Here is a 120,074-nt window from a genome sequence, read left to right as displayed (position 1 = left end):
ATTTATTATTTTACCTTTCTTTATTTTGCTAAATTACCCAATTAAAATAGATTGTCAAGTGATTGTTTGAGGTGTTAAAAAGATTATTTTTCGTCAAAAAATAATTACTACAAACATTAATAAAACAAACTCTAATTAACATTTAATAGAAAAAGTCTTGTAAGGATTGTCTACAAACCTTTATTAACACTGATTAAGAAAACTCGAGTGATCTAAAAACATTATCGATATCATTATTGGAGGTTTCAACACTAAAAACATGGTTAATGTCGACAATGACAACTCTTACCAACTTTAATTAAAAATAATAATTCTGGCAATGTCTACTAAAAAATAATCATAATGTAGTTTAGTCTAAAAGAAACCTATCAATAGAGAAAATGATATTGAGTCAATCATATTCCAACCTCAATCATATCGAGAATGAATATAATAAAAGGAAGAGTAGCAACAATTTCAAATTTTTACAGTATGGATAACATTAAAATTCTTTAATTAAGTAATCAAATTACAGGCATTAATTTTAGATATCAAATTCTTTTGAAATTCTCTAAAGTAGACATAAACTACTTTCTAAAGAAAATCTCCATCAAACACACTATATATGTTGTGCTTTTATTCTTCTTTATGGCCACCAAACATTCAAAAGACTAGTTACATCGACATCTTTCTATTCACTTTCACAAATTTGTAGCATAAAAATAAATTTTGGTCAAAGTTGAGTCAATAAGAATTTGGCAGAAAAGAAGCAAGTGATTTTGAAAGCATACACTGAAATAAGTTTTGGCAGAAGATGGAATCTGATATGCTATTCTCCCTGCTTACTAAAATAAATGAACTTGAGCAGAGATTCAAATGTTTTTTTATGTTTTGTAATGAATCATATACAGCCCAAAAACATGTCTTACAACCTAATATATTGTAAAGAAAGGAAATGGGAAAAGGGAAATGGCACAGGCTGAGAGTGAAACAACATTTACAATATCTTTTCACTATTGATTCATGATTGTAAAGCAATGACCTCATTCTATAGCCACCAAAATCAACAATTCAACTCAGGCTTGAAGAACCTGACAATGAACGATGTGACTCTTCAAACTACCACGCCCTGCTATAGTAGACCATAAATTTCTAACTAAAGATCTCACATGACCTTTTCCAGCAATGTTTTCCCAAAGCTGAGGATTGTTTTCCACGCCTCCGTTCCGACTCGAAACATCAACAAGACTAATGCTCATGTTGTTGCGTATAATGCACAGCTTTCCATTAAGAGGAACAAGAGCAGCAGCATCAAGAGCCCGAGAACTACCCAGATGGAGCCTGCTATCCATGAACTTCTTCCATGAATCAGTTGCTCTGTCATACACTTTCAGCTTGCACCCATCCTGGCAATCAAGTGCATACAGTTGTCCATTCAGGGATATGCTAGGATTACGCCAACCGTCCACCATGCCATTACTCACTGGGGTCCAGGTATCAGTTTCCTGTGCATACGATTCGCATACGACGTTGCGGTTTGATCCAAGTCCCTTCAAAAACCATGTGCCGTTATGAACAACGCCGATAAAGGGCACCATTGCTGTGGTCATCTCTGTGATAAAGCTCCACCTGTTCCTGTTGGGGTCGTAAACTTCAGCAGATCGAAGAGTTCTTTGGATTCCTTCACATTCCCCACCGGCAACATAGAGACAGTTATTTATTACACAAGAACCAAACAAATGGCGTTTTCGCAGCATATCTGGCGCTCTGTGCCATTTATTAGTACGAGCATTGTAGAAAATAACACGTCTCATAGATCCTTTCAGAGGATCTTTTCCACCAAATAAGTACAGGTGACAACCACTGAGGACTGCACAGCCAAATCCCAATGCTTCAGAATATTCCCCAGGAACAGGTGGAAGGGACTGCCACAGCTGGTAGATGGGATCAAAAGCATGCAATGAAATTCTTTTATCGCGATCTCTTTTGATGACATAAACCCATTCTTCTGCCATTCCAAGACTTCTCCTGAGTGAATAAAAGAAATTTCCAGACAGGAGACGATTCCATCTCTTGCAAACTGAACGCAGTTTACCGTGCTCAACCCGAGGTACTCGAATCAAACATGCAATAGCAAGATCATCAGGAAGACCAGGAAGAAGAGGAGGCTGAACTCTTGTCCTTTCTCTGCGTGAATTTTTGCTCCTATGAGCATTTGGGTTTATGTCAGGTTGGATGCATAATTTCGATCCAGGAACAAATTTTCTTGCCCCAGCAACTGTTTTCAAGCCTGAATCTACTTTACAGTAGCAAGAAACAGAGTCAACCTGTGAAATTCTCCATGTTAGTACGTTCAAAATATGAAAAAGATTCCACTAAAAATATGTATATGCCTAATGTCAAAGAGAACATTCGCAAGAACACAGCAAGCTTTACATATTTTCTACATCCCCTAGTTCAAGGTTCCATAGAACTGAACCGTTCTTGTACAGTTTTCTTCAGTAAAATCATAAGTTCAGACCACTAACTTAGCAATCTGCTGATTTGTCAAACATTAAATTATTATTTATTTATAGCTAGAAAAAAAAATTTCCTAGAAAGGTCAGATTAAGTATTAAAAATATTATATATGAATGCAGCCAAGGAATTTTCGATGCTGTAAGTGGGATGGTGAGATGGAAACCAGTAAGGCATTCCATCACATGCATCATACAATCATAAGACCAAGCATGGTTACATTAGCTTTTGTTAATGATTGATATAGGATTAGAAAAAAAGGAGCAGTTATGTATACATGTACTGGAATTTGACTTCACAAACTCATATTTGTGAAGAAGTAACAGTTGGAGTTCATAATCATGATTTTAGACAAATTTTAATGCAAGTTAGGGTACAATAAGTTGTAACACTGCATACAAACAGATACACCCAATCACCATTTACATGATGACATCTCAGAGTAAAGAACAATACAAATCCCATGAGTGCTGCAATTTATGTGACGAGGAGCAGGCTTGTCCAAGAGTCAAAGGAAATATCAGAAAAAGGCAGGCGCAAGAGAGGAAAACTACACACCTTAGTAACATATATTTTTCATCTGTAAGCAAGATCTCCTATTGAGATCAGAAAGATAGGAAGGCACTGTAGTCAACAATGATATTTCTAAAACGGCACAAATATAGTACCTAGTTGCAAATGTATGCATACCCCTTAAATATGGTTTGGAAGATATCACTTTTGTAAAGACATGGAAAGCTGAGTTCCATTACATTCTACCAAATCACAACATTATTGAAATAAAAAAGCTCTCTCTATGTTACATTCAGACTAATCCTCTCAACCCACATGCTCTCCTCTGTTCACTGATTCTTTTTGATGGAATGGTCTGTTCTCTGATTGCAACAACTTACAAGAAACAAAAAATCAGATCCTTGTTTACACATTGACAGTCCAGGACACACCATCGGCAATGAAAAATTCAAACAGTGTTTGTCTTTGGACAAATACTGTCATTCCTTAGGTCCAATAAACAAATGTCATAACACTTCATCTTCTACTAAACTAAAATGTTTCAATTCAAACCCTCAGGTCCAACAATCCTAAAATTTTAAAAAAGAAATAATAAAGGATATATGTGCAATACATTGGAATTGAAATACATGCAATTAACGTGCAAAAAGAAAACAAGATCAAATAAATCACTTGATTTCTGTTTTTGAAGCTTAAATAAAGGTGTTACATGTACCATTATGATCTACATATAGAATACAAATAAGAGAATATGTCAAGAGAAAACAGGAGCATCAGGATATGATCAGAGAGATATATAACACGTGTCTGAATGTGAAAATAAAGAAATAATCATTGATAAATTAACTGCAACCTGCACTTGTTACACATACATATCAAGTAAGTTATACTTCCAGAATGAGTGAGGGTACTGACAAGCAGTAATTTTCCAGGATCATAAAGGATCTGGCAAAGTGAAATAATTGATTAAACAGGATTTGAGGAAGATACTGCCCTCAGCTGAATTTTTTAATTGAAAAACAGAAAAGGGAATACCACGACCAGTGCTTTAATTTAGATACAAAGAAAGTACTAATACTATATAATTTTACAGGGAAGAGATGAGAGAACCAAAATAAAATGGAAATATTAAACAGTTCAGAAAACTAAAGAGGAGAGAGAGAAAAAGTAGATAAGCAGAACTATATACAAGATTTGTGATAACTGATAATTTTCAAAAGTAGAGAATGACAAGGACCCCCGATTGTGATATTGATGAGCAGAAGAACTTTAAAGGATAGTATGATCAGGAAAAAGGTTGAATTATGAAACATGAATTTAATTTGTCCTCTACATGTAACCTGACAGTGTTTAATGGATAATCAAGAGGAACAAAGAAAAAGAGAAAATGAAAAAATTCATTCTACCCCACCTCCCCCCAATAAAAAAAGGGAATGTGTCCTAAATTCTCATGTTGGTTCCTCGTTCCAACAAATGTTTAAGCTTCAAACCGAATACACCTGAGAAGGCATACAAAGAAAATCCTCCTTGTTACTAATTTAGCACAATAAAAAAATTGTAACAATTTCTGTCAAGGGCATGGAGTAAGGAAGCTAACATTTCCCATTCGTAAAAACACTAGCTAAGAACAACTTGCAATTAGCAAGACCGAAAAGCTTCGACAAAAAGGTTTTGGGTTCATTCCTGCTGTGATAAACTAGTGATATTAGATCTTGGAATGGAACAACCCCATTTCCCTCCTAAACATTTAGCCTCGTATACGTGAAAAGAAATGGTAGCATTCTCAGTCAAAGGTGCCGAAAATGAATGATGGAGGTTGGCAACTCTATAAATGTTAAGCTGCGTAGAACTTCTTAGTCTAGTATATCATGCTAAGGTGGAATTAGAATCTAGGAAGCCAACACACAATGTATGTTGAGGTAGCAAGAGACTTGTAAAATCTAATTTTGACTTGGTCAGACACAAGAGCCCTAGAAATAACAGAGAGCTTTTTGACCAATTAGGTCTTTGCCTCTCTTCCAAACACGATCAGAGAATGATAGAAAGTCCGGTTAACCAAAACCTCAAACACAAAGCGGGTAAACCTTTTTATCAACACAAACATAAAAAAGCTTAAACTAAAAGAATGGAGAAAAAAGTTATCCGATTCAAAACAAGAGAACTAATTCCATAATAAAAAAGATAACAGTCAATAGGACTCACCAGCGGAGCTTGAACTCTAGAGACCCTTTGAGAATTCGTTGAGCTTTCAACTAACTGGTTCATCTCCGAAACCGAGACTTGCGTATGAATGGGTTTTTCAGCGCAAATTAAGCATCTTGGTGCAGATCAACACAGCCCCTTTTGAACCTAACCTTCAATTCCCAGAACCCGATCCAGTGCGCAGAAGAGAGAAGTTCGTGCCTTTTCCTCAGGAACTGCAACAGAATGAAAAACAAAGAAATGGGTCATTTGAGTTTGGAAGGAAGAAGCAAGAGTGATGATGTGACGAGCACCTTCTCTCACTCTCCTCTTTCACCTTTGGTTGAGAATGAGAAACCACAGGCTTAGCTTCTCAGAAATTGTGTGTTTTTTTCTTTCTTGGGTATTTGGGAAAAATTAAGTTGTTTTTTTTTGTTTATTTTAATGGTAAACTGAGTGAGTTGTGTGAATTTGTGGAATTTAATATAAATTGCATAACTGTCCCAAGAGGACACATCGCTTGTGACGATGGTCCTCTTTAATTAATGTGTTGCAGTTCATGGGTCAAACCAACCCAACTTTGAAGCCAAAGATGAGAGAGAAAGAGAGAGAGAAAGAGAGAGAGATGTTCTTTTTTTCGATTTGTTGATCGCAGAAATATCATCCTTTTATGGGACTCTGAAGATTGGTCATCACATGATTCCTTAGAACACCTTTTTTGTCTTTTTCTTTAACACATTTGGGCTTTTAAGATTTTCTTTTCTTTAACTCTCCCTGTTTCGTGTTTGCATTCTGTGCTATTGCTATTTCCGATGGTTGAGTTTTTGGAGGAAAAACATTTGAATTAATTCAAATTCACCACTTTAATTTTCAAAATAAAATTTAAAAAATAGTTTTCATGCCTCATCAATAACATTATTTTGTTATTCAATTTCATCGTTTCAAAATTAGTGTAGCCATTTGTCAAAAGAAATATACTGAAACTGAATAATGCTTTAATTGAAACATTACTTTTTTTTTCTTCCTGATATATCTTATCATTAAATTCATCCTTTTTATTACTCAAAATACATTTATAAATGTAATAAATATCATTTCAGAAATATGTTTTTAAAAGCTTATATATTTATTGGTGTTATTAATGTGTTGAATAACTTTAAAAGTAAAAAGGAAGAAGTAGTTTAAGTATGAAATTTAGAATAACTATTATAAAAGTTAATAAATTTATCGCATGTGATCATTTATGATTAGATAATAGTGCAAGCCTGTTTTTTGTAATCAATGTAGTGCAATTATACTTTTAAAATTAATTAATTTCGTCCAGTATGAATTTAGAAAAAAAAATCAAACAAATTAACGAGAGAAAAATAGATTTCTCAATTTGGATTATCAAATTATTAACCTATATATTTTTAAAATAATGAATAAAAATCTAACTGATACTGATTAAGAATATATTGTTTCAGTTTAGCTTAATACAAGGAATTTTGATTCAGGAGAGATTTGATTTAAAATTTCATTTCAAATATTTATTCACAAGCTATCTCTACTCAATTTTATAAACAGGTAAAATAATTATGTTAACAGTAAATAGGGTATTGCTTCCTTCATCATCACTGTATATTTTCTCCACCTCCCCATATTATTTTAACTCAAATTATATCTTTAAGTTAAAAGATTTTTACTTTTACTCAATTTTAAATAATTTGAAACCCTAATTTTACTTTCCCAACACCCACCCACAGAATTCTTTTCCTCTTTCTTCATTTCCATTTCACCTCCCCACCTTCCCGCTTCCATTCCTTTCTTTGTTAAAGATACAAAAATTGTTAAAGCATTAAACATACAAAAATCATATATAAAAAATATATATTTTACAAAATCATTACATCTAAAAACTAATTATATACGTCCAAAATAAAAAAATATATAAACTAATATAAATATACATTATTAAAATACATCAAAAATATATTCAAAAATAATAAATCAAAACATTTAAATTTCATTATTAAAATATATCCAAAATTAATATAAAAGAATAAACTAATAAAACAAAACCTAAAATTAAAAAAAAAAGTAAACTTTAAACGGATGTGAACATCCTTCAGCGGATGTCAACATCCGTTTAAAATTTACCTTTTTTTAATTTTAGGGTTTATTCACACCTGGAGGACGCGACGCACACCAATGAGACTCGACACAACCAACACAAGTTGATCAATTCTTTCCACCACCACCAACCTTTGCAACTTTTCACGTATAACACCGAAGGAAGTATATTTTCACAGTGAAAGAAATAGAGGAAGAGAGAAAGAAGTCTAACGTTAGAATGAAAGAAAAGTTTGTTATTGGAACTAATAATAGGTCATTAGTGGGATGGGTTGGGAGTGGGTAAAAATTCAAAAATAATAACCCTAAAAATAAAATTTTACTGAAGGGCAAAATAGTAAAAGGGGGTGGAGGGAGCAAGGGTTGGTGGTGGAGGGAGCAACACCCTAGTAAATAAATTAATATTTCGATTTGTGTATAGAAAATTATTGTAAAAAACTAAAAATAGAGTATTATAGTTGATAGGTATTTTAAAATAACAAGACAAAGTGTTTTAAAGTTAAAAATAATTGAATAATATAAATAAAATTTCTAAAACTCGTCTCATTATTTAAACATAAACCATCTCTCTAAAATTCTTTCCCTTGTTCTCTCTCACTTCTCTCTAAGATATCTAACCCCTCAATTATCTGTTTGACAATCAGGAAGTTTCAACTCCTTTTTCTTTTCGTTCTTAGTTTGAGATCATGCTTAATGATCTCTTGACGCATGTGTTTTTTGATCTCATTTCCTAGTTCTTTGTTGGTCAAAGGTTCTACGGACTCTCTTTGATCATAATTTGATTTCTTGTAGGTGTTTCTAGAGTTTCTTGAGCTCTAAGGTAAGGAAAACTAGTTTTATATTTTGATAATTTAGTGTTTGAGTATGAAAAGATGTTTGGTAGTTTATGAAATTAATGCATGTTGTTGAATTTTGTTAAAAAGGTTGTTATTAGTTTTGAAGTGTTTTGGAATTTTGATTCTTGATTTAATGATGTTGGTATGCATTGCGAGTTTAGTTTGGAATTGATTCTGGTTTTGATTGTTGTTGTTGAGATGTTGAATGATGTCAAATCTGTTATAGTATTGAGGAGAAGTGGATGGGCTAATTTATAAGTCATTTCTAGGCATAAAATGGAGTGTTGATGGGTGAAAATTTGAAGTATAGGTTGTACGAGTAAAATTGAGTTTTTGGTGTTTTTCTAAGATTGTTTTAGACTGGTTGAGACCTTGAGATGGGAGAAATATGGTGTAGAAGGAAGTGGTTAATTATTGGGGTGTTTTTGCATTGTTTTTGGCTCATTTAAGGAGTTTTGAATAGTGAAATCTTAATTTAGTAGGTCTGTCCTATTATGGACAGTTTGGGGTTAGTGGTTATGTTCTTTATAACTGGTTTAGATCCTTACATGGCTAAATTATGGATTGGAAGAAGGAGAAAGGAGATTAGGTAGTTTAGAGTAGTCAAATTGGTTTGGAGAAGCTACTTTAAGTTATAAACTCGTTTTTAAATGCTACATAGTGCCTAGGAGGTCATAAGAATTAGTTAAATATGTATGAGAAGTAGTTAAGGTCAAATTAGAAGTAGAAAATTTTCTGGTATGGCACCTAAGTGCCCCTCTATGGGCGCCTGAGCGCCACGTTTCTAGTGGCATTTTTGGCACTGAGCGCCACCATTCCAGGGGCTCTGGCGCTAAGCGCTACTTTGCAGGTTTTAGTCTAAGTTGTTTCAAGATGTCTTCTGATCTTTTGTTATATTATTTCTTGTGCTTTGATGGATACTTAGTGATTCATTTGATTGCTTCTAATGTTTACATGAGATTATATATATGGATGCAAAGTTGTGAAAAAGAGTTCCAAGGAGGAATTTCTTACTGATGGTTACTAAGTGATGTAAGTATGAATGTATGGAGCTAAGTATTGGGGTTTATCTTGACACTCTAATGGTCATTCATTCTCAAGTAGAGAGGGGTGAGGCATCTGGTGAGAGTAGCAAGAGGTCCTTGTCTAGGGATTTTACCTTGGCCAAAGACATTTTACAGACTAACCTTGTATAATAGCTTGGGGTAGGCCAATAGTATTATAATTACAAATGCAAAAATCGTCACAGTTCAACATTCATAGTATATCCATACGAGTCAAGTCTATGTTTACCATGTCTTTCCAGAATGTTTGATTACTTGGCTTGGAATTGTGATTATTATTAAAGTCTTAATTATTTTATTATAATTCTCTTTATACTAGCTTATCCTGATTTTTTATTTTTGTGTTTGTACTTTATTGTTTGTTTGTGCATCGACTATGATTGTCTGGTGGTTGTGAGCAAAGGGCGATGATATTTCTGTTGGGCAAGCTTTGGAGGGAGGATCAACAAATGCTTAATTTTCTTTAGATTAGTTGCAAAGTACATAGTTTAGCTTTAAATGGCTTATGGATATAAAGTTTTAAATTATGGTTATAGTAGATGATTGTAATGAAACTCTTATTCCTTGTCTTGTTGATTGTTCTATATTATTAAAATTGTGATAGCTCCTCTATAGTATTTATACTATATTTTTGGGATATTACAAATATTACTGTTAAAATGAGAAACTAAACTGATTCACAATTAAGAATAAATAAATTGGTTAATTTTCAGGAAACCAAATTCATTACCTAAAAGGACAATTTTCTTGAATCAACAAATACAAGAAGAGGATAAAGAATAACAAGAATTTTTATACTGATTCAATTCCTTAAGAATATGCATCTATTTTATCTAGTAACCTTAGTTATAATCATTAAAACAATCAATGTTAGTTTACAAGAGCTCATATGCAAACTACTCAAAGATATAAGACGCTCTTTAACAAAACATTTCAAGATACAAAAGAAAATTTACAAAATAACGACTACAATCACAAAGCACATCAACCTTTGGTGCAAATACAAACTTATAGAAGATCAAAAGACAATAAGAAAAATGTATCACCTATTTGACTGATATTGCATGATAAAAGTTTTCAAGAAAGATTTTGATCTTAGCTTTCTCAAAAATACCCTCCCTACTCGTTTTTCATGAAATCTTACATTTAGAAAGATTTTATGTTATATAATCAAATGCAACATTTGTTGTAACTACGAGGATTAATCAATTATATTAAAGATCTAATCGATTAATTAGTTCAAAATCATTTTCAAAATTGTGTGTGTTACCACATTCATCAATTAATTAATTACCCTAATTGTGAAAAGATGGTTTTAAAAAAACATAACCACAATAGAATAGATACTAGGCTTAATCAATTAAATGTGAAAGGCTTATTCTATATGGTTGAGATAATCGATTAGATACTTACCTTAATTGATTAAATGCAAAAGTTGACATATTTTAAGTTTTGATTGATTTTATGAAGATGTGATTATTCAATTAAAAACTAGGTTGTTGAAAGGCTTTATCTAATTTAGTTTGAGTTATGAAAAACATATTTATCTTTTTATGCCAATAAAAAAAGAGTTTTTTTACAAGGCTTTACTACTATGACTAAGAAATGCCTAGAACATCACCAAAAACAAATATATACTCCTTCAAATCTTCCTTTGTCCTTAATTGATCTAACAATTATAAAAATAAATATAGGGTTAAATATGTTTTTAGTCCTTAAATTATAACACAAAATTAAATTTTGTCATTGTTTCAAACTTTAAAAGTGAATAAATATAGTCTTTGTCACTAACTGACGTTAAGGATTTGTTAATGTGGCTAACGATGTTGCCATTTGTATGTCCACATGTTTTTCCATGTCAACAAACAGTGTTTGCCACATCGACAAATTCTTAACGTCATTTAGTGATGAAGATTATATTCATTCATTTCTAAAGTTTGGGAACCAAAATCTACATCAACAAGATTTTTTGTATAGAGTCGGACACAAAGATTCTACCTTATCATCATAATAATAATAGCATTTTGGGCTTATTAAGTCAATGCTCTACCAACCTTTCTAATAATAAGGTTAGTTCACCTATGTCGGCCAAAAAAGGTTTATTCCTTTCCATTTTTTGTCAGAGGAACCTCAATTGAATCTCACTAACTAGATATCTTACTTTATATGAGTTGGAATACCAAGTAGAGTTTGGATAATCTCTTTTCGAGCCCTTATTCATTGTCCCTTGAAAGTTATTCCACCTTCAACTCATTCTAGTTACATATCATCACATTGATAGATTTTCGTGAGCACCCCAAACCTTCGCTCAGTTCCACTCAAATAGGAAAGTCCCTAGAAGATTCACGCCCAGAATAGGTCATGTGGCACCTAGTGCTAGCCTTCCACGTCCAACGGGCAAAGAGAGCACAAGTAGAGCTCCTAGGAGTTTAGTCCAATAGTAACTCCCGACGGCCCCCGAGTGGCACCTGACACTTACAAGTCAATGAGCCCATTGACTTTGTTGCTCTCAGCGATACAAAAGATTCACCTAACACCAATTAAGTTAGAGGTCATTGCCCAAGTAGTGCCCAGTGGCACTACAAAGGCATTCAACGGTATATCAGAAGCTAAACTTCCTCTTTAAGTTTTAATTGAGCAAATTTGACTCTACCTGAGTTATTCCCTACTTAAATGACTTTTAAAAATTATAGTACAACCATATATTAGCACAAGAAGTACCAAATTTAATCAATCAAAGGTCTCATAAAGGGGATCCCATCAATAAACAAATCAAGGTTCTACAAGGACATCATGCACTCTCTAATATCAATTAACCCAAATTCATTTATCTTTAAATAATCCTACAACACTAAGCAGATTGTACATTTACCATTATAATTTCAATACCAAATCGTTTCACCAAGTTCAAAATTCAACTTCAATAAAACAAGTTCACATCAAACATGATTTCATATCCAATCACATTACAATTTTTAAATAACTAACTTTCGTTACTAGTTTAAAAAGTACAACAAAGGGTCCGTTGACCCTATGCACCCCAAATTGCAAGGAAAGGAAGTATTTGTACAAAGGTGACTCTAATCAAATATTTGATCATACCATAATGACCATAATTGAACACAGACTCGTCAACAAAGTAATTGGATAGAAAGGCAAACATCAACTCCAAGAGTCTTATAGCACTCTTCGATCTTTAAATAGATAGGTAGAAGATTAAAACTCTTGGAGAGAAGGTCAAGGTAAGAAGAGTTCTTTGTTTTTAGTAGTGTTGTCAAAACGGGTCACTTGGCCCAACTCACCACGGGTTGGCTACTTAGTGAGCCAACCCAACCCGGCTAATTTATTAACGAGCCGAAAAATTTCGAACACGGCCCAACCTACCACGGGTGGGTAGGTTAAATGAGTTGGTTCACTAGCTCACTTAATTATATTTTTTTAAAAATAAAAAGTACAACTTTTTTGTAATTCAAATTTAAATAAAGTTCACTCTAAAATGATGTTAAACTCTAAAGACAGTTCAAAATAAACAAAAAAATGTAATATACAAATCAAATGTAATCCAAAAACAAACTCAAAAAGCAAATAAATAAGTTTATAATATTGATAATTTTATTGTCACTTATCCATTTATAAGATTAGAGTCTTGAATAGATAACTTTATAATACTTTGCTCTCTTGAAATATCTTCTTCTTTATTCTCATTCACAATATAAAAAAATGTTAACAAATAATATTGAAACATAAAATAATTAATAATTAAATTAAACTAGATGGTGGACTAAGTTGGCATGCAGATTCTAACCTATTTTGACAAGACTACTTTTTATAGTAGTATTTATACAATTGAACTTTATTTAGTTGTTTTTTATTTATACTAAAAAATTTAAATAAAAAAATCTAAAATATCTAAAGATAACTATATCCAACTTAAAAGATTTTCTTCTAAAGTTTTACACGTTACATGTGCTAATCATGCATTAGAATAAGTATTTCAAGTATTTGTATGAGTTTCAAAAGTTTAATTGATAAATGATTCAAGCATCTTTCGAAAATACTTAAAATTAATTAAGTCTAAAATATATTATTAATTTAGTATTTATAGAATGGTATAACCTACTTTCTCATATATCTAAATATATCTAAACTTAATGAAAAGTGATTAATTAAAAATATCATTGTAAAGAGTTAATAGATCGTTGCGAAGAGTTAATAACATACATAAGTAATTAATTATCTTAAGATATTAATGGTTAATTTAAGCATGTATGATTTTTAATGTGTAAAACATGGTTATTAAACTTCTGAATTAACTTGTTAACTCATGAGTTTACGATTCTAGACCTGACTTTCAAGTTAATTCAGAAGCAAACTCATTTTCAAGTAAAATAGATGGAATTAACTGTAAAATCGGTACGATCGTGTAGAATCGTAAATTTGCAACAATTTAACAACCTTGAAAGAAAGAAAATGAAGAAATATAAAGTTGTTGAGTTTAAAGTTTAATGACCTGATTTATGATTCGTTTTGTTGTATTCCACCACTATTCTTTTTCGTTTTGTTGTACTGATTTCATCACAGCCTTGTATGTGGTCATCTCGTTCGCCATTGTTTTAAAATTTACCATCCCAACATCTTTAACAAACTTTAGAATTTTTATGCTTACAAAATAAAGAGGTCGATATGTTTTTAAGTTCCTAAAATTCTAAAAGTCTGTTTTTAGTAAGAAAGTGAAACTCAAGGATTGTTTAAAGCATAAGCAGAAGTCTTTATTTTGTGCACAAGTTATTCATATATTTCACCGTTCATGTGATATCTTTTCACATTCTTTGTTATGAGAATATTATGAGCATGTAATGGACTTTTCCACGTGTTGGTAAAACTTTTGGTTTTTCAAGAAAAGTTTTACATAACCATGTGAGTTGTACTAGTAAAATTGTATTTTATATATTAAAATAATCTAATTTGAATTAATTAGATTCAACTTTATATAAAATCAATATTTATATTGTCTATCCCCTGCCTCTTATATTTTGATAATGTTTGATGATATTACAAGGAGATTCTTTGTGTTGAAAATTAACTGCACTAAAATTCTCACATCAAAGTGGTTTAAGAACCAATCTTTTTCAAAATTTAAAATAACATTTTGTTCTTCTACCAATTCACCATCCATTGTGTAATTTTCTGACCATTTCTTTTAACCAAATATGTAACTTGTTACCACATTAAATAATTTAATAAGAATGTCATGGTAATTTCTTTGGTAAATTTAATATTTTCATGAGGAAAAGTTAAATCTCACCTTCCCATGAAAATATTTGTGGCATTGATTAAAAGTCATTCCCGAAAACATTGTTTCCTATAAATATTTTTTTTCTTAAAACTAAAAAGGGTTCTTTTACTGAAGCTCTTGTAATTTGATCTTGATCTTTCCATATGTGTTTTAATTCCTTCTTATGTGTGTCCTATCCTAGCCTTTCAATTTATATAATCTAGTAGGTCTTAAAATAACTCACCTTTAATTATAAATTTAAAAAGAAGAAAAAAATTGTATTTCACATCTTCATCTTTACGTTTCCCTAATTTAATGAGTCTAGAAGAGAGCTAATCGTTGATGGCTGAATTAAAAGAAAGAAAAATTGAGATATATATATATATATACACACACATATATAGGCAAATCTTTTAAAGTCAATTTTTTTAGGTAATTTGAGCATTCATTATATGTATATGTTTGACATTTCCTCCTAGGATAGACACTGGCTTTTATAATTCAACGTAACTAATTTTAGGTAAATGCTAAGATTTGTCCTTTGTTAAGGAATTAGAAACTAAGAGTGTATAAAAAGCACTCCTTCATAACTTTTTATTTAGAACTACATATATGTTTATAATGAAAACTTTCTCTTCAATTTCTTGACCAGTCCAAACCCTTACTTTAACTCCAATTTAAACCTAAGAAAGTAGAAAAGGAGAGTTTCACTCACTAAATTAGGATTCCAAGTTATAATAAAAGTTCAAATACATTATCATAAAATTACTTGCACGTGATGGATATTGAAAAGAAATAGAATTCTTTGTATACCTTTTTGCCACAAGTCTAAGGTTCAAGGAGATTGAAAAGACCTACATCAGTCGACTTAGATTAGAATAGAAGTATATGTTTATGAAGAATTATTGACTATTATAGGTCTCCTATACTAATCACACCCACACATCATAAATAAGGGTCCCCTTCTATACGTAATTTTTCTCCACTCAAGTATCTTTCTATATTAATCGGAATTATTGACTTGATCATCAACTTGGGATACATGGTCGGTCCACTTCTTTAACCACCTCAAGCTATCTTGAATAGACAAGACTAAACGAATGCGACTTCATCATAAATGTTGTCCTTCAAATACAACAAATATGAATATTATAATAAGTGACAATATCAAATTAGAGGACAAAGAATCACTACTTATCATTTCTTCCATTGCCCTTAGACAGATGAAATACGAACATCACCAAAGACGAATGATCAGACTGGGAGTGGGAATGTATTAGAAACAAACTTTTTTTCATTAGAGACGGTAAGAGTAAAAATTGGCCAAGTATATATTCAAACTGCCACCTCTCTTCAAAACAAAATGCGAAGGAACCGTGTTACTGCTATTGACTCGTTCTAACCTTGCTCTTTGTCTAAGTTATATATATATATATATATATATATATATATATATATATATATATATATATATATATATATGATATAAAGATAAAGAACATGCAAAAAAACACCAGATGCACATTGTGTTCAATCGAAAGCATGAGGTAATTTTCGTTCATTTCAGCCACCACTATAATATTACAAAAACCTTTGCCCATCAAAGTGGGGAAATATTGAATTTAAACATAAAATGGGTTGAAACTGGAAAGAGTATGCTTGAGAGATGAGTCAGATAACCATGATAGCCAAAACAAAAGGCTCAAATTTCTCCCCAGGCATAATCTACAACCAGTCTCCCACCAAAATCACCACCCAAAATGAAGGGGTCAAAAAAGTTGTCGACCAGAAACTCCTAATATGTTAGTAAATCTCCAATTCCTACCAACATTACACAATCTTTATTGATGTGCCAACTCGACCACATACACAAACCCATATCCCTCACAATGATTAGCACTGTAAAATAGTACAAAATGACGGCTTGAAACACAAGTGAATTGAAGACCATTAAAACAAGAGGGGAGAAAAATCATCCTGTAGGTGTGTGTATTCGCACCTATACCTAAGATGGTGTAATGATATGAAAAGAAGGAAGTCAGTCCCAGGCACTAGTGACGCCGGGACCATACCCTCCAGCATATCCCCCAGAACCTCCATATCCACCACTGCTGTTTCCAGCACTGTAGTAATCTGAAGAACCCCTTGTAAACGAGCCCTCTCTCCGAAAGTCTCGACTACCAAACCGACCACCTGATCGGCGGTTTCTGCCTCCACTATAAGACCGAGCAGCATACCGAGAGAGCCAAGCAGGTACTTCTTGATTTGCTTCTTGCATCAGATCGGCTAAAGCTCTAGCTAGTGATGAATTGTTATCATTAAAGAATGCAGTTGCAAGGCCTTTCTTTCCAGCTCGCCCTGTTCTTCCAATCCGGTGTACATAATCATCAATATCATTTGGCAGGTCAAAGTTGACTACATGAGCAACATGGGGGATATCAAGACCACGTGCAGCAACATCGGTAGCAACCAATATGGGGGTGTTGCCACTTTTAAAAGACCTCAATGCTAATTCTCTTTCCTGCAGGTATTTCAAAATTGATAAGCACAATAAGACAAACAAGCATATGTATAAACAATAATTCGATGTACAGTTAATTAGCTAGGGGTGGCAAAGCAATCCATTTGCCCATCATCAATCCGGTTCACCCACCAGTAAATCCATTACATAAAAAAAAAAAAAAAAACTCGACCAAATCATCCAATTTAATGGATGGTTAATGATCCATCCATTATTTCTCAAAATCCAATGGATTATCCTATCAATTCTCAACAGATAAAAAAATACTCCCATTTTTTCATAACTAAATCTTTCTTAAATTTCTTTTTCTAATTTTTTTTCAAAAAATATAACTTTAAATTTGAGTTTAAAGAAAGTACTTTTGAATTTTTTTCAAAATATAACTTACAAATATATATATAACTTTTACGGATGGATATATCCATCAATGAAAAAACTAATGGATGAGCCAACTTGGATTTCTGTTAAATAGATTGAACTGGATAATATCAAAGTTTAAATTAATTTTTTTAATTAATGGATTTTTTTATTCAAACTGCTATAATCCAAAATAAGCCATCCAGTTTTCCACCCGTACAAACAATAGATAAATTAGCAAATGCTATAAAGTTAAAGCATTTGATATTGAGGGTAACAGTTGAATAGCATTAAAACCGAACCATGACCCTATTCATGAACAAACTGGGACAAATAAATAAGCATACAGATACTTGTAAGATCCAAGTCCTAATAAACAAACTAATCATAACATTAGAGAAAAAGCGCAAAAGATAATCAAATAAAGGTTGCCCAAGAAAGCATAATAATTTGATACTTCACAACATTGCCTGTAGAAAAAATAATACAGGAATAACCACTTCATGACTGTTCTTGAAATGTTTGGCCAGTGTATCTTGCAAGGTTAGAGATTCTGTGTTTTGTATTTTGAGTTGAAAGAAGTTTCATAGGCATGCACTAGACAGAACATTGGAATTCAATAAGTTGCAGGAGAACCATGACAAATTAGTTTCTTGTAATTCTAGAGGAAAAATTATGCAACCATCTATTTGGTGTTTCAAGTCATCCGAGTATAAACCCCCCAAAAAATAAGTTCAAACCAACTTCATTGACCATGGAAGCCTTCTTGCCCTCTGTTCAGGCGAAAGTATTTTCACACATTCCCGATCTTCTCTTCTCCAAACTTATTTATCTCGCTTTTGACGTGCTTCTTTGTTAAGGTCCATTTGTTTCAAAAGGAAATGGTAAAGCGGGAAATGTCTGGTGTAGAGAAATGAGCAGAGAAAGCATTCCTTGTACGGTACAAAAGAAGGTGGTGAAGAAAGAAGCCACTTCCCATTAGTTCTCACGTGTTTTATTTTACACTTAGACTTGAGGAGAAAAGAGTGAAAAGTGGAACAGATATTGGCATTTTCCAAAATTACACCTCTCATCTCTCTTAATAACTTATATGTATGGGTAACTCTGTAGTTGTACAATTACTTAACTTTAATCTATCTTATTTTTTAAAATGATCATTTTCTTGTCACTCTCTCTTCAAACGAACGAATACGGTTTTTCACTCTAGTTCATCTCACTTTCTTTCATTTTCCTTCCCTGCAACCAAACATAGGACTGACAAGACAGCCAGGTTGGTAATTCTTCCTAAATTTTATACAATTTATAGTTTTCCTTCACTATTATGCTAGGGTTGCCTGTATTGCTGTTGCTTAAAAATTTAAGAACTGGTTGCTAAAATAAATAATTAATATGCAACAGGTCCCTGAGTGAGAGGCAGGATACCATGGAGAGCACAAGTACAACTGCTCTAAGAAGTCCGAGACAAGTTCATTTTCTGGGCAACAACTGCCCATAAATTACATTTTGAATGTGAATTTTGTTTGTCGGATATAATCTTTTTTCAGTAAGGGATGAAAAATCTTAATCTGTGCAGAATATTTTCAACCAGCAGGCATTGGTTTGAGAGATAACAGTTGCAAGAGTGAAAAATAAACAATTAAAAGAAAAGAGAAAAAAGGAATGTGGAATGTCATTCAGCTTTCCATATAGCAGTGTTTAAACTCATAAATATAGGAGCTTCTGCTACAAACTAACCTGCTGCGATCTGTCACCATGAATAGTAGTTGCAGGAAAACCATTAAGACACAACCAGTGTTCCAGTGAATCAGCTCCCTTCTTTGTCTCCACAAAAACTAAAGTCAAAGCTTGCTGCAAAGTCATGCATGAAATAATCTTATAAATGATAATTAAGAAAGAGTTTACTCTTAAAGAAACAATCTAGGTAACACCGACACTGACATGAACACAGACACCAAAACACAGTTAATGTCCCAAATATATGGCACAAATAATTGGCTAATATATATGATTTACATGACAAAAATCTTAACTGAGAATAAAAATTAATATAATTCACACTGTAGTTAATGTCCATAATATAGGGCACAACGAATTGACTAATATACATGATTAACATGACAAAAATATCAACAGAGAATTAAAATTTATATAATTCAAACTGTATAAGCAAATTTGAAAAATGCAACTGTTTTTCTATTAAAAAAAAGTCCTCAGTACTTAATAGCTAAAATAACTAGTTATGTCTAATGAAAACAAAAAATTGTTATTAGCCTCTTAAAAGCTTATAATATAAGTTTTTTCTTTTAATTTCTTAAATTTTAAAAGCATTTAGCCACCGATAGGTGTTAGCTCATTCTCTTTACTCGTGTTCAAGTTGTAACAAAATGATGTCCACAATCTGAACTTAAGAAAACATATTTTGACAGGGTCCAGGAGAATTTGGACGCAATACAAAGGCACAAGAGTGTCAGATATGACAACATTATTCTCCACTGGTGTTGTTGCTTCCTAGAACACAATAAATAAACTATACAATGAGAAAACAAAAATAGATTATCCACACTGTCCATACAAACTGAAACATAGATGTAACATTGCAAAGGCATAACTTCAGTTCAAAAATAACAAAACAGCATAATCCACGCAATGACCAGCATGTTGCTTAGAATCAGTAAGGCTGTTCTGCATACGTTTCTCAAAAACATTATTTGTTTCACATTTTTTGAGAGTTAGGTATACCCTAAAGTCCTCCATGCAGTTCTACGGTTTGTTGCTTTTGGTAGAAGTTAAGATGCCAAATTGTGGCAACAAGTCATATGTGCTGTGCTATAATTAAAGGTGTATAGTCAGAGAGTAGAGTGTTTGTATCTTCATGGAGAATCATATTGACAATCAAATTCTTTGGAAGAAGATTAGATGTTAGTCTCCTTCTTGGGTACAATGTAAAGCTCATGGTCATTTTAGGAGGGCTCACCAAATAATGTTTAGGAGGACTTTGAATAATTTTCTGTATTCTTACGTTTCCTCAAGGAGCATCTCTAATTTTTTTCATATGTTAGCATGTCTAATAATTTTCTTAATTCTTTTAAAGAAAAATATATACAAGAATAAATGAGTATATGCATCTCAGTAACAGAAACATCCCAGGGTCAGAATGGGTTCATGAGAAAATAGCCATTGTGAAAAGCTCTGGTGTTTCTTATGGAAAGCTGACACTGGAATCCATTGTCAGTGACTGGACAACTGAAAAAAGTTCCAAATTCACTGGTGGCAAAGGTAAAATATCTTAGATTTTCCGGGCTACTTCTCCCAACTCAATTGTTTTATGCATTTACACAACTTGGATCAATTATTGATATTCATTTAGTTTCTAAAATCACTTGTATTAGTTTTATGTAAGTGAAGTACCTTTCCCTGTACACCATTTGCCCTCTGTGCATGAAGAAGGTCCATTAGGTGACTTCTCTTGTCAGACTCTTGAACGTACTCAACTCTTTGGACAATTAAATCAGTACTTGAACCCACTCTTCCAACAGCCAGGAAAATATAATTTGAAAGAAAATCAGAAGCCAGTCTCTGCATTTCAACCAGAAATCGTTATAATAAAGGGGACTTGAATTTATAATATACACAATAAATAGGTATTCATGCAGTGTTTATAACTCACAAGCCACTTATCATATCAAATCAAATTAAAAACAACCTCAATATATTATTCTAAAGACATTCTTTCTGCAATAAGAGGAACATTGACAGCAAGACCTATCGATGCAAGAATGTGATTCACAAATACAAAAGGAAAATGCATATTAGAGTACTGAAAGCCTACACTGAAAGGTGAAACTTGCTGCCCTAACACAGACGGGTGTATAGCCAGCATTAAAAGGAGCCTGTATGCAGGCCCTAAAGACAAGGGGGAAACAAAGGAAGTGGGGAAGAAATCCTAACAGACCCATGAAGTACGAATGGTAGCAAAATTAAGAATGTGTTTTTTTAAATCACATGCCAGATAAAAGCATGCTTAATAAAAAAACATATTTACTGATTATATCAGACCTGTATCTCTTTCGGAAATGTTGCACTAAACAACATAGTCTGTCTAGCACCTGGTGGAGGCATGTCCATTTGTTCTACAATCTTCCTTATTTGTGGCTCAAAACCCATATCTAGCATCCGATCTGCCTCATCTAAGGCCAGATATCGAATCATCTGCAGTGAAACTCTAGCTCTCTCCAGCAAATCTACCAGTCTTCCAGGAGTTGCAACAAGAATGTCCACCCCTCTCTCAAGATCCCGCAGCTACAGAGAAAATAACATGTTAGGGTACATAACAGCCACAAAGTCCTTACCATAGTTCAAAGGTAAACTTTTATAGGTCAAAGGATTCCATATTGGATCCATCAAGGAGAATTCGAAACAAGACAGAATCTACAAAAAGAACACATCTAGAGGGATCATTTTCAGGCTCCTTATACAAGGTGCTTGACCTCCAGCGAAGATACAACAATATATAACCACAAAGTTCTTAACCAACCAATACATACACATGCAAAAACTTCTGAAGCACAAAACTGCAATATTATTGGAAGAATGAATACATTCATATCCAATAAAGCTCTAAAAGGATGTAACAAAATTCCACTGCTCAACCGACCTAAAATGTGTTTCCAATACTAATAAGATAAGAAGATTCACCTTGTACATAACTATATATTATGAAATGTAATGAGTGTAGATGATGATACAGTAACTTAAAATTGACAATTTAATTTTAATACAAAACATATCAAAGTCTGTCAATTTTAAAGTTAATAGATAAAAACATACCTAGAAATACAATTACATGCACAATAGAAGATGTCATACCACCATAAAAGGAAAAAAAATCCGAGACTATCTACATGCAAATGTATACCCCAAAACAGTTCAGTAAAATATCCAAACACAATTAAATTAGCATGATGAAAATAATAAAACGTAATGTTTATGCGAAGTGAATCACACAACTAAAGCCCCATAAGTATGAAAATGTTCTGTGGCTCTGACAGAAGAATAAAGCCAACCCCAGTGATAGTCATCAAACAGTCAACATTAACTTCTTCCAAAAGCAAAGAATATGCCAAAAACTGCAAGCTAATACTCGACTGTGGATAGGCACATAATTAGCCGTGTATGCCACCGCATACAAGAACAGTAAATTTTTAGTATAGAACAATATACACGGATGGACAAAATTAAAAGCAATCAAAAGTAAATAAAATCAATCTTCACCATCCATGTATGCTTGTAAGTCAATATTTGTTGATTCCACCATGGCAGTACAAATAACAGTAGTATGTGAAGGAATTTTCAATTTCAAAACCTTGATTACCATGAGCTATCCCTATCTCAACATGAAACCACAATAGGTGAGATCATTTTATACCACAGTGCAAACTAGATATATGGCTGGGATCATAAAATCCCGCCTAAACTCACTTGAGATATATGACTTGCAACTCATTTTGCAAACCAAACACCCAGGTCATTCTACACTGAACTCACTCGAGATTCAGGAGAACTTTTGCACACCCGAATATATTATAAGCCCAACAGCATCCAGCAAGGACCAACTTAACTAACAGCTGCAAAAGTTGTGCTGTCCCAAGAGCATCCTTGTGGCCTCTAAACACTGCTTTACCGCAATCCAGTAAGGTTAGAGCCCTTTTCGGGGAGAAAATCTCAGTACAAGTTGTAGACAAGTTCTAGGATTTTGGGTATTTCAATCATTAGATAAGATCACCATTATCCATAACCCCCTTTCATAACCAGATCAAAAGGGAAGAGGGCACCGAGCAAGTACTGATTATGGAAAGACAGACTTGAAATCACCTCATAGCAGAGCACGTTGAGGATTGTTATGGACAGAATCACAGCTTATCAACAGAAAGAATAAACTTTGCTAGTCTTTTATGCTTTTATGGCAACTAGATCAACACATTATTTTGTAAAGAGAAATTCCTATCCAAGTTCACTGCAAATACTTATCTCTTATCTTTTAGTGAACTATCTCTCCGAGGATTGTGAAAGATATTCCAATAGAAATACTCTTGTAATTGCTTTGACTCATTCCTCAAAAAGTAGATCAAGCTCCGAGATTATCATACATAGGATTGCACCGAGGATCGTTAGATCCAACCAAAAGTATAAGAGATAGTATAAATAATGTATGCAACACCACTGAAATTCAGTTAAGAAATTCAATATTTATTTTATACTTATTTTATCATTTTATAAATTAACTTTTACTACAGTTATGAAAATATACAGAGCAGTTACAATTAAAACATAAAAGTCAAAGAATATAATAATACACACAGTAAAGAATGTGTCTTAAGTAAAGGCCAAAGCCAAACTAACCCAACTAATGAGCTTTATGGGGGTAAAAGAAGCGGAAAAATTGTCATTGGAATCCTTACAAGAATTGGGCAACCCTCAACACCTTAATTTTAGTTATTTATCATGACTCAAATCTCTATTTGACAACAACACTTGTTATACTTGGTTCTCAAATTTGAGCTTTGCTAGGTAATAACAAGGTGTCTACAGAGCTGAGTGAAAAAAACTAATATAGATTGAAGTTTATGCCAAAATATCATGTCTGGGAGTCATGACTAGTTCTGAAAAACAAAGAGAAAAATAAAGAGAAACAAAGATAAACCTGCTGATTTATTGGTGCTCCACCATAAGCAACAACCACCTTAACACCAGTTTGGAATGAAAACTTCCTAGCCTCTTCATGTATCTGACACCAAATACAACATTTAAAATACATTTTCATAGCAGAACAGTGTTCAACAAAAACCATACCAGAAAACCAGGTTAATATAGCTAACTCACTTGCATTGATAGCTCCCTCGTTGGAGAGAGAACAAGCGCAAGTGGATACACAGTACGCACCCCACGAGGTGGCCTCTGGACAGGTTGGCCCCTCATAATTCCACTGATGATCGGGAAACAGAATGCAGCTGTCTTTCCAGAACCAGTCTGTGCACAAGCCATCAAATCCCGTCCACCTAGGGATATTGGTATGGCATGCCGCTGAACAGGTGTTGGCTTCACATATTTGCACCTTCTTATATTCTGATTAAGTGCATCACCCAAGTCAATCTCTGCAAATGTATTCACAGGTGGGGGCACATTTTCACCACTGGTCTCCACCGGAATGTCCTCATATGCATCAAAATTTATTCCTGTATTCTCCTGCTCATCAAATGCGTCTTCAGCATTATCCTCTTCTTCAAAGGGGTTGACCTCCCTGCCACGATCCCACCCACCACTTCTATTTCCCCATCCACCTGGGCGTCCACCACCACCACCATACCCAGAACGATGATCGTTTCTGGGTGCAGGCCAACGGGATCCAGAATTACCAGCAGCACTAGAGCCAACAGAACCAGAAGAAGGACCACTGTATGCTGGGGCTGGGGCTGGGACTGGGGCTTCCGCTGATGGCTGGCGGTTCCTAAGATGAGGAGGAACATAAACTGGTCGTGAAGGAGCTACAGTGCTACCAGTTCCCACATTGTTAGCAGAAAAAGCGGGACCCGAATTTTCAGCTGCAGAATTTGCAGCCAAATCAGCCCATGAAGTTCGCATAGTCAATCACAAATTCTTGTTGTCAACAGCCGCCTTCAAAATTCAAAGGGAAGCCCCCTCTTTTCCAGATTCGAGATAACACCTTTACAAGTAGCCCCAATTAAATAAATAAAAACAGTTGAAACGGATAAATACTCTTCAAAACGAACAAAATTGCTCAAAACCAACCCTGAAACACAGCAGAATCTCAATCAGTAACCCTGCAACATCTTTGCATCATGATATCATACAAAGAAGGAGCCTACTAGCAGAACAAGTAAAACACAATCAACAAAGGGGCAAACTATGCAAAGTAAAAACTAAACAAAAGATTACAAGGCAATGAATACATGCAAAGAAGTTTACCCCCCTCAAAATCTCAGATATACTATAGCAGAAGCACACTTGGCCTAGAATACCGAACCAATCACAATGTCTTCAAATAACAAGTACGACAGCGACCAAACAAACAAAAGGAGCAGAATACCGCCGCAACCGAAGCAACGACGAACTAATGATATGCAGATTGCAGAGAGAGAAGACGTACCTGCGTCTGCGTTAGGAAGGTAAAACCCTGAAATGGTGAGAGGAGTGAGAAATANTTACTTGTTTGGTCCTCGTTGCAAACTTTCCTTATGACACATGATAATGTCAACTCCATGTGGTAACATAGTGTCATTATTAAGTATCATGGTTTTGAACTTAGTTTAGTCTTTATATATATATATATATATATGTTCAATTTAGTTTTATTTTATTACAAAATAGTCTCTTTACTATAAATTGAGAACAAATTTATTATTTGTATAAATGTTACATTAATATTTTTATTAAAATTTATTTTTTGTATTAATGTTATTAATTAGTTTTAATCTTATAAAACACATGAATTAATAATTTATTAGTTTTAAATACTTTCTTTTTTTAAAAAAACATTTATACTTAATTAGTTTTAATCTTAAAAAAATTATGGATTAATAATATACAATAATGTAATATGTTAAAAACTCATTTTTAATAAAAATATTAGTATATATTTATACAAATAATAAATTTGGTCTAAATTTATAGAGGACAATATTGCTCCGTTTTAAAAAAGATGGACTAAATTGAATAAAAATGACATATATAGAGGAGCAAATTAAATATAAAACAATGACATCTGACACTAAATAGCAATGTCCTGCCACATAGCACTAGTGGTGCCACATGTCACACCATAAGACTTGACATGTGAACAACAATTTTTTTTTACATATATAAAAATAATTAAAAAAATTAAAAATTACGAATTGACATGTGACATACAGTTAACGTTGCCGGTAATTATTTTTGGAAGATGAACTAATTTAGCCAATTTTTTTAAAATTATGACAATTGAAATAAAAAACTAAGAGGTGACCAACTTGAAAATTTTCAACCAAATTGAAAACCAAATAATTAAGTCAAACTTAGAATATTGCATTGAATAAACCACATAAACTAAAATACTAATTAAGTATATAATATAATTAGAAAACAAAAATAGGATGGAAATAGAGAAGTTTTTGCTTAACGGTTATAACATCGAAAATTCTAAATATTACAAAATTTAAATATGTTAAGACAAGATCATCTATGAGATTGGACCGTCTAACGTCTTCATGTTTTGAAGTTTAACAAATAGTGATAAATGAAATAAGCATTTGACAAAGCATTATCTTGTGAAAAAATAATATTGTTGAAAGACAAGTGTTTTTTGAAAAAACTTTATGAAATATAAATGTCTAAAGAAAAGCTTTAGTGAATGCATTGATATCTAAGCAAACATACTAACAAATAGTACTTCAATAAACGTGTCAATATATCATAAGAGAGTCTTGCTAAACACGCTCTTGATATACATTGCTAAACAATGTTAAAATAAGCTATCACTATATCTTGCAAAATAATGTGCAAAATGATGTTTTTGGTAAACGCGCTACAACTATAGACATTACTCCAAAAACACGTGTTGAACGACATCTTGCTGAACTCGCTTTTGAACCAAACAGAGATCACTAAACAAAGCGTTATTGATAAACGTCTTGTATAGGCTAAACGATACCTTGTTGCAAAATGACATCTTCATCCAATGATGAACTACTTAGTATCCTTTCAGAAATGCTTAAACGATCAAATCTTGTTTGGACGATGGAAAAATTTGAAAAGCACATAATTGTTCAGAACACGTATTAAAGAGCATTAAATGCATAACATTTCAAAACAACAAAATTAATAAGATAAAGGACATATTTTTCTGCATGCATATCTACTTTACTCTATGCAATTGCCGTTGTCAAGTATCCACCTACTCTATAATATACAAGTCAAAAGTGAACGTTAGAGACATAGAAGACATTCACGGAATGTTCTCAACATCAAAAGTCATGCTGAAAAGTTCGTATAACCTACTTTGATAAAGTACTGAAAAAGCATGTTTGCTTTGAAAAGTTGACTTAAACCTACGATTTTTATCTACGAAAAGGCCATGAAGATCTAAAGATTTAAAACAAGCACTATCAAAACAGATATTTGTTCATGAAGCCTATAAATTCAAGATCCATGAAGAGAAGATCAAGAGAATAGGAGCACAAACACGAAAGAAATCATCTGAGAAGAAAAACAAATACAAAAGAAATAAAATACTCTCAAGCTTCATAGAATCATAAGCTTACATTTGTAAGAAGAGAGAAAATCCTACAAATTGTATTAGATTGAAGTATTATAAACACATTCTCTCTATGAGAGCAATCATCTAAAGACTTGCAAGCAATCTAATTGATTGCACATTTTAAAGAGAATTCAAACACTTGTTATTTAACTTGGTGGAGTTAAACGTTAGTTAGGCAGTGTCTCGGGTTGATACCGAAATTGTCTAGTGAAAACCAAGAGCAGGTAAAACTCAACTAAACAGCGTATTAGGAAGATATCGGATCTAGGAATACTAAGAGTGGTAAAGAATACTGCACAATCAGGGGTAGGTGATACTCATCTCTAGTCAGAGTAACGAAGGATACTAGGATTAACTAAGTGAAATCAGGAGTGGTGCGAATACTTAGTTGTAATTGTGTGTTTATTACTAAACGTAGCTCAGAGGTCTTAGAGAAGAACTAAACGTAGCTAAGAGGTCTTAGAGAAGAACTAAACGTAGCTCAGAGAGTGAACCAGTATCAAATAATTGTGTGTTTATTACTTCAGTTTTGCAAAACATTCTACTTATAAACTCTATAGTTGTTTATTAACATAATAGTTTATAAATTGTCACTAAACACTATCTTTATTAAGAGTTGTCTTTCTCAAAACATTGTAGTTTTACTAAAACGCTTGAAAAATATTTTATCTCTGAACTTAGAGTTTAAACAATACTTTACAAATCAAGTGTCTAACAACTTATTTAGATTGTTTAATAGTTAATAAAGGTAAGTTATTAAACTACCTTTTGGCAAAAAGTTTTCCACAACACTATTCAACCCCTTCTTATGTTTTTCAATTATTTCAAAATAAAGTTAAGTCTCATGATGTGTGTGCTTCTTTTCCGACCGAAGTGAAGAATAATATTAAATAAATAAAATATTTTTATTATAAATATGATTATAGTATATCATAAAATATTATATCATAATAAATTGTAAATATAATTATGAGCACAATATGTCTTGAATCTTATTAAATCTTATGATTGATATACAAAAATAAAAATAATAAATTAAATAAAGTATAATTTGCCGATTAATCATATTATTAAAGTATAACTTTTCAATCAATGATATTATCCATGAATTACTTTAACAATTCATACATGTTTATAAATGTGACACATTATAAAAGGAGTACTTATTTTCAATATGATATATTATTTTATACTCATATTTTTTTTATTCTCTCACTGAACGTCAAAAGAATATTCTACAAGTGAATCTTCCTCCAATTTTATTCATAGATTAACTATCAAGTCTCTTCATGTCAACGTAATAGATTTACGCTCTTTTCCTATAAGAACAATAAATAATATATTTGATTTAAATAATTTTAAAAAATTTATCATTATCCATTTCATTTCATGTAGTCCGCCACTTAACATTTCTTGAATACCAAATTGAACTACACATATATAAAATACTGTAAAAAAGAGAGTAAAAAGTGGTTGCATTTTATGTAACATATGGTGTTAAAGTTTTAATACAATATAGTTTCTTTGTCAAATCATGACCAAGATTCTAACACGTTTACACGTTTAGATCTATGGTAGCTATCGTGATTAACAATGTTCCCATTGAAATATTTTATTTGAAAAAAAAAAGCTGACTTTAGTATACAATTATAAACCATGATGCCTAGGCAAGTTGAGTAATATTAAAATGGTGCCAACTATTGTATTTACGTAAAGACAAACACAAAAACACTCACTTCAAGTGTTCCCACTTTCGATGTTTTTTATTAGATTTCTGGGCATGCTAAACACATGCTGAGATTGTAAGTATAAATGTTAGATCGTTGAGGAACCAAGAAGTCATTCCACACCAAAACCACTTTCTCTTTGTGCTTAGAGTTTTGCGTTGTCTTGTCTTCTACCATGGATTATGGAAAGAGCTTCACCAACGAGAGTAGCAACAGTGATAGTTCAGAAAGGAAGAAGCTATCGATGAGCAGACAAATAGCGTTGGAGAAGGAGAAAGAAGACATCAACAAAATGGCTGATGCATTCATCAACAATTTCCGCAAACAGTTAAAGATTGAGAGAGAAAATTCCTTCAGACGTTTTCAGGATATGATGAACAGAGGAGCTCAATAATTGCTTCACTGCCTAATAATACTCTCATTTCCTAGTTACAAAAATGTGTAGTTTGATCAGAAAATTCAAACTTTCACTTTAATTTGTTTTCTATATAAAGTACTTTAAATTTCCTGAATTTGAATTTTGCTGTGTGAACATAATATTTGGAAAATAGCCGACTATAAAAATTTATCTTAATATTCAAGAACTTTAGTAATTAAAAAATATTAATGGGTGATGTAATTTCGTTAATTTAAGTTAAGGTTATTGTTAGATTAAAGTCTATGATTTTTTTTCGATGTGTTTTTTTATCTATTTTTAAATCAATGTCACCTAAAAGATTGTCCAAACAAACATGAATCAAAAGTTTTCTCAATTTGAACAAAAGTAAAATTGTAAGACCAAAATAGCGTTGGTGGCATCAATAAAAAAATTATATGACGACACTCTAACAAATTTATATACAACTATTTGATATTTATTATTTTACCTTTCTTTATTTTGCTAAATTACCCAATTAAAATAGATTGTCAAGTGATTGTTTGAGGTGTTAAAAAGATTATTTTTCGTCAAAAAATAATTACTACAAACATTAATAAAACAAACTCTAATTAACATTTAATAGAAAAAGTCTTGTAAGGATTGTCTACAAACCTTTATTAACACTGATTAAGAAAACTCGAGTGATCTAAAAACATTATCGATATCATTATTGGAGGTTTCAACACTAAAAACATGGTTAATGTCGACAATGACAACTCTTACCAACTTTAATTAAAAATAATAATTCTGGCAATGTCTACTAAAAAATAATCATAATGTAGTTTAGTCTAAAAGAAACCTATCAATAGAGAAAATGATATTGAGTCAATCATATTCCAACCTCAATCATATCGAGAATGAATATAATAAAAGGAAGAGTAGCAACAATTTCAAATTTTTACAGTATGGATAACATTAAAATTCTTTAATTAAGTAATCAAATTACAGGCATTAATTTTAGATATCAAATTCTTTTGAAATTCTCTAAAGTAGACATAAACTACTTTCTAAAGAAAATCTCCATCAAACACACTATATATGTTGTGCTTTTATTCTTCTTTATGGCCACCAAACATTCAAAAGACTAGTTACATCGACATCTTTCTATTCACTTTCACAAATTTGTAGCATAAAAATAAATTTTGGTCAAAGTTGAGTCAATAAGAATTTGGCAGAAAAGAAGCAAGTGATTTTGAAAGCATACACTGAAATAAGTTTTGGCAGAAGATGGAATCTGATATGCTATTCTCCCTGCTTACTAAAATAAATGAACTTGAGCAGAGATTCAAATGTTTTTTTATGTTTTGTAATGAATCATATACAGCCCAAAAACATGTCTTACAACCTAATATATTGTAAAGAAAGGAAATGGGAAAAGGGAAATGGCACAGGCTGAGAGTGAAACAACATTTACAATATCTTTTCACTATTGATTCATGATTGTAAAGCAATGACCTCATTCTATAGCCACCAAAATCAACAATTCAACTCAGGCTTGAAGAACCTGACAATGAACGATGTGACTCTTCAAACTACCACGCCCTGCTATAGTAGACCATAAATTTCTAACTAAAGATCTCACATGACCTTTTCCAGCAATGTTTTCCCAAAGCTGAGGATTGTTTTCCACGCCTCCGTTCCGACTCGAAACATCAACAAGACTAATGCTCATGTTGTTGCGTATAATGCACAGCTTTCCATTAAGAGGAACAAGAGCAGCAGCATCAAGAGCCCGAGAACTACCCAGATGGAGCCTGCTATCCATGAACTTCTTCCATGAATCAGTTGCTCTGTCATACACTTTCAGCTTGCACCCATCCTGGCAATCAAGTGCATACAGTTGTCCATTCAGGGATATGCTAGGATTACGCCAACCGTCCACCATGCCATTACTCACTGGGGTCCAGGTATCAGTTTCCTGTGCATACGATTCGCATACGACGTTGCGGTTTGATCCAAGTCCCTTCAAAAACCATGTGCCGTTATGAACAACGCCGATAAAGGGCACCATTGCTGTGGTCATCTCTGTGATAAAGCTCCACCTGTTCCTGTTGGGGTCGTAAACTTCAGCAGATCGAAGAGTTCTTTGGATTCCTTCACATTCCCCACCGGCAACATAGAGACAGTTATTTATTACACAAGAACCAAACAAATGGCGTTTTCGCAGCATATCTGGCGCTCTGTGCCATTTATTAGTACGAGCATTGTAGAAAATAACACGTCTCATAGATCCTTTCAGAGGATCTTTTCCACCAAATAAGTACAGGTGACAACCACTGAGGACTGCACAGCCAAATCCCAATGCTTCAGAATATTCCCCAGGAACAGGTGGAAGGGACTGCCACAGCTGGTAGATGGGATCAAAAGCATGCAATGAAATTCTTTTATCGCGATCTCTTTTGATGACATAAACCCATTCTTCTGCCATTCCAAGACTTCTCCTGAGTGAATAAAAGAAATTTCCAGACAGGAGACGATTCCATCTCTTGCAAACTGAACGCAGTTTACCGTGCTCAACCCGAGGTACTCGAATCAAACATGCAATAGCAAGATCATCAGGAAGACCAGGAAGAAGAGGAGGCTGAACTCTTGTCCTTTCTCTGCGTGAATTTTTGCTCCTATGAGCATTTGGGTTTATGTCAGGTTGGATGCATAATTTCGATCCAGGAACAAATTTTCTTGCCCCAGCAACTGTTTTCAAGCCTGAATCTACTTTACAGTAGCAAGAAACAGAGTCAACCTGTGAAATTCTCCATGTTAGTACGTTCAAAATATGAAAAAGATTCCACTAAAAATATGTATATGCCTAATGTCAAAGAGAACATTCGCAAGAACACAGCAAGCTTTACATATTTTCTACATCCCCTAGTTCAAGGTTCCATAGAACTGAACCGTTCTTGTACAGTTTTCTTCAGTAAAATCATAAGTTCAGACCACTAACTTAGCAATCTGCTGATTTGTCAAACATTAAATTATTATTTATTTATAGCTAGAAAAAAAAATTTCCTAGAAAGGTCAGATTAAGTATTAAAAATATTATATATGAATGCAGCCAAGGAATTTTCGATGCTGTAAGTGGGATGGTGAGATGGAAACCAGTAAGGCATTCCATCACATGCATCATACAATCATAAGACCAAGCATGGTTACATTAGCTTTTGTTAATGATTGATATAGGATTAGAAAAAAAGGAGCAGTTATGTATACATGTACTGGAATTTGACTTCACAAACTCATATTTGTGAAGAAGTAACAGTTGGAGTTCATAATCATGATTTTAGACAAATTTTAATGCAAGTTAGGGTACAATAAGTTGTAACACTGCATACAAACAGATACACCCAATCACCATTTACATGATGACATCTCAGAGTAAAGAACAATACAAATCCCATGAGTGCTGCAATTTATGTGACGAGGAGCAGGCTTGTCCAAGAGTCAAAGGAAATATCAGAAAAAGGCAGGCGCAAGAGAGGAAAACTACACACCTTAGTAACATATATTTTTCATCTGTAAGCAAGATCTCCTATTGAGATCAGAAAGATAGGAAGGCACTGTAGTCAACAATGATATTTCTAAAACGGCACAAATATAGTACCTAGTTGCAAATGTATGCATACCCCTTAAATATGGTTTGGAAGATATCACTTTTGTAAAGACATGGAAAGCTGAGTTCCATTACATTCTACCAAATCACAACATTATTGAAATAAAAAAGCTCTCTCTATGTTACATTCAGACTAATCCTCTCAACCCACATGCTCTCCTCTGTTCACTGATTCTTTTTGATGGAATGGTCTGTTCTCTGATTGCAACAACTTACAAGAAACAAAAAATCAGATCCTTGTTTACACATTGACAGTCCAGGACACACCATCGGCAATGAAAAATTCAAACAGTGTTTGTCTTTGGACAAATACTGTCATTCCTTAGGTCCAATAAACAAATGTCATAACACTTCATCTTCTACTAAACTAAAATGTTTCAATTCAAACCCTCAGGTCCAACAATCCTAAAATTTTAAAAAAGAAATAATAAAGGATATATGTGCAATACATTGGAATTGAAATACATGCAATTAACGTGCAAAAAGAAAACAAGATCAAATAAATCACTTGATTTCTGTTTTTGAAGCTTAAATAAAGGTGTTACATGTACCATTATGATCTACATATAGAATACAAATAAGAGAATATGTCAAGAGAAAACAGGAGCATCAGGATATGATCAGAGAGATATATAACACGTGTCTGAATGTGAAAATAAAGAAATAATCATTGATAAATTAACTGCAACCTGCACTTGTTACACATACATATCAAGTAAGTTATACTTCCAGAATGAGTGAGGGTACTGACAAGCAGTAATTTTCCAGGATCATAAAGGATCTGGCAAAGTGAAATAATTGATTAAACAGGATTTGAGGAAGATACTGCCCTCAGCTGAATTTTTTAATTGAAAAACAGAAAAGGGAATACCACGACCAGTGCTTTAATTTAGATACAAAGAAAGTACTAATACTATATAATTTTACAGGGAAGAGATGAGAGAACCAAAATAAAATGGAAATATTAAACAGTTCAGAAAACTAAAGAGGAGAGAGAGAAAAAGTAGATAAGCAGAACTATATACAAGATTTGTGATAACTGATAATTTTCAAAAGTAGAGAATGACAAGGACCCCCGATTGTGATATTGATGAGCAGAAGAACTTTAAAGGATAGTATGATCAGGAAAAAGGTTGAATTATGAAACATGAATTTAATTTGTCCTCTACATGTAACCTGACAGTGTTTAATGGATAATCAAGAGGAACAAAGAAAAAGAGAAAATGAAAAAATTCATTCTACCCCACCTCCCCCCAATAAAAAAAGGGAATGTGTCCTAAATTCTCATGTTGGTTCCTCGTTCCAACAAATGTTTAAGCTTCAAACCGAATACACCTGAGAAGGCATACAAAGAAAATCCTCCTTGTTACTAATTTAGCACAATAAAAAAATTGTAACAATTTCTGTCAAGGGCATGGAGTAAGGAAGCTAACATTTCCCATTCGTAAAAACACTAGCTAAGAACAACTTGCAATTAGCAAGACCGAAAAGCTTCGACAAAAAGGTTTTGGGTTCATTCCTGCTGTGATAAACTAGTGATATTAGATCTTGGAATGGAACAACCCCATTTCCCTCCTAAACATTTAGCCTCGTATACGTGAAAAGAAATGGTAGCATTCTCAGTCAAAGGTGCCGAAAATGAATGATGGAGGTTGGCAACTCTATAAATGTTAAGCTGCGTAGAACTTCTTAGTCTAGTATATCATGCTAAGGTGGAATTAGAATCTAGGAAGCCAACACACAATGTATGTTGAGGTAGCAAGAGACTTGTAAAATCTAATTTTGACTTGGTCAGACACAAGAGCCCTAGAAATAACAGAGAGCTTTTTGACCAATTAGGTCTTTGCCTCTCTTCCAAACACGATCAGAGAATGATAGAAAGTCCGGTTAACCAAAACCTCAAACACAAAGCGGGTAAACCTTTTTATCAACACAAACATAAAAAAGCTTAAACTAAAAGAATGGAGAAAAAAGTTATCCGATTCAAAACAAGAGAACTAATTCCATAATAAAAAAGATAACAGTCAATAGGACTCACCAGCGGAGCTTGAACTCTAGAGACCCTTTGAGAATTCGTTGAGCTTTCAACTAACTGGTTCATCTCCGAAACCGAGACTTGCGTATGAATGGGTTTTTCAGCGCAAATTAAGCATCTTGGTGCAGATCAACACAGCCCCTTTTGAACCTAACCTTCAATTCCCAGAACCCGATCCAGTGCGCAGAAGAGAGAAGTTCGTGCCTTTTCCTCAGGAACTGCAACAGAATGAAAAACAAAGAAATGGGTCATTTGAGTTTGGAAGGAAGAAGCAAGAGTGATGATGTGACGAGCACCTTCTCTCACTCTCCTCTTTCACCTTTGGTTGAGAATGAGAAACCACAGGCTTAGCTTCTCAGAAATTGTGTGTTTTTTTCTTTCTTGGGTATTTGGGAAAAATTAAGTTGTTTTTTTTGTTTATTTTAATGGTAAACTGAGTGAGTTGTGTGAATTTGTGGAATTTAATATAAATTGCATAACTGTCCCAAGAGGACACATCGCTTGTGACGATGGTCCTCTTTAATTAATGTGTTGCAGTTCATGGGTCAAACCAACCCAACTTTGAAGCCAAAGATGAGAGAGAAAGAGAGAGAGAAAGAGAGAGAGATGTTCTTTTTTTCGATTTGTTGATCGCAGAAATATCATCCTTTTATGGGACTCTGAAGATTGGTCATCACATGATTCCTTAGAACACCTTTTTTGTCTTTTTCTTTAACACATTTGGGCTTTTAAGATTTTCTTTTCTTTAACTCTCCCTGTTTCGTGTTTGCATTCTGTGCTATTGCTATTTCCGATGGTTGAGTTTTTGGAGGAAAAACATTTGAATTAATTCAAATTCACCACTTTAATTTTCAAAATAAAATTTAAAAAATAGTTTTCATGCCTCATCAATAACATTATTTTGTTATTCAATTTCATCGTTTCAAAATTAGTGTAGCCATTTGTCAAAAGAAATATACTGAAACTGAATAATGCTTTAATTGAAACATTACTTTTTTTTTCTTCCTGATATATCTTATCATTAAATTCATCCTTTTTATTACTCAAAATACATTTATAAATGTAATAAATATCATTTCAGAAATATGTTTTTAAAAGCTTATATATTTATTGGTGTTATTAATGTGTTGAATAACTTTAAAAGTAAAAAGGAAGAAGTAGTTTAAGTATGAAATTTAGAATAACTATTATAAAAGTTAATAAATTTATCGCATGTGATCATTTATGATTAGATAATAGTGCAAGCCTGTTTTTTGTAATCAATGTAGTGCAATTATACTTTTAAAATTAATTAATTTCGTCCAGTATGAATTTAGAAAAAAAAATCAAACAAATTAACGAGAGAAAAATAGATTTCTCAATTTGGATTATCAAATTATTAACCTATATATTTTTAAAATAATGAATAAAAATCTAACTGATACTGATTAAGAATATATTGTTTCAGTTTAGCTTAATACAAGGAATTTTGATTCAGGAGAGATTTGATTTAAAATTTCATTTCAAATATTTATTCACAAGCTATCTCTACTCAATTTTATAAACAGGTAAAATAATTATGTTAACAGTAAATAGGGTATTGCTTCCTTCATCATCACTGTATATTTTCTCCACCTCCCCATATTATTTTAACTCAAATTATATCTTTAAGTTAAAAGATTTTTACTTTTACTCAATTTTAAATAATTTGAAACCCTAATTTTACTTTCCCAACACCCACCCACAGAATTCTTTTCCTCTTTCTTCATTTCCATTTCACCTCCCCACCTTCCCGCTTCCATTCCTTTCTTTGTTAAAGATACAAAAATTGTTAAAGCATTAAACATACAAAAATCATATATAAAAAATATATATTTTACAAAATCATTACATCTAAAAACTAATTATATACGTCCAAAATAAAAAAATATATAAACTAATATAAATATACATTATTAAAATACATCAAAAATATATTCAAAAATAATAAATCAAAACATTTAAATTTCATTATTAAAATATATCCAAAATTAATATAAAAGAATAAACTAATAAAACAAAACCTAAAATTAAAAAAAAAAGTAAACTTTAAACGGATGTGAACATCCTTCAGCGGATGTCAACATCCGTTTAAAATTTACCTTTTTTTAATTTTAGGGTTTATTCACACCTGGAGGACGCGACGCACACCAATGAGACTCGACACAACCAACACAAGTTGATCAATTCTTTCCACCACCACCAACCTTTGCAACTTTTCACGTATAACACCGAAGGAAGTATATTTTCACAGTGAAAGAAATAGAGGAAGAGAGAAAGAAGTCTAACGTTAGAATGAAAGAAAAGTTTGTTATTGGAACTAATAATAGGTCATTAGTGGGATGGGTTGGGAGTGGGTAAAAATTCAAAAATAATAACCCTAAAAATAAAATTTTACTGAAGGGCAAAATAGTAAAAGGGGGTGGAGGGAGCAAGGGTTGGTGGTGGAGGGAGCAACACCCTAGTAAATAAATTAATATTTCGATTTGTGTATAGAAAATTATTGTAAAAAACTAAAAATAGAGTATTATAGTTGATAGGTATTTTAAAATAACAAGACAAAGTGTTTTAAAGTTAAAAATAATTGAATAATATAAATAAAATTTCTAAAACTCGTCTCATTATTTAAACATAAACCATCTCTCTAAAATTCTTTCCCTTGTTCTCTCTCACTTCTCTCTAAGATATCTAACCCCTCAATTATCTGTTTGACAATCAGGAAGTTTCAACTCCTTTTTCTTTTCGTTCTTAGTTTGAGATCATGCTTAATGATCTCTTGACGCATGTGTTTTTTGATCTCATTTCCTAGTTCTTTGTTGGTCAAAGGTTCTACGGACTCTCTTTGATCATAATTTGATTTCTTGTAGGTGTTTCTAGAGTTTCTTGAGCTCTAAGGTAAGGAAAACTAGTTTTATATTTTGATAATTTAGTGTTTGAGTATGAAAAGATGTTTGGTAGTTTATGAAATTAATGCATGTTGTTGAATTTTGTTAAAAAGGTTGTTATTAGTTTTGAAGTGTTTTGGAATTTTGATTCTTGATTTAATGATGTTGGTATGCATTGCGAGTTTAGTTTGGAATTGATTCTGGTTTTGATTGTTGTTGTTGAGATGTTGAATGATGTCAAATCTGTTATAGTATTGAGGAGAAGTGGATGGGCTAATTTATAAGTCATTTCTAGGCATAAAATGGAGTGTTGATGGGTGAAAATTTGAAGTATAGGTTGTACGAGTAAAATTGAGTTTTTGGTGTTTTTCTAAGATTGTTTTAGACTGGTTGAGACCTTGAGATGGGAGAAATATGGTGTAGAAGGAAGTGGTTAATTATTGGGGTGTTTTTGCATTGTTTTTGGCTCATTTAAGGAGTTTTGAATAGTGAAATCTTAATTTAGTAGGTCTGTCCTATTATGGACAGTTTGGGGTTAGTGGTTATGTTCTTTATAACTGGTTTAGATCCTTACATGGCTAAATTATGGATTGGAAGAAGGAGAAAGGAGATTAGGTAGTTTAGAGTAGTCAAATTGGTTTGGAGAAGCTACTTTAAGTTATAAACTCGTTTTTAAATGCTACATAGTGCCTAGGAGGTCATAAGAATTAGTTAAATATGTATGAGAAGTAGTTAAGGTCAAATTAGAAGTAGAAAATTTTCTGGTATGGCACCTAAGTGCCCCTCTATGGGCGCCTGAGCGCCACGTTTCTAGTGGCATTTTTGGCACTGAGCGCCACCATTCCAGGGGCTCTGGCGCTAAGCGCTACTTTGCAGGTTTTAGTCTAAGTTGTTTCAAGATGTCTTCTGATCTTTTGTTATATTATTTCTTGTGCTTTGATGGATACTTAGTGATTCATTTGATTGCTTCTAATGTTTACATGAGATTATATATATGGATGCAAAGTTGTGAAAAAGAGTTCCAAGGAGGAATTTCTTACTGATGGTTACTAAGTGATGTAAGTATGAATGTATGGAGCTAAGTATTGGGGTTTATCTTGACACTCTAATGGTCATTCATTCTCAAGTAGAGAGGGGTGAGGCATCTGGTGAGAGTAGCAAGAGGTCCTTGTCTAGGGATTTTACCTTGGCCAAAGACATTTTACAGACTAACCTTGTATAATAGCTTGGGGTAGGCCAATAGTATTATAATTACAAATGCAAAAATCGTCACAGTTCAACATTCATAGTATATCCATACGAGTCAAGTCTATGTTTACCATGTCTTTCCAGAATGTTTGATTACTTGGCTTGGAATTGTGATTATTATTAAAGTCTTAATTATTTTATTATAATTCTCTTTATACTAGCTTATCCTGATTTTTTATTTTTGTGTTTGTACTTTATTGTTTGTTTGTGCATCGACTATGATTGTCTGGTGGTTGTGAGCAAAGGGCGATGATATTTCTGTTGGGCAAGCTTTGGAGGGAGGATCAACAAATGCTTAATTTTCTTTAGATTAGTTGCAAAGTACATAGTTTAGCTTTAAATGGCTTATGGATATAAAGTTTTAAATTATGGTTATAGTAGATGATTGTAATGAAACTCTTATTCCTTGTCTTGTTGATTGTTCTATATTATTAAAATTGTGATAGCTCCTCTATAGTATTTATACTATATTTTTGGGATATTACAAATATTACTGTTAAAATGAGAAACTAAACTGATTCACAATTAAGAATAAATAAATTGGTTAATTTTCAGGAAACCAAATTCATTACCTAAAAGGACAATTTTCTTGAATCAACAAATACAAGAAGAGGATAAAGAATAACAAGAATTTTTATACTGATTCAATTCCTTAAGAATATGCATCTATTTTATCTAGTAACCTTAGTTATAATCATTAAAACAATCAATGTTAGTTTACAAGAGCTCATATGCAAACTACTCAAAGATATAAGACGCTCTTTAACAAAACATTTCAAGATACAAAAGAAAATTTACAAAATAACGACTACAATCACAAAGCACATCAACCTTTGGTGCAAATACAAACTTATAGAAGATCAAAAGACAATAAGAAAAATGTATCACCTATTTGACTGATATTGCATGATAAAAGTTTTCAAGAAAGATTTTGATCTTAGCTTTCTCAAAAATACCCTCCCTACTCGTTTTTCATGAAATCTTACATTTAGAAAGATTTTATGTTATATAATCAAATGCAACATTTGTTGTAACTACGAGGATTAATCAATTATATTAAAGATCTAATCGATTAATTAGTTCAAAATCATTTTCAAAATTGTGTGTGTTACCACATTCATCAATTAATTAATTACCCTAATTGTGAAAAGATGGTTTTAAAAAAACATAACCACAATAGAATAGATACTAGGCTTAATCAATTAAATGTGAAAGGCTTATTCTATATGGTTGAGATAATCGATTAGATACTTACCTTAATTGATTAAATGCAAAAGTTGACATATTTTAAGTTTTGATTGATTTTATGAAGATGTGATTATTCAATTAAAAACTAGGTTGTTGAAAGGCTTTATCTAATTTAGTTTGAGTTATGAAAAACATATTTATCTTTTTATGCCAATAAAAAAAGAGTTTTTTTACAAGGCTTTACTACTATGACTAAGAAATGCCTAGAACATCACCAAAAACAAATATATACTCCTTCAAATCTTCCTTTGTCCTTAATTGATCTAACAATTATAAAAATAAATATAGGGTTAAATATGTTTTTAGTCCTTAAATTATAACACAAAATTAAATTTTGTCATTGTTTCAAACTTTAAAAGTGAATAAATATAGTCTTTGTCACTAACTGACGTTAAGGATTTGTTAATGTGGCTAACGATGTTGCCATTTGTATGTCCACATGTTTTTCCATGTCAACAAACAGTGTTTGCCACATCGACAAATTCTTAACGTCATTTAGTGATGAAGATTATATTCATTCATTTCTAAAGTTTGGGAACCAAAATCTACATCAACAAGATTTTTTGTATAGAGTCGGACACAAAGATTCTACCTTATCATCATAATAATAATAGCATTTTGGGCTTATTAAGTCAATGCTCTACCAACCTTTCTAATAATAAGGTTAGTTCACCTATGTCGGCCAAAAAAGGTTTATTCCTTTCCATTTTTTGTCAGAGGAACCTCAATTGAATCTCACTAACTAGATATCTTACTTTATATGAGTTGGAATACCAAGTAGAGTTTGGATAATCTCTTTTCGAGCCCTTATTCATTGTCCCTTGAAAGTTATTCCACCTTCAACTCATTCTAGTTACATATCATCACATTGATAGATTTTCGTGAGCACCCCAAACCTTCGCTCAGTTCCACTCAAATAGGAAAGTCCCTAGAAGATTCACGCCCAGAATAGGTCATGTGGCACCTAGTGCTAGCCTTCCACGTCCAACGGGCAAAGAGAGCACAAGTAGAGCTCCTAGGAGTTTAGTCCAATAGTAACTCCCGACGGCCCCCGAGTGGCACCTGACACTTACAAGTCAATGAGCCCATTGACTTTGTTGCTCTCAGCGATACAAAAGATTCACCTAACACCAATTAAGTTAGAGGTCATTGCCCAAGTAGTGCCCAGTGGCACTACAAAGGCATTCAACGGTATATCAGAAGCTAAACTTCCTCTTTAAGTTTTAATTGAGCAAATTTGACTCTACCTGAGTTATTCCCTACTTAAATGACTTTTAAAAATTATAGTACAACCATATATTAGCACAAGAAGTACCAAATTTAATCAATCAAAGGTCTCATAAAGGGGATCCCATCAATAAACAAATCAAGGTTCTACAAGGACATCATGCACTCTCTAATATCAATTAACCCAAATTCATTTATCTTTAAATAATCCTACAACACTAAGCAGATTGTACATTTACCATTATAATTTCAATTCCAAATCGTTTCACCAAGTTCAAAATTCAACTTCAATAAAACAAGTTCACATCAAACATGATTTCATATCCAATCACATTACAATTTTTAAATAACTAACTTTCGTTACTAGTTTAAAAGTACAACAAAGGTCCGTTGACCCTATGCACCCCAAATTGCAAGGAAAGGAAGTATTTGTACAAAGGTGACTCTAATCAAATATTTGATCATACCATAATGACCATAATTGAACACAGACTCGTCAACAAAGTAATTGGATAGAAAGGCAAACATCAACTCCAAGAGTCTTATAGCACTCTTCGATCTTTAAATAGATAGGTAGAAGATTAAAACTCTTGGAGAGAAGGTCAAGGTAAGAAGAGTTCTTTGTTTTTAGTAGTGTTGTCAAAACGGGTCACTTGGCCCAACTCACCACGGGTTGGCTACTTAGTGAGCCAACCCAACCCGGCTAATTTATTAACGAGCCGAAAAATTTCGAACACGGCCCAACCTACCACGGGTGGGTAGGTTAAATGAGTTGGTTCACTAGCTCACTTAATTATATTTTTTTAAAAATAAAAAGTACAACTTTTTTGTAATTCAAATTTAAATAAAGTTCACTCTAAAATGATGTTAAACTCTAAAGACAGTTCAAAATAAACAAAAAAATGTAATATACAAATCAAATGTAATCCAAAAACAAACTCAAAAAGCAAATAAATAAGTTTATAATATTGATAATTTTATTGTCACTTATCCATTTATAAGATTAGAGTCTTGAATAGATAACTTTATAATACTTTGCTCTCTTGAAATATCTTCTTCTTTATTCTCATTCACAATACAATAAAAAAATGTTAACAAATAATATTGAAACATAAAATAATTAATAATTAAATTAAACTAGATGGTGGACTAAGTTGGCATGCAGATTCTAACCTATTTTGACAAGACTACTTTTTATAGTAGTATTTATACAATTGAACTTTATTTAGTTGTTTTTTATTTATACTAAAAAATTTAAATAAAAAAATCTAAAATATCTAAAGATAACTATATCCAACTTAAAAGATTTTCTTCTAAAGTTTTACACGTTACATGTGCTAATCATGCATTAGAATAAGTATTTCAAGTATTTGTATGAGTTTCAAAAGTTTAATTGATAAATGATTCAAGCATCTTTCGAAAATACTTAAAATTAATTAAGTCTAAAATATATTATTAATTTAGTATTTATAGAATGGTATAACCTACTTTCTCATATATCTAAATATATCTAAACTTAATGAAAAGTGATTAATTAAAAATATCATTGTAAAGAGTTAATAGATCGTTGCGAAGAGTTAATAACATACATAAGTAATTAATTATCTTAAGATATTAATGGTTAATTTAAGCATGTATGATTTTTAATGTGTAAAACATGGTTATTAAACTTCTGAATTAACTTGTTAACTCATGAGTTTACGATTCTAGACCTGACTTTCAAGTTAATTCAGAAGCAAACTCATTTTCAAGTAAAATAGATGGAATTAACTGTAAAATCGGTACGATCGTGTAGAATCGTAAATTTGCAACAATTTAACAACCTTGAAAGAAAGAAAATGAAGAAATATAAAGTTGTTGAGTTTAAAGTTTAATGACCTGATTTATGATTCGTTTTGTTGTATTCCACCACTATTCTTTTTCGTTTTGTTGTACTGATTTCATCACAGCCTTGTATGTGGTCATCTCGTTCGCCATTGTTTTAAAATTTACCATCCCAACATCTTTAACAAACTTTAGAATTTTTATGCTTACAAAATAAAGAGGTCGATATGTTTTTAAGTTCCTAAAATTCTAAAAGTCTGTTTTTAGTAAGAAAGTGAAACTCAAGGATTGTTTAAAGCATAAGCAGAAGTCTTTATTTTGTGCACAAGTTATTCATATATTTCACCGTTCATGTGATATCTTTTCACATTCTTTGTTATGAGAATATTATGAGCATGTAATGGACTTTTCCACGTGTTGGTAAAACTTTTGGTTTTTCAAGAAAAGTTTTACATAACCATGTGAGTTGTACTAGTAAAATTGTATTTTATATATTAAAATAATCTAATTTGAATTAATTAGATTCAACTTTATATAAAATCAATATTTATATTGTCTATCCCCTGCCTCTTATATTTTGATAATGTTTGATGATATTACAAGGAGATTCTTTGTGTTGAAAATTAACTGCACTAAAATTCTCACATCAAAGTGGTTTAAGAACCAATCTTTTTCAAAATTTAAAATAACATTTTGTTCTTCTACCAATTCACCATCCATTGTGTAATTTTCTGACCATTTCTTTTAACCAAATATGTAACTTGTTACCACATTAAATAATTTAATAAGAATGTCATGGTAATTTCTTTGGTAAATTTAATATTTTCATGAGGAAAAGTTAAATCTCACCTTCCCATGAAAATATTTGTGGCATTGATTAAAAGTCATTCCCGAAAACATTGTTTCCTATAAATATTTTTTTTCTTAAAACTAAAAAGGGTTCTTTTACTGAAGCTCTTGTAATTTGATCTTGATCTTTCCATATGTGTTTTAATTCCTTCTTATGTGTGTCCTATCCTAGCCTTTCAATTTATATAATCTAGTAGGTCTTAAAATAACTCACCTTTAATTATAAATTTAAAAAGAAGAAAAAAATTGTATTTCACATCTTCATCTTTACGTTTCCCTAATTTAATGAGTCTAGAAGAGAGCTAATCGTTGATGGCTGAATTAAAAGAAAGAAAAATTGAGATATATATATATATATATACACACACATATATAGGCAAATCTTTTAAAGTCAATTTTTTTAGGTAATTTGAGCATTCATTATATGTATATGTTTGACATTTCCTCCTAGGATAGACACTGGCTTTTATAATTCAACGTAACTAATTTTAGGTAAATGCTAAGATTTGTCCTTTGTTAAGGAATTAGAAACTAAGAGTGTATAAAAAGCACTCCTTCATAACTTTTTATTTAGAACTACATATATGTTTATAATGAAAACTTTCTCTTCAATTTCTTGACCAGTCCAAACCCTTACTTTAACTCCAATTTAAACCTAAGAAAGTAGAAAAGGAGAGTTTCACTCACTAAATTAGGATTCCAAGTTATAATAAAAGTTCAAATACATTATCATAAAATTACTTGCACGTGATGGATATTGAAAAGAAATAGAATTCTTTGTATACCTTTTTGCCACAAGTCTAAGGTTCAAGGAGATTGAAAAGACCTACATCAGTCGACTTAGATTAGAATAGAAGTATATGTTTATGAAGAATTATTGACTATTATAGGTCTCCTATACTAATCACACCCACACATCATAAATAAGGGTCCCCTTCTATACGTAATTTTTCTCCACTCAAGTATCTTTCTATATTAATCGGAATTATTGACTTGATCATCAACTTGGGATACATGGTCGGTCCACTTCTTTAACCACCTCAAGCTATCTTGAATAGACAAGACTAAACGAATGCGACTTCATCATAAATGTTGTCCTTCAAATACAACAAATATGAATATTATAATAAGTGACAATATCAAATTAGAGGACAAAGAATCACTACTTATCATTTCTTCCATTGCCCTTAGACAGATGAAATACGAACATCACCAAAGACGAATGATCAGACTGGGAGTGGGAATGTATTAGAAACAAACTTTTTTTCATTAGAGACGGTAAGAGTAAAAATTGGCCAAGTATATATTCAAACTGCCACCTCTCTTCAAAACAAAATGCGAAGGAACCGTGTTACTGCTATTGACTCGTTCTAACCTTGCTCTTTGTCTAAGTTATATATATATATATATATATATATATATATATATATATATATATATATATATATATATATATATGATATAAAGATAAAGAACATGCAAAAAAACACCAGATGCACATTGTGTTCAATCGAAAGCATGAGGTAATTTTCGTTCATTTCAGCCACCACTATAATATTACAAAAACCTTTGCCCATCAAAGTGGGGAAATATTGAATTTAAACATAAAATGGGTTGAAACTGGAAAGAGTATGCTTGAGAGATGAGTCAGATAACCATGATAGCCAAAACAAAAGGCTCAAATTTCTCCCCAGGCATAATCTACAACCAGTCTCCCACCAAAATCACCACCCAAAATGAAGGGGTCAAAAAAGTTGTCGACCAGAAACTCCTAATATGTTAGTAAATCTCCAATTCCTACCAACATTACACAATCTTTATTGATGTGCCAACTCGACCACATACACAAACCCATATCCCTCACAATGATTAGCACTGTAAAATAGTACAAAATGACGGCTTGAAACACAAGTGAATTGAAGACCATTAAAACAAGAGGGGAGAAAAATCATCCTGTAGGTGTGTGTATTCGCACCTATACCTAAGATGGTGTAATGATATGAAAAGAAGGAAGTCAGTCCCAGGCACTAGTGACGCCGGGACCATACCCTCCAGCATATCCCCCAGAACCTCCATATCCACCACTGCTGTTTCCAGCACTGTAGTAATCTGAAGAACCCCTTGTAAACGAGCCCTCTCTCCGAAAGTCTCGACTACCAAACCGACCACCTGATCGGCGGTTTCTGCCTCCACTATAAGACCGAGCAGCATACCGAGAGAGCCAAGCAGGTACTTCTTGATTTGCTTCTTGCATCAGATCGGCTAAAGCTCTAGCTAGTGATGAATTGTTATCATTAAAGAATGCAGTTGCAAGGCCTTTCTTTCCAGCTCGCCCTGTTCTTCCAATCCGGTGTACATAATCATCAATATCATTTGGCAGGTCAAAGTTGACTACATGAGCAACATGGGGGATATCAAGACCACGTGCAGCAACATCGGTAGCAACCAATATGGGGGTGTTGCCACTTTTAAAAGACCTCAATGCTAATTCTCTTTCCTGCAGGTATTTCAAAATTGATAAGCACAATAAGACAAACAAGCATATGTATAAACAATAATTCGATGTACAGTTAATTAGCTAGGGGTGGCAAAGCAATCCATTTGCCCATCATCAATCCGGTTCACCCACCAGTAAATCCATTACATAAAAAAAAAAAAAAAAAACTCGACCAAATCATCCAATTTAATGGATGGTTAATGATCCATCCATTATTTCTCAAAATCCAATGGATTATCCTATCAATTCTCAACAGATAAAAAAATACTCCCATTTTTTCATAACTAAATCTTTCTTAAATTTCTTTTTCTAATTTTTTTTCAAAAAATATAACTTTAAATTTGAGTTTAAAGAAAGTACTTTTGAATTTTTTTCAAAATATAACTTACAAATATATATATAACTTTTACGGATGGATATATCCATCAATGAAAAAACTAATGGATGAGCCAACTTGGATTTCTGTTAAATAGATTGAACTGGATAATATCAAAGTTTAAATTAATTTTTTTAATTAATGGATTTTTTTATTCAAACTGCTATAATCCAAAATAAGCCATCCAGTTTTCCACCCGTACAAACAATAGATAAATTAGCAAATGCTATAAAGTTAAAGCATTTGATATTGAGGGTAACAGTTGAATAGCATTAAAACCGAACCATGACCCTATTCATGAACAAACTGGGACAAATAAATAAGCATACAGATACTTGTAAGATCCAAGTCCTAATAAACAAACTAATCATAACATTAGAGAAAAAGCGCAAAAGATAATCAAATAAAGGTTGCCCAAGAAAGCATAATAATTTGATACTTCACAACATTGCCTGTAGAAAAAATAATACAGGAATAACCACTTCATGACTGTTCTTGAAATGTTTGGCCAGTGTATCTTGCAAGGTTAGAGATTCTGTGTTTTGTATTTTGAGTTGAAAGAAGTTTCATAGGCATGCACTAGACAGAACATTGGAATTCAATAAGTTGCAGGAGAACCATGACAAATTAGTTTCTTGTAATTCTAGAGGAAAAATTATGCAACCATCTATTTGGTGTTTCAAGTCATCCGAGTATAAACCCCCCAAAAAATAAGTTCAAACCAACTTCATTGACCATGGAAGCCTTCTTGCCCTCTGTTCAGGCGAAAGTATTTTCACACATTCCCGATCTTCTCTTCTCCAAACTTATTTATCTCGCTTTTGACGTGCTTCTTTGTTAAGGTCCATTTGTTTCAAAAGGAAATGGTAAAGCGGGAAATGTCTGGTGTAGAGAAATGAGCAGAGAAAGCATTCCTTGTACGGTACAAAAGAAGGTGGTGAAGAAAGAAGCCACTTCCCATTAGTTCTCACGTGTTTTATTTTACACTTAGACTTGAGGAGAAAAGAGTGAAAAGTGGAACAGATATTGGCATTTTCCAAAATTACACCTCTCATCTCTCTTAATAACTTATATGTATGGGTAACTCTGTAGTTGTACAATTACTTAACTTTAATCTATCTTATTTTTTAAAATGATCATTTTCTTGTCACTCTCTCTTCAAACGAACGAATACGGTTTTTCACTCTAGTTCATCTCACTTTCTTTCATTTTCCTTCCCTGCAACCAAACATAGGACTGACAAGACAGCCAGGTTGGTAATTCTTCCTAAATTTTATACAATTTATAGTTTTCCTTCACTATTATGCTAGGGTTGCCTGTATTGCTGTTGCTTAAAAATTTAAGAACTGGTTGCTAAAATAAATAATTAATATGCAACAGGTCCCTGAGTGAGAGGCAGGATACCATGGAGAGCACAAGTACAACTGCTCTAAGAAGTCCGAGACAAGTTCATTTTCTGGGCAACAACTGCCCATAAATTACATTTTGAATGTGAATTTTGTTTGTCGGATATAATCTTTTTTCAGTAAGGGATGAAAAATCTTAATCTGTGCAGAATATTTTCAACCAGCAGGCATTGGTTTGAGAGATAACAGTTGCAAGAGTGAAAAATAAACAATTAAAAGAAAAGAGAAAAAAGGAATGTGGAATGTCATTCAGCTTTCCATATAGCAGTGTTTAAACTCATAAATATAGGAGCTTCTGCTACAAACTAACCTGCTGCGATCTGTCACCATGAATAGTAGTTGCAGGAAAACCATTAAGACACAACCAGTGTTCCAGTGAATCAGCTCCCTTCTTTGTCTCCACAAAAACTAAAGTCAAAGCTTGCTGCAAAGTCATGCATGAAATAATCTTATAAATGATAATTAAGAAAGAGTTTACTCTTAAAGAAACAATCTAGGTAACACCGACACTGACATGAACACAGACACCAAAACACAGTTAATGTCCCAAATATATGGCACAAATAATTGGCTAATATATATGATTTACATGACAAAAATCTTAACTGAGAATAAAAATTAATATAATTCACACTGTAGTTAATGTCCATAATATAGGGCACAACGAATTGACTAATATACATGATTAACATGACAAAAATATCAACAGAGAATTAAAATTTATATAATTCAAACTGTATAAGCAAATTTGAAAAATGCAACTGTTTTTCTATTAAAAAAAAGTCCTCAGTACTTAATAGCTAAAATAACTAGTTATGTCTAATGAAAACAAAAAATTGTTATTAGCCTCTTAAAAGCTTATAATATAAGTTTTTTCTTTTAATTTCTTAAATTTTAAAAGCATTTAGCCACCGATAGGTGTTAGCTCATTCTCTTTACTCGTGTTCAAGTTGTAACAAAATGATGTCCACAATCTGAACTTAAGAAAACATATTTTGACAGGGTCCAGGAGAATTTGGACGCAATACAAAGGCACAAGAGTGTCAGATATGACAACATTATTCTCCACTGGTGTTGTTGCTTCCTAGAACACAATAAATAAACTATACAATGAGAAAACAAAAATAGATTATCCACACTGTCCATACAAACTGAAACATAGATGTAACATTGCAAAGGCATAACTTCAGTTCAAAAATAACAAAACAGCATAATCCACGCAATGACCAGCATGTTGCTTAGAATCAGTAAGGCTGTTCTGCATACGTTTCTCAAAAACATTATTTGTTTCACATTTTTTGAGAGTTAGGTATACCCTAAAGTCCTCCATGCAGTTCTACGGTTTGTTGCTTTTGGTAGAAGTTAAGATGCCAAATTGTGGCAACAAGTCATATGTGCTGTGCTATAATTAAAGGTGTATAGTCAGAGAGTAGAGTGTTTGTATCTTCATGGAGAATCATATTGACAATCAAATTCTTTGGAAGAAGATTAGATGTTAGTCTCCTTCTTGGGTACAATGTAAAGCTCATGGTCATTTTAGGAGGGCTCACCAAATAATGTTTAGGAGGACTTTGAATAATTTTCTGTATTCTTACGTTTCCTCAAGGAGCATCTCTAATTTTTTTCATATGTTAGCATGTCTAATAATTTTCTTAATTCTTTTAAAGAAAAATATATACAAGAATAAATGAGTATATGCATCTCAGTAACAGAAACATCCCAGGGTCAGAATGGGTTCATGAGAAAATAGCCATTGTGAAAAGCTCTGGTGTTTCTTATGGAAAGCTGACACTGGAATCCATTGTCAGTGACTGGACAACTGAAAAAAGTTCCAAATTCACTGGTGGCAAAGGTAAAATATCTTAGATTTTCCGGGCTACTTCTCCCAACTCAATTGTTTTATGCATTTACACAACTTGGATCAATTATTGATATTCATTTAGTTTCTAAAATCACTTGTATTAGTTTTATGTAAGTGAAGTACCTTTCCCTGTACACCATTTGCCCTCTGTGCATGAAGAAGGTCCATTAGGTGACTTCTCTTGTCAGACTCTTGAACGTACTCAACTCTTTGGACAATTAAATCAGTACTTGAACCCACTCTTCCAACAGCCAGGAAAATATAATTTGAAAGAAAATCAGAAGCCAGTCTCTGCATTTCAACCAGAAATCGTTATAATAAAGGGGACTTGAATTTATAATATACACAATAAATAGGTATTCATGCAGTGTTTATAACTCACAAGCCACTTATCATATCAAATCAAATTAAAAACAACCTCAATATATTATTCTAAAGACATTCTTTCTGCAATAAGAGGAACATTGACAGCAAGACCTATCGATGCAAGAATGTGATTCACAAATACAAAAGGAAAATGCATATTAGAGTACTGAAAGCCTACACTGAAAGGTGAAACTTGCTGCCCTAACACAGACGGGTGTATAGCCAGCATTAAAAGGAGCCTGTATGCAGGCCCTAAAGACAAGGGGGAAACAAAGGAAGTGGGGAAGAAATCCTAACAGACCCATGAAGTACGAATGGTAGCAAAATTAAGAATGTGTTTTTTTAAATCACATGCCAGATAAAAGCATGCTTAATAAAAAAACATATTTACTGATTATATCAGACCTGTATCTCTTTCGGAAATGTTGCACTAAACAACATAGTCTGTCTAGCACCTGGTGGAGGCATGTCCATTTGTTCTACAATCTTCCTTATTTGTGGCTCAAAACCCATATCTAGCATCCGATCTGCCTCATCTAAGGCCAGATATCGAATCATCTGCAGTGAAACTCTAGCTCTCTCCAGCAAATCTACCAGTCTTCCAGGAGTTGCAACAAGAATGTCCACCCCTCTCTCAAGATCCCGCAGCTACAGAGAAAATAACATGTTAGGGTACATAACAGCCACAAAGTCCTTACCATAGTTCAAAGGTAAACTTTTATAGGTCAAAGGATTCCATATTGGATCCATCAAGGAGAATTCGAAACAAGACAGAATCTACAAAAAGAACACATCTAGAGGGATCATTTTCAGGCTCCTTATACAAGGTGCTTGACCTCCAGCGAAGATACAACAATATATAACCACAAAGTTCTTAACCAACCAATACATACACATGCAAAAACTTCTGAAGCACAAAACTGCAATATTATTGGAAGAATGAATACATTCATATCCAATAAAGCTCTAAAAGGATGTAACAAAATTCCACTGCTCAACCGACCTAAAATGTGTTTCCAATACTAATAAGATAAGAAGATTCACCTTGTACATAACTATATATTATGAAATGTAATGAGTGTAGATGATGATACAGTAACTTAAAATTGACAATTTAATTTTAATACAAAACATATCAAAGTCTGTCAATTTTAAAGTTAATAGATAAAAACATACCTAGAAATACAATTACATGCACAATAGAAGATGTCATACCACCATAAAAGGAAAAAAAATCCGAGACTATCTACATGCAAATGTATACCCCAAAACAGTTCAGTAAAATATCCAAACACAATTAAATTAGCATGATGAAAATAATAAAACGTAATGTTTATGCGAAGTGAATCACACAACTAAAGCCCCATAAGTATGAAAATGTTCTGTGGCTCTGACAGAAGAATAAAGCCAACCCCAGTGATAGTCATCAAACAGTCAACATTAACTTCTTCCAAAAGCAAAGAATATGCCAAAAACTGCAAGCTAATACTCGACTGTGGATAGGCACATAATTAGCCGTGTATGCCACCGCATACAAGAACAGTAAATTTTTAGTATAGAACAATATACACGGATGGACAAAATTAAAAGCAATCAAAAGTAAATAAAATCAATCTTCACCATCCATGTATGCTTGTAAGTCAATATTTGTTGATTCCACCATGGCAGTACAAATAACAGTAGTATGTGAAGGAATTTTCAATTTCAAAACCTTGATTACCATGAGCTATCCCTATCTCAACATGAAACCACAATAGGTGAGATCATTTTATACCACAGTGCAAACTAGATATATGGCTGGGATCATAAAATCCCGCCTAAACTCACTTGAGATATATGACTTGCAACTCATTTTGCAAACCAAACACCCAGGTCATTCTACACTGAACTCACTCGAGATTCAGGAGAACTTTTGCACACCCGAATATATTATAAGCCCAACAGCATCCAGCAAGGACCAACTTAACTAACAGCTGCAAAAGTTGTGCTGTCCCAAGAGCATCCTTGTGGCCTCTAAACACTGCTTTACCGCAATCCAGTAAGGTTAGAGCCCTTTTCGGGGAGAAAATCTCAGTACAAGTTGTAGACAAGTTCTAGGATTTTGGGTATTTCAATCATTAGATAAGATCACCATTATCCATAACCCCCTTTCATAACCAGATCAAAAGGGAAGAGGGCACCGAGCAAGTACTGATTATGGAAAGACAGACTTGAAATCACCTCATAGCAGAGCACGTTGAGGATTGTTATGGACAGAATCACAGCTTATCAACAGAAAGAATAAACTTTGCTAGTCTTTTATGCTTTTATGGCAACTAGATCAACACATTATTTTGTAAAGAGAAATTCCTATCCAAGTTCACTGCAAATACTTATCTCTTATCTTTTAGTGAACTATCTCTCCGAGGATTGTGAAAGATATTCCAATAGAAATACTCTTGTAATTGCTTTGACTCATTCCTCAAAAAGTAGATCAAGCTCCGAGATTATCATACATAGGATTGCACCGAGGATCGTTAGATCCAACCAAAAGTATAAGAGATAGTATAAATAATGTATGCAACACCACTGAAATTCAGTTAAGAAATTCAATATTTATTTTATACTTATTTTATCATTTTATAAATTAACTTTTACTACAGTTATGAAAATATACAGAGCAGTTACAATTAAAACATAAAAGTCAAAGAATATAATAATACACACAGTAAAGAATGTGTCTTAAGTAAAGGCCAAAGCCAAACTAACCCAACTAATGAGCTTTATGGGGGTAAAAGAAGCGGAAAAATTGTCATTGGAATCCTTACAAGAATTGGGCAACCCTCAACACCTTAATTTTAGTTATTTATCATGACTCAAATCTCTATTTGACAACAACACTTGTTATACTTGGTTCTCAAATTTGAGCTTTGCTAGGTAATAACAAGGTGTCTACAGAGCTGAGTGAAAAAAACTAATATAGATTGAAGTTTATGCCAAAATATCATGTCTGGGAGTCATGACTAGTTCTGAAAAACAAAGAGAAAAATAAAGAGAAACAAAGATAAACCTGCTGATTTATTGGTGCTCCACCATAAGCAACAACCACCTTAACACCAGTTTGGAATGAAAACTTCCTAGCCTCTTCATGTATCTGACACCAAATACAACATTTAAAATACATTTTCATAGCAGAACAGTGTTCAACAAAAACCATACCAGAAAACCAGGTTAATATAGCTAACTCACTTGCATTGATAGCTCCCTCGTTGGAGAGAGAACAAGCGCAAGTGGATACACAGTACGCACCCCACGAGGTGGCCTCTGGACAGGTTGGCCCCTCATAATTCCACTGATGATCGGGAAACAGAATGCAGCTGTCTTTCCAGAACCAGTCTGTGCACAAGCCATCAAATCCCGTCCACCTAGGGATATTGGTATGGCATGCCGCTGAACAGGTGTTGGCTTCACATATTTGCACCTTCTTATATTCTGATTAAGTGCATCACCCAAGTCAATCTCTGCAAATGTATTCACAGGTGGGGGCACATTTTCACCACTGGTCTCCACCGGAATGTCCTCATATGCATCAAAATTTATTCCTGTATTCTCCTGCTCATCAAATGCGTCTTCAGCATTATCCTCTTCTTCAAAGGGGTTGACCTCCCTGCCACGATCCCACCCACCACTTCTATTTCCCCATCCACCTGGGCGTCCACCACCACCACCATACCCAGAACGATGATCGTTTCTGGGTGCAGGCCAACGGGATCCAGAATTACCAGCAGCACTAGAGCCAACAGAACCAGAAGAAGGACCACTGTATGCTGGGGCTGGGGCTGGGACTGGGGCTTCCGCTGATGGCTGGCGGTTCCTAAGATGAGGAGGAACATAAACTGGTCGTGAAGGAGCTACAGTGCTACCAGTTCCCACATTGTTAGCAGAAAAAGCGGGACCCGAATTTTCAGCTGCAGAATTTGCAGCCAAATCAGCCCATGAAGTTCGCATAGTCAATCACAAATTCTTGTTGTCAACAGCCGCCTTCAAAATTCAAAGGGAAGCCCCCTCTTTTCCAGATTCGAGATAACACCTTTACAAGTAGCCCCAATTAAATAAATAAAAACAGTTGAAACGGATAAATACTCTTCAAAACGAACAAAATTGCTCAAAACCAACCCTGAAACACAGCAGAATCTCAATCAGTAACCCTGCAACATCTTTGCATCATGATATCATACAAAGAAGGAGCCTACTAGCAGAACAAGTAAAACACAATCAACAAAGGGGCAAACTATGCAAAGTAAAAACTAAACAAAAGATTACAAGGCAATGAATACATGCAAAGAAGTTTACCCCCCTCAAAATCTCAGATATACTATAGCAGAAGCACACTTGGCCTAGAATACCGAACCAATCACAATGTCTTCAAATAACAAGTACGACAGCGACCAAACAAACAAAAGGAGCAGAATACCGCCGCAACCGAAGCAACGACGAACTAATGATATGCAGATTGCAGAGAGAGAAGACGTACCTGCGTCTGCGTTAGGAAGGTAAAACCCTGAAATGGTGAGAGGAGTGAGAAATAAAGAAGATCCGGAAACCCTAATTTGGTTTTGGTTGCAGAAAGAGAAAGAGAGGAGAAGGCGCTTTCGGAGTTAGAAACAACAAAAATATCTTTTCTACCTTTTGTAATGTTTTTCTCTCTCCTCTCAATTTCAAAACAGAAAAAAAAAAAGATAAATGATTAAAATATAATATTCGTCCGTCTACCAAAATTTAAATTTTATTTTATTATTAACCGATTGTATTTTTTTAGTTTCAAAGTTTAAGTGTTAATTGTCACATTAAATAAAAAACAATTATAAAAATCAAAAGCATAATCTTGACAAAAATCAAAAAACGTATTTTTCTTAAAATAAAATATATTTATTTAAATTAAAAGCATGTTTAAATAATGACATTAAATTACTTCATTTGTTAAATCTAAATCATAAAATAATTACATTCTCATATGTATCCTTTAAATGATTATTAACTTAAATTTAATTATTTTATATACTAAAAGATTATTTTATCATTTTATCTCATATGAAGCATTTTCTCTTTTTTTAAGTTAGATTTAGAGATTTTAAAATATGTATGTTATAATTTTAATTTTTCACCTAAGGTAACATGACTTACTATGTATTCATATAAAAAATTGTTTAAGAGTATTATTAGTGATTTTTAAAAATTATACTTGAATATGTTAATAATAAAGCTATAAATAATTTTTCTATTAATTGAAATTTATTTTATAAAAAAATCATTATATTTCTAAATTCTTCTAAATTTATTTTTTAATTTTAGGTTTTAATCTCGACTTTAGTATTTTGAAGATTAAAAATTATAGGATTGTTTATAATGAATAACTTTAAACACTCTCGTTTGAATAAAAACAAAATAAGCTCATTTTTTTATATTTTGTTTAGATTGTTTTGCTTTTTAAGTTTGCATGTGTAGTAATACAATGCATGTAACTTAATTATGTTCAAAGTGAATCATGTTGATTGATGATTACGATGATGTGTTTAAATTCTAATTTGGGGTTCTAATGATACAATTAGATCATCTTGTGAGAAAGAAAACTCTAAAGAGCAATCGTGAATTAAGAAGCTTATTAATGTAAGAAGTTAGTGTTATTGGTTGTTCTTTATACTTGCTTATAGATTTTATGACTATACTTGACGTGAGGAATTGAGTGAGATTATTAGTGGAATGAATCTATGAACTTTATGATTTAATTGAATTGTGTGTAATTGAATGTTGTTTGAATATGTTAATGGTTGAGAATGAGAAATCGGGTTATAAGGAGATATTTCTACATTAAATTGAAATTGGTTGAGTTATAAAAAAGGTAAAAATGACCACCATTTGATCCAATTGCACAAGTTGAAATGTCATTCGTCTTTAGCTTCTGACATGGCGCTAAAAGTTGATTGTGTATCGTTGAATGCTACTTTATGAGGCCGAGTCAGGGAGCTTTAATGATTATCGCATTGGGTGTTACTCTAAGACCAACAAATGCTCACAGGATAATAAGTTCCAATGGTACAAAGTGTTGGGCACCTTGTTTAGGCCACTTGGCACTCAGTTGACAAAAACTCAAAGGATAGTTAGCATTAGATGTTGCTCAAGTGCCTTTGGGTGTGAAGCTATAATTTAAATTCCATAGAGCTTCAGGGCTTAAGACGTTGGGTGATGGCTTCATTGTTAGGCACAAATAATTGTTAGGCACTAGTTTGATATTTTCTCCTAGCGAGCTCTCTACCTGGCTAACACTTGATGCCCATGTATCCATTATGCAACTTTTGATATATACAAATGTATATCTTTTAATATTTTATGTAATGAGATGTGATATACTTAGATAGTTATGTTTATTTGAGAAATACTTTATAATAAATGTTTGACTTGATGAGATAATGAACCAAATGGATTGAAATGATATTAGAATTTGTGAATGGTGTGCATAATGTCCTTCCTAAGGAGAAATACCCTATCATTGCATGCATTTATTATGGTGTAATTATCTTAATACTATTAAACTCAACACTCATAAGAGTTAAATAAGGTCCTATGGTGGGATTTGGTGTGAGGAGTCCAATATTATTGATGCCATAGTAAACTAATCTTATTATAAGAGATTTTAAACCTAATGAATCTAGGTTGGTCTTGATTTTTATGTCACATCATTACATGACAAGTACATGACTACATGGTGTTACAAATTTAGCAAGTGTATTAAATCGTACAAGTAATAATGTGGATAAATCCAAATATCATTTCCCACAAACACTCGTGTTGTTCAAAAAAATTACGTTTATTCATCAATTAAGGCAACTTTAAAATAATGAAAATTATTGATATGTATGAAATAAATCTAAAACTGATAAAGCAATAAAATTACTTTAATGAAATATATGATAGAGACTCATCGGATTGGTTTTCATGCATTAAATCAATATGAAAACACTAAACAATATATTTGTAATTCATACTCCATCATTCATACATGTATCAAACCTGAATGTCTTAACAACGACTTTAAAATTTAATAATAAACATCCTAATGTCTTAGCAAATCGCATTACAAGTCCACATTAAGTTCAATATTTCAATGTTATGAATGTCTAATGATGAACTTTATGTCTAGATGATCAATCAATTAGTTATTTTATTTTAGTCTAGGTTCTGACATCATACTTAATAACCAAATACCCACATATTTGCAATTAATCAATTCATGCGATTAATATTGAGAATATAACACAAGAGTAATAGAAAAATAAGTATATTAAATACTAAAAATCACAAATATTGAAGGTACATTATGTCTAACTCTTATGAATAAGGGAGTTAACTACTCTTAAACATTATGAACACTAGAAACGAATAACGAGCAATGTCTCCAACCTCTACAACGAGTCTCCACCCTTTAGAATGTGTTTACTTTTGATTAAGGATTTGAGAGCGAATGATATAATTAAATTTGAGTAGATTTGAAAGTAAAGTATGTGTTGTTGTTTTTAAGGGATTTGGTGTAATGAATGGATTTGGAAGTAGAGTTTATAAGTGATTTGACTTGTGTGATAGATTAAAATAATGTTTTAATATATAGAAAATTAAGATTACCAATTGTCCTTGATGTTAAAAGTAATATAAAGTTATATTTATATGAGCTACATTTATTTTGTAAAAATTATTTGAAATACTAGGATTTAAAAAACACTGCAAATTATATATTTGATGAAGTATAATCAGTTCCAAGGACATCATACCTAATTCCATGCATTTTGGATTTGCCTCAAATTTTATGGGAATAAATTCCTATTAGCATAAAGCTAAAGAGCATAAATTTTGATGATGTATAAAAGTCAAGTCTCAAGTGCTCTTATTGCATGAAGACTTGTTTTTGTATTAAAGTTTTGTAATTTAATAGATTTATGCATAGGACGTGATTTATCTTTAATTCTATGTATTGTTTGTCTTAGGTTGCCTTAAAATTTATTTAGAATCAGAAAACCTCATTTTATACTCAAGATAATTGATTATCAACTTATAATAATCAATTATTAATGTTATAATTGATTATCACGAGTAATTATGAGAATTTTTAAGCAAGTTTTTTTACCGTTGTGCATTAATTAAATGCATAATCAATTACCATAATTGATTATCACAAGTTAATTAGTTGACAACGGATTGTTGGAGGTGTCCTTGAGTGAGATCTCTATAAATTAGATTGAGACTCTCATTATGAAATACCAAATACAAAATAAGTGTATTTCGAAAAATCTTATCTGTAGTGTGCGGTGATAAGTGTTTAAGGGTTTGTTGAACACTTGTGTTGTGGCTTTGAGAACTTGGCGTGTTGGCATAGAGCGAGAACTTTCACATGGAGTGTGATTGAGTGTTGTTGTTGTTGGCATAAAGCGAGAACTTTCACGGGAAATGTGATTGAGTGTTGTTGTTGTTGCTGAGTTGAAAGCCTATCATCCTTTGTGAAACATTCAAAGGAGGTGTTCATCCTTCGTGAAGCATTCGAAGGAGGTGTTCATCCTTTGTGAACATTAAGAGGAGGTGTTCATTCCTTGTGGGTTATAGGAGAAGTGCGTTTTATCTCTTGGGGTAACAAGAGAGCTGTTATAACCTTAAACTGTTTTATTTTCTTTGTAATTGTAACAATTTGTTGGTTTGTGCTAGTGCAGCGTTAATTCTCAATTAAGATTAACAACTGGATGTAGAATCTGTTTGATCTGAACCAGAATAAAAATTACCTGTGCAAATTTCTCTCTTCCTTACTCTTTAACTTGTTTAAATTGTTTTAAGAAATTTTTATATTTACTTGAGAAAATTATTAAAAGAACAATTTGAGATAAGAAACCAATTCACCCCCTTTTGGTTTGTTGAACGTGTTAACCATTATGATGCGCTGCTCTGACAATTCCTTTATCGTTGCATCTCATTTGGAATTAGTTCTAGGCCATGGAAAACAATTCCTTTTACATACATGTATCTCTCTGGAATTGGTTGCAACACTTATGAAAATTGATTCCCTTATGTTGTGTTTGCTCCATAGTAGAATTGGTTTCACCTCAATGGGAATCAATTCCCTCTCCTTCATTTTTTACCACAAACTCCAAGCCTTGTAGATCTAACACCAACACATACACGTGAAAAAAAAAGGAAGAAAGGGTGATTTAAATTGAGGGTTAAAATGTATTTTCATACTTATCACCCTCAAATCACATAAGTTAAGCAAGATTCAAAAATATATTCATGATGTATGTATGTTTTATCTCTAGCTATAAACAACTTAATAACATTTATGTATTAGATAGTTATATACTATTTTAGGTTTGTTAAATTGAATGTTCATAAATATATGTTTAGAGCATGTGTAATTAAAAATCAAAATTTTTTAAAAGCGTAGTGCATATATTGAGTTATGAGATGTTCTATTTTCATATTTTATTGATAATCTAAATTACACATATAAAACTATCACACGACTCATTTAACCTAAGAGAAAAGTGAGTTGGATTCAGTGAGTTGAGAAATGAACTAGTCTTACCATGTGTGACTTGTTTTAAAAATTGAAAAATGTATATGATAATAGTTGATTATAATATGAACAAAAATTCATGACCCGGTACCCCACCATATATACGAAAAGTGTTTATATTTCACGTATTCTAACACAATATATATTTTTCAAAAGTGATCATATGTAATAGTTATACACATATATATTGTGAGAAACTAGAAAATGACATTTTAAAATTAATAATATTTTAAAATGGTGAGACTCTATTATTTTAATTTAAAACTCTTAAGTATAAATAATTTTTTGATAAATTAATTTCCTTATTTTAAAACATATTATCCCTATAAAAATCATTTTTTTTAGAAATTATCTACTTTTTATCCAAGCTTTTTCACTTTAGATCATCTTTTGAAGATATGATACTGCTAGAGTGATCATCGAGGGGAGTTCTTCAAGTTCAACAGATCAACTTCTTAGTTTGAGTAAATTGATTTTCTGCTTTTTTTCTCGATCCAATTTGTTATTCTCTTTGCATGTAGGTTTGATTGACTTGCATGTGTTTTTATAGTCATTTTTATGAGTATTTGTTGATTAATAATTATAATGGTATGATCTTATCATTATTTTTTATATTTCTCTATGTAGATATAACATTTTGTGGAATTGAAAGTGTTTTGACTATTAGAACCGTTGAGTTGTTTTATCAGGAGAGGGAAGCTAGCCGTAGTCTATGATTTTATGAACTTTGCTTAATTGAGTTATTGCATGTTGATGTTAGGATAATTTGGGACAATATGATTTTTTGTTGAATCTAGTTTGGTATATAAAATTTGATGTGATCATGTGTGATTTGGATGCAAATTATATTTGTATTAATATGAGGAATTATGGTTTGTTTGAGTAATTGAATGATGAAGTTCTAAATTGAACAATTGACTTAATTGGTATATAAAATTTGACGTGATCATGTATGATTTGGGTGTGAATTATATTGTATTAATATGATGAGTTGTGGCTTGTTTGAGTAATTGAATGATAAAGTTCTAAATTGAACAATTGACTTAATTAGTGTCATTGAGAAATTGTTTTTACATCTTTATGAATTCAAAAAGGAAGTAAAAGGTACCATTTATAGTCATTTTTTTAGGTTATACTTTTCCATTTATTTTTGGTTTTTGCCACGGCGTTCGGTGACAACATAAGGCGCCGATTAAAATTTTCAAGTTTAGGAGCATTTTCGCTTTAGGGTGCAGGAATGCATTGTCGGGAGTCACTTTAGCAATGGGCCCCGACGTGGTTCTCGTTGGACGAGTTTATACTCCACTAAGCGAAACCAAAGTCAATGAGCTGACTAACTTTATACAATTAGTGTCACTCGAAGTAGTATCCAAAATTCATGCAAAGGTGTTTTAGGAGTCTTCTTGTTGGGTGCTAATGTGGTTGTTGGGTGCCGAGCCCTTCAATATTGGACGCGCTTTTTTGGGCATTATTTTTTTCCTCGTATTTTGTGAGTTTTTTTCCTAATGTTTGTATGATATTGATAATTATCTTAATTATGTATTTGGTTTAGTGGAACAATTATATGACTAGATAAGTTATAGGGCATTTATAGAAAAAAATTTCATTATGTAATTCATTAAAATATGCCGTGACATAAGGATTGTTTTATTATACGAAGCTATCATGAATTTTATTAACTATATTCATATTTATGTAAAAGAAATAATGAAGTGAGAATCTCACACTTCTTATTATTTTTCGTTCACGATGATATCAATAATTATTAATTTTATAAAAAACAATTCATCGCTTACGTCCCTTATTTTTTTTAATAAAAATACTCAATTGCATGTATAATTAAAATAGCTAAAGAAAGTTAATATACCCGTTATTCTATTTGTTCATTACTTACAACTATAAACTATATAATTATTACGTTTTTTAATAGCCCATGAAAAAATCACCTACTAACTACATATAAACAACACTTATTTCTCATATTACTCGGAATATCTATTTTCCTTCAATATTAAATAATGGGTGGAAATGAAGACAAAATGTGGAAATTTCTCGTTAATAAAACTCTCATTACTGGCAACCAATAACAACGGTCCCGACCAAACATTAAAACGACACCGTTTGTCTTCAAGAAAAGTAGACGTGTAGTATAAATTCTCATAATAAAAAGTAATGAATATAACTTTTAAGGGTGGCTTTGGAATATGGCAAGTTTTTAATTTTAAATATAAATTTTAAAATTAAAGGTATCGGATCAAAATAGAGTTTAAGTTTTTCACTCCATTTCAAAATATTTTACATTTATTTAGAAGTTTGAGAATTTAATTTTAAATAAAAAAAAAAGTACTTGTATAGTGGTAATAACTCTTGTAATTATGATTGTTGTTACCTAGTCTACTCCTGTCACCGCAACCAACTTTGATGGTTGGTGGGTTATTCCTTTACAACCAATTACGTTTAGATCTTCTAAAATTTTCCTTCACAACATATTAAATAGATCAAACAAAATTCTCACAAACGTATAAACAATAAAATCAAATATCATTGATCGATAGAAAATAAAAATAAAAATATATATATAACAAACATACATAATACACTAGCGGGAAGAGTTATAGTTTCATTTTACTAAATAACCTTTATGAAAAAAATATTTAAATATTAAATCATTGTTAATGATTTAAAAGTGTTAACATTTTAACTTTTTTTCAAAATTTCTTAAGATTTATTTAACTGATATTTATAAAGTTTTTTAATTGACATTATTCGAAATTATTTTTAACTGATGTTAACTATAATTAATTAAGCTCATATCAATTGAAATTATTTTTACAGTGTAATTGGTTGGCTGACTTTTTGATCAGTGTTGTTTAAAAAATTTGTCGGTTAACATTGACAAAAAAAGCTTAGATAGTGTTAACCTGGATTTTTCTAAATTAACATTAGAAAAAGCAATAATAATAAATATAAATAATAGAATTGACGCTATTGATAAAAAATAATTGTCATATACGTAAAAAATAGACATTATAAACATTAATAAAAATAATAATTTATATCCGTTAAACAATAATTTCTTTAATATTAGTTGAGAAAATTCAATTCAATGTCAATTCAGAAATAACAATAATATACGACAAAAAAAATATAAACAAAGTGAATAAAGAATATTTAATTTTAACATCAACGAAAAAATATTAATTAAGATTAGTCAAAAACAATCCTTTCAACGTTGGTAGGAAAAAGAAAACAAATTAATGTTGATAGATAAATATCTCTAAGTTTAAACAGAAACAATATTAGAATAATATTATCTAGAAATAATTTCAATTGACTTGTGTTAAAAACAAATATCTTTTTGGCACTGATAAAAAAACTACCGCTAGTGTTGATAAAAAAAAAATTCTAACAAGCATTAGTTGGACATAATTCTAATTTAACACTAACAATAAAAAAACTTTGATGATGTTTAGTAGAAAATAAACATGGTGGACTTTAGAGTCGAAAAAAAAAATCTATCACTACTATTTATAAAAAAGAAAATAATGAGATTAAAACATCCCAATATCTGAATAAGATAATGTTAGGCTTTACAAAACCTTATCTTTTATATACAAAAAAAATATTAATTATTAATTATTTTAAAAAAGTTATTCACTTAAATATGTAGTTTACAAGAACAAAATTGAGTTTTTCTATTAACTATAAATCATTTTTCATAATTACAATTTAGTCCTCTGCCTATTTTTCATAATTACAATTAGACTTTTAGTATTAATTATGTTGAATTTTATAAAAAATTCAAAATTTTAATGAAAATGATTTATTCAATACACAATTATCAAATTTATAATGATACTTGTTATTTGAATTCTACTAGGAATTTAAACTAAAAAAATTCGGTAATGCAATTGTAAAATCCATCACTAATAAAATTTATAGAAAAAATTATAAAACTTTGGAAAAATGAAAATCAAAATAAATTATCAATAATCCACATAAATACATGTTGAAATGTATATTAAAAATAAGTTGAAATGTTTTTTTATCAAATACATTATTTCGAGTTTACTAAAGGGTTTAAAATAGCAAAAATGTGTATTACAAACTCATGAACTCGTTCTCAATGTTTTGTCCCAAATGAAAGCAATATAAATGAGTGGACCAAATTAATTTCTCCAAGAAATTTTGTACACTCATTATAAGAACAAAGAAGGAAGATTCCTTTATCCATGTGCCATGTAAAATTTAATGTAAAGGATAAGTTTGACTACATTTTTTTTTTCTTTTCAAACCTTCCAAATGTAATTACTAGGATTAAAGATATATTTCTTTTACAAATCATCATTGTCCTTTTGTTCAAAGCTTTGCTTATAAATACAACACAATCTCTCGCATCTTTCTAGCAATTTTCTACAAAGAGAAAGAAAGGCCTAGGATAAACTTTTTCTTATCTTTCTTCTTTCTCTTGTTTTTTTTTTCTTATTTTCTTCTCTTCTCTTTTATCATTTTGCATTTTGTTAGTTATTTACATTTTTAGTCATATAGTTTCATTAAATTAGATCAAAAGTTAGGGTTTATTTCTTCCTACTCTTCTTAAATCCTATTCTATAAACTATATTTTTTTCTTTTTTTAAAGTTTACTGTGAGGCAACTTAAATAGGAGAAATACATCGTTTTGAGCCTTCCATTTTTCATTAGAAAAAAGTCTATTTAACAACTCTTTTTGACAACTTTTTCACAATAATATATGTGGTAGTTTGTGATTGATCTGTTTTAAATATACGAACCAATAAGATAGTCACGTATAATCTGTTGTCAAAAAATTGTTAAAAAAAGTTATTAAAATATCATCATCCTTTCCATTAACTTCACCAAGATAGGGTCCGTCCCAAATCTCTACCTTTTTATTTTGATATATTTTCTTCAAGTATACAATCTGCTCATTTTTATTATGTAACTATTCATATACAATTTCAAAGTTTCGGATTCATAAACGAATTCATTGGGTATGAATTCCTAGTGTTGGGTTAAAAAATCACATCATTTGTAGTTTTATACAACAAGTTATAAATTAAACAAGTTTGTTGTTTTACTAATATAATACATATACGAAAATTATCTTTTTTTTATTGTTGTTATTGTGATTTTAGTTTTTTGTATTTACACTGTTTCGGACAACAATTGTATAATGTTTTAAGTAACTAATGGATGAGGGAATTAAATGTATAAGTACAACACTGAAATAATTATATATTATACATATATGAATTGGTTGGGAGGTTGAAATGTAGTTATTATGCTGCCGAAATTTTGTAAGCAAATTTTAGTTTCAAGAATTGTGTGGAAAGTTAATGTAGAACGATGATTGTAAAATAAATTGTAGTGAAAGAAATTAAGGACAAGAAAACAATGTTATTTCAAGGATTTTATATATATATATATATATATATATATATATATATATATATATATATATATATTACAAATATATACATACACTAAGTGTACAATTTAGAGAAAGGTCAAATAGACTCCGGGGGAATAGATGGTGATGATATGGTTACCTTGGATTTTGATGGACACAATTTAGCTAGGTAAAAATAAATTACAGGCCTCACACTTTATTCTCGATAGTCCGCTTGACTATCTTTTAGACAAAGAAGGTGGTGTGGCACACATGTTGTATGCGTGAGAGTACATAACCTATCTATATTGGCATAAGACCATTATGACTTAAAAGGTATAATGATAGTGTTTAAGGGCCACAGGTACTTGAAGGATGATTATGTGATCAGTCAATGATGAGTTTGAACTCAAATTATGTAGATATGATTATTAAAATATTGAAAATGGTAAGTCTGGAATCTTGAACTAAAAATACATGGACTTGATTATCTTATCACTATGAGTTTTAATTATCTATGCACCCAAAATTTATAGAGAAAATATACTTATTATGAAAAAATATATAAATAAATACATGGAGGTAAAACATTAAATCACTTGTAATGTCTTTAGGAATAAAAGCTAAATTAGTTAATTTATCAACAATGATTTTTCTCACAAAAAACATGAGAAACTTTGAACTGCATATGCTTAAAAAAGTACAGACACCTACCTCCTGCCCTCTAACACTCTAAGGAACCATTCATTAATCTAATAGACCATGACAAACTAAAGTATAATCACTCCAATCAGAGTCACCAAAAAATTATTTCTCAAAACATGCTTTAAAACATAAATGACCTCATAAACCCAACATGATAAAAGTTTGAACTCTTAAAATAGTTGAACAATTGCCCACGTCTTCTGTCCAACTACCTCTAAAAATACCAACAAAACTAGGTCAACTATTAGTTGCGCCATCAATATTCATTTAAAGCTAGCATATGAAACTTGTCATATTGTGTCATTGAGTGAAACCTTTATACCCTTCCTACTTTGAATATTGAAAATTTCCAGTATAAAATATCAGAGATAATGTTACTCGTATGCTTCTTAGATTTATTCAAAGCCATACACATAAACTTCTTAATTTAGAAAACAACAGAAGTAAAAGCAACTAAAACTTGAAATTTACTATAGTTTTTCATCCTCCAAATCATTTAGATAATTACAATTGTGACAACCACTTTAATCACTCTAAGCAAAGGACTATGAGAATACTTCATAAACTCAACAATCAAATCCAAAAAGAAAAACTACAAATCTTTAAAAATTTCATTCAATCGTTTCCATGATTGCATAGTACTAGAACAATGAAAGAAGAAATGAAATAAAAAAATCAACATTGTTCTTATACAAAGAACACACAAAGCATAAAATCACACTCCTTGTTTTAAGCTTTAAATCAACATGTAAATGACCATACAACAATTTCAAAAGAACCAAAAGTATTAAGTGGTTAAACAACATTTATCCAAATCAAATTCTCTTAACCCACACATTACATACTAAAAGAATATAAGTTTTTACCAACGTTTTGAGAAACGAGACCTCCGATATTATCAATAATCCAATTAGACACATCCTTATCTCACTTACCATTAAAGAAGAAAATCATATAAATTGACAACAAAAGGAGAAAAGTTTCACTGAGTACTTGTCCAAGTTGAACTAATGAGTATAACATTATTCTATCAAAATAAGAAACTTAAGTCAATTTGGATATGCAGATGCCAAAACACCAACAATTACTCCAAATATTAATATAATCACCCTTACTTAGTGTCCAAAAAGTATTTTCATTAACAATATCATATGTGTTAAGACAAACTCGTCTAGAGAACAGACCGTCTAAGGTAACCCATGCTTTGAAGTTTAACAAAAAGCATTAAACAAAATATTGCTGCTTAAGAAAATTTGTCTAAAGTAAAGATGTTTAAAATAGTTGCATTTGATTAAAAAACATCTTATAATGTCTGAAGTTGAAGTAATACTTTCCAGACCAAATTGTTTAAATGAATTACAAAATCATAAACAATGTTTAGGAGAAAGCATCTCTAATTGAAATATCTCAATAGACCATGTGAGTAAAATAAGCTAGGTTTTTTAGAAAACAAAAGTCTATTTCTTATAAGAAGGTTAAAAAAATGTTTATTCAATATAGTGTTGTATCAAGCAAAAGTTTCCATATAAAACATCGTCTGATGAATGACATATGAAAACACTGTAGTCTTTGAAAGTATTTCATGATAATATCATTTGATGAATACATATGTTGGGTTATTGGACTCCCTTCCTATGTGGAGAATAAGCCCAAATAATGTGGACCTTTATGTCTCACTAGGTTAAATAAAGATGGGTCAGATTAGTAGGGCACATTAGAGTCATTGAAGAGAGGCAAAAGCCAAGTGAGAGAAAAAAGGAAGAGGGAAAGTTATTCCCACATAACCGTAAACCTGCATTGGTGTTTTTGTCGTTGTGAAGTCGTTCACCGTTGGATCGAGCTGATTTTTGGACAGTAGGTTCCAGACATATGGTTCTTCATTCTGAACATTCGGATTGTCAATTGAAAATCTAGATTGGGAGAAATCGGTCCCGCACTAGCAACCCTATTTTGGAGAATTTTCATCTTCTTTGTTCTCATTTGTAAGCATTTGTGATTATTTAAATTGGCTTATTGAACACACCATTTGGTGTTATTATTGGAGACTCTTTTGTACCCTATTATTGATCATAGTAGATTTTTTTTTACTTTGGACGACTCGTGGTTTTTACCCTTGCATTGAGGGGTTTTCCACGTTAAAAATTGTTTATGTCTCTCTGTGCTTTGGATTATATTTTTGTTCTATTTGTTTGGTGCTCATCGCAGATTCTCGCAAGAAGAGGGATTGAATTTCCGCTGCGTTATTACTTTTTTTCTAAGTTGTTATATTTTTTGGCCCTTCCCCCATCAACATATGTGATTTATCTTACCAAACGATGCATTTATTAATGAAATGACAAATGATTTAATGTTCTGAACACACTACATTGCTTAACGCTTGTCAACGTTCAAAACATTTAATGCATGTATGAAAAAGTACTTTGATGCTTGCAAACTTTGTTCTTGATATCCATGTAGATCAATAAAGTATAAAAATATGATCAAAATCACGACACCCACGAAAAAGACGTTGCAAGAAAAGAAGAACATTTTGGCAATGTTTCCTTGAAGCTATTTGCTTTGTCACATCGTACAAGCTCAAGTTCCACTTAAGGCTATAAGAAAAAACTCTAGACCCTACAAAGTAGATTAAAGTCGGACTTCACATAGAAAAACTACCAACTCTTCAGAAGTTTACTTCTTGATTTAATGGTCATCTTTCAAGAGAAACTATATATAGAAGAAAGCTTGAAGAGAATACGTTGTTGATGAAAAAGTGCAAGAAAAATAACAACATAAAAAGAGAGAAAAAGCTTAAAGTGTTTTTATATAATCTAACGCTCAATATCTTTTGACAGTAAAATATTTATAAAGTGAGAAATACTTTCAAATGTTATAAATTGTAATGTATTTGAAGATATATCCTCTCGTTGAGAGTTATTCGTCTGCACCTTCTGGAAAATCTATTTGTGGATTTGTTGTACATCATGAAAAGAACTCAAATAATTGGTTGTTTAGCTAAGGTTGAGTTGAACGTCTATACAATTGTCTAGAGCTAGATCCTAGAGAGGCTAAACTCATTCTAGTCGTGTTAACTAATGGATCAGGAATTATACTAATACTCATTGTAACCAGGAGTAGTGAGAATATTCTATGAGATCCTAAAGAGACAAAACTTGTGTAATCTTGAAAAAGATTAGTAGAACCCCTTAAGAGTTTTTAAGAAAAAATCAAATGTAACTCAGATTGAGTAAACCAATAAAAAATTGTGATTTACTATCCTTTTATTCAAAATGTTTTTCATTTATTCACCTTATAGAAACTAGTTCTAAGCATTCAAAAAACCTTTACACACCATATTTACAGAGATATTACATACAATATTTTTAAGAAACAAATATATTAGGAATCTTATCACCAAAGGTTAAAAAAAATCGTATCTTAGGAGTTTTGTAAAAATTGACATACCTAAGTAAGTAAAATGAAGAGATATTTGATTAAAAAAAAAGTTTATTGAGACATCTTATAAAATAAGAAAACGAGAATATGCTCCCTGGTTAATCAAAGAAAGTACCATACTAAAAAAAATGTTAAATGTTTTAAAATTCTAATATATCCTCTATATTAAACAAATATATTATCTACATATATAGAATATGATAATGAAATTACACGGCCAGCTTTTAAATAAGAACAAAAATACATACTCCAAACCTCCTCAATATTATTATTTTATTCAAAAATATTTTAATTAGTGTTACATGTATATAAAGAAATTGACCGTTTTAATTATTATTTCAATAGTATAATTAAGGTTTATTCATGTAAAAATGGTTGATTGGATATAACAAGTACTTGCAATTCATGAGTTTTTCTTATTTAGTCAAAATACCATCATTATCTTAATTTATATGCGTTGATTATGAAGACCTAGGTGATAAGTTGTTTTAAAGATGTGTAGATATTTCAGGGTGCCATTACTTTCATTTAAGGGTGTATGTAAATCATGCATGAACTTGGTTTTTACGTCAAAGCAAATAATTTGTATTAGTGTTTTTATTTTCTATTTTTTTAAAGAAAATATAATTTTCTGTTAGATTATTTTAACCGCAATAAATGTTTATATTATTTTAATATTTTTAACTTCTTATAATTTGAATATATATTTTCTCATTTTAATGATTAATATTTTCTTTTTAAATAAATAATTATTTAAGAAGTTATTTATTTTAAATTTAAATTAGCATCTATAATTAAAAATAATCAACTATGTACTTTAATATTTGGATTAAATGTGTTTATAATTTTAAATTTGAAGTAAAATTAAAATTTATCCTTTTAAAATTTGACTTTTTGATTTTAAATTTTATAAATAAATAAATAATTTTTTTAATCTAATCATATTAATTTTCTTTTACGTATTGATCTACATTTTAAATTATATTTTTTATTTCTAGACTTTTAAAACTAAATTATATTAAAATTTAAAAAATAAAAAAATTACAATCTCGCATCAAAATTAAAAAGATTAAAATCATATTTAATTGTTAATATCTATTTGTTGGTTTTATTCATCAATACCTATCTCTCTGTCAATATTTTGGTCAGAGATTTCCCGGTCGGGTCGAGGAAACTGGGTTGATCCGGTTTGTCATTACCCTAATGGGCTTCTCCCTCGTCCTTACGAAGTAAGGAACACTGCTTCCACTCTGTCGAAGAACCCTTCTTCTCGTCACTCTCAGACTCTCCTTCTATACCTCTTCATCTCTGTTGCAACGTTGGTGTTCAGTTTGTTTTGCTGATTATGATTTGTAAGTGTTCGAGTTTCTATACCATTGTTCAGTATTCAAGTTCAGTTAATTTGAACCGTGGCTTGTTGTAGGGAAAATTTAACCGGTTTTTAACCTCTCCTCTAATCTTGTTGCTACTGTAATATTCATGCATACCTTAACGCTTTGGTGTTTGAATGTAAGGTTGAAGAGCGATTGAAAACAAAGGGTTATTGAACAAAGTTGAAGCCTTTGTAACCTTCGCAAGATAAAAACCCTTATGACACTCGTCACTGAACCCCAATTAGAAAGCTGTGACCTTGATGACAGTACTTTTTTTTTGTCTTAAACATTTTTTATTTTGTTTGGATTCAGGGGACTCAGGGGTAGCTTGGAAGTGGCACAATATTCTTGAATTGGTTAAAGGTTCTTATCCTTTGAACCTTGGTGATAGCTAAGATTTTAATCTGACTCTCCCAGGTTGTCATTTTCCTCCTTTCCCTTTATCCCTCTCAATTCTCTTCCCCCTCTTCATCTTAATTCCTTTACCCTTTGCAATTTTCTGTCCGCGTTTTAACTGTGTACACGCTGTATTTTGATACAATCCAATTTGGGTGAGGAATTTGTGTATATCAGTATTTAGGGTTTGGAATTCGGTCTCTTTTTTAAAATTAAAAAAAAAGCGACTACTATTGGAAATTAAGGATTATATTTTGTTCTGTGCTTGTTGGGGTCATATGTAACATTAATTTTTCAGTGGTGTTTTAATTTGCTTGCATATTTTTTGTGTATGATTCTGATTTTATTTCTAAATTGAGCATTTCAGAGATTGAATAATATCTATTCACAGATTGTGGTTGGAAGGTTGCAATTTGATTTTTTGATAATTGCAATTCGTTTATAATTGCAATAAAGTTTGATTTATATGTTTAAAATACTTCTCATAAACCACAATCTCTTGGATAACACGAGAATTGACATTCTTGTGTTTAAAAAGCAAATTATCAGATTATTCAGATAACGTAAGGGATAAAATGAAGTTGAAACTATATTAAAACAGGGGAGGGAAGGAGAGAATAGTTAAACCAGTCAAGTTTAGGGAAAGGTTGGCAATGTGATCTCTATAGGTCATCCTATGTTGCTATAATTTTGTTATCGGATTTTTTTACCTTAGACAATCTTTAGCTAACTAAGTTTTTACAGATTTGTGCTGTAGGTAATAGTGAATTATTTTTGTAGTTTTCGTGAAATCTGTCTTTCCATGGAATCATAATGGTGTTTGGAATGTTCCTTTACTCTGAAAATTCCGTCAGACTGTAGTATTTCCTCAACTGATTTTAGGTTTTGAATTTATTCTGAGCACATCATTTTATTGTGGTCTGTCGCTATTAACATTGTTTCTGCTTTGTAGGAGTTGATAATGTTAGCATTGGCTTAGGATTATTTGAAATTGAGTTAACATATCTTTCCATATCCTTGTGTATTTGTGATTATAAGAATTTTTGTGATTTCATATGACTTGTACATATAGTAGGCTGACTGGTTTCATACCTTAGGCAGATGAATAAGTGCTATTGAATGAATATGTCCTATTAATATTAAGTCTGCAAGTTAAGAACAATGCTTTGAACCTTAGTTCGTAAGAAGTAGAAAATGTTAGGTACATATTCAGCACTAAGTCAGTTCCGTTTTTCTGACTTGATTTTATTTTCAATGTCTTTCCTCAGATTATATTAACTCCCAACTAATGTCAACCAAGAGAGCCTCATCAGTTACTGTTAGTTCTCTTTTGAAGTTGTGCAAACAATGTTCTTTACAACACATTGCAGACTGTATCAAAGGCCTGAATACATTGAGGGTTATGAGCACTGCTGTTGAAAGGACTGATTTTCAGTTTTGTGGTGGTCATCAAAATGATGATTCTTTAGGTTACCAGCAAAGTCATGTTGGGTTTTATCAGGAAAGCCGGAAGAAGGCTGATACTAATGAGTTTTTGAATAAGCAAAGACCTGATTATGTTGCCCAAGCAAATTCAAGTCACTCTTATTGGAATAATCATGCAAATTTGGAGCAAAATTCTTATGCAGCTCGTCAGATTGCAGATGGAGGCCATATAAATGTGCCCATAAACATTAAGAATAATTTGGTGGGACATAATGGAAATGCCAACGGATACTTTGGTCAAGACAAAATGAAAATGCAACAAAAAGTTGGGGTAGGAGTTGATAATGCACGGGCATCTGGGATGCATCCAAATGCATTCGCTGATAATCATGGTTGGACACAAGATCCTGGACAAAGGATGCAGTCTCTCAATCCATATACTTCACCTAGGCTTTTAGAATCACAGGGAAATCCTAGAGGGGGCTTGAACCAAAACAGTGATTGTTTTCAGCAGCCATCAACTGTTCAATACAAAGAGGGTAATGAGACGCCTCAACAGTACTCAGGTTCTGGACAGTTTCAGCAGAGTCTTAAAGATGGTCAATATTCTCCAAACTTTAATATTTCACAGAGATCAATGGTTGTTGGTTCTCATCTATCGAACAATGCAAATCCTGGTGGTGAATCAAATGAGGCATCTAATGATAGTCCATATAGAGGTACACTTGAGGAACTAGACAGTTTCTGCAATGAGGGTAAAGTGAAGGAAGCTGTTGAAGTTTTGGAATTACTGGAAAAACTACTTATTCCTGTGGATTTGCCTCGCTGTTTGGAATTAATGCGCCAATGTGGGGAGACTAAATCTCTTGAAGAGGCGAAAATTGTACACAGACATGCTTTACAACATCTGTCACCTCTGCAAGTCAGCACTTATAATAGAATATTAGAGATGTATTTTGAATGTGGTTCTGTAGATGATGCTCTCAACATTTTCAACACTATGCCTGAGCGCAATTTGACTACCTGGGATACTATGATAACACAGCTTGCAAAGAATGGGTTTGCAGAAGATTCAATTGATCTGTTTACTCAATTTAAAAACCTGGGACTTAAACCTGATGGGCAGATGTTCATTGCAGTTCTATCTGCATGTAGTGTGCTGGGAGATATTGATGAGGGAATGCTGCACTTTGAATCCATGATCAGAGATTATGGCATTATACCATCAATGGCTCATTTTGTCAGTGTAGTAGACATGATTGGCAGCATTGGGCATCTTGATGAAGCCTTTGAATTCATTGAGAAAATGACAATGGAGCCAAGTGCTGATATATGGGAGACTTTGATGAATCTGTGTAGAGTTCATGGGAACTCTGGGCTGGGGGATCGCTGTGCTGAGCTACTTGAGCAGCTAGATTCATCTCGATTAAGTGAACAATCAAAGGCTGGCCTTGTACCTGTTAAAGCCTCAGACTTGTCAAAAGAGAAAGAAAAAAAGTTAGCAAGCAAAAATCTTCTTGAAGTAAGGAGTCGTGTTCATGAATATCGAGCAGGAGATACATCTCATCCTGAAAATGATAAGATATATGCTTTGTTGAGAGGTCTAAGGTCACAAATGAAAGAAGCTGGCTATATTGCGGAAACAAAATTTGTGTTGCATGACATAGACCAGGAAGGCAAAGAAGAAGCTCTTCTTGCCCACAGTGAGAGACTTGCTGTTGCTTATGGTCTCCTTAGCAGCTCCGCTCGCTCTCCCATCAGAGTTATTAAGAACCTCCGTGTTTGTGGTGATTGCCACACAGCACTAAAGATTATCTCTAAGCTTGTAGGTAGAGAACTCATTATTCGAGATGCAAAAAGGTTCCACCATTTTAAAGACGGGCTATGCTCCTGCCGTGATTATTGGTGAACATGAACTTAGGTACTGCTTGCCTCTTATTAATGGTTTTCCTTTGTTATTTACTGGTTGATAATAAACTGAAATGACTGCATTTTGGGTAAGCATATTTGTATAAGTATACTTAACCTCAACTTACATAAAATCTATCCGTGGCACATACCCCCATGGTTATTCAATGTATTGTGTGCTTGGTTTCTAAAGTATGTATTATATCCAACCACGGTCTGAAATTTGCCCGTAAAACTCCAGCCTAGAGGTAGTTTAATGCTGCTATACCTTTTCTAAGCCGACTAACGATTATAAAACTCTATGCTATGGTAAAACCAGGGAGTTATGAGAGGTACATCTCCAATTGATATTGTGAATATATCCTTATTCTAATGTTGCTTTCGAAAGTAGATCAAAATTAGATTTTAATTTTCACTTCCAGGAGTTGCAATTGCAATTTATATTTGGGTTTACAATGAAATGAAAAATGGAGCTGTGGGCCATGTTAAGTAACTTAAATGTAAAAGTATTGACTCTTAATTGTTGATCCTTCCCTTTTTTCTTAAGTACAGGCAACATTATGAGAGAGAAGTATACTAATAGTTTCTATATAAAACTGGTGGACTGTTGCATGGGTGATGTTGCGTTCGTTCACCCTGGAATTTCTGTCTTTGATGTAACTGCGTCTTACAGAGAATGAAAGAAATTAAATCCATGAATCCCATGCGCAAAACACTTGTCAAAGGGATTGTTCATTTTGCCATTGGACATGGAATAATCATTCAGCCTTGTCTCGAACATCATTTGAATCCCGGGAAAATGCTTGACTACGTGTTGTTTTTCGTTAACCTGTAGTGGATCAAACTTGTCTGTCTATTTTTTATGTAATATAAGGACTTGTTCCAGGGCATTGATAGCTGTTTGCAAGATTTGTGGCTTTGAGCATTTGTTTGTCATTTTAGAATATCAGTATGATGATTATGTGGATTACAATGATGTTTTCTTAACCGTACATCATATTTGACGGATGATATTTTCGTCAACCGTGTTATGAAGCAAAATTTGGGAAAGCCTCACAAGAATATTTTATGCAGGTGTATCTTGGCTACCAAATGGATTCAATAGCATGGGCGTTGCTAAACCCCTCTTGACCGGTCATAAAGATATTGTTCAAATCCACGAAGAGATTGGAATTTTGTTTAACCAGGCTCTTCCATACTAATAAATCAAGCAGTGGGACATGTATTCAGGTTGCGGAGGCATTATTCTTTCTGGGTAGTCTTATGCTATATAAATTATTATTGCTCTTGAGGCAAGGAAAAGTTTATGTATTTGATAGGAAACATTGATGTTCAACAGTATACTTTCAGACAACTTTATTGACTGTCAATATCTCAAAATTCAAATCATCGGAGTCATTATTCTAAACTTGTTTAGCCTCTTCTGTGTGAAAGTTATCGGTGGTATGTATAAATTGACATTTCCTGCTACAGAAGGCCTTGTTGGAGCGTTTAGGATTCTTTTGCAAAGTAGCCAATCATGGAGAGAATAATGAGGTCTCTCTGGTGACAAGTTAATGTTAGTTGAATAGGTAGTGGATAAGATGTACTTTAGTAGGTACATTGACACAACCACGTGAGATTGTTGTTCCAGCAACATACAAACTCGCTTTAGGCATGGAAGCTGGTCCAGGGAAATTATTTTAGGTCCAATGGAAGGCTTTCAAGGGAGAGGGAAGAAGGAATAAGATGGAAAAATAGTGCAGAACATAGCAAGTGATGTGGCAGAACTCCTTTTTGGTAATGTGGGTTCATCAAGAACCTTTGATATATTTTCTTTTTCTCTAGTAATATACTATACTTTCATGTGTTTTTCTTCTCTCCTTCGTCACTTGTTTTTCACAAGTAAGCAACTTTTTTGAGCTTTTGGGCAAGAATTGGTTCTCCAAAGTGGCGCTCATCTAATCTATAATTTATTGTAACTTTTTTAAATAAAAATTTCATAACTCAGAAGCTGATTATTTGATTTGTTGGAATTTTGTTAACTTTTCTAAATATCTTTATGTATTTGAAGATATCTGATTGAACTTTACCAATAAAATTGGCTTTTTTTCATCACTCATGTGCTCATTCAAAAGTAAATCTATCTAATTCATCCGCATTCAACATATAAAAGTATACATATTTGAATTTATCTATTTAATTTTAGAGTTAATAATTTATCAATTGTTTCTAAGAATTCAATAAATGATTTTTCAAGACTTAATGGATTAACATAGTTCCAACTAAATTTTTCTTGATTAAATCTGACTAAAAATTTATCCTTTTGAAAACTTTCTTAAGATTGTCTCAACTTTTTTGGAATTTAAAAAAAATATATATTTTTGAAAAGAAAAATGGATGAACTTCTACAATAAAATTTGTTAATAGACGAATTGGATTTTATTGAATAGATTAAATCGGATCCATCTTTTTTATTGAAATTTTGAATAGATCCATATCAGTTAATATATCTTTTATTCAACTCATTATAATTCAAAATAAAATTGATTGAGTCTCTTGAGCTGTCATGCCTAATTTTTATCTCCTTCTACTTTAATTCCATATTAATAAATGAAATATAATTATTAAAAGTTTGGCTTTGAAAACCTTAATTCATGCTACACCACTATTAAATGCAATTAACATTGTTATTACATTATAAGAAATTTTATAATTATCAATAAAATTTTACCGACAAAAATAAATTCGACGATAATATTAGATCTGATTGATTAAATCTCTTTAAAATGCATTGGTAATGTTTTTTTTTTCAAAATTTGTTGATACCCATCCGTTGAATTTTTTAAAAATCTAGAATTTTTATTATTGACATATATCTTTTTCATTAGTAAATCTATCGATAAAATAAGAACCAATTTTTTCGTCAAATATGACAAATTTTATAAATTAAGTGGAGATGAATGAAAGAAATAATAGAAGAAGAAGAAGGGAGGAGGAGAATTTAAAGGTTCTACTAGTGGTAGAAGACAAGGGTAAAGGGGTGGGGAATGGTGTACATGAGAAATAACGACAAATGTCACGTCAATACTAATAGAGGTGGTGAGGAGTAGAAACTCTATACAACGGCAACTACGTGGAGGATGAGAAGTGAAGGAAGAAAAAAAAAACAAAAAAAAACATAAGGAGACGGAATAGGAAGATAGATTTAATAATGATAACAGTATATTTGACCAACGCTCAAAATTTATCGATAATCACTGATGAATATTATCAATAAAATTTAACTAACAAACATTTTGTACCAATAGATAAATATTTATCTAAAAGCTTGTAGTTATCAATTCATTGATTAAATTTTTTTATAAATATTTTTTCAATAATTTTTTATTATTATAATCTACTGTCAATAAATTTAATCAATAAATTTTTATCTATTGTCAATCAATTTTATTTATCTATAATTAATGTTTTTTTAATGGCAAGAACTGATAACTAATTCAAAATAGTGATAGATAAAAAGTATATAGTTACTTGTAAAGGTTTCATCATGCATAATGTATTTTTCTTTAATGTTGAAAACTAACCAACAAAATTTATTTTATATAATTTGATTAAATTAAATCAGCATAGGTTTTTTTTTTTTAATTATACGCAATAGTTTTTTTTTCTTAAAATGCATATAGGATTAAATTTCCAATACTTTTTTTGGAACTGCTACTGAAATTCTTTTTCACTTATTAGTAAATGGAAGAATTTTACGCAATTTTTTTAAATATAAAAAAAAACAACACTAATAATGTTTGAATGTGATGATAGAAAGTGAATAAATGGACAAGAAAAAAAAATAATAATTAATTTTTTTTATTAAGTAAACAATTGTAAGATAAGGTAAAAAAGAATGAGTGAAAAAGTCATGGATGTGATTGATCTTTATAAATTGATAAATGATAATAATTTTTTTTACAATGTTCATGTTTTCCTCGTTACAATATGTAAAAGCAAAGAGGTTTAAAGAAGTTTGGATACAATATGTAAAAGCAAAGAGGTTTAAAGAAGTTTGGAGCAGACATGTATAAGCAAAGGATATGACCGAGCAGTTTAGATTAAAATAAGAGTAGTATATAAATGAAAGTTTCAAAAGTCTCGTCCCATTATTTGAATACAACTATATCTCTCCAAATTCTTTTACTATTTTCTTTTCTCCTCCTCTCTAGATTCCTTCAATCTCACTTCATTTGTTCAACAATCAGACTAAACCAAAGCAATCTTGGTGTCGAGAGCTTTCTATTCCACCGATCGTTTTAGTGTTTAAAGTTGGTAAGTTTCGTTCCTTTAATTCTTGTGAATTTTTTGAATTTCTAGCACATGCAAGTAAGCCTTGTTGTTTGCATGTGTTCATCAGTCTTCTCTTTCCCTTTCTAACTTCATTTTTGGTAATTTGGTTGGTCTCTTCTCACAAATCAGTAAACTATAGGTGTTCTTAGGATTTTCTGGAGGTGTGAGCAAATTTCTAGAAGGGTAGAAGCCCTTCGGTTCGGTTAAGAGGTAAGGGAAGCTAGTTAATTTAATTGATTGGTTGATGATGTATGAAAATGTTGTTTGATGGTTTTGCATGTGTGAAATTGAATGTTTGTGTGTTCGACATTGTTTGTGTGGGATGTTAAATGCTGTGGTCATTGAGTTGTAGATTTTGGAGTGAATTCTGGTTTGGGATTCTTTGAAATGATGTTAGAAAGATTTAGGTACCATTGGATAGGTGTAAATGGGTATATGATTCAGGTTTGGAGGATTAGAAGTTGGAAAAAATGTTAGTTTGGATAAAGTCTAGCGTGTTCATTATTCTGCAGAAGTTATGCAGAATTATGCAGAAAGTTGAGCATGCGCTGTTGACCGCTCGGTCATATTCAAGTGTTCGGTCATTAACTGGATGCAGTTTCTTTAGAGTCTTCCCAGTTCATGACCGTTCGGTCTTAGTAGTGCTCGGTTTTGTACTAGCATTCGGTCTTAGTAGTGCTCGGTTTTGTACTAACATTCGTCTTAGTAGTGCTCGGTTTTGTACTAGCACTCGGTCTTGTATTATCATTCGATTGAATATAGCGTTCGGTCTAGTTATAGTTTTCGGTCTTGACCTAGTGTTCGACCTAGATAAAGTATCTGGTATAGTCTAAGTTCTCGGTCTCACACTAATACTCTGTTTGTATTGGTGTTCGGTCTTAACTATATTCAGCCTCTTATGGACCTTATCTGTTAATGATCTTTCGGTCATGTTTTAGTGTTTGGTCTAAGCTCTAAAGTGTTCGGTCTAAGTTATAGGTGTTCGGTTTAGCCCTAGTGATTTGGTTATTATAGTGTTCGGTCTCATAGTAGTATTCGGTCTTACATTAATGTTTAACTGTATTCGGCCTTACGTTAGATTTAGATCCTTAATAGTGTTCAGCCACTTCTTCAGCCTTACCTATTATAGACCGTTCGGTCCTATTCTTTGGGGTAGTGAGAAACCGTTCGGTCTCCAACGTACGCAACGTGTTCGGTCTTGCATGCGGTTTCCATTGTTGTTTGATAACTTATTTAAATTCAGTTATATGAACATGCTATGTATGAATAATGAAGTGGATGTTTTTATAAAGGATTATGTTTCAACTGGTATGAAAGAGAATTCCAAGAAGGAATGTCTCAGTGATGGGTTATCAAAGTGGTGGTAAAGTATGAATGTGGACAGCGAAATCCACGACGTTGTTGGTCGATTTCGGCAAGCGTACCGAATCGTTCAAGTAATAAACCGGTAAGACCAGGTATCATTTTCCCAAGAGACTCGTAATACTAGAGAATTGTGCGATTAACAACTCATATAGACTCAAGAACATAACATCAATTTACAAACAAGTGCAAAAAGATAAATTCACAAGTAATTACAAGGTTGGACTTTGGTATTGAAGGCACTTGGAAATGGAAAAGACTAGAAATGGTATGAAATGACATTGTTAAGGTTAGTTTTCACCAATGCACTCTTGTGTATAACTAATTTCATCTCCTCTCTATCAATTTACTAAAGTCAATCCACTAAAACACTCTAGCCCTAATCCCTTAGGTGAAAGAGCCTAGGTTTTCCTTATCAAACTCCAATCTCTTGGACAATCTAACAAGCAAACCCGCATTAAGAGCTAGGATCTAAGACAACATGTGAATCATCTTCCATCCCTAGAATCAATGACCACAAGGACTCTTATTTCAGTTCAAGATTTCATCTTACGTCCCCATAATCCATGAAACCCCAAAATCAAGTCATGAACGTCCCCATTACATGCAAGCTTTAAGATCGCAAACAAGAATACTAGCAATTGATAGAAAAGGCATATATATAATCAAATCATTCAACAATTACACAAGAATTCAAAGGCTACAACTAATCCCAACAAGATGGGTTTGGCTCTCCATTCCCATGGAGAGCCTTTAAGCTTACAAAATGGCCATGGAAGAAGATGAAAAACCCAAGAGGAAGAAGGGAGTGTTCCCACGAACCCTAGCAGCCCTCCAAGCTCTCCTCTGAGTGAAATCGTGCCTCCAAAGAACCAAATACCCTTTCCCCTTCACGTTTTAGGGTTAAATAAGCTGGATCTGACACATCAGCAAAAGTCGCGCCCGGCGCCCCCTCAGTCGCGCCCGGGCCTGAAACTCTCTGGAAAGTCACGCCCGGGCGCCCCATTTCTCACGCCCGGGCGCGACCAGCACGCAGAAACTGGCTTCTGTGCAGGTGGCGCTGGGCGCCCCTGACCCAGGGGGGCCCGGGCCTGACTTTTCAGCACTGCATCATTTTCACTTTTTCCGCAGATCTGCTTGCTTCTAGTGGTTGGTTCAGCTTTAGACATTATTGGAGACTCTTCCAAGCTCATTATTAGCTACAAAATAAGGGATTATCGATGAAAGTACATCAAAGTAGCCATAAACACAATTATTCAGAAAACAAGACAAAAGAAGAGGATTTAACAAGTTATAAGTTAGAAAGGAGTTGATTTTGCTACTAAATTGATGCTTAAATAATGGTAAAATTTAGCATTATCAACGTTCATCCTAAAATTCTAGTGATTACCAATTCTCAAGTAGAGATGGGTAAGTCATGTCGTGAGAATAGTAGGAGGCCCTAGCCTAGGGGGAACCTACGGTGAGTGATAACGGGCTAACCTCGTGTGACAACTGATGAGTTTCCAGTTACTACACCCACGAGTGCATGAACGACCATAACTACATATTCATACTAGTCTGGACGGTCAAGTTAAAGTGGTCGGTCAATATGTGTTCATATGCTTTATACATATGTATGATTATCTGATCTATTTGTTTGAATCGTATGCTCACATGACTATTAAATTTCACTAGCTTACCCTTCTTTTCTATCTTGTATATGTTGTATATGTTGTTCGTTCGGTATTCCTTTTTGCAATGATCATCCTGTGAGTGTGAGCAGAGGATGATGAGGGTTCTTTGGAGCAGACGCCGGATGGAGAGGACCCAGCTGCTTAGACTAGGGCTGTTCGGTCTTGTGTATAATTTTGTAGGGACCGTTTGGTCATGTATATAGTTTTGTGTTAGGATAAAATTTTGTAAAGTTTTAAATTTTTGGTTATTTTAGGATAACTGTAAGTTAACTTTATTTCCAAAAATTATTTTATATTATTATTATGTGATGACTCTTATATATAATTTTCACCTATTTTTTTATGTTACATTATGTAAATTTGAAATCGCAAACAAAAAAAGTTAACTCTTATTAATGGAAAATATGTTGGATATGTTTTCTTATGTCAAAAATAATCCATGTAATCCAATATGGTATAATAATGTCAACTGTGATTACAGTGCCTATCTATCTATATATATATATATATATATAAATCAATCTTATATAAATAAAAATCAACACATGAATCTAAACCTAGAATATTCAATAAAAAGTATTATTAACGCTTTTCACAATATTTGTATTAAGGATGTTTTATCAAATATTGATACTTAACTATTATAAACATTTAAGGTATCCAAACTCAGAGTTCATGGTTCATAGTAAGTTAAAAGTGTATATATAATATTAGTGTACATGCATATATTTCATATATGTAATATTTTCCACAACCTTTTATATTAATAAATTCATAATCAAATTAATATATGTGTCACAAGGTGACTTAAACAATCACATTCAAAACTTATCATTTATCACTGCACTAAGTATATAACATACACCAATGTTTAAATAGTTTATATAGTTAAATTAATTATATAATTTATAAGAGAGTCAATTCAAAAAACAAATTTTATTAAAAAATTATCTTAAATGCTTAATGTTTTATGTTCTTTTTAAACTAAAATTCATTCTCTTCCCAATGTCTTAACAAGTTAAACATGTATAAAAGAATAATTATATTATACACATATGCAGAAATTAGTATAAATTAAAATGATAATTTCTGTGAAGATATAGAAAATTGAGTATGACAAGTAATATGATGTTCTACATAATAAAATTGACTTATTTTAATATTAAAAGTTCAAAAATACAGATAGAAGTTTAGTTAGTAAGTTTTATTATCTAAAATATATTATTTCTCTAAAACATGTCCCTTGAGAATTTTTTACCATTTCTCTAAGTCTTCTCATGCCTTATTCATCATAGAGTACCTAAGTGATCACTACGACAAAGTCTTTAACTCTGTCCGATCAATTCTTGCATAAGAGTTAGTTTTTGTTTTTCTCTCTGGTTTAGTACTTTTCTTATGCATGTGAGCTTTTGGTCAGCACATGTGTTCTCTGAGTCCTCTATAGTACTTTTTGTTTATCAATGGTCCTAATGACGTACTCGGATCATGCTTATGTGGTTTGTAGTAATAGATAGAGTCCCTTGAGCTGAGGGAGTCGTTTTATGTCTCTTAGAGCAACTTGAGCTTTTAACAGATAAGGAAAGTTAAATACCATTGCTCTTGAGTTCTAATGTAATCTTATTAGTGTGTGCATGATTAATGATTGTGATTTATTTGGAATTAATGTTTGATTTGATTTTATCATTGTGAAAATTTGTTTAAGATTTATAATAGAATGTAGTTTGACATGTTTGAAATTGTCTAAAATTGGTGGTATAATATACATATTTTTGCTGGGATTGATGTTTGATAGTGCACTTGTGTTGTCGATCAGTGGATGAAATTAGGTATTGATTATTTGATATTAGTGTTGAAATATGTTGTTTCCAAAATGAATGTATTTATAGAATTAATTTGGCTTGGTTGAGTTGATAAAACTAAGTTTATAGTTGTTTAAACAAATTGGTATTCTCTTGAACACTAAAACACATATTTGGATAAGTCTTTGAGTTAGGAATACTAATTTGGTCACTGGATTTGGTACTTGGTTCATCATATCAAAGTTTGAGAATGTGTAGTTTATTGGTATGACGTTGAATGCTACTTTTGCAACTGAGTGGTCCAAAGTGCAAATGGTCTGGCATTGAGCAGTGGTAAGGTAGTGCCGAGTGTCAATTACCATTGTAGGTCTATAACTTAATTTACTGATAATTCACTGAGCGATAGGTTTCTAGTGCTAAATGAAAGAAAGTGCAAGAGCTTTGGCGCTGAGCGCTAGACTTGGCACTGAGTGTTCCCTGTTGCAAAGCTAGTGCATGTTTTGTGTGTACTAATTCCTGTTTTGCTTGAAGTGGTTTAAAATGAATTCAATGCATGCTTATTTGGAATTGGGAATGATTCATGGATTGTAAATATGGTTTTGATTATGTAAGGCATGTGGTGTGAGAAGAATTTCCAAGAGATTGTAATGGTGCTCTTTAGTGTATGTATTGATGTATGGGTTTCGTATTTGGGATTATCCTGACACTTTAATAACCATTGAGTCTCAAGTAGATAAGGGTGTGATATGTTGTAAAGAGTAGCAGGAGGTCCTTAGTCTAATGACTTTTTTTGGCCACAAATATTTGACGGATTAACCTTGTGTGTGGTAGCTTGAGTGATCAAGTTGTCCCACCACACATAAGTGATGGACCCTTAGAGTTTGGTATTAATACATGTATTCAGACGGTGAAGTCTAGAGGCAATGAGTATACTTATGATTTGTTTGATTTAAGAGTGTTTAATGTTATATTCATAACTTAATTGTATGAATGTTTCTTTGGTAAAATTAGCTTACTATTTTGTTTTTGTTTGTTTGTATGATTATATTTCTCTTTTGCAATGATCACTTTAATGGTGTGAATAGAGGAAAAAGTTTTAGTTGAACAGGTGTTGGATGACGAAGGTACAAATGCATACAATATAAGTAATTTCATGTGTATATTTGATGTTTTATAAAACTCTATTAAAACCTTTAGCTTCAATATAGAGTAGGTCTTAATATTAGAATATCGTTGTATATAAAGTTGGTGTTATAGTTATGATCAGATAACCGTAATAACATTTTATATATTTTCTTTTAAGTTAACTATTATTTCTTATTAAATATGTGATGCTCTATAGTGACGTTAAAACGGATGTTACAATTTTACTCTTTCATCAAAAGTTAAACTTCTATATAGATTTTTTTTTTACATACAAATCTACAATTTTTATTATTCACTGTAATTAAAATTTCAAATTCAACCTAAACTTGAATAGAAAACATTCTATTAATTACTCACTACCTAAATAAATTTAAAATACACAAATATCTTTCTTATCTGAAATTTAATTGTACGACATTGTTGTGAGAAAGTAGTGAGAACTCCAAATCATAAACTTAGTTGCCACATATCCGTCCAAGCAATTTCAAATTTTAATGAAGAGCTAAACCAATTCCTAAGATAGTTTTTTTCAATTGGAAAAAAATGATAAAACACAAATACTAATATAAGAATGAATTAATAGATATTTTAGAATAAAACTTCTTGTTATTTAATTGGGTAAAGAATATCCTAAGAAGTGAGATATTGTATATATAAGAATTGATTGTGAAATACATGAAAACATGGAAAGAGAGGAATGAAGGAGAAAATAGTCAATATCATGCAAAAGAAAATTAAAAAAAAAGTGGGTCTAACTTAGTATTTTTCCCCCACTATTTCTTCTCATAAAAATAGTTTATGGAAACATTTATTGTGATAATCCAGAAAATTTAGTCTTAAGAGTCACTATGGTGTTTAAATAATGAGACTATATTATTTTAATATTAAAGTAATTAAAAGTATAAATAAAAATTTCATTAAGGGTTTTATTACTCAAAACGCAAACTATTTCTCTAAAAATTGTTCTTTGAGTCTCCATTGCCTTTTCTTTTCAAAATCCAACCACATAATCATATTTTTGAAGATCATGAAGTGCTTAGTTGATCGCGACAACAAGATCTTCATCTTTATCCAATCGATTCTCTTAAAAGAGTAAGTTAATTTCTATTATTTTTCTTTAGTTGTATTCTCTCTTTCATGCATGTGAACAATCTTATGTCGCATGTGTCTCCTTAGCTTTATGGTATGTTCTCTATTGATTAGTGGTTCTAACCACATACCATGATCATGATTTCATGATCTGTAGGTGTAGATAGAGTTATGTGAGCTGAGGGAGTGGTTATTGGTGTCTTAGAGTTGTTGAGGCTTCCAATCAGGTAAGGAAAACTAATTGTGTGTTTATAAAGTCTTAGTAAGTTGTTAATTTGTTTTGATGTGCTTTATTTGAAATGAAATTGAATTGGTGTGGTATTGAAAAGATAGCTTGCTGAAATATGATATTATGATAGTATGAGTGCTTGAAGTTGAACTAAATGTGTGTTATATGAGTTAGAAGAACTTTGATGTAAATGATTGTTGATTGTTGACTTTTTAAATCACTCGAGATGAGATTATAAGGTCATAATTAATTGAAGTCCATTGTTATTTCTTGATGTAGTTAATAAAGTTGAGTTTTGGGTTGTTTTTGGCCTACTTTATGGTTTTGACAAGTGAAACTTTAAAGGAGCGAATTTGAGAAGAAGCTAAATGTTTGAGCTCTGTTTTTGAGTCATTTTTTTACTTGTTTAGCCACTTAAATCACTAAAATCTGATTTGTAACTCGTATAAGTTAAGTTGGGAGCTTCTGAGTTGTTCGTTTAATCTGTTGAGGCTAATTCCTAGCCAAATAAGCAAATTGGTACTCAATTTTAGTTATAAACATGTTTTGAATAAATTGTAGTGTTAAAGATATCAATTTGATCATTCGGGTAGGTTTGTGAATACAACCAAATCATAAATCAAGGTTTTTCATCTTTTGGTATGACACTCAACGATAGTCAACGATGCCCAAGCAGTAGAAAGCCGAGAGGTTTGATGCTCAGTGGTACAGAGGTGGCACTCAAGCGTTATTTTTGCGAGTAGAATGACGCTCAATGATAAGAATGTGCCGCTCAACGCCAAGAGCCTTTGCAAAGCTTTTCTTCTTGCAGTTTTTCTTGCTTCAATGGTTTTTTCCAATATTCGTTTTGGCATATAAGCTTATTGTAAATTATCTAGATACACTCTTTAGTGTGTGTTTGTTTAAAATGTTATGTATAGTTGGTGATAAACCATGAATTCCCTGTGAATGGTAATGATGGATGTGTATTAAATTTAAGTATGTGGTAAAAGGAATTCCATGGAGAAAATCTTGAGGTCATTCTTAGTGTAATGTATTGTTGTGAGGGCTCCAAAATGGTGGAATGTTTCTGACACTCCAATAACCACCCAATCTCAAGTTGAGAGGGATGATTATGTGGTGAGGAATAGCAGGAGATCCTTAGCCTAAGGTTATTTTGACCATAGGTGTTTGATGGATTAACCTTGTGTGATAGTTTGTTGTTTTACCACACATATGCATGTCCCTTAAGAGTTCGACACTAATACATGTATCCAAATGATCAAGTCTAGAGTCTAGATATATGTATGTGGATTTGGTTTATGATGGACTTTGAGAATGAAATTGTTATATTCTGAATTGATTGAATGACATGTTTGAGTCTTTTAAAATTAGTTTATCTTGTTGCTTGTGTTTTTTTGTTTTTGTGTGAATCTTTCTCTTGGCAATGATCACCTATTTGGTGTGAGCAGAGAAAAATATTTTAGTGAAACATGTGCTCGGTGATGCAAATGTTGACAATTAGATAAAGTCATTTAACTTATTTTCAATGTTTTTAAATAACCTTAGTTCTTTTATAGTTATATTTTAGATAATTGTAATTATATTTTATGTCTTTTTTTAGTTAACTATTCTTTACTTTTATTTATAGAAGATCTTATGATTAACTATAACTATTCTTTATTTTTATTTATAGAAGATTCTATGATTGACTATATTTTTTTGATGTTACACTTATCTAAAATTTTAAGATATAAAGACATTGTCCATTATTGATATTATTTGAAATAACAAAATATATAGACTAATTCTAATACTCTACCCTTAATTCTATTCAAACTAGTTTTGTAAAGTTAAAATTTTGTATGAAAAAATTAAAAATGGTAAGTTTTAAAAATTCTAAAATTATAATTAACTTTAAAAGTTAAGAAGACATTTTTTAATTTATACTTCAAAATATTAAAATTTAAATAATAATATAACTAATCTGAGTAGAAAAATAATAATAATAACATCAATATTATAATAAAAACATTGATAAAATTTATAATCTATAATAGTATATAATAAAGATTTGTTGGTTTATATAAACTATTTTTCTATTTTACATTTAATAATACTTTAATGTCATATATGATATAAATTTTAATAACACTTTAAAGTCATATTAAACAATTTTAATGAAATAATTTTATTATATAAAAAAAAAGAAATTAAAATTCTTGGAGCATATAGAGAATACAGAAAGTGACCTCACTTCTGGCAAAAAAAAAAACATCTCTCTACCTTCTGCATCTAACTACATTTTTTCTATCACAGCATAAATTTAATAAATGTGCAATACATTATGTTTAATTATCTTATTTTTATATAATAATAAAATGACAACATAGTGAATAAAAATGAACATAGAGGGTGTTTTGTTAATATATAATTTTTAATGATATATATAAAAGGATTTCCTGTTTAGCACACATTATATATTTCTATTTTATTTTTAATTTCATTTTAGTACTGGAAAACAAAAAAAAAATAAATAAATTAGGTAATTATACACATAGATTCAAAAACACAATATATGCTACATAATATTTTTTCTTATGTAATTACTTATCATTGTTAATTTTTTTTTCTTAAAAAAAATATAAGGATAAGAGGTGCTCTTTTTTTATTAATAACACACAATAAGGATTCTTCTATTTTATATACAAAATTTATATTTTCATTTTACCCTTAATTATATTTTGAAATAGAAAACATAAGCCATTAGTTAAATAGAAATCATACACATTTTAATTGTTTCACAGTATATTTTTTTTCATGGAGATTTTTAATTTAGTTATCTTTGAAAAAATATTTTATTTCAATTATCAATTATATATTTATATCACAATATATAAAAATAACTCTCATATTTTATGTATATATTTATACATCTTAGTCTTAATTATATTTTAATTTTAAGAAAACAATATAAAATATTATTGTTGTAGATATAGTTGCATACATTATTATCACTCCACACTAATATTTTTTCATACAAATATATAATTTAATTGTTATTTAAAAATTATTTTTATTTAAATTATAAATCACATATATTAAATATGAAAGTAGTACAAATGTTTCATTTGAATAAATTTATAAATTAATATAAATATTAATTTTAATCCCATTTAAATAAGACACAATAGTATAATACGTGAACCCACCGAGTATGAATACTAACAATAAAAAATCATTATAATAGGAACAAAATTCTAATAAATTGAAAGTTAATTTTATATATATTTTATTTTAATGTAATATACAAATTAAACCGTGTTTAATAAAAATATTACAAATTAAATCCTATATACCTTTATCGATATTTTTTTTTCAATATAATTTTTAGTTTATCCTCGTTATGATTATATTTCTAAAAAAATATAAACTCAATAATAAAAATGGCACTTTTTCTTATTTCTATTCTAATAAAAAAACTTGATTTTTACTTGAGTTTTTGTATGAGTGCACAAATTCATTTTTCCTTTTTAAAAGTATAAAATTAAGTTACATTTTAAGTGTTTACAACAACAATTTTTTTACTAAATTAAAATTTATTTTAATAACCTTTAGATAGATCCAATGTCAGGGTATCATGGTGTATCCTTTATCCCAAAATTTAAATTAGTTTGGAACAACAGGAATTCATCTTAGTTATTTTGTAAACTATTCATGTGATTAAAAAAAAAATCTATCTCAAACATATTAAATTATACTTATTTTATTTTTAACTATATATTTACCTTTTTAATTGTGTGGCCCTTTTAATTGTCTTTCTTTTATCTCAATTTAAAATGATTTTTTTTATAATTTAAATATTTAAGGATTAAAAACAACATACATTAGAATATAAAATATTTATCATAAACTAAAATTATAATGTATATATTTTGTTGGTGAAGACATAAATTTTCTACAATCCTAAAAATCTAAAATATTAATTAAACAACAAAGAAATATAAAATTACTATTGGGAGTTGGTGCATTTTAATTAAAAGAACTTTGCAATATTTAAAATCAAAATGTGAAGTTCCAATATGTAATTTCAATTTTGCCCTCAGAAAAAAGGAGTGGTTATCGAACAAAACGAGCATACGGAAGCCTCCAATGCTTTGGTTTCTTCACCACCACCATCTTTCACCTCTCTCTCTCTCTCTCTCTCTCTCTCTCTCTCTCTCAAACCAGAAACAATAAACACAAAGGAAAAAGGCAAAAGGGGTTTTCCTAGTGAGATCTAGGGTTTCCATCGATTCGGTGAGAGGATATTCATCAAACGATCTCGGTAAGCCAAGGCAAGGTTAGGAGGTGGAGTATTAGAGCATGGATTCGGTGCCTTCGAATTCACATGGAAACCTCGATGAGCAGATTTCTCAGCTCATGCAGTGCAAACCCTTGTCCGAGCAAGAGGTAATGTTCAGATAGTTTTATTTATTTTTTCTTTCTGAATTTTACTAATTTTTTAAGCAAATGTCAGGCCGATCGAGATAATTTCTTCTAGTTTCTCATCGCTTTTGTGTCTTTTGTTCAAATTGCTTCCTTAGCATCGATCCAGGGATATTGTAATGAAATTTGAACATGTTTTTCTTTGGTGTAATGTGTCTTCTCATGGAATTGTAATGGTGTCTAGAATGAGTCTTTTGTTTGAGAATTCCTTCAGATTTGGAAGATTTTTCGCTAGTTATTATAGGTTTTGAATTTATTTTGAGCATATCATTTCATTGTGGTTTGTCAGTTTTAGTCCTAAATCTATTGGTGACCATTAACTTAGATGTTTCTGCATTTAAGGAGCCTATATTGTTAGCATTGGCTTAGGATTATTTGAAATTGAGGAAAACATACATTTTTATATTCTTGTGTATTGTATGGTTTTATGAGAAAAGCAGGCTGACTGGATTCATACCTTAGGGAGGGGAATAAGTGCTATTGAATGAATACTTCCTCCCATTAACTCTGCAAGTTAAGAACAGTGATCCTGATTTTGTAAGAAATAGAAAATACAAGATGTGTTTTCATCACAGTAAGTTAGGGTAATTGGATTTGTTCCTAGTTTGCTGATTCTGGGAGTTGTGTGTACGAGTTATGATGGCACTATGCTAAATGAGAAGTTAGTCTTCCCTTTTTGTCTTTGTTTTGTTGGAATTCTATTATGAAGAAATTTAGGTTTAGTTTTTGGGAATGTTATCCAAGTCATGGCTACAACGACATTAAGCATGATGCATGATGTTTGTCTTATTTTCATACAATTAGAAAAAGGGTGTATTTAATGGCAGGATTAATTTGTCTCCTTGCACTTGTAGAGTGTCTGCAAAACTGGAGGGAAATAGATAGAGCAGTTGAATGCGCTGGTTAATAATTAATGACCAAAAATTCCTTACTGCTTTGTCCTACTGCCTATCTTGTGAAGCATCTATTAGTCAAGTTAGACATTTCCAATTAGTTCTACTTTCATTTTGTTATTCACACATGTAATTGTATTTGATGGGTGGGATGTAGGGAATCAAAAGAAAGTGCTATCTAGGATTTTGTGGGTTCAGAGCAATTTCCAATTTTTTTCAAAGTTAGTAGCAACAACCTGCTATTGTGGTGATGTGGGGTTAGAGGATCCTCTAGTCGCTTTAATCGCAATGTCGTGTTGTGTTTTTGCTTCTCACAAACCATGGATGAGGTCATGTCCATTCTCAGACAAATTCACATCTCTAGAAGCCACTATTTGGAACATGATGAAATCCTTGTGTTTTTTTTATCTACCTTTCTTATTACTGCAACTGATTTTTGGGAATTCTATTTTGTGATTTTGAAATTTAAACTCATTTTTTTTTCTGAATCAAAGGGATTTTAGGTTTTCAAACATGATCTCTCCACCCACTATAAAAAATTGCTATATCGTCTTTGTGGTTGGCCACTCCATGCTGGCATTTGTGAAGTATTATTATGGTCCAGACATGATTTATGGCTAATCCTGTTCCTTTTTTAGCAAACTCAGCCCCTGTTTTCACCTTTTTTGTCTTTGATCTGTTGCCTCTGTATTGTATAACTTCTGCTTATATCCAGACTGACTTTTGATGATTTGATGAAGATGCCTCTCATGATATTTTCATAAACTTGCCTTGAACTTTTGTAATTTTTTATTTTCAATATTGCACTCAAAATCTTCACCATGGAAGTCACCTTCCTTCAGACTATTCTGCTACAGCATCATTCTTATCCACTATCTTGCATTTTGTAGATGGCCACTTCACAGATCTATACTGCATTAACAACACTTTGTTTTTGGGGAAAAATGTCCTCCAAACTGAACCAATCAATTTTTCCTATTTGGGAACAAATCAATTTGGTTCCAATTGGACAACTAAACATAAACAATCACTCCCAACCAGTTTGTTTTGTTTTGAAATAATGATCCACCTTTACCTTTTCTAGTCTGTGGCCAAATTAACATCATATTGGCTATAACAAATTTCTGATAGAAAAGTCACGTAAATTGTATATCTAGCTTCATTACTGACTCTCTGACTCCACATATCTACGTATATTTTCATCTCTCAATCTAAAATAGAATGCGTGCAATCTTTATTGAATATATGATTTAGGATGATTTGCTTTCATAAAAGAAAACCAAAAGATGCAGAACATAAATTATATTGTGGTTATTTTATTTTATTTTATTCTATTAATTGTTCGATTTTACTCTACTCTCTGTAAATAGGCTTGACATTTAGAGTGTCGTGATTCCTTTTTATTTAGTGATCCCACTTTTATTCCGTGCTGCACTTGTGTATGCAGGTAAGGATCTTGTGTGATAAGGCAAAAGAGATTTTGATGGAAGAGAGCAATGTGCAGGTCTGTCTAATTTTTATAATTTATGTCAGCATGTTTTAGTTTATACTTATTTGCTTTTCAGGTTAGGGGATTTTTCTTTGATTTATGAGTTTCTTTATAGGACTTTAACACATGATGTTTTTTGAATAAATTAAAAAAAAAAACTAAAAGGATTTTTCATTTACCTATAATTGCAGCCTGTTAAAAGTCCTGTTACAATTTGTGGTGATATTCATGGGCAGTTTCATGATCTTGCAGAGCTTTTTCGCATTGGAGGAAAGGTATTTTTTTTAATGATAGTTGGTTATTCAACATTTATCTATTAAATTTATGTTGACTAGATCATATAGATTTTATTTATAAGTTTGTGATAAATAGTACTTGGAATTCAGGAAATTCTTTGTGGCTTTCACGTTGTATTGTGAAATTAAGTTTGATTTGTTTCTTATGTCATAGTAAAACACTCTTAATTAAATGTTTACAATAGTGTGGTCCTTCCAGTTGCCAGATGCTGTATTTTAATTTGGAATTTGGCTAGCAGCAATACAATAGAAAATTTCTCTGAGTTTCTTAGTCTCAAAAGATTAGTAGATCCACTCTTAAATTTGCATGCATGTAATTAGGGAGTATTATTGTGCTTGGGTTTTTATTGGAAATGGTAATATACTGGATGGAAAGTCATGAAACACTCGTGCAGTTTGATCTGATTCTTATTTTCTAATGCAGTTGCCCCAAAGTTTTATTTTTATTTGAGAAACATGCTAAATCAATTTCATTACTCAGCTTCTCACTATCTTATTTGAAATTTGAAAACAAATTTATTCTTGTGTTTATTTTTTTCTTGGGTGAATCGTTATTTTTAACCCCTCTTTGCGCATACATACATATATATATATATATATATATATATATATATGAGGTTGTGTGTGTGTATTTCTTTTCTTGCTTCTAGTTGAAATATGAAATTTATTGATTACATACTGATTTCTAGTCACTATTTTTGTTGGTAGTGTCCAGATACAAATTACTTGTTTATGGGAGACTACGTTGACCGTGGCTATTATTCTGTCGAAACTGTTACGGTAAATATGAACTATTGTACTTTATTATTTTTGAGAGTTCAACTTCATCATGGAATATTTTATTTTATTTACTTTTCATAAGTTATATGTGATTATTTGATTAGGATGTTCTATGAAATGTCATTGGTGATTTGATATCGGAGTATTTTTGTATTAGTGATTTGAATTCTGTTTAGAGGAGTAGATAATTATTTAGTTTATCAACAGCTGTTTTGTTTTTGAACATTCCTTTTGTTGGACTATAACTATTATTAGAGATCTCACATTGACTATAAATATGACCACATCATACTATGTAAGTGGGTGCAAACTTCATCTTATAAGTTAGTTTCTGTGAGATTAAGTTAGACTTAAAATGTATATAAGTGAGTGCAAACTCATCTAATAAGCCATAATTATATTATATGTGTACATAATATATTGTGTCTATTGAACATGTGGGATACCATTGTCTTACAGTAACATATAAATAAAAATCAACTTGTGGGGATATATGTATGACATTTAAACTGATTTTGTGGCACAAAGTTGATAACTGCTATTTTTTAATTGCATATTTAAGATGGTGTTTCTTTTTGTAACATTTTTGGTGCTAATTCCAAAATAATAATGCAGCTTTTGGTTGCCCTTAAAGTGCGTTATCGTCAGCGTATCACCATTCTGAGGGGAAATCATGAAAGTCGTCAGGTTTGTTTTAAAATTACGTGAACTTCCTGACAGTAGTGAATTACAGATTAGATTAAAAATCATATTTTGGCCCTTGGAGGTAGCATAGTCTGTACCAATTGAGTTCTTGACAGATTTGTCTGTTAAAATACTACTGTATTTTCATATTGCTGTGAATTGAATGCTTTACCTCCATCTTGAGGAAATCATTTAGTATCACATGAACCAAAATTGCATATAAAAATACTACACCATTAATTTCACAAAGTAGTTAGAGTTAGAACTTCTTTTAAGCAACTGACTATAGTATTGTGTACATCGTCAATTTAATAGTTTATTCAGTCTTTTCTGTATGTTTTTAGCTTTGAATGGTAATGGCTGATCTTAGCTTTCTGTTGCAGATTACTCAAGTTTATGGGTTTTATGATGAGTGCTTACGGAAGTGAGTACCTGCTAAATTCATTATTTATGGGTGCTTTTGTTTGGGATCATTTTTTTCTTTTTAGACTAAATTTTTTTATTGCTTATCCTATATTCCTTATTAGCACTGTAATCAACGTGTATTCCTTTCATGTTATCTGTTATGGATTTAATTTACCTTTTTTGGTCGTGCCACTGAGGTGATCTAAAAGTTATTATAAAAGTGGTATTCGTATTGTTATTTTTCGTTTTTAGCATATTATTAGGTAGTTATTTTCTTATTCCCCAATTGATGATATCAACAACTGCAACAACAGCCTTTATCCAACTTGGTGACATTGATGAAAAATAAAGTATTATTTATCTCTCCAATAGATAGCAAAGACTTCTACTTAGATAAACCTTCAGTATCAGAAAACATTTCGCCCTTGTAATTAAGGTTTTCACTGGCAGTTAAGTTAGGTTTTACTTGCATGCTACATGGAATTCCTGAATTAAGTAGTAAGCAATTAAAGTACTTAGGTATTTTATCTGCATCTTCATTGGTTGATGTGATTTAATAAAAATTACAAACATGATTTTAATTGCGTTCTATGGTTAAGGATTTGCATCCTCTTTAACGCTCCTTACTGACATGCTGATTCCTTGTTATGAGAAACAAACTAATTTATGGACCCTATACGAATGATGGTGGGTCCTGCCATTCTGAGTGAATAAGTTCTATATATTATATTATTATAAAGTATACCAAATTAATTTTTTTAGTGAAGCTTGATTTGGAATTCATATCGTGTTGTGGTACCATGGTCTTTTGCTGGTGTGTTTTTGTTGTCTTTTGGTGTGATTAAATTTATATAGCATTTGTTGTTTTATTCATTTTTAATCCTTTGTATATATATTTTTTTTTCTTTTTATAGCTTGCATATTTGAAGTTGTGCAGTCCTTTAGTATTGAATGTTTTTATTTGATTTGCAGGTATGGTTCTGCTAATGTTTGGAAGATCTTTACAGATTTGTTTGACTACTTTCCATTGACAGCATTGGTTAGTATACCGTCATTTCATAATGTTGGAAAGTACCATGGGATATTTTGTTAGATTCTCATTATTCTCAGGCCTATGGTAGTTTGTTTGTTTCAATGGTTGATGGTGCAATTAGTGTGCTGGCTACATGTAAGATTGTGCCATGTGGCCACATGTAATCTGCTGGAGCGGATGATCTCACAGCCCCTCAAAATTTTCCCCTGATCAGGAATCACGTGTTACCTGGTCCCTGAATGTTACTTACTGAGATTCTAGATCTAGCATAACCCATTTCTTTTAAAAAAGCACGAAGCCCCATCTCATGACAGCAATTACATCTAATTTTTAACCTTTTGATCTCGTTTGAAATCTTCTGCTCGTTTCTGTTTTTGTTCCGAAGTCATTTTGATATATTTGTGATCTATCTGACTGAAGCATGATTCTGATCTATTTGTGCTCTGCTTTCTGTGTGGAAGCAAGGGCTAGCAGAAGAAGTTTGTGGCTTTTGTGTTTCTGAAACCTAAGAAACGGGATTTTGGGCCTTTCTTTTAAAATAAAACCATTCAGTATCATCCGCATCTTGTATTTTTTATTATTACTATCAAAATATAAAATGAGATTGAGATATTAGTAGTATAATGACAAAAATATGAATTTATATGCAGCATACACATACTATGAAATTTGTAGGATCCTACAATCCTTTTTTCAATGTCACGATTGATGATCGTTAGCCCCCTTCCCTTCCTGTTCCTTAGTAGGATTTCGATTTTAACAACCTTTCCTATTTCCGTGTGCTTTTGTTCTTGGTACTCTGAATTCAGTATGATTCTTTTTAAGCTTTGTTTTTGATTTGTTTCTGAAAAAATAAGCCCCTGAAGCTTTCTCGTATTGCATTTTTTTAATTTTCATGATATGCAGCTCAATCAATTGCAGTTCCCGTATTTCAATGGATTTCGGTTTTTAAATAATTGAATGGTGCTTAAGTTTGATATGTTAACTTTGGTAGGTTGAATCTGAAATATTTTGTCTTCATGGTGGATTGTCACCATCTATTGAAACCCTCGATAACATACGTAATTTTGATCGCGTACAAGAAGTTCCTCATGAGGGACCCATGTGTGATCTTCTGTGGTCGGATCCGGATGATCGTTGTGGTTGGGGCATCTCTCCTAGAGGTGCTGGATATACCTTTGGGCAGGTAATCCAGTTTTATATCTAACAAGGTTGTACAATCTTCATTTGTCACCATTACCTTTTTTTATTGCTTACGCAAATTGCTGTTGTGTAGGACATATCTGAGCAATTTAATCATACCAATAACTTGAAGCTGATTGCTAGAGCTCACCAGCTGGTTATGGAAGGATATAACTGGGGTCATGTAAATACTTCATATCATTTAGTTTGTTTTTGTATTCATTCGTTGTGGTAAATGGATGATAAATAAGTCCCTTGTTACAGGATCAAAAGGTGGTTACTATCTTTAGTGCACCTAATTACTGTTACCGTTGTGGGAACATGGCATCAATTCTCGAGGTTGATGACTGCAAAGGACACACATTCATTCAGGTTGAGCTTTCCTTTTATTTATTAGGTGTTCCAATTATTCTTTTGCTGGTTTTGCATTAAGCAATATGTTGGATCTATTCTTAATTATATTTGTAATCTCAGTTTGAACCAGCTCCAAGGAGGGGAGAGCCAGATGTAACCAGGAGAACGCCTGATTATTTCCTATGATACTCCTTTGGTTTAGTTGCTGTTACCAGCACAGCAACTAATGCCCTGCAGTAATCTGCAAGCTCATCTACTTGTCCAAATCAGAGCCATGAATCATCTTGATACTTATATTTTCGAAGTTAGGCTTCGCTGGATGTGTTATTTAGTTGAATTATAACTGAATCTTTCCAAGAGGAAGCTGAGCAGTAGGCGATGCTATTGTGGGCATGTGTATCATTCCAGCTTGCAATGTATCAATTTTAATGTTTTTTCCCCAATTTTCCTTCTCTATTTATTTAAAACTCTTGGCCTTTCTTTTCTTAATTTAGGATTATTAAGGGGGTGGGTTTCTGTAGATGGATAATGCTTTAACATATCTTTTAATGAGTGTTTTGTGATTCTTTACCCGCCTTGTGAGTCTTGATTTTACACCAAATGAGTTTGAATTGAAAGAGAGAGAGACGCATCTATGGTGATTTTCATGATTATGATATTCATACTCGGATAGGATAACCTGAGTGAAAAATTAAATAATAGCTTTTCTAACTACCGTATGCCTTAATAAATTATTTATCCTTAAAAAAATGATCTTCTATGGTAAATCAAATGCCGTATTTTGTAAAACAATGTCTTTCGTCATATAAATTGTCGTAAATCTAACTCTGCATAAATCAAACTGAACTTGATTATCATTTAGTTTGAATAGATTGCAACAATGTCGTCAAATTGGTTCGTTCCAAGATGGGTTCTCCAGAATCTGTTCTTACCTTGAGGGGAATATTAACATAATTAGAATCTGTTATTGTGGTGACAATTTACACTAATAGACAAGTCTTCTTACGCTTGAGTTATTTGCAATTCTTTTTTTTTACTGTTTTAATTAATTACATGTTAATATTGTTTGGAGTCAACTTACTACTATTTGTAGTTGAGTTCGTTAATTAGGTAGAATTTACAAGAAGTTTAAATAAAGGCACTAAGCATGTAATAATAATAGCTATTTTATATTTCCATCCAATCATATATCTTTATGTAGGGTATTTTTGTTGACTTTTATACTAACTATAAGTCATTCCAAGATTAATTTGGATTAGTTGATAAGGTGGGCTAGATATTATAATAATTAGACAAATAATAGTATTGCTTTTGTTGTGTTTACAACAACTTGAAACAACTTACTAAAGAATTCATGCGTTCATGCTATGTTTATTAATTTTGAATTTTTTTGAATTGTTATGGTGTTCCCATGTCTAACATATTTCCTTAAAAATTATCGGTATTTAAAACTGAAAATTATCTAGTTTTTTAATGAAGAAAAGAAAATCTGATGAAAAGGGTTGGGAGAATTTTATCAAAATACGAGATACCAAATCGCGAAGAAACACAAACGCTGCGATAGACTTTTATATTTTAATATTTATAGTTTGTTTTGTATACTTACAGATTAAATGATAAAACTGATAACTTCGTATTCAAGCTGTCAGAAAATTTCTCTTAAAAGAATACATTTTCTGTTTTCAATTGTTTCACTTCAACATTAAAGTCGAATATAAATTACAAACCATCAACTTTAAATATTGAATCAGCAATATCGTTGGTACAAAAAGATATAAAATAAGTAAATATAAAAGAAATAACTAAAACATATATATAACAATAGAAAGACATAGATTGACAAAATGTGAAGTTAAATTTTGAGGTTCATTGGTTTTGGTTCCAATTACAGAGGATAAATAACTCTGATTGACTTGCTGGTTTTTTCACTGCCAGCCTCAAACAGAAGTTGTCGCCCTGGCTCTAGAAGAATCTCTTACCAGCAAGGAGGAATCCATGCATCTATAATGAGCACTATACAACAATTGGAATCATTGTACTGATGATACAATGGGTTTAAAAATTAAACCACTTCACAGGAGACACAAGTATAATGTTACATATCAGTTGGCAACTTTGAACCTAGTGCTATAGGCTTAAATGCAGCAAACAAAACAGAGATTTTACATACAAGAAATCCCATCATTCCAAATATGAGATCTTTTGGTGTTAGCATGACTTGAAGATCTCCAGAGCTATACCTTGATGCAATTACAGCCAAGCCTAGAGCCAAAGCCACACTTACTATTGGACCCTTAACTCCCCTGAATAATGCATCACTTCTACCCTTGTCACTAGTGATTAGTTCTGAAGCTGGCAATTCATCCACAGATCTCTGTAACAGAAGCAGATACAAGAAGCCTCCAACCCCACCAATCAAGAAATCAATCCCAGCATTTTCTCCAGCTGAGAATGAAGCCACAGCTGTACCAAAAAGTATAAGCATAGCATCATAAAATAACAATGAGAACTTCAAATCTGCATATTCCCTCATGCTATCTTCCTTTGAGATCTTAGGATTTGAAAGCAAGGTAGAGTCACTAAGTCCTTTGTTGAAGATGTTTGTGAGATCATTCCCTTCCAGCTCAGTCACAAGGGTAGGTCTTAATTCCAACATGGACAGATCAGTTCCCTCACCAAGCAACACATCATCAATCTGAAAGTCATACTGAAAGCCATTGTACCTTTGTAACCCATCTTCCAACCCAGACGGTTGCCCTTCACAACTAATAACCATTAAGGATACACTTCCTAGGCGCCACTGACCTGACCTTAGAGACAGAAGAAGGATGTGTTGTAAGAGAGCCTTGGTTTAAACAGGTCAATATGGTAAGAACTCATAATTCTACCACCAATTACTTCATGTTTCAAAAATAGCATAAATTGGTTGTATAGTGCTTTTAAAACTCGGATTTGCGCCTAAGATGTTAGAAGATAATATACAAGGGATGTTTAGCTCGGTACTCAAACAGATTTGTGCGCAAGAGGAGTGCTACCAAGCAACTCATTCTTTAACAATTTCCAACATACTCTATCCTATCAGTTAAAATTTATTAAAACCTATAAAATCATAAGACTAATTAAAACTAGTCTTACTAGTATTTGTCTTGAGGACAAACAAGCGTGTTAATCAAGGGCACTTTAAAATTGTAGGTCAGGGATGATGTCTACAGAAGCTTTCAATCATTCCAAAACATATCAACGACAATAATATACCTGATTCAACACTAACCCAGAGGGCCTCAAGTCTTGCAATTTTTGGACCCTCAAAAATGAATTCATCTGCAGAACCTCTTTGGAAATGAAGCATGTCAATATTCGTAATATCCCCTGATTCTGTAGAACGATCCATCATCAAACTGACAGGGATTCTTTGCAATATGGAGTTTCCATTTTTATCTATCAAGCAAAGGAGAATTCCAGCATTTAAGTCACTAATACTTGAGCCATATAAGCTGCTTGTACATAACTTGACCCTATATAAAGATTTGGATCCACCCTCCTTCAGAGATGATGAAATGTTTTCTACTGATGTATCTGTGTACACTTTCACCTCTGAGGCTGGCAAAAGATGCGAAGGCCTCGCATAGCTCCGAAAATCTGTGACGGGAACACCACAGATCGGTGAATAAAATAATCTCTTCTTCAGAACATTAGTGACCAAATGTCTACTCTAATAGTTTTCAATGAAATGGTATACCAAGAAAAGGTCTTCATTATTGAAAGATGTGTTAGTACATCATGAACATTTCCTTACCCCGTTTGGTCACAAGATCGAAATAAATTCCATTGTATGTTAGCAGAAAAGAAATCACTCAGGGAATTTAGGGAAATACTTTTTGGTTCAAAAAAAGGTGAAAAGCATTTCATGTTAGCTACCACCAAATCGTTTTGGACCCAAGAAATAAGAAACTGATTAGTTTTACCAAATTAAAAGTTGTTAAACCAAGCTTCATGTGTTTATCACTCATGCTAGAGCTAAAAAAGAAGGCGAATTTCCAGGATACTGCAGTGATTAGTAACAGCTAAATTTTGAACTTTCACTAGATACAGGAATAGGATGAAACCAAGTTACACCACACACACGTGGAAAACAAAAATCAACCAATTAGATCTATCGCAATAATCTCACACACTAAAACATCTTGCAATATGCAATCATAATTGCAGCATTAAAATGTAAAGGATTTGACTAATACTTTACCCACTAAAACAAATGACGTGACTAAAGAATAATCGATTGTGATCATAGATTGGTTGAAAATAGTGATCACAAATGCAAATCTGTGTAAAGAGTAAACCGTATCAGTCTTGACAACCAGCATATATTCTATAAATGGATACATCCTCAACATGAGATTTTTTTGCAGGATAAAATTATATAAAAAAAAAAACTATAGATCAATGGTTATGCCCTGAGATTTTATACTACCATCCAATAAAAAATAATGGTCAGTACTATTTTTAGAGTAATTATTAAAAGACAATAAACTTATATATTTGTAATTAAACAAGAAGATAAATCTACCAGTACTCAGTTTTTTCTCAGATATAATCTGATTCCCCAAACTTCAAAAGCAAAAATAGTTAATAGTTATGATCAATAATTAATATATATCAGATTACGATAAAGAAAATAGTTTATGCATGATAAATTTAACTAATATACAAATATAATAACAAGAAGAGAATTATTCAAACGTTAAGGCAATATTCTATAAGTAAATCATTGCCTTCATCAACTGAAGTGAATATAAAAAGGACAGGGGTGCTATTAAAATTTGTTAAAAGTTATGTACAGAGATTCAGTGGCATGAAGCCATGAGGTAAAAGTCCAGATTTTTAATAAAATTCTCCAGAAATTATTATGTGGGTACCTTGAAAATCAGTGGAAGACAGTTTGGCCCGAACAGAAAAACGTAAGCATCTGTTTTGGGTGAGAAGCTTTGTTGTTGAAGAAGATGATAGTTGTATGATTGTTTTCCTTTGAAGATGATGACAGTGAGATGTTGAAGCTGAAGGCATCACACTCCTCACAGGAATTCCCTCCATGCTTCTACCACCAATTCTGAAATTGCAGAGTAGAGCTGCAACCACAAATATACATTTGAAAGCACCATATAAGAAAATACAATTTATTATTGAATATAGATTAATTAAAGTGTTTTTCATATCAGCAAGCGTTTGTAGTCCAACGGTTAGGATAATTGCCTTCCAAGCAATAGACCCGGGTTCGACTCCCGGCAAACGCAATAATCTTTTAGTTTTCAAATGTTTATTTTTGCTTGAGTGCATGTCTTGAATATAATTTCTATAAAATGATAAGAATGTAAAATATTGGTTTAATTGCTTCCTTTGTCCCCAGTTTGGTTGAATTGTGTCAAATTCATCCTCATTTTTAAAAAAGTTTCATTGTCATCCTCACGTGGTGTAAAAGTTTCATTGTCGTCCTCACGTGGTGTAAAAGTGTCAATTGAATCCAAACATAGAAAAAAATTTGTGTCAAAGTAGTCATTTTTTCCTATATATCTGTGTCTTCCTTTCATACAATCAAGTACAGATATTCATTTTACCTTATCCAATTTAAGGCTTTTCATAGCTCCAGAGAAGTGACATATGAAAGGAAGACACAGAGATATAGGAAAAATGACTACTTTGACACAAATTTTTTCTATGTTTGGATTCAATTGACACTTTTATACCACGTGAGGACGACAATGAAACTTTTTTAAAAATGAGGATGAATTTGACACAATTCAACCAAACTGGGGACAAAGGAAGCAATTAAACCTAAAATATTTAACAAACACTTGATTTTAAATAAAAATTACGAGTAAAAGATTAACATTTTCAGAAGTTAATAAACCTTGAAAATAGAATATTAAAGTAGATAGATGTATTAAAATAATGAGACCGAATATTTTATTATAAAATAATTTTATAATATAAATATAACATTCTAAAAGCTCGGTTTATTATCTAAAATACTTCTATCTCTTTAAAACACTATTATCTTTCTTTTCTCTCACTTTTCTCTAACCTTTCTCACTTTTGAAGCATTTGTTCAACACGATCAGGAGGTGTCTAGGCGATCTTGGCGTCAAGAACTACATTTTCAACCGATCAATTTCGTGATTTGAGTCGATAAATTTCGTTTTCCTTTTTCTTTGTGACTTTTGGTTCTTGATCATGTAAGAAATTTCTGTTTGCATGTATCAAGTAGTTTTTTTCTTGAATTCTTGACTCCATTTAGGTTCTACGGGTGATTTCCTATCACCAATCGGTGATTTGTAGATTTTTCTAAAGTTTCCTTGCGGTGAAAGCTTCGGTCGGGGTATTTCTTAAGCTGTGCAAATTTGATAGAGGTAAGAGAAGTTAGTTAATTACTTTTAAATGGATGTATGCTGTGTAATTTGATGGTAGGTAGAGATTAAATTGTTTGGATGTGAATGCAAATTTGTGTTTGTGATAATTTTAGGGATTTTGGTGAAATTGATGAATTTTATGATGATGAGTAGTTGGGATGAATTAATGAAATCTATTGTATGTATGTGGTGATGTTGGAATGAAGGTTAATGAATTTAAAATGTATGAATGGAACTGTTAGAGGTGAGGAGCATCTTGAGTATAGATTAATTAGTCTAAAATGGGAGTTTAAGATAGTAGAATGTTGGGATGAGTAGTTGAGATGATTTTGGTGAAGTTAAGGGTGTTTATGAGCTGAATTGGGTTTGTTTAACATTTGGAATGTTATAAAACTGAGTTAGTAGAGTGTGTTGGTAATGAAGTAGAGTTCTACTTGTGTTAGAACTCAATTTTTAGGAAGTAAGGTAGTGAAAACTTGAGTTTCGGGTTCTGTGTGTAAATGATCAGTTCGGGCAGTCTTGGTAAGTCATTTGGGACTTCTAGAGTCCTTAAATTGCTTGGAATTGTGCCACAAATGGTAAAATTCAATTTGGGTCTATAAGTTAAGTTTTTGGGAGTTTTTGGGGTAGATTTCGAGTTCTCTTGTTTAGATTTAGGTTAGAAGGGTTTAGATAACCTTGGTTAAGTATAATTAGGTATATAATACAATCTAGGAGAGTTAGAAGTTGGGAAAAATGGTTGGAATTGGTAAACTTGGTGTAGGTCGCGTAATTCTACATATTTTGGTGCTGCAGATTATGCAGACTCACTGAGCGAGTGGATTCGCTCAGCAAGTGGTTGCATAAGTGGTTGTTCTGCTTGAGGACTTTCGCTCAGCGAGAGGGTGCGTAGAGCGAATGGTTGAGGTTTGGGAGCACTGTTAGTTTTATTCGGATAACGAATGGATGCACTGAGCAAACAAGTTGAGGGTCTGGTCCACTGTCTGATGAGCTTTGCTAAGCCAGTGGTGTCGCTAAGCGTGAGTTTAGGGTGTGGAATCACTGGGAGTTTATTCGCACAACGAGCTGGGTCGCTATGCGAGGAACCTCTATAGTCGCTCAACGAGAGTATGCGCTGAGCGGCTGGTTCAAGTTTTGTTTACTCTTTACACTAGTGCAAAAAAGACCTTTAACGTCACCCTTTAGACGTCTGACCCTCGAATATCCAATGTAAAAAATGACCGGTGGCATTTTTCGTAAATAAAACAACTATTTAGATGTCGGTTATGTAAGGGCCCGACGTCTAAATACTCATATACATCGGCTACCCAGAATAGACGCCAAAACTAAACGAAAAAGATAAAAAAAATAATTTTTTATTCTATTTAGACGTCTATTATGGAGGGAACCGACTTCTGAAGCACTTTAGACGTCTGTTAACTGGGGAACCGAAGTCTAAACCCTAAATCTAGAAATTTAAAAAGCACTTTAGACATTTGATCTCGCCACTCCGACTTCTAAAGCACTTTAGACGTCTTTTAATTGGGGAACCGATGTCTAAACTCTAAATCCAGAAATTTAAAAGTCACTTTATGACTCCGTTTAGACGTCTGATCTCGTCACTCCGACTTCTGAAGCACTTTAGACGTCTGTTAATTGGGGGACCTGACGTCTAAACCCTAAATCCAGAAATTTAAAAAGTCACTTTTTGACTCCGTTTAGACGTCTGATCCCGCCACTTCGACTTCTGAAGCACTTTAGACGTCTGTTAATTGGGGGAACCGACGTCTAAACCATAAATCCAGAAATTTAAAAAGTCACTTTTTGACTCTATTTTGGCATTAAAACACCTTGAACGCGAGATAGCCGTTACGCGCACTCATTGTTCATCATCTTCGTCGCGTTTTCTCTCTACGGGTTACACTTTTCAGGTTCGTTTTCTCACTTTTGCACCGTTTTAAATTAGTTTTACTCTGATTACATCACTCTTTGATGCATTATAACCGATTAAAATGCGTTTTCGTTGGGTTTTGGTGTAGTTATTCTCGTGTCTTTAGGCGACATTCTATGGCGGTGATTTCTTGCGTTTTGTACTCCTCCAATTCCCTCCACTACGTTTTTAAAACCATCCAATAAAAAAATGTACAATACATTCTCTTCAACTAAAATATAAAGTTGTAAACTCGAATCACCATGAGTCAGGAGCAACCTCAAAGACGTCTAACCTGTATGGATCGGACGTCTATATAGACGTCTGACCTATATAGGTCCGACGTCTATAGAGACGTCTGACCTAAAGGGTCCGACGTCTCATTAACGTCACCCATATAGACGTCGAACAAAGATCAGACGTTAAAAGCCCAAAATAACAGACGTCTAAAGTCCTTTTTGCACTAGTGTTAATTTCTTGTTCTAGTTTGTTTAAATGAAGTTTTGGGATTCATTGCTCAGTATGTATGAATGTGTATTATAGTATGGGATTAATCATGCATTCGTTAAGTTTCAAAGTGAAAGTATGGTTTCAAAGTGGTGAAAGTAAAGTTCCAAAGTAGAATCTATTGGTGAGATTCAAGTGTATGTTTATAATGAATGCAGGAGCTCAGTCTTGGAGATTATCCTGAAACTCCAATGGTCTTTCATTCTCACGTAGAGAGGATTGATCTATGTCGTGAGGAGTAGCAGGAGGTCTTAGTCTTGGAGGCTTCCATTATGCTCCAAGGCCCAATACAGACTAACCTTGTGAGTGTGGTAGGGTGAAACTCATTGGCAATGACTTTGCAAAGCAGTAGAAGCCACCACGAGTGCACAACCCGTCATAGCTCAACAATCATTCTAAGTCCGGACAGTCAAAGTCAGTGTTGTGTCATGCATAAAATGTTTTAGAGTTTAATTGAATGATATGATTGTATGCTATGGGCTTGATAAGTATGTTGATTGATCTTTTATTTAAACTAGCTTACCCTGTTGTTTGTTGTTTGTGTTTTGTATGTGTTTGGTGTTATTTCTTTTGCAATGATCATCCTGTGCGTGTGAGCAGAGGGAGATGAGATGTCTCTGGAGCAGGCATTGGACGAAGGAGATGTTGCTTAGTAGTTAGGTTTAGAGTAGTTTTGTATATAGTTTTGGGTAGTTTCTTGTATAAAAAGTTTTAAATTCTATGATTATTTTGGATAACTATAAAGTTATTACTTTATATTAACTATTCTATAATATCATATATGTGATAACTCTTCTATACAATATTCGACTATATTTTTGGGATGTTACATATAAATAAATTAAATATATTTGTACTTCATGGACAAAAAAAATGAGTTTGATTTTTAATCGTTTGTAATAATTTTTCTTTGATGTTGGTCTCTAAGTTAATTTCAGCATATCAAATCCCTTTAAAAAAAATTTTAAAAAAGAAAAATAAACAGAATATATTTTATAATGTAAGACTCACAAAACGACCTATTTATTCGTGGCATGACTAGAAAAATGTCAGCCAGCAAGTTTACAGTGTTCAACTTATCTTATGTAATTTTGTAAAAATGGTTACTATAGTGTACTCGATAAACACCGAAGGAACCTCAGCCTGACGAGGAGGTGGGCCGATCAGTTAGGACGGAGATGGTAAGGAGGTAGATGTTTGACTGTTAATAAGCATTAAAAGTCAATCAATGCAGTCAGAAACGAAACATATGGCGTTAATGGTCAGATAACGAATAATAGGAAATAAAATATACGACATGGATATGGTATTGATTAGCAGTTAACGATTATTATTAAAAATCAAGTTTATAAATATGAGATTTATGTCCAAGTAAAAACACCTTTTTCTGAATTATTACAACCTTGATATCCCTAAAGTTAAGGCTGACTTGAGCGTCCGAGTATTTTTTTGCAGGAGACGACCGATTGGTATTATGGAGAGGTGCTACGTTGATGAAGGTCGCATTGGTGCAACAAGAAAGAGGGGGGAAGAGCATTCTCACACCTAGTTACTGAAACACTTACAATAATTTTACAAAAATCTATTTATAATTTTTCAATTGATTGATGTATATATTTTTATATTAATAGTGTGTGAAAACTAAAGCTATTTTTTTTATAAATACAATGGATATATATATATATATATATATATATATATATATATATATATATATATATATATATATATATATATATATATATATATATAAATTGCCACAGGTTTTGTTTTCGTAATAGTTTTCGTCATAGTGGTTCGGTGTTATTTTCCCAATAATTTGCTTTTATTAAACAAAGAACCCTATGTTTCTTTTATATTACTTTACTATATTTTTATTTAAAACACGTTACATCAAATTAATAAATTTTTAAATTACTATGTTTTCTTAACTTTGAATTAATAAAAGTAAGATAAAATGATATTATATCCCAAATTATTTAAATTTATTAAGCAAGGTTAAAATGAAATGTTATTTCATAAAGAGGAAAAAAAAGAGAAGGAAGTGATTGTTTGTGAATTGTCACATTGTCCGTGCATGCTACATGTAAACTTATCCTTAACGGACACCAACTACTACCGAACGAGGAATTCATTATTCTACCATTCACATTGCCTTTTGCCTTTGTTGACCATACGTTGGATATGTTAGATGTTTATATATTCAAGCAATCTTTCCAATATATTTTAGAAATATCTTGTTTATATGTCTTCTGGCCAATTAGTGTGATTGTATGTTTTTTGTTAGAAGTTATTCTTATCTTCTCTTTCTCGACCTCTTATCTTTTTTTCATTATTTATGATTCTTAATTAGTAAAGTTGAGGATAATCTCATTTTTTACTGATAATATACTTCACACATTAATATACAAAATAGTATTCCTATCCTAAACATTCTCATTCCACGTAAGTTATATCAATTTATAATACAATTTGAAAGACTCAATTAATATATACTCTCACATACATGAAAAACTTAACAAAGTATTATATAATTTATTTGAGTTTTTTAGTTTTTGGATCTTTATCAAGTGTTTGGTGAAGTGTATATTTCAACTTGGAAGTACAATTCATCAAACATTACATTAAAAAATACAAATCACCGATATCACAACTAAATAGGAATTTAAAGTTAAATACGTTTTTAGTCCCTAAACTATAAAGAGAATTTGTTTTTAGTCCCTCTTTCAAACTAAACTACATTTTGATCATTCTTTTAACAAAATTATAATTTTTCGTCCTCCAAAACTAACAGCTTTAAAAATAAGCTGAGGTGGCTAACGGTAACGTCATTTTTTTCTCACACTAGTTAATCTTTCTCCGCTCTTCTACCTTCCTCTCCCTCCGACTCTACCACAGCCACCTCCAAAGCCACCATCAACCGCGAAACTCACATGCGCAACTACCCTCTACCATGCTCACCAGTTTCGCATGCGCAACTACCCTCTACCATGCTCACCTCTATGGCCAACGTAAAACCTTCATTCCCACTGTCCAGAAAACCCCCAAATTGTGTATCAGTTCATCTCCTCTCACCATCACAGACCCAAATCAGAAAACTAAAACCACCCAAACCTTCACCGCAATCTCTTCCATCATTAACCCGCACAAGAATCGCAAACCTGCAAACAGCAAGCATCAACAATTTAATAAAACTATTAAAACTCATTTTCATGCCCGTGAGAGAAACCAACATCAATAATACTTTAATAAATTGTTTACATGCTTAGCACCGCACAACCTCAATTGCATTATGGATTTGTTAATAACAATAAAGGTACGTTACTCTGAGAGCATAATAGGAAGGAAGAGTTGACATCACGAATAAACGTGGAAGATGATGCTGTTGCTTAGAACACCCATTAGAAAAAAAATCAAACTTCCATGACAAATTTCAAAACAAGGAAATGTATGATCATACAAAAGCAAATCCAAATACAACAAACCATTCTCCAATCAAAATTGAAATATTACCCAAACAAAATCTATGATCTTGAATAAATAGGTAATAGTCCCTCATGGTCAATGAAATGAATGATTGAGAAAAAAATGTAAAGGAAGGTCAAAACCTATAATATTTTTATAAAATAAAATTTGATTATTAAAACACTATCTATAATCAAATTTTGAAAATAAAAGAGTCGAATATCATAATTTAAAAGCTATATATTATATTTTCTAGATTTTAAACAAGTTGTAAAGAAATTAAATTACATAAAATCTTGTTGACAAGAGTTTAAACAAAAGAAAATATATATATATATATATATATATATATATATATATATATATATATATATATATATATATATATATATATATATAAGGATAAATGATATGTTTTTCTATGATAATACTTTCTTTCAATTATTAGCGCTTATTTATTAATAGAATATTTAAATAAATTTTAATTGTAAACATCTAATAAAATGAGTAGAAACAACTGATTTTTCAATTGAGCAAAGACAAAATATTTTGAGGTATGTTGAGGAAGAACCATTTTCTCAATGTTGTGTAATGAATAATTCTGCACATGTTATTTAGCTCGGGAAATAATAAATTAATTTATGTTATTAAATAAAAGTATCTATCTTGATACTTGGTTCTCAAAAATAAAATACTTTTCTGCATTGATTTGAATTGCTATTTTAAAAATTAAAATATATTTTATTTCATCAAATAGTCCAACGACCAAATACGCAAAATGAAATGATATCAAATCTTATAAGTTAAACTACTAGTTTTGACTTTGAATATATAAATACTCAAATAGACGTTTTATCGTTTACAATTATCTTATTTAATTTGATTACATTGATTTTATTTTCGTAAAAAAAATACGTGTAAATATTAAAAAACTTGAATTCAACGAGTAATGCTAGAACGATATCTCGGTAATAAGATTCTCATAGAAAAGGAATAAAGTAGAAAATTGATTAAATTAACAAGAAACTGATAAATCAAATAGGTATTATTTTTAATATTTCTGAAACACTTTTATGGATGTTGGAGAGTAATTGTTATTAAAAAGTAAATCGTAAATCAGAAAGTTTAACTTCTTTCATTTGACAGTAAACACTTTGTATATATACTATGTTTACCTAATATGCAATACTTTTCGAATTTACTATCTCTACATTGTTTTTCTCTCTTCCCGTGCTCTCTTTCTCTTTTTTGCTACTACACACTCTATCAATCCCTATCAGTAGTATCCAGAGTAGGTTTTCCGAACCTAGGAGAAGCCATTCTTAGCAAGAAATTGTGCTGTGAAGAAAGCGTTGCGTTTGAAGAATGGCGGGGATGATCCAGAATAATCTACCGATATTTGACGGAAAGAATTATGAAGATTGGGTTGTGAAGATGGATGCTATTCTGGGTTTTCAGGAGATTGATGAAATTGTTAAGAAAGGGTTCAAGGAACCGACGAAGAGCGACTCGGAAGAGGCCAAGAAGGCTTACAAGAAAAGAAGAAGATGGATTCTAAAGCACGTATGATTCTGCATCAGTGTATCTCTCCATCAGTGTTCCAGAAAGTGTCCAAGGCAGTAACAACCAAAGAAACATGGGAGATCTTGGAAGACGAATATGGAACTGCTGGAAACATAAAAAAGATCAAACTTCAGTCGCTATGGAGGCAGTACGAACTGCTAAGCATGGGAGAACAAGAAACTATAGAGGGATATATCAGCAGAATCCAGGTGATTGTTAATGCTATGCGTGCATGTGACAAAATCGTAAAAGACAAGAAGATTGTCCATAAAATCTTGCGAACCTTGACGCCCCAATACGACCATATTGTCGTTGCCATTGAAGAAAGCAGAGATCTTGAAAAAATGAAGGTTGAAGAGCTGTAAAATTCACTTGAAGCTCACGAACAACGTTTGATGGAGAGAAAAGCTGCAGAACGAGATACTGTGCAAAACACCAATCAAGCATTGCAAGTCAAGATTTATAAGAATCGTGGGAATGGCAGAAATAGAGGTAGGTCTCGCGGTGGTCGTGGAGGCAAAAATGGAGGTAAACACAATGGTGAACAAAACAAAGATGTTGAAAGCAACGAACAAGGCAGTTGTAGAGGTAGAGGAAAGCCCAGAGGCAGAGGCGGCACAAAGAATCCTGATAAGAGGAATATACAGTGTTTTACGTGTAGTAAATATGGTCATTACTCCTCAGAGTGCTGGCACAATGAGAATGTTAAGAAAGATCAGAATGATGAAGTGAATCTTGCGAAAGAAGAACTGGAGTCTGAATCAGACCATGTCATCCTGATGACTATCGTCACAGATAGAAGAAACAATGATAAATGTGTTACATCACACGGTGATTTCTTTGAAAACACAACCAGAGTAAAGAACGACAAATGGCCTAGGAACACTACACAAGTAGAACAGGTGTCACTGACAGGAGAAACTGATCATGCAAGGGAGGACATGTCATGGTATCTTGACACGGGATGTTCTAATCATATGACAGGTAATAAAAGATGGATAATTGATCTAGACACTAGTGTCAAGAGCGTTGTTCATTTCGCAGATGATAGTATAATTCGTGCAGAAGGCTCAGGCAAGGTGTTGATCACACGAAAAGATGACAAATTTGTGTTCATGCACAATGTCCTTTATGTGCCCATTATGAAGAGTAATCTTCTAAGTCTTTGCCAACTCCTTGAAAAGGGATACACTATGAATTTACGGAAAAAAAATATTGAGGTTTATGACGAAAAACAGAGATTGATAATCAAGGCACCTCTTGCTCGGAATAGAACGTTCAAAGTTAACTTGAATGCTGTTGAAGTGCAATGTTTAGTTGCAGAAGGCGCGGATACAGAAGAATGGCTTTGGCACTATCGCTTTGGACATTTGAATTTCAGAAGTTTGTGTCAATTGAGAGATAAAAACCTCGTGAAGGGTATTCCTGAGTTTACTGCACCAAGCAAAGTGTGTGAAGGGTGCGCTATTGGTAAACATACTAGGTGTGCCTTCAAAAGACACGCACCCAAGCGAGCAATACAGGTGTTGAACGTCATTCATGCAGATGTCTGTGGCCCGTTCGATGTGTCGTCCCTAGGAGGTAACAAATAATTTTTGCTTTTCGTAGATGAGTTTTCTAGAAAGCTTTGGGTATATCTGCTAAAAGAAAAAAAGAGACTTACACCTGCTTTGTTAAATTTTGCTGCATGGTTGAGAGGCAATCGGGCAAACAAATCAAGATTCTTAGAACCGATGGTGGAGGCGAGTTTAATTCAGGAGATATGAGTGTATTCTGCGTTGATAGAGGAATTAAACATGAAGTCACTACACCTTATACCCCACAACACAACGGGTTGGCTCAAAGAAGAAATCGAATGATCTTGGACATGGTCAGATGCATGATCAAAGGAAAGGGGTTGCCTAACTTTCTATGGGGTGAAGCAGTCGCAACAACAACCTATCTTCTGAACAAATGTCCTACAAAAGCATTATCAAATTACACACCAGAAGAGATGTGGTCGAAGAGAAAGCCTGATGTTCGACACTTGAAAGTATTTGAATCAGTCTGCTATAGGCACATACCAGCTGAAAGAAGAAAGAAACTTGATGATAGAAGTGAAATCCTTGTTCTTGTAGGATATCATCCAACAGGTGCTTACAAGATGTTTGATCCAGATAAACAACAAGTCATGATTGGCAGGGATGTCATTGTTGATGAAACAACTACTTGCAAGTGGAAAGAAAGTGAAGTTGTCCCAGCTCAAAGACCTGATAATGTGATGACCATCTGGATGGAAGAGAACAAATTGGAAGAAAACAGACCAGCAGCTATCAGTGTAGATGGTGACACAAGGCGATCACAAAGAACGCGTTTCCCATCTACAAGACTCACAAATCATGAATTGTTCTCTGATAATGATATTACTGACACTGGAGATATTGTACAGTATGCCCTTTTTGCAGGTGCTGAATCACTCATATGAGAGCAAGCCATTGAGATCAAGGAGTGGCGAGAAGCTATGCAAGAGGAGCTATCAACAATAGAACGAAACAAAACATGGAAGCTTGTGGAGCTGCGAGAACAAGGATGTTGTCAAAAAAATCACAAAATGACACGTAAATGATGTTAAAATGTTGTCAAAAAAATATTGTCAAAATATCGTTATCCTTTTTAAAATCCCTATTCAAAGTTAGTATTTTTTTTTCTTCGTTGATATAAAATATTCAATAATCCATCATAAAACTTTTATCTTTACTTTTGCGTTTTCTAAAACCCTTTGTCCTGAAAGCCATGCACGTTTTCTATCCCATATCTAATAACACGTGTAAGAAAATAACTTAGAGAATGATGAATCCAATACAGTGTAGTCCCTTTCATACCTATATGTCGAATAGAAAGATTCATCAATTATTTCTTTAAAGTTTTCCTTGCAAGAGAAAGATAAGTCTTTTTTCAATTCATTTCTATAAGTAATTATAAAAGCGTAACATTATTTCTCTTGATTAGTTTATAGAAAATCACTAAAATATTGAATAAGTGTTCATAATTACTCGTTAATCAAACTTCAGATAATAGGAAATTGGAATTTGAAAACTTGAAAAGACTTGAGAACAGAAAGCGGTGACTGCAACGACAAGCTTCCTTGAGAAAATATACTTTTATAAAATTTATTATTCAATATTTTTCCAAAAATGGAAATTCTGCTACACAAATGCCAATTTCGACGAAAACAGTTGGGTCAATGTTTTTCTGACGAAATGGAAGCCTAGAATTGTGAGTTCTCTAGGAGAAGAAAGTGACAAATATGAATGTAGTTTGTTGGCTAGGTTTGGAGTTGGAGTGCAAGCATAAAAGGTGTTTGTGAGAATTACGCAAAGAAAAGTACACGGTGGAGAAAACAAATATATCTACTTCCAACCCTCTGATTGGAATCTTAATCCACCGTAATCTTGTCGAATTTGGATGGAATAATCATATAGGCTTTGATTCACACTTCCAATCCAATCGATCAACACAACATGGAGGATTCCCTCCAATCTTCAACTCCAACTTCTCAGGAACATCTTTTAGACCACAGAGAAGGGGCAGAGAGAGAGCAACAAGGCGCCAACACCAAATCACACAAGAAGCTAGCGCTTCTCCCTCTAGTTTTTCTCATCTATTTTGAAGTTGCTGGAGGCCCCTATGGTGAAGAGCCTGCTGTGGGGGCTGCAGGTCCCCTCATTGCAATCCTTGGCTTTGTGGTTTTCCCCTTCATCTGGAGCATCCCCGAGGCCCTCCTCACTGCAGAATTGGCCACAACCTTCCCTGGTAATGGTGGGTTTGTCATATGGGCTAATGAAGCCTTTGGTCCCTTTTGGGGTTCCCTCATGGGCTTCTGGAAGTTCTACAGTGGGGTTATCAACTTAGCCTCATACCCAGTTCTCTGCATAGATTATCTCAAACTAGTGATCCCGGCTCTGTCTTCTGGGTCACCCCGCTTTGTGTCCATAATCCTCTCCACTTGTACGTTGTCTTTTCTCAACTATTCTGGTTTGGCTATAGTGGGTTATACTGCAGTTGCTTTGGGGATTGTTTCCCTCTTGCCTTTTGTGTTACTCTCTCTCTTTTCCTTGCCCAAGATTGATCCCAGCAGATGGCTAAGTTGGGGTCAGGAGGGTGTGGAGAGGGACTGGACACTCTACTTCAACACCATCTTTTGGAATTTGAACTTTTGGGACAGTGCCAGTACTCTAGCTGGTGAAGTTGAGGAGCCTCATAGAACATTCCCAAAGGCTCTGTTATCTGCAGGGTTGCTTACTTGTTTGGGTTACATTGTTCCCTTGTTGGCTGCCACAGGAGCTATGCCACTTGACCAAAAAAGTTGGGTTGGAGGGTATTTTGCAGATGTGGCTGAGATCATTGCTGGGAAATGGTTGAAATTTTGGATGGAGATCGGTGCTGTTTTGTCAATAATTGGACTGTTTGAAGCTCAACTCAGCAGTGCTGCATTCCAGCTTCTGGGTATGGCTGATTTGGGATTCTTACCAAGAATTTTTGGAGAAAGGTCAAGGTGGTTTAACACTCCTTGGATGGCTATTTTGGTCTCAACGGTTATAGCACTCTCCGTGTGTTTCTTCTCCTTCACAGATATCATATCTACTGTGAATTTCTTGTACAGTTTGGGAATGCTTTTGGAGTTTGCTGCTTTCCTAAGGTTGAGGAGGAAATTCCCAGCTTTGAAAAGACCATTTGAGGTTCCGTTGGGATTCTTTGGTTTGGTCCTAATGTGTTTGATACCATCTGTGCTTCTGGTGTATGTCATGAGTGTGGCTTCAAAAATTGTGTATGTGACTAGTTTCTTCTTGACCTTTCTTGGGATTGCTTTATACTATTTCATGAATGTTTGTAAGTCTAGGAAGTGGCTTGAATTCAGCCGTGTTAGAGATAAATTGGATGAAGATGATTATGTGTTGTAGAAGTTGGGTGTGTGTGAGTATTGAATCTTTATCAGATTTATTAGTCTGGGTAGGGAGGAAGAATCTTTGGTCATATTTCTGCCAGAGAAATTGGATTCCCTTCAGATATTATGTATAATAGTATAAATTGTCACGCAAATACGTTGATGACGATGTAGACTCCTTACAATCAGTAATGTGTGGTTGATTTTTAGTTTGAATTGTTATTTTATATCAAGTGGATTTGTATATCAAGTTGGTCATAAAGATCTGATTTAAGAATTGGTGTCCCTTCCACTTTTTTTGGGTGCCCACTACCTTCTACAAATGATTAAAATGGAAAAAAAATGTTATTTAATATCCGTTACTACTTGACAACTAATAAAATGATTATGGAGTGGTTTTTTATATTTTTTATAAAAAAATAATAAAGGACAACATTAAGTGAAATAAAAGAATTTTAGTAGGTAACCATTCTCCTTTAAGAAAATGATCTAGTGGAGAAAGTATGAGAGGGTTACTCTCTGCACCACCCTATATTATTATATATTATACACCACCCTATATTATTATATATTACTACTTGTACCATTATATTTTTTTTAAATTTCAAAATTATATTTTATATTTTAAAATATTTTATACCTCTATCTCTTTCTTTAAATGGACGTCGATATCCATTAAAAAAAATTTTTTTTTAACGATGGCTGTTGAAGTTTTTACTTTTTTTTATTTTTTAATTTATTATATTTTAAATTAATATATAAATATTTTTAATTTTTTAAAATTATTATTTAATTTTTTATTTTATTTAATAAATAATATTATTAATTTAATTTATGTATTATTATTTAAATAATAATTAAATTTTATTGTATAAATTATTAAAACAATGTGTTACATCCGATCTGTTGAGGTTTTTTTTAATTTTTTAATTTATTGTATTTTAAATTAATATATAAATATTATTTAAATTTTTGAAAATTATTATTTAATTATTTATAAATTAATTTTATTTAATTTAATAAAATAATTATTATTAATTTAATTTATGGAATGATGCAGGTAATGGAGGAAATAACACTCAAATTATGATGCTCCGACACAATGGGTGAATGTATTTTGGCTCTTTGGCTGATTTTGGTACAGTTTTTTTTTTTAAATTGATATAATTCTAAATTGAAAAATCAAATTCATTTAGTTTCTTTAATTTACGTAATCTAAATAATGCTAATTTCAAATTTTGATTTTTATGTCATAGACAGATACAATAAAATAATATTTATTAATTTTTAAATTATAATTATTATTTTTAAAAATAGGTTGATCCAACCATCGATCAATGAAATCCGCCAAAACTCATTTTGTTTTTTTATCCAATTTGGCACAACTAATATTAGAGACTATTGGAGGCCAACCTGTTTTACTAGCTTTAGTCACATCACTTAAATGATGTTGAAAAATATCTATGTGATTAATATTTTGTAAAAATTCTATTTAATGTTATTAATGTGAGATTTATGTAAATTTAAATATATTATTTATTATATATAAAATATAATATATATTTAATTTTTATTAATTTTAATAAATATCAGATACACATTTAATGTGTGGCCATATATATATGAACTTTAGAATTGAAACACGAATACACTAATTGATTATGTTGCAAATGTTTGATTATGATCCAATAATATAAGAATGTTTTTTTAATAATTACTTATAATTTTTTAATTAATATAATTTATTATTTACTTGTTAATTTTACAGCAGTAAAATGAAGGGCAGCGAATGTGAATAAAACATATAGATATTTAGCGTATACGAGAATAACAAAGTAAAATTGAAATCGACAGTGATCCTAAAAAAGATATGTTTATAGTAGCCCACCTGTTCCTATACCTTTCCTTCCCACGTGATATCCATTGACAATTAATAATGGTGCATTAGTAGATCACATGTTTCCTTCCCACGTGATATCCATTGACAATTAATAATGGTGCATTAGTAGATCACATGTTCAAATAAATACACAGGAGAACTATCACACAAATAAATATGTGGTTTAATTATTTTGAAGGTCTTTATATTTTTTTAATCGTTAAGTATTTTTTATATTTTCTTTATCTTAATTAAGTATATTTTTTAATGTAAATTGAGTCAATTGGAATCTTGTCATTAATTTTAATGGACGAGATTTTTATTTAGTCGTGACATGTTGAACAAGCAATTAGTTCTGATATAGCATACTAAAATTGTATTAGGTGGAATTTAATTATACATTAGATGAAATTTAATTATAATAGACAGAATAAAGCATTGTCTTCTTCTTTGGATGTCCTCTTCTGTTAGGGTCTTCGAAGATGTAGTGTTCTCTTCTGTTAGGGTCTTTGAAGTTATAGTGATTTCAAACATGGTACGAACAGATCATTCAAAAGTATTTTATCTTTCCTGTGCTTTTCTTAGTCATCAAATACCGCAGAGACTGAGATTAGTCAATCAGCCACCGGCAACCAGTGCCTCCATTCCATTCATCCAATATTATTTATGAAAACAGTAAGCAAAAATGGCCTAAATGTTTAAACTTTTAAATTAATACAACGTAG

At 32.0% G+C, this 120,074-nt stretch overlaps 8 protein-coding genes, 1 non-coding gene and 1 pseudogene across 11 annotated transcripts; 5 read left to right on the top strand and 5 right to left on the bottom strand.

The window, feature by feature from the left end:
• Positions 1-806: 806 nt before the first annotated feature.
• On the bottom strand, positions 807-5,821 carry LOC148205677 (F-box/kelch-repeat protein At1g55270-like). Its single transcript, XM_088103669.1, has 3 exons — positions 5,505-5,821; positions 5,212-5,426; positions 807-2,306 (listed from the first exon to the last, which is right to left on the bottom strand). Exons 2-3 carry the CDS (start codon positions 5,272-5,274, stop codon positions 1,056-1,058), a joined length of 1,314 nt encoding a protein of 437 aa, XP_087959795.1. The 5' UTR covers positions 5,275-5,426; positions 5,505-5,821; the 3' UTR covers positions 807-1,055.
• A 10,157-nt stretch (positions 5,822-15,978) lies between these two features.
• Positions 15,979-25,573, bottom strand: LOC148205676 (DEAD-box ATP-dependent RNA helicase 37-like). Its single transcript, XM_088103668.1, has 7 exons — positions 25,520-25,573; positions 24,235-25,162; positions 24,056-24,139; positions 21,412-21,654; positions 20,764-20,931; positions 19,090-19,203; positions 15,979-16,998 (listed from the first exon to the last, which is right to left on the bottom strand). Exons 2-7 carry the CDS (start codon positions 24,991-24,993, stop codon positions 16,516-16,518), a joined length of 1,851 nt encoding a protein of 616 aa, XP_087959794.1. The 5' UTR covers positions 24,994-25,162; positions 25,520-25,573; the 3' UTR covers positions 15,979-16,515.
• A 5,476-nt stretch (positions 25,574-31,049) lies between these two features.
• Positions 31,050-36,069, bottom strand: LOC148205675 (F-box/kelch-repeat protein At1g55270-like). The gene is made up of 3 exons (XM_088103667.1): positions 35,748-36,069; positions 35,455-35,669; positions 31,050-32,549 (listed from the first exon to the last, which is right to left on the bottom strand). The coding sequence occupies exons 2-3, from the start codon at positions 35,515-35,517 to the stop codon at positions 31,299-31,301; spliced, it is 1,314 nt and encodes a 437-aa protein (XP_087959793.1). The 5' UTR covers positions 35,518-35,669; positions 35,748-36,069; the 3' UTR covers positions 31,050-31,298.
• A 10,158-nt stretch (positions 36,070-46,227) lies between these two features.
• On the bottom strand, positions 46,228-55,927 carry LOC148205674 (DEAD-box ATP-dependent RNA helicase 37-like). The gene is made up of 7 exons (XM_088103666.1): positions 55,770-55,927; positions 54,485-55,412; positions 54,306-54,389; positions 51,662-51,904; positions 51,014-51,181; positions 49,340-49,453; positions 46,228-47,247 (listed from the first exon to the last, which is right to left on the bottom strand). Exons 2-7 carry the CDS (start codon positions 55,241-55,243, stop codon positions 46,765-46,767), a joined length of 1,851 nt encoding a protein of 616 aa, XP_087959792.1. The 5' UTR covers positions 55,244-55,412; positions 55,770-55,927; the 3' UTR covers positions 46,228-46,764.
• Positions 55,928-71,544: 15,617 nt separating this feature from the next.
• Positions 71,545-77,348, top strand: LOC148205673 (pentatricopeptide repeat-containing protein At2g34370, mitochondrial-like). 3 transcript variants are annotated; one of them, XM_088103665.1, is made up of 4 exons: positions 71,548-71,747; positions 72,081-72,185; positions 73,433-75,510; positions 76,572-77,348. In XM_088103665.1, the coding sequence occupies exon 3, from the start codon at positions 73,453-73,455 to the stop codon at positions 75,496-75,498; it is 2,046 nt and encodes a 681-aa protein (XP_087959791.1). In that variant the 5' UTR covers positions 71,548-71,747; positions 72,081-72,185; positions 73,433-73,452; the 3' UTR covers positions 75,499-75,510; positions 76,572-77,348. The 3 variants fall into 3 exon arrangements, with proteins under 3 accessions (XP_087959790.1, XP_087959789.1, XP_087959791.1); XM_088103664.1 differs by lacking the exons at positions 72,081-72,185; positions 76,572-77,348 and adding an exon at positions 76,050-76,419 and having other exon boundaries at positions 71,545-71,747; XM_088103663.1 differs by lacking the exon at positions 72,081-72,185 and having other exon boundaries at positions 71,547-71,747.
• A 13,922-nt stretch (positions 77,349-91,270) lies between these two features.
• LOC148205672 (serine/threonine-protein phosphatase PP2A catalytic subunit) lies at positions 91,271-99,268 on the top strand. The gene is made up of 11 exons (XM_088103662.1): positions 91,271-91,546; positions 93,923-93,979; positions 94,156-94,239; positions 94,969-95,040; positions 95,656-95,727; positions 96,108-96,148; positions 97,102-97,168; positions 98,157-98,348; positions 98,439-98,528; positions 98,609-98,716; positions 98,819-99,268. Exons 1-11 carry the CDS (start codon positions 91,460-91,462, stop codon positions 98,882-98,884), a joined length of 936 nt encoding a protein of 311 aa, XP_087959788.1. The 5' UTR covers positions 91,271-91,459; the 3' UTR covers positions 98,885-99,268.
• Positions 99,269-100,510: 1,242 nt separating this feature from the next.
• Positions 100,511-103,822, bottom strand: LOC148205671 (uncharacterized). The gene is made up of 3 exons (XM_088103661.1): positions 103,615-103,822; positions 101,954-102,337; positions 100,511-101,503 (listed from the first exon to the last, which is right to left on the bottom strand). Exons 1-3 carry the CDS (start codon positions 103,787-103,789, stop codon positions 100,794-100,796), a joined length of 1,269 nt encoding a protein of 422 aa, XP_087959787.1. The 5' UTR covers positions 103,790-103,822; the 3' UTR covers positions 100,511-100,793.
• A 95-nt stretch (positions 103,823-103,917) lies between these two features.
• Positions 103,918-103,989, top strand: TRNAG-UCC (transfer RNA glycine (anticodon UCC)). Its single transcript has one exon. It is a non-coding gene; the product is annotated as a tRNA-Gly (tRNA).
• An 8,359-nt stretch (positions 103,990-112,348) lies between these two features.
• LOC148205669 (uncharacterized) lies at positions 112,349-112,911 on the top strand. Its single transcript, XM_088104984.1, has 2 exons — positions 112,349-112,546; positions 112,588-112,911. The coding sequence occupies exons 1-2, from the start codon at positions 112,349-112,351 to the stop codon at positions 112,909-112,911; spliced, it is 522 nt and encodes a 173-aa protein (XP_087961110.1).
• A 2,744-nt stretch (positions 112,912-115,655) lies between these two features.
• Positions 115,656-117,686, top strand: LOC148205668 (putative polyamine transporter At3g13620 pseudogene; annotated as a pseudogene).
• The last annotated feature ends 2,388 nt before the right edge of the window (positions 117,687-120,074 follow it).

This window comes from Vigna umbellata, chromosome 1 (assembly GCF_029865625.1).
Source record: "Vigna umbellata cultivar VRB3 chromosome 1, Vumbellata_1.0, whole genome shotgun sequence".
Lineage (NCBI taxonomy): Eukaryota > Viridiplantae > Streptophyta > Magnoliopsida > Fabales > Fabaceae > Vigna > Vigna umbellata.
Note: the sequence above shows the minus strand (reverse complement) of the source record. Positions and strands in the feature narration are given on the sequence as shown.

Bases quoted from the DNA above. Each gene is read 5' to 3' on its own strand.
- LOC148205677 (XM_088103669.1), bottom strand. From the start codon at position 5,274: ATGAACCAGTTAGTTGAAAGCTCAACGAATTCTCAAAGGGTCTCTAGA. The intron at 2,307-5,211 runs GTGAGTCCTATT...AGAATTTCACAG, and splicing joins CTAGAGTTCAAGCTCCGCTG to GTTGACTCTGTTTCTTGCTA.
- LOC148205676 (XM_088103668.1), bottom strand. From the start codon at position 24,993: ATGCGAACTTCATGGGCTGATTTGGCTGCAAATTCTGCAGCTGAAAAT. The intron at 24,140-24,234 runs GTGAGTTAGCTA...ATTTGGTGTCAG, and splicing joins CGAGGGAGCTATCAATGCAA to ATACATGAAGAGGCTAGGAA. The intron at 19,204-20,763 runs GTACTTCACTTA...ATGACTTTGCAG, and splicing joins CAAATGGTGTACAGGGAAAG to CAAGCTTTGACTTTAGTTTT.
- LOC148205675 (XM_088103667.1), bottom strand. From the start codon at position 35,517: ATGAACCAGTTAGTTGAAAGCTCAACGAATTCTCAAAGGGTCTCTAGA. The intron at 32,550-35,454 runs GTGAGTCCTATT...AGAATTTCACAG, and splicing joins CTAGAGTTCAAGCTCCGCTG to GTTGACTCTGTTTCTTGCTA.
- LOC148205674 (XM_088103666.1), bottom strand. From the start codon at position 55,243: ATGCGAACTTCATGGGCTGATTTGGCTGCAAATTCTGCAGCTGAAAAT. The intron at 54,390-54,484 runs GTGAGTTAGCTA...ATTTGGTGTCAG, and splicing joins CGAGGGAGCTATCAATGCAA to ATACATGAAGAGGCTAGGAA. The intron at 47,248-49,339 runs GTTAGTTTGTAG...AAATACCTGCAG, and splicing joins ATGGTGACAGATCGCAGCAG to GAAAGAGAATTAGCATTGAG.
- LOC148205672 (XM_088103662.1), top strand. From the start codon at position 91,460: ATGGATTCGGTGCCTTCGAATTCACATGGAAACCTCGATGAGCAGATT. The intron at 93,980-94,155 runs GTCTGTCTAATT...CTATAATTGCAG, and splicing joins TGGAAGAGAGCAATGTGCAG to CCTGTTAAAAGTCCTGTTAC. The intron at 95,728-96,107 runs GTTTGTTTTAAA...TTTCTGTTGCAG, and splicing joins GAAATCATGAAAGTCGTCAG to ATTACTCAAGTTTATGGGTT.
- LOC148205671 (XM_088103661.1), bottom strand. From the start codon at position 103,789: ATGGAGGGAATTCCTGTGAGGAGTGTGATGCCTTCAGCTTCAACATCT. The intron at 102,338-103,614 runs GTACCCACATAA...TTCCCGTCACAG, and splicing joins GTCTTCCACTGATTTTCAAG to ATTTTCGGAGCTATGCGAGG. The intron at 101,504-101,953 runs GTATATTATTGT...CTCTAAGGTCAG, and splicing joins CTGGGTTAGTGTTGAATCAG to GTCAGTGGCGCCTAGGAAGT.
- LOC148205669 (XM_088104984.1), top strand. From the start codon at position 112,349: ATGGCGGGGATGATCCAGAATAATCTACCGATATTTGACGGAAAGAAT. The intron at 112,547-112,587 runs GTATGATTCTGC...TCAGTGTTCCAG, and splicing joins GAAGATGGATTCTAAAGCAC to AAAGTGTCCAAGGCAGTAAC.